At 51.9% G+C, this 137,428-nt stretch overlaps 5 protein-coding genes and 5 long non-coding RNA genes across 24 annotated transcripts in view; 6 read left to right on the forward strand and 4 right to left on the reverse strand.

Annotated features, from left to right (window-relative positions):
* Positions 1 to 16,131: 16,131 nt before the first annotated feature.
* On the forward strand, positions 16,132 to 20,549 carry LOC109501580. The gene is made up of 3 exons (XR_002744127.2): positions 16,132 to 16,245; positions 19,459 to 19,566; positions 20,496 to 20,549. It is a non-coding gene; the product is annotated as an uncharacterized LOC109501580 (long non-coding RNA).
* Positions 20,550 to 22,655: 2,106 nt separating this feature from the next.
* On the forward strand, positions 22,656 to 54,517 carry ACVR1B (activin A receptor type 1B). Of its 4 annotated transcripts, XM_045061834.1 has the most exons (11): positions 22,705 to 22,828; positions 24,065 to 24,213; positions 26,004 to 26,118; positions 39,085 to 39,324; positions 40,122 to 40,370; positions 43,547 to 43,777; positions 46,561 to 46,728; positions 47,782 to 47,938; positions 49,171 to 49,295; positions 52,520 to 52,650; positions 54,170 to 54,517. In XM_045061834.1, exons 4-11 carry the CDS (start codon positions 39,150 to 39,152, stop codon positions 54,293 to 54,295), a joined length of 1,362 nt encoding a protein of 453 aa, XP_044917769.1. In that variant the 5' UTR covers positions 22,705 to 22,828; positions 24,065 to 24,213; positions 26,004 to 26,118; positions 39,085 to 39,149; the 3' UTR covers positions 54,296 to 54,517. The 4 variants fall into 4 exon arrangements, with proteins under 4 accessions (XP_044917770.1, XP_023112858.1, XP_044917769.1 ...); XM_045061835.1 differs by lacking the exons at positions 24,065 to 24,213; positions 26,004 to 26,118 and adding an exon at positions 44,998 to 45,120 and having other exon boundaries at positions 22,656 to 22,828; XM_023257091.2 differs by lacking the exon at positions 26,004 to 26,118.
* Positions 54,518 to 55,976: 1,459 nt separating this feature from the next.
* Positions 55,977 to 67,202, reverse strand: LOC102900720. Of its 4 annotated transcripts, none has more exons than XR_006600717.1 (6): positions 67,025 to 67,202; positions 63,328 to 63,518; positions 62,802 to 62,895; positions 59,909 to 60,108; positions 59,212 to 59,717; positions 55,977 to 57,947 (listed from the first exon to the last, which is right to left on the reverse strand). It is a non-coding gene; the product is annotated as an uncharacterized LOC102900720 (long non-coding RNA). The 4 variants fall into 4 exon arrangements; XR_006600716.1 differs by lacking the exon at positions 67,025 to 67,202 and adding an exon at positions 64,896 to 65,965; XR_440757.4 differs by lacking the exon at positions 67,025 to 67,202 and having other exon boundaries at positions 63,328 to 65,965.
* Positions 66,044 to 73,817, forward strand: TAMALIN (trafficking regulator and scaffold protein tamalin). 2 transcript variants are annotated; one of them, XM_023257092.2, is made up of 8 exons: positions 66,044 to 66,392; positions 68,547 to 68,596; positions 70,212 to 70,266; positions 70,371 to 70,473; positions 71,623 to 71,716; positions 71,819 to 71,885; positions 72,101 to 72,167; positions 72,607 to 73,817. In XM_023257092.2, exons 1-8 carry the CDS (start codon positions 66,141 to 66,143, stop codon positions 73,110 to 73,112), a joined length of 1,194 nt encoding a protein of 397 aa, XP_023112860.2. In that variant the 5' UTR covers positions 66,044 to 66,140; the 3' UTR covers positions 73,113 to 73,817. The 2 variants fall into 2 exon arrangements, with proteins under 2 accessions (XP_023112860.2, XP_023112861.2); XM_023257093.2 differs by lacking the exons at positions 66,044 to 66,392; positions 68,547 to 68,596 and adding an exon at positions 68,694 to 70,088.
* Positions 73,818 to 77,297: 3,480 nt separating this feature from the next.
* LOC102900777 lies at positions 77,298 to 85,892 on the reverse strand. 2 transcript variants are annotated; one of them, XR_002160287.2, is made up of 4 exons: positions 85,657 to 85,892; positions 85,385 to 85,502; positions 78,326 to 78,410; positions 77,298 to 77,346 (listed from the first exon to the last, which is right to left on the reverse strand). It is a non-coding gene; the product is annotated as an uncharacterized LOC102900777 (long non-coding RNA). The 2 variants fall into 2 exon arrangements; XR_002160288.2 differs by lacking the exons at positions 77,298 to 77,346; positions 78,326 to 78,410 and adding an exon at positions 80,864 to 80,922.
* Positions 85,893 to 92,279: 6,387 nt separating this feature from the next.
* LOC109501581 lies at positions 92,280 to 100,628 on the reverse strand. The gene is made up of 5 exons (XR_002159749.3): positions 100,501 to 100,628; positions 99,592 to 99,859; positions 98,610 to 98,697; positions 95,745 to 95,868; positions 92,280 to 92,762 (listed from the first exon to the last, which is right to left on the reverse strand). It is a non-coding gene; the product is annotated as an uncharacterized LOC109501581 (long non-coding RNA).
* On the forward strand, positions 100,533 to 117,983 carry NR4A1 (nuclear receptor subfamily 4 group A member 1). Of its 5 annotated transcripts, XM_006933714.3 has the most exons (8): positions 100,533 to 100,654; positions 102,634 to 102,740; positions 112,984 to 113,861; positions 114,710 to 114,839; positions 115,126 to 115,277; positions 115,618 to 115,820; positions 115,907 to 116,085; positions 117,150 to 117,983. In XM_006933714.3, exons 3-8 carry the CDS (start codon positions 112,986 to 112,988, stop codon positions 117,404 to 117,406), a joined length of 1,797 nt encoding a protein of 598 aa, XP_006933776.2. In that variant the 5' UTR covers positions 100,533 to 100,654; positions 102,634 to 102,740; positions 112,984 to 112,985; the 3' UTR covers positions 117,407 to 117,983. The 5 variants fall into 5 exon arrangements, with proteins under 5 accessions (XP_006933776.2, XP_006933778.2, XP_044917771.1 ...); XM_006933716.3 differs by lacking the exon at positions 102,634 to 102,740; XM_045061836.1 differs by lacking the exon at positions 100,533 to 100,654 and having other exon boundaries at positions 102,341 to 102,740.
* Positions 117,984 to 126,723: 8,740 nt separating this feature from the next.
* ATG101 (autophagy related 101) lies at positions 126,724 to 132,904 on the forward strand. Of its 3 annotated transcripts, none has more exons than XM_003988728.4 (4): positions 126,724 to 126,742; positions 127,005 to 127,127; positions 130,173 to 130,500; positions 132,197 to 132,904. In XM_003988728.4, exons 3-4 carry the CDS (start codon positions 130,249 to 130,251, stop codon positions 132,599 to 132,601), a joined length of 657 nt encoding a protein of 218 aa, XP_003988777.1. In that variant the 5' UTR covers positions 126,724 to 126,742; positions 127,005 to 127,127; positions 130,173 to 130,248; the 3' UTR covers positions 132,602 to 132,904. The 3 variants fall into 3 exon arrangements, with proteins under 3 accessions (XP_003988777.1, XP_044917773.1, XP_044917772.1); XM_045061838.1 differs by having other exon boundaries at positions 130,224 to 130,500; XM_045061837.1 differs by lacking the exons at positions 126,724 to 126,742; positions 127,005 to 127,127 and adding an exon at positions 128,782 to 128,804.
* Positions 132,905 to 133,545: 641 nt separating this feature from the next.
* SMIM41 (small integral membrane protein 41) overlaps positions 133,546 to 137,428 on the forward strand; it is a 5,064-nt gene continuing 1,181 nt past the window's right edge. Inside the window, exon 1 of the mRNA XM_045061839.1 lies at positions 133,546 to 135,251. Within this exon, the coding sequence (XP_044917774.1) occupies positions 134,692 to 135,111 (420 nt within the window). The 5' untranslated portion in view covers positions 133,546 to 134,691 and the 3' untranslated portion in view covers positions 135,112 to 135,251. The remainder of the gene's footprint in view (positions 135,252 to 137,428) is intronic.
* Positions 137,242 to 137,428, reverse strand: part of LOC102901009 — a 5,273-nt gene continuing 5,086 nt past the window's right edge. Inside the window, exon 4 of the long non-coding RNA XR_002159750.3 lies at positions 137,242 to 137,428. This exon is cut by the window's right edge and continues 325 nt beyond it. This is a non-coding gene — a long non-coding RNA (uncharacterized LOC102901009).

Consider the following 137,428-nt stretch of genomic DNA (forward strand, 5'->3'; position numbering starts at 1 on the left):
GCGCCTGGCTGACTCAGCTGGTGGAGCATGCGACTCTTGATCTTGGAGTTGTAAGTTCAAGCCCCATGTTGTGTGTAGAGATTACTTAAAAATAAACTCTCCTAAAAAAAAAAAAAAAAAAAGACGAGGGGCGCCAGGGTGGCTCATTCGGTTAAGCGACTCTCAGTTTCTGCTCAGGTCATGATCTCCTGGTTTTGTGAGTTTGAGCCCCATGTCGGGATCGGGGTCTGTGCTCATGGTACAGAGCCTGCTTGGGATTCTCTCTCTCTCTCTCTCTCTCTCTCTCAATCTCTCTCTTTCTCTCTCTCTCTCTCTGTCTCTCCCCCGCTCTTGCTGTCTCTGTCTAAGTAAATAAAAAAAGATTGGTGGCTTAGTCGGTTAAGCATCCAGCTCTTGATCTCAGCTCAGGTCATGATCTCATGGTTCGTGAGTTCAAGCCCCATGTTGGGCTCTGCACTGTCAGCTCGGAGTCTGCGTGGGATTCTCTCTCCACCCCTCTCTCTGCCTCTCCCCTGCTCTCTCTGTCTCTGTCTCTCTCAAAATAAATAAACTTTAAAAATATTTAGAAAAAGAAAACACAGTATGTACACTCAATGGAATATTATTCACCCATTAATGAATGTTAATATTTAAAAAGGAGGGACTCCATGGGGTGCCTGGGTGGGTTAGTCAGTTAAGTGTCCGACTTCAGCTCAGGTCATGATCTCACGGTTCCCGAGTTTGAGCCCCATGTCGGGTTCCGTGCTGACAGTATGGAGCCTGGAGCCTGCTTTGAGTTCTGTGTCTCCCTCTCTCTCTGCCCCTCCCCTGCTCACTCTCTGTTGCTCTCTCTCAAAACCGAATAAACATTTAAAAAAAAAAAAAAGGAGGGAATCCTACCATTTGCAACAACATAGATGGATCTGGAGGACGTTATGCTAAGTGAAATAAGCCAGATATGGATGGACAAATATGACAAGGTGTCACTTTTTGAGGAATCTAAAATAGTCAAACTCATAGAAGCAGAGAGTAGAGTGGTGGTTATCAGGGCTGGGGGGAGGTGGAAATAGGATGTGAGTAGTCAAAGGTACAGAGTTTCATTTCTACAAGATAAAGTTCTAGAGCTCTGTGCAGTATACAGCCTATTGTTAACAATACTGTGTTGTATACTTAAAAATATGCTAAGAGGGTAGACCTTATGTCAAGTGTTTCTATCCCCCCCCACACAATAATAATAGAATGTATGCATATTCAAAACAACGCCACAGCCTTCACAAAGATGTGCATGTATTTAAGGACATGAACAAGTTCACCACAGTGCCTGGGGGGTGAGGGGAGCAGGTGGATGGAGATTGGAAAAGGGAGTGGAGAAAGAAAACAAAATCCGAGAGGTGCCTTGTGGCCTTTCACAGGCCGCTTGCACAGATGATAACATGTGACCGTGTGACTAACCTAAGGCCCGTTGTGGGGGGTTGCGGGGGTGGTAAGGAAACAAAACCCACAACCACGGAGCTTTGGGGTTCTGACGGCCATTCACGAGCCTGCGATCCCGGACGCAGATCAGCACGGATACTCAGCTTCCCCATCTTGAAATGGGGATAATACATAAGGTGGTTGTGAGCAGGTTGGGCAAAGGGCCAGGCCAAAATTGTTCAACAAATAATACTACCAATACCAACAATAGTGTACTATCCTCACAGATAGTGTTTACAGCTTCTGTTCCGTGGAGCTATAGGCTGGCTTGGGGTCAATGCTTCTAGCTTTGCTCCTCTCTCAAGTGAGAGGGGAGAAAGGCAGTCCAGTCCCTCTCCCCAGCCCCTGGCTCTCTAATCTCCCTGGTTTCCTTATCTGGGCAGCAGCTAAACAGGAGAGATTTGCAGGACAAGGTAAAAACCTAAGATTGCATATATACATATATATGCTAGTCTATATGCGTGTTTATTTCAATTAGACACAGGCTTCTTATCCTGTACTCACTGGCTGATCTCTTTGGATCAATACTTTCGTTAGGTCTTTTGTGAAGTGAAATTTATATTCGCACCCCACTGTTCCCTTAGTAACAATCTCCGGCAATCAGATCTGCTCTCTGGTGGAAATGGCCTTTGGAAAGCGCCTGTGTGGTGCACACTTATACAATCTTACCTTTGCCAGAAACAGTTTTCTGATGCAGCCGGTATCTTTTCCAGAAAAAAAAAAAAATTAACTACATTTAAGCAGACTTAACAAGGTCTTAAAATAGATATAAAGTGGTTTCACCCCACAAGGGGAATTCTTAAAATACTAAAGTACTGTTTTTAAGCATAGTCAAGTACTTCAGAAAAACTAATTTACATGCCAAACAATTTCTATGCTAATTACAAGTGATTCTTTCCCAATCACTAGGTAATATTTGGTGTTACTGTATGTACCTGAAGTGAATAAAATTACCTCTTTCTTAAAAAAACAATATTCACTCATTAAAACTGGCCTTTCCGCACTTCTCCCAGATTTGCATTTTTATTGTATTTCAGGTGTGAATTTGAGAATTTGATCCCACAGTATTGGGGTAAAACCACAAAAACAGGATTATCACACTTGTCTAAATGAGGTGGTGGTGAATCTCAGATTTCCCTGATTTTGCCTTCTCGTAGAAAATGAAAGCCCGGGGCGCTCCCACTGCTGACCCCACACCTATAAACTCGCCTGCATCCATATCCGGTCCCCCTTACAGGTTCCTCTGTCTCTGTCTCTTTTCTGTTTGAATAAAACTTTATTTATAAAAACAGGCAGCTGGCTTGGGGCCTCAGTTTCCTCTTCTCTCAGTGACCCTTCAGGCTTCGGAATGAATCCTCAATTTGCCCTTCTCTGTGGGTCCTTTCCATCAGGGTGAAGCTTGCTGCAAACAAAGAACACTCACCCCCCACCTTCCAACCACCCCAGTCTCTCTCAACCACCCTTCCCCTTCACGGTCACATTTATTGGAAAAGTCTCTGCTTCCTCACTTCCCACTCTCGGCCCACCACTTTCCAGCTCTGCCATGGAAACTGATCTCTTGGTGGTTACCACTGGCCTCCTTGTTGCGAAATCCAGTGGCCCCTTATCAGTCCTTCCTTACTTAACTCGTCCTCTGGGCAACATTTGACTGCTGACCATCCCGCTTCTTGGCTTTCCTGCCTCCCGCTGATGGTCTCCCTCCTGCCTGAGTGGGGGCTCCTTCTCAGACTTCTCTGTGGGCTTCTCTTCTTTGCCTCTCCCATAAGTGCTGGTGTCCCTAAAGACCCAGTTGCTTCTGGATGACTTCTTAGATGTCTCCCAAGCTTCTCAAATTCATCGTGTCCCAAACGGAACTCGTTATCTATCACCCCAAACCTGTTCTGTCCCTGATGTTCAGAGAATGGTATGACTCCGCATGAGATTTGTTCGCGGCCTCCTTCTACCTATCACCCCCGCCACCAGTCGAGAAATCAAACCCAAACCCTTGTCCTTTCCACATCCTGATTATCTCTCCCAACTCCGCCTACCTTCATCCCCACCTTGGTCTCAGCCACCGACATCTCGAGGTTAGTGGAAACTCCTTTCTGTCCTGCACCCATCTAGTCAATCCAGCTCATCCTTTTACTGAAGCTGAAGAAGCTCCTCTAAAATGCAAATGGAGGGGCGCCTGGGTGGCGCAGTCGGTTGAGCGTCTGACTTCAGCCAGGTCACGATCTCGTGGTCCGGGAGTTCGAGCCCCGCGTCAGGCTCTGGGCTGATGGCTCAGAGCCTGGAGCCTGTTTCCGATTCTGTGTCTCCCTCTCTCTCTGCCCCTCCCCCGTTCATGCTCTGTCTCTCTCTGTCCCCAAAATAAATAAACGTTGAAAAAAAAATTAAAAAAAAAATGCAAATGGATATTCCATAATGTTCCCTGCTGCGTGTCACTGCCCTCAGGTTCAAGTCCAAACTCCTTATCAGAAGGCCCCTATCGCTTGATCTGAACCATCCTGCAACTTTGGCCACATCTCTTTCCTCAGCCCTCTTCTCTCATTGTGTGGTCCAGTCACCCTGGACTTCTTCTCTTCAGCCCCTTAGGCCACAGTTCCTTTTCTGCCTCCGGGCCTTTGCATATCTTGTCTCCTCCGTCTGGGACACTCTTAGGTCTGACTAACTTGCTGTCAATAAATGTGTGTGGTGATGTGATGCAGTGGACTTCTGAGAGAGGCAGACCTGGGTCTGAATTCCAGCTCCATATGTATGACCTGAAGCCTGTCCACTAACCTCTCTGAGCCTTGGTGTCCTCATCTGTAGAAAGAGGAAAAATGTGTGGCATATACTGGTTTTCCTTTCCAACTACCCGACCCACCTCCTCCTATCCACTCTCAAATGCTTTTTTTTTTTTTTTTTTTTTTTTAGGAATTGCTCCCTCATCCTATTCATGTAGGAACAGTGGTGATTCCTGGCAGCCATGTTCATATAACATGATGATGGGGCCCAAGCTGGACCATCAGTCCCTACCTCCTGAAGGAGGAGTTGAGACCCAGAGAGAGTCACGCTGGAGACTTTTCTGTGCGGCCAGACTGAGAATAGACCCAAAGGCTGTCAGGAGCCGTGTGTTCCTATGTGGACAGGAAGCCGAGAAAGCTGGTTTGCATCAAAGAAGCTGGAAACAGGTGCACAGAAGCAAAGGCCCAGAGAGGAAGAAAGGGTGAAGAGAAAGAATCTTGTGCATTTGACCTGCTCCTCCCAGTGACTGATTGAGACACACTCACTGCACTGAGTCTGGGAGAAACTCCTGCATCCTTAAACTGAAAAAGAAAAAAAAAAAAAAGGTTTTTCTTGAGTGGTAGACTGGATTTCTATTACTTGGAACCAACAAAATCCTAAGTAATTTACCTATCTTACAGAGTTCATTGTGGAGATGGAAACGAGGTAAGTATACATGTGGTAGGTATTCAATGAACGATAACAATAATATGAATATGAATGAGGTGAGGTTGGAAGAAGAGACGTCAGAACTCTTTGAATGGTTTTAGAAATACGGCCTGATGCTTAGCACTGTATCATCCCATGAGTGAGGTTTTTTGAATTGAAATTAATTAATTTAATTTAATTAATTACCAAAATTATCATATTTTGGTAATTTTGAAAGAAAGGACAAAATTACACCTAATCCCTCGCCCTATCAAATTGAAACAAATATTTCCATTGCATACATACATTACGCACCTCTAATCATGGTGCACACTCCGTTTTGTGTCCAGTATTTTTCACTTAGTATATGATTTTCACTTACTATATCATTAACATTTTAATATTTCTACACGGGCTTTATAATAATTTTAATGATATTAATAATTTTAATGAATTTAATTAATTTATTAAATTAATTTATTACTAAATTTAATTTATTAAATTTATTTAATAAATGTCTACATATATATTATGTATGCTATTCCATACATATATATATTTGTTTTGTTTTTGTTTTTTTCTACCTTAAATCATGCTTCAATGTATATTGTTGTGGATAGGCTATTTTATATTAGCTTACATTGATTGTTTTAGTTACAACAGTTAGTCATCTTTGAAAATTTTGATGGTACAGATAATCAAGAGGACAATATTTGTAATTTCACCACCCAGAGATAAGCCTCATAAACATTTTGCTAAATATCTTTCCAGCTCTTTTTTATGCATAATTTAAAAATAAATATTAGATTACACTGTACATATTTTATAACCTGCTTTCCCCACTTTAACTGTATATCAGCAACATCTTTCTGTGTCATTAAATACTTTTCTACAACCTTTTGTATCTTACATGAACAATTCTCTATTTTTGAATATCCATTTGTACCAGTATTTTACTATCTCAGCTGAAACTGTGATGACATTCCCCAGTCAAGTCTTTAGGCATGTGTCTGATTCCAGTATTTCTTCAAGATAAACTCCCACAACTGGAATTGTGGGGTCAGGAAATAGGGATATGCTTGGAATAATTTCTTAGGAGTGAAATTATGAGGTTCAAGTTTAGAAGTTCTTTAAGGCTCTTGATGTGTGGCCATTTTGCTCTTAAAAAAGGTTGCCTTAATTTTCAAAAGTGGAATTTTCGTGGGGGAGGAGGGAAGAGTACTTTTTCGTCCTCCCAGAATCACTGGATTATGGGGACCAGCTCTTGTCCATTCACCCCTCCTCCTCTGCTCCCAGGCGTTTCAGGATAATGGCAAAGATCAAAAGGCTTGGATTCCCACGGCTGTTTCCACACATTACCAAGTGACTCAGGCAACTCACTTAGATGTCTCTGAGGCCTCAGTTTCCCCATCTGTTAAGTGAGGCTAATTATACCTACTCTGGAGTAGCATAGTTTTCTCAAAGGTGAAGAGCAATAACACATCGACTATGAATCCCTGTTCTAAGCCGTGCATTTGTTCAGCCTCACAAGGCAGCAATGGCATTCAGTACCGGGTTGTGTTTCTGACAAGATGATGGAGATACGGTGGCAGATAGTTTTGAATCATGGGATTTCACCTACCTGCCCAGCGGCAGGACGGGCAGGAGTAAGCTCCCATAAACTCCTCCCTCTGGCCCCCACTGTCTGCCCCTCCAGGTCAAGGACGGTGGCCAGCCTACTGTTGTAGTACCTCCAACAGCAGTGGTGGGATTCTCTGGCTTTAATCTACAACCCCTTCTCCCCCCAAACCCGGGCAGCCCCTGTCGGTTCCCATGACAACAGCACCGCCTGGGAAAGACCAGCTTGGGGGAAAAAACCCCAGATTTTACTGTAAGGAAAAGTAGCCAGAAGCCACAGGCAGGGCAAGCTGAGACAGGGCTAGTGGGGCTGGGTCCTGAGGGCACAGACCATGCGGGTGTGAGTGCAGGCTCCGCAGAGAACAATAGCTGAATGTTTTGATCACTTGCTATGGCCAGACATCATCCAACGTGCCGTATATGTATACTGACTTGTTTGACCCTCCCAACTAACCTTTGAGGTGGGACCATTACTGTCCCTGTTTTACAGGTGACAAGAGCAGTACGGTGAGGTTAAAAACTGGCAGTCTGAATTGAGTGATTGTATTACGGACATCTAGGAAGTCGTAACTCTCCTCTCTACGGCCTCTGGCACTTGATAAAGGACGGTTTCTTCCTCTCTCCTCACAAAAGGGTTGCAAGATAAAAATTATTATTCCTGTATTACCAGTGAGGAACCCAAAGGTCAGAGAGGTTGAGTGTTGGGTCCCAGATCACACCGCTGGTCAATAACAGAGCTGGGATTTGAACTCAGATCTGTCTGAACACAAAATCCATGGCCTTTCTTCTACTAAGGTGCCTAGAAGCAAATCTGGAATTTCACATCTGCACGTAGGTATTTGCCTGTAAGCCTGAGGAGGCAAGTCATGGTTGTTTAATGTACCTTTAGGGGTGTGTGGGGGGAGTGTTGCTGTGCCTTTAGCACTGTGCCAACGCTTTCCCAAGACACACACACACACACACACACACGCACGCACGGACGCACGCACACATGTGCACACAAGCCCTGGCAGGCTGACGCCATCTTCCTCCCAGCCAGGAATGGGCCCGCCTACTCATAACACACTTCCCAGGCAGGTGAGCCTGCCCACACCTGCTTGCTTCACCTGGGAGAGGCTGCTAGAAGGCACATCTCCCCACCCCAACCCATTCTGTGAAACCAGGCTGGGGCTTCCCAAGGGAGAGAGAAACTTCCGGAGGTCTGTGAGGCCACTAGAACTTTGGGGGATGTTCTTTCTAAATAGAATGGGGAGCTTAAAAACTTCAGCGTTTGGAGCTTCGGTTGCTCCAAAGTTAGGGTAGGGAAGGTTCTGTCATTCCAAAAGGAAAACTGTCCCTATTGTTCTTCCAGTGTCCATTTTTTACTTGATATATTCAATTACCTGTACCCTGATTTAATTCTTGTCTGGATGTGACCTTCGATTTTTTTAAAAAAATTTAATGTTTATTTATTTTTGAGAGAGAGAGAGAGAGAGAGCAGGGGAGGGACAGAGAGAGAGGGAGATACAGAATCCGAAGCAGGCTCCAGGGTCTGAGCTGTCAGCACAGAGCCTGATGCGGAGCTCGAACTAATAAACTATGAGATCATGACCTGAGCCGATGTCAGACACTTAACCGACTGAGCCACCCAGGCGACCCTGGCCTTTGATTTTTAAAAGTCCTACAATCCCTGTGGTAAGTGCAGTGGCCTTCTTCCTGTCATTCTCTAAATATTTTTAAGTTTTTTTAAAAATTTATTTATTTATTTTGAGAGAGAGAGAGAGAGAGACAGCACACACAAGTGGGAAAGGGGCAGAGAGCGAGGGATAGAGAGAATCCCAAGCAGGCTCCCCACTGCCAGTGCAGAGCCTGATGCGGGGCTCAGACTCACGAACCATGAGCTGAAGTCGGCCGCTTAACCCTTTAAGCCACTCAGGTGCTTCTGTATTTCTAAGTTTTTAAATTTTAATTCTGGTGTAGTTAACCTACAGTGTTATATTAGTTTCAGGTGTACAATATAGTGATCCAATAATTCGATACATTACTCCGTGCTCATTATGATAAATGCTCTTTTAATCCCCTTCATCTAGTTCACCCATCCCCTCACCCACCTCCCCTCTGGGAACTATCAGTTTGCTCTCTGTAGTTAAGAGTCTGGTTCTTGGTTTGTTTCTCTCTCTCTCTCTCTCTCTCTCTCTCTCTCTCTCTCTTTCTTTCTTTGCTTTCTTAACTTTCTTTGGTTTCCTAGCTTCCACATACGAATGAAATTATATGGTATTTGTCTCTTTCTGACTTATTTTGCTTAGCATTATACTCACTAGCTCCATCCATGTTGTTGCAAATGGCAAGATTTCGTTCTTTTTTTTTTTTTTTTTTTTTTTAATTCTCAAGTTAGCTAACATACAGTGTAGTCTTGGCTTCGGGAGTAGAACCCATTGATTCATCACTTACATATAACACTCAGTGCTCATCCCAACAAGCCCTCCTTAATGCCCATCCTCCGTTTTCCCCACCCCACCCCCACCCCCACCCCCAAGATTTCATTCTTTTTTATGGCTTTTTAAATATTCCTTTATCCATTCGTCTATCGATGAACGCTTGGGTTGCTTCCATAATTTGGCTATTGTAAATAATGTGGCAAAAGCATAGGGGTACATGTATCCCTTTGAATTAGTGTTTTTGTATTCTTTGGGTAAATACATAGTAATGTAATCACTGGATCATAGAGTAGTTCTATTTTTAGCTTTTTGAGGAACCTCCATACTGTTTTCCAGAGTGGCTGCACCAGCCTGCATTCTCACCAACAACGCAAAAGAGCTCCTCTTTCTCTGCATCCTCGCCAACGTCTGTTGTTGCCCGAGTTTTTCATGTTAGCCATTCTGACAGGTGTGGGATGGTATCTCATTGTGGTTTTGGTTGTTTTATTTTTTTTTTAAGTTTATTTATTTTTAGAGAGAAAGAGAGCACGACTGGTGGAGGGGAAGAGAGAGAGGGAGAGAGATCAAATCCCAAGCAGGCTGTGCACTGTCAGTGTGGAGCCCGCTGTGGGGCTCAAACACACGAACCGTGAAATCATGACCTGAGCTGAAGAGTTGGATGCTTAACCGACTGAGCCGCTCACGCACCCCTATGTCCTGTGTTTTTAGTTTTAGCCATTCTGACAGGTGTGAGGTGATAGATCACTGTGGTTTTGATTGGCATTTCCCTGATGATGAGAGATGTTGAGCATCTTTTCATGTGTCTGCTGGAGAAATGTCTGTTTGTGTTTTCTGCCCATTTTTAATTGGATTATTTGGTTTTGGCGTGTTGAGTTGTATAAGTTCTTTATATATTTTGGATACTACACCTTTTTAAAAAATGTTTGCTTATTTATTTTTTGATGTTTATTTATTTACTTTTGAGAGACAGAGAGAGAGCACAAGCGAGAAAGGGGCAGAGAGAGAGGGAGAGAGAGAATCCCAAGTAGGCTCTGTGCTATCAGCTCAGAGCCCAACTTGGGGCTCATTCCCATGAACCCGTAGGATCATGACATGAGCCTAAATCAATAGTCAGATATTCAGCGGACTGACCCACCCAGGCACCCCTATTTTAGATATTAACCCTTTAAAATTTTTTTTTTAATCTGTATTTATTTTTGAGAGAGAGAGACAGAGAGACAGAGGGCAAGCAGGGGAGGGGCAGCGAGAAGGAGACACAGAATCCAAAGCAGGCTCCAGGCTCTGAGCTGTCAGTACAGAGCTCGACACGGGGCTCGAACCCACAAACTGTGAGATCATGACCTGAGCCGAAGTCAGACGCCCAACCAACTGAGCCACCCAGGCACCCCTGGATATTAACCCTTTATCAGAAACGCCATTTGCAAATAACCCCTCCCATCCTATACATTGTCTTTTAGTTTTGTTGATTGTCTCCTTTGCTGTGCAAAAGCTTTTTATTTTGATGAACTCCCAATAGTTTATTTCTGCTTCTATTTCCCTTGCCTCCAGAGAGGTGTCTAGAAAAATGTTGCTAGGGCCAATGTCAGAGAGATTACTGCCTATGCTCTCTTCTAGGACTTTTATGGTTTCAGGTTTCACACTGAGGTCTTTAATTCTATCATTCTATCTTATCTCTGAAAGACTATTCCTTGTTTTCGTCTGGGACCTTACCTCAAAGTTCTTGAAGTAAAATCACCACATTTGCATAAGATTAGTCATTATACAGATATTGATCCTATGCCTTCCCCTGGAAAGACAGGGTATATATGGGAAACAAAAGACATTTAGGTTCATTCCTTCCCACCTCTACCGAGTCAAGGGAGGCAACAGAAGCCTCTTCTGCCAAGTGGACTCTTAGATAGTGGGCTAGATAAGGGGCAGAGATCTGAAGGCTTGTTTATACCAAGAAGTTTCTACACACTCTTCTCCTGGAAGCAGAGTTAAAGTTCTCTCGTTATCTCCATCAGCCTGACCATTTGCTTCTATCCAGTTCCCCTCTGAAGCACCCACAGGACATCATTGGGGATGACCTGGAAACCATCCTAAGTGGCTTTTAAATTTTTTTAATGCTTAATTTATTTTTGAGGGAGGGAGGGAGGGAGAGAGAGAGAGAGAGAGAGAGAGAACGAGCAGGGGAGGGGTGGGGGGCGGTACACAGAATCCACGAAGCAGGCTCCAGGCTCTGAGCTGTCAGCACAGAGCCTGATGCGGTACTCGAACTCGTGAACCATGAGATCATGACCTGAGCCAAAGTTGGACACTTAACCGACTGAGCTACCGAGGCGCCCCCTATTCGGCTCTCTTGCGCAGCCAGCAGACCCTGCCCTGCCTCGGCATAAACCCCGTTTCTGTTCCATGCCAAACTGCCAAGGGTGGGAGTAGAAGATTCAGCATACTACAGCCAGCTCCCAGTTTCTCACTTGTGTAGAACTAGCCATGAGCCTTTATTAGGGGCCCTGCACGTCCATCCACAGGACAGCATGGACTCCGAAGTGTAGTGAGCAAGGGGGAGAGAGGCTGCAGACCGGGGGACTATGGCCAAATTGCGTCAGTATCATGTTTGTTTTTCTCCTCTCGTGGAGAGGGCGGGGGAGACGGTCCCCACTGAGTATTGCGCACCTGAGCATGCCTCCTGCCCAACCACAGCCCCCTGCAGGCTGGCCCAGGCATGTGGTGGGCATTTAGTAAGTGCACCCTAGAGCTGGTGGTGATGTTGATGGGATGGCGGCACAGCACTCAGTCTGCAAAGTCCAGACTTCTGTCTCTCCCGCCCCCTGGGAATTTCATAAATAAATCCCTGGACCTGTTCCAAGAAGAATTTCAAGGCTTCTCTGCGTGTGTGTGTTTCCAGAAACACAACAATTTTACATGCTGCCTGGTGTGCAAACTCCTAAGCGATTCCTGGGGAGGGATGAGGGCCGGGCTCGGCAACGAGAACGTGGAGCTGGAGTTGGGCCGGGCCAGCAGGTCCGCCGGGACGCCAGCAGTTAACCGGGAGGTTGGAGCAGAGTCTCGGCAGCTGGCTCCGCTAACCTGGCTCGCAGACACCCGCTCGGCCCCAGGCTCAGGTTGCTCAGCCCCCTCCCCCACCCTTTGGCTTTGGCAGTATTCTCCACCAGGTTTTTGCAAAGTGCTGGGGTCTTAAAATAGCATAAAGACACACACACACTCTAGACTATAGTGTCAATTCCCGTACCACAGAATGATCAGAAAGGAGAGACCGTGGAGGGTAGAGAACTCCAGGGCATCTTCCTGAGCAGAGAGCAGTGTTAGTGTGAGGTCAGGCAGGAGACGGGGTGGTCACTTGGTGTGAGGATGGGGCTGAAGGAACGGGGAGGAGAAAATAAGACAGAGCCCGTGTCTCTGTGTGTGTGTGTGTGTGTGTGTGTGTGTGTGTGTGTGTGTCTGGGATCATGAAACCAGAGACTGTATTGGTGTTATTGGTATGACCAGTTTGGTGATGAGACTCTGGATTTCTCTCCTGAACTATAAACTTCTGTAGAGCAAGAACTAGGACTTTCATCTTAACCATTTCCAAGGCCTAGCCTGGTGCCTGGCACGTAGCACTCAAGACATATTCCCAGGATAAATATATGATGGATGGATGCATGGATTTGCTAGAACATAAAATGATAGCAATAAAGATAGTCCAATTGCAGATGGCAAAATTAGAAATGGGTGCCCCGAAGTTAGAAGGTCCAGTCAATGAATGGGTATTTACTAAACATCGGGAGGGAAGGGGAAGGGGTAGGGTTTGGGGTCTGTCTGGGGAAGGAGAGAGGAACACAGCCAGGAAGGGAAAGGCTTCCTGGAGGAGTCAGGCCCTGAGCTCGTCCTGAATCATTACAATTCCTTGAACTGGTGTTCTAGCTAAGGCTTGCAGGCTATAAGGACCAGTACACTCAAACCAATGGAAGTGAAAAGAGAATTCTCTGGAAAGACATGGGAATCTCGGAGAAACTGGGACTGGAAAATACAGCCAGATCTCATGGGATCTGAGAAGACACTGGGCTGGGTATTGTTTGAATGGGTAAGTCTGGAGGGCATGTGTGCACATGCACATACCCACAGGCACATCTCAGTAATCTCTCTCTCTCTCTCTCTCTCTCTCTCTCTCTCTCTCTCTTTCCCTGCCTCTGCTCACTCCACTCTCCTCTCCCAGCTCACCCTGATGCCTCGTGGCCGAGAGTACTACTCTATCTCCTGCCACCATCTAAGTAACTCAGTTATTGTGTCTCCTTAGTTCGAAGCCCACCAGAGAAAAATTAAATAGTTCAGCCAGTCTACTTATTGCTTTTCCATGGTTCAGATGCCCAACCCTGGTGCAATCATCTGTGGATGGAGGGCAGACCCATGTACTCACCCAGGAGAAGGGGGCATTGATTCTCATCATCCAGATGGAAAAGAGGGATCAAGAGCTGTCTAGGCAGGGGGAAGACTATGAGTGAGGATTTGGTGTGTGGGTGGGGTGGTGGAGGGGTGTGTGTGGGTGTGTGTATACAAGAGGGGGAGAGAGCGAGGGAGAGGGAGACAGAAGCCAGGACAATAGGAGAGCTATCAGGGTGGGGATTAATCAGTTGAGTGACCTTGGGCAGGTTATTGAAGCTCTCTATGCCTCAGTTCCTCATCTCTACAATGGAGTGCTTGTGAAGACTGATGACTCCATCTGAAGACCTGGGGGGCACCTGGCTGCCTCAGTTGGTGGAGCATGGGACTCTTGATCTTGGGGTCGTGTGTTTGAGCCCTGTGTTGCGTGTAGAGATTACTAAAACAAATAAATAAAACAAATCATCCATCTAAAGCTCTTAGGAGAATAAGTGGTCGCTTTCTGTGCTCTACTTTTAAGTAAGTCTGGATGGATATTAAGTTCTCCTCAGGTAGAGGGCTTGACTGCCAGTTTTGGTTCCATCCTGGACAAGTCATTTATCTTCTCTGAGCCTCAATTCCTCCACCTGTAGAATGAGATCAGACTAAAATAAGTTCTAAAATCTCCCCCAGATTCAGAATGTCATGGGTTTGGCTTGGTGTTTGGGGCAACAGGGAGCCTATATGCTGTCAGGAAGGTAGATGACAAAGTGCAAGGGGCTTTCTTGGACATGGATGTGCAGCGGTGTGCCTGGTGACCACAGGGAGGGTGGCCAGGTGGCAGAGAGGTTGTGGCACTAGCAGTACCAGGGATGTGTGGTATGAGGCTCTGAACTGGAGTCTCATTAAGGGTGTGGAGAAGAGGGGGCCAGACAGGCAAAAGCTCAGAGGTCCCCAACAAAAGGAGAATGACCAGGAGAACCATCCTGTTTGGCCATTGGGCATGCTCACATAGAAACTGAAGCATGAATCATCAAGGCTGAGGGCACCAGGCCTGTTTACCAAGGAGGCACTGGAGTGGAACAGGGTCAGTGTGAGGGTTAAAGAAAAAACTCTAAAATCATGCAATGGCCTCTGGAGCAGCGAGTGAGAAAAGCCAGGGGAGAGTTTCTCTCCAGTACACCAGAGGTCAGCATCATCCTCTGGGACCATTGCACATGGTTGATGGCATCGGGTATCTGATGTTGTCTGGGGCTTTCAGGCTGGCCCCTCTGGCCAGACTCCCATCCTCACCCACCGGCCATATCACATTCAGGTGCCTTCCATTCCTACACTGCCCTCCCTCTGCTTCTCTCAATTCTCTGTCCCATCTTTCACCTACCAATACCTATCATTCTACTTCTCACCTTTCATCCTCCAAATGTCCCCTCTTCTGCCCACCCAGGACTGCTAAGTATTTCCAGAGGAAACTGTACCAAAGTTTGTTATGAACACAGTTTTAGGTTCTGAAACCCTGGTCGGGCCCCAGTGCCACTCTGGTGATCCCTTTCTGCTTTTCCATGTCCCTGCATGCCACTCCCATTCTCCACAGTGGCTTTTACAAATGCTCACCACTCTATTTAAGCACACCCACCATGATATGCCATCCTGCCTCCTGACCATATTGTACCACAACAGAGGGCCATGACTGCAGTTTGGCTGAGAACACCCAGGTGGCCCTCTCATGCCTATAAACTCCCTTAGTTCACCTTCTTCCTCCAGCCTCTGTCTGAGGCTACTCTGGATCTTGATCCTGTGTTCCCCATACACCGTAGGTTCTGGATCCATCACTTACTCCTTCTTCTTCCTGTATCTTTGAACTCATCTTGGCTCCTTTACCGCAGTCTCAGTTGCAATCTCTCCCTTCTTACTAAACCAACAAAACAACCAACAAAACACAGCAAACACTCCTGTGACCTTCTGTATCCTTCTGGAAATCTCCTTTTCTCTCTCTTGTCCAGGCTGGAAATCTGTGTCTTTACATTGGATTATTTAGCCCATTTATATTTATTGTAATCATGGATATATTTGAATTTATTTGCACCATTTTGTTTATGTTTTCTATTCATCCTATCTTAAAATTATTTTTTTGCTTTCCTTTCTTGCCTCCTTTTGGATTGATTATTTTCCTCATTCTATTTTCTTCCTTCTCTTAACCTGGAAGTTATATAATCTATTTCTCTTCTATTAGCAAATACCTGACAGTTAATAAAGTACTTGTGAATTCATATATAATTTATACATTTTTTTATTTAGCCTTCATTTTTGAAAGACGTTTTCTATGAGTATAGTAGCCCCCCTAATCTATGGTTTCCCTTTCCACAGTTTTAGTTACTCTTGGTCAGCCATGGTTCAGAAGCAAGCAATCCTCCTGACATATTGTCAGAAAGTCAGTAGTAGCCTAACACTACATTACAAGCCTACATCATTCACCTCATTCATCTCATCTTGTAGGCATTTTATCATCTCACATCATCACAAGGAGAAAGGTGAGTACAGTACAATAGGATATTTTGAAAGACCACATTTATATAACTTTTATCACAGTATATTTTTATAAATTGCTCTCTTTTATTGTTGGTTATTGTTGTTAATCCCTCACTGTGTCTAATTTATAAGTTAAACTTTATCATAGATATGTATAGGAAAAAAAACATAGTATATAAAGGGTTTAGTACTATCTTCAGTTTCTGGCATCCACTGGGGGTCTTGGAACACATCCCCTGTGGACAGGGGGAACTATTGTATGCAATTCTAAGTCAGCTCCTATTTTTCTCTTGGCCCTATTTAGTTGCTTTTTGGATTTTTGATTACAGAGCTTATATTTCTTGCAATTTTGTCTGTGAGAATTTGTTGTAGCTTGAGATGAAGGTGGCTTCCTCTAGAGATGATCTGCTCTTCTTTCTTCCAGGTACAATCAGGAGGTACCACCAGCACAGGACTACTTGAATCCAAATAGTGTGCAGTTTTTCACATTACCCAGGTAGGGGGAATCTGGAATGAAATTCAATCACACAGGCCAGCTTGTGCTTGAGAATTCTCAGGGAAGATTTTCCCCCATTCTCACTCATGGTCAAGGTTTAAGTCCAACAATTTTCCTTGCCTATCTCCTGGGGGAGTCAATTATTTCTAGTTCATCCTTCAACCTAGTATATTATTACCCATTGTGGGTCACCTTTGTGCAGATAGTTGCTTATTAGTCTCCTCACCTTGGGCACTTGGGCTTTGTCTTCTGATCCCTGTATCCGCTTGCCTTTGAAAACCAAAGTTCAAGTTCACTTGGTAAGCAAATGCTCTCAAGGTGAAAGCCAGCTTTGCTGCTCTACTTTCCCCTCTTTTTGTTCCTTCATTTTTGACTCAAGTATTCTATACTTTCTTGGTAGTTTACTAAGCATTTTGAGTTGCTTCTTTAGCAGAAGATTTGCTCAGGGAAACTGGTCAGTCATTCTGAAAGAAATCCAAACCTCCCTCTCCCATCACAGCCAAGTTCTTTAAAGAACAGATGACAGTCTTTCTAAGCCTTCACTTCGCCTTCACCTGTAGCCCCCTGAGGTTAGGCCTCCACCCCATCCGTGTTCCACTGAACCTGCTCAGGTAAGCATCACCAATGGGCTTCAAGTAATCAAATCTTAGACATTCTTTGTTCCTCATCCTATTTTACCTCTTCTCAACATTAGAAACCACTGACCTAAGAGTGCCTGGGTGACTCAGTTGGTTAAGCGTCCAACTTCAGCTCAGGTCATGATCTCACAGTTCGCAAGTTCAAGCCCTCCATCAGGGTCTGTGCTGATAGCTCAGAGCTTCGAGCCTGCTTCTGATTCTGTGTCTCCCTCTTTCTCTGCCTCTCCTCCACTTATGCTATGTCTCTCTCTCTCAAAAATAAATTAAAAAATTAAAAAAAAAAAAAAGAAACCACTGATCTCTTGAAACCCTTTCCTGCCTTGGTTTCCATGAGTCTATTCTTTCCAAGTTCTTTTCCTGTTTCTCTGACTGTTCTTTCTCTGTCTCCTCTTTCCTGCCAGTGTTGCTGTACTTTCAGCAACACCCCTGAGCTATTTGAACAACTATGATATGCTTCCAAATCCATATCTCCATGGCTTCAGGTGCCTACAGGAGGCCTTTCAAACTCTGTACACCCAATGCGGAGCTCATCTTTCTCCCAGACCTGCTCTTGCTAATCTGCTGAATGGAGCCACCAAGCATCCAGTCAACCAAGCCAGATTATCCTGGAATCATATGGGCCATCCCCATTTCCTTCCTCTTCCTCACTTCCCACATCCAATTAATCTTATAGCTTCCACCTCTTTCAAATCTCTTGAACCTATATTTCTTTTTTTTTTTAAGATTTTATTTTTTTTAATTTTTTTTCAACGTTTTTTATTTATTTTTGGGACAGAGAGAGACAGAGCATGAACGGGGGAGGGGCAGAGAGAGAGGGAGACACAGAATTGGAAACAGGCTCCAGGCTCCGAGCCATCAGCCCAGAGCCTGACGCGGGGCTCGAACTCACGGACCACGAGATCGTGACCTGGCTGAAGTCGGACACTTAACCGACTGCGCCACCCAGGCGCCCCTAAGATTTTATTTTTAAGTAGGTGCCTGGGTGGCTCAGTTGGTTAGGCAGCTGACTCTTGATTTTGGTCCAGGTCATGATCTCATGATTCATGAGATCTAGCCCTGTGTTGGGTCTGCGCTGACAGCATGGAGCCTTCTTGGGGTTCTCTCTCTCCTTCTCTCTCTGCCCCTCCCCTGCTTGCATGTGCTCTCTCTCTCCAAAATAAATAAATAAACATTTTATTTATTTTTTATTTTTTAACATTTATTTATTATTGAGAGACACAGAATGTGAGCAGGGGAGGAGTAGAGAGAGGGAGAGACATCGAATCTGAAGTAGGCTCCAGGCTCTGAGCTGTCAGCACAGAGCCCAAAGCGGGGCTTGAACTCACAAACTGTGAGATCATGACCTGAGCCGAAGTTGGTTGCTTAACCAACTGAGCCACCCAGGTGCCCCAATAAATAAACATTTTAAAAAAGATTTTATTTTTAAGTAATCTCTACACCCAGTGCAGGGCTTGAACTCACAACCCAAAGATCAAGAGTTGCATGCTCCACCAACTGAGCCAACCTGGTGCCCTCACGTTTCTTTCCCATCTCCAGTGTTGCTGCCTAGGGTCGGGTCCCCCTATCTTGACTGGACTGCTGGAATTGTCTCCTTTTTGGTTTACCTTACCACCAGCCTTGCCTTCCTCCAACCACCAGCACAAAGTTCAAGTTCATTTGGTTCAGCAAAGTGGTCTTTCTAAAACACAAATATAATAAAACACACACACACACACACACACACACACACACACACACACACACACAAAACAACAACCCATCTGCTTAGAACCCTGCTAAGAAAACTATGTTTCCAAAGTATGTTTCCACATCTGTCTAGCTCTTCAACATTACCTGTCAGCTCCACCACCGGCCCCCTTCACCTTGCACCCTTTGGGTGTGCTGCCATGCCGCTCATGGTTCCCCTAAATGCCAGGCAGTTTTACTTCAGTATCTTGCTTGTGCCGCGCCCTCTGCGGGGAACAACCTCCTGCTTTCTCTTGCCTCCACAAGCCTCCTATCTATCTAGGGGACACTCATCGATCTTCCAAGAGTCAACTGTAGCATGGCCTGTCCGTGAAACCTGTCCCACCTCCTCAGCTTGTCCCTGCAGCGTTGAAGCATCCAGACCCTCCTGAGTGCCCCCACTGCCCCTTTACTGGTGTGTGTTATAGCATATATCACATGTTGCCTTTTTAGAAATGCTTGTCTCGATTATTGTAAGTTCCATGAAGGCAAGGAGCACGACTTCTCCAAGTTTACATGTTGCACCTTGTATACCATAGATGCTCCACGCGTGCTTGTAGAATGGATGAATGAAGATGAGCCATTACTTTCTTGAGGTTAATGACCCTGCTATCCACCAAGGCAAACTATGCCAAATCCCCTAAGATGACAACGTCTTGGTGCGTTGTGACTAAGACGGCAGCTGTAACACTGGATGGTCCAGTCATTGGAGGCTGGGGAGCTCCAGGGAATCCCATGACAAAGTCCAGAGACAGGGCAGACAGGGAGTTTAAAGAGTGTGATGTGGGTCCAGTCCTAAGATGAAGGAGAAATCTTCACAGAAGATTTTTTTTTTTTTTTTTTTTTACAGAAATGGACACCTTGCCGAAACTTTCAGGGATGGTCAGAGAGCCGATCTGTGAGTGGGACACCGATAGATTGGGCTCTCTAGTGCTCGGCTCAGGACCTAAAAGGGAAGGTAGGCACATCATCTAGGAAAGCTCTGATTTGAGAGGGTGTGCCAAATTCTCAGGAATAGGGTGTGAACGATCCAACCCGTCCCACACCCCTGCCAGTCTAATTTCCCCCCCTTCAGCTGGCTCTTGGAGACCAGTTCCTGGGAAAGCATGAGATGCTATGATGTCAAAGGAGCACAGGACCAGTAAGTAGGCTATGGCTCCAGCGCTTAATTATATGTGAGCTTGGGCAAGGTGCTTCCCTCCCCTAGCTCTCAACTGCCTCACCTGTAAATTGCACACACACTGACATGCCTCAGCCACTTCACAGGATTGCCGTGAAGGTCAAATCATCCTCATCCTCATCACAGCTATTCTTTTCGCGTCCCTTCCTGTGTGTCAGAGGCTATGCTAAGTGCTTTACATACAATATCCTCGCAACATCTCTGCGACATAGAACCATCATCGGCTCCGTTTTCCAGATGAGAGAATCAAGGTTTAGGGAGGTAAAGTATCTTGCCCAAAGTCAAATGCTATCAAGTGAGATGGTGGAGCTGGCTTTTGGGCTGTTGCCCCAGGGTTCTGGTTGTCCAGGCTGTGTATTCAGGTATCTAGCCAACCACGCTGTCTGGGAGAAAAGCAGCTACTGGTTCCTCCTGGGTCTTGCAGCCACAGTGGCAGCACTCAGCAAGGTTTAGGGGAAGCACAGTTCCTTCTCCTTGGCCTCAGCAATGTGCTCCTGGGGGGTTAGTTTTCTCTCCTCAACTGCAGGGTTTGGTGAAGGTAACTGTATTGAACAATGCCCCCCCCCCCCCACACACACAATTCATGTCCACCCAGAACCTGTGATCGTATTTGGAAACAGGATCTTCGCAGATGTAATCAAGTTAAAATTAGTTGAACTCATACTGGATTCGGGTTGGCCCTGATCCAACGACTCGTGTCTTTATAGGAAGAGAGAAATTTGGACACAGACATACAGACACAGAGAGAAGATGGCCATGTGAAGGTGGAGGCAGAGAATGAAATAATGCTTCCACAAGCCAAGGAACACCAAGGATTCTGGGAACCACCAGAAGCCAGAAGAGACAAGGAAGGATTCTTCCCTAGAGGCTTTAGAGAGAGAGTATGGGCCTGCTGACACCCTGGTTTCAGATTTCTAGCCTCCAGAACTGTGAGAGAATAAATTTCTGTTATTTTAAGCCACCCAATTTGTGATACTTTGTTAAGGGAGCCTTAGGAAACTAACACAGTAACCCAGTGCTGTGCACATCACAGCTGGGTCCCCTAAGTATGGGTGGAGCAGGGTTTGAGAGACCAGTTAGATGGACTGGGGTGTGTGTGCCCATTTTGGGGTGGTGAGGAAGAGCAGTATAAAAATAAGGTGTTTACTCATCCAGCCACTGACCCACTTGTAGACAGTGTCTCTGCGTAACTTTGCACGTGTGTGTTTGCATGTCAGTTGTGTCTGGGGGGTGTGGCTGCAGTCTTTTTTTTTTTTTTTTTTTTTTTTGGAGGTGAGGAGGGGCATTCTTCAGATTGGTGACAACTTAAAAGGTAAGGATTCCATTTGGGAAACTCTGCCCCCTACCTCCAGTCACCCTGTCCACCCCTAGATCTCACATGATGACATACTGTACTTAGATTAAGAAACTTGCCCGAGTGTTCATGCCAGTTAGTTAGAAAAGGAAAATTCAGATCCAGAAGTCTGGTTCCAAAGACCCTGCCTTCTTCATGAGTTCAAACTCTCAAGCTAAAGAAAGTAAACTCTTTTCAAAAAGATATGGGGGATTCAGTTTGCTTTCTATAAGCACTTCTTTCTAAATTTGTAAGTAACACTTGTTTTTTAATTTTTTTTGTTTATTTTTAAGAGAGAGACAGAGCATGAGTGGGGGAGGGGCAGAGAGAGAGAGAGAGAGAGAGAGAGAGAGAGAGAGAGAGAGAGAATACCAAGCAGGTTCCAGGCTCTGAGCGGTCAGCACAGAGCCCAGCCAGGGCTCGAACTCACAAACCATGAGATCATGATGGCCTGAGCTGAAGTCGGATGCTCAATCAATTAAGTCACCCAGGTGCCCCCACACTTGTATATTTGTAAAATATTTAGAAAATATTGAAATGTTTCAAGAAAAAGTAAAAAAAAAAATATTCTGGCAATACTTACTGATAATTCCTTTCCAGTCTTTTTTCTGTACAGTTATACATTACCAACAAAACTAGAATAATGCTGTAAATAGTTTGGTATTTTGCTTGCTGATTTAACATTATCTCACAAATATCTCACCTTACTCGTTTCTGTAATGTTTTAGTTACTAAATAATGCTCCATCATATTGATGGGCCAGCATTTGTCTTCTATTATTGCCTACTTAAGTTTCCAGCTTTTTACAATGATAAACATGCAACTGTTAACATTTTTCGTACATATTTGTCCTCATCTCTATCATTTCTTGAAGCCAGATAAGGAATAATAGCAGTCCACAGGTATAGATATTTTAAGGCGTTTGATATATAATGTCAAACCCAAAAGGGTTCTATCAAGTGAGGGTTCTACCTCCGGGCAGAATGGGAGTGCGTCCCGAAGTACCCTCACCAAGACTGAGCGGTAGCGTTAAAAACCTGGCTCTGTCCTGCAAAGGGGCCCCCCAGACAGCGATCACACAGGTTGCCTGCGTCCGGCGGATGGCAGGCGGCCGCGCGGGACAGGGAGCCCAGCCAGAGGCCGGTTGCGAGGACCCGGGCAGGACGCGGGACGCGATGGGGGCTTAAGGCTAGGCAGTGGGGATGGAGGGAACGGGAACACGCACGCGACTCGCCGAACATTCGATGCGGGGGAGGGGGTCGGTGCTGATAACTGCACGCTGGGCGGGGCGCAGGCCAGGGTGGAGGCCGCGTGTCAGGCGCGGGCCTCTCCGCGGAGCGCTCCGCACCCACCCGTGAGGTGGCCGAGGCGCGGGCCCCTCCCACCCCTTTAACAGGACACTCCCCTTTAAGGCGGGCGCCCGCGCGCACCCGGCCCCGCCCTTCGGGGGCGCGCGCGGCGGCCGCGGCGCCGGCTCGGCCGGGAGCGCACGTGCCGGCGCCGGGCGGAGGAGAGGGAGGCGGGAGCGGGGCTGAGGGAGGAGGGGAGGCGCCGGGGGCGCGCGCGCGCGCGCTGGGCGCTGCTGGGCTGCGGCGGCGGCGGCGGCGGCGGTTACTATGGCGGAGTCGGCCGGAGCCTCCTCCTTTTTCCCCGTTGTCCTCCTCCTGCTCGCCGGCAGCGGCGGGTCCGGGCCCCGGGGGATCCAGGGTGAGTCCCGGGCCGGGGGGCGGGGGCCGGGATGGAGAAGGCCGGGCGAGGGCGAGGCCTCGCGCCGCGGCCCCTAGCTACAGCGCGCCCCCTCCCCACGCGCACAATATGGCCGGGTGGGGGGCGCGGAGGAGTCGGGGTGACCCTCGGTCGGCGTCCCCAGACCCCCGAGGCGTGGCTGCCCTGCCAGGACCGAGCTCACGCGGGGCCCCTGGGGACCCGAGCCCCCTTCCAGACGGAACTGGTTTCGGGGAGCTCTCGGGGTCGCGCTCCCAGCACCCCCTTGTTCCATAGAGGGGAGAGCGGGATCCCTTCCCTAAGATTTGGAGATCCGTGCTTCTACCTCTCAGCGTGTCCAGGGGCGGGGGTCTTCCTTCCCTCCCACCAGATGCTCTTGGGGGGGCGTCTTTTCTCCCGCCAAGATTGAGGGGCTCGGGCGATGGGTCTTTGCTTCTCCGAGGTACCCTGATGGTGCGAGCCCTTGCGCACCTCAGATGACAGGGGAAGGGGTCTCTAACCTTTCCTTCAGGACCTGCACTTGGGGTGTCTCTTCCCCTCCCTCCCCTCCCTCTCCTTCCTCCCTAATGTTCTGGGAAAGGGAGTCACATTTACCCTGCGCACAACCCCTTTGAGTTCAGTGGGGCAAAACCCCCCACATACACATGCCCCGTGGAAGCTGTTGGGAGGAAGCGAGACCAACAGGCCCCTAAACGTTTTTGTAGCTTGGCTGTGGAATCTCTTTAACCCTAGGAAACCTAGTTCCCGAACGGTTAATCTGCATCTAGGTGTATTTGCTTTCCGCCTCGCCTCCCCCACCCCACCCCAGGGGGCCCATTCAGTTAATCACTTTGTGGATGCCTTTCAGGTGAAATCCTAGAACCTACCTCCAACCCCCAAGATTATTTAAAGATCCCACCACTGGACCGACTCCGGCCCTTGGTCAGTACTTATTTACCTTCCCACACAATCCCTTTTCCCAGCCCTGCCCCCCACGCACTCCCCCACCCTCACACGCCCCTTACCTTCCAACCCCCACCCTTCCCACTCTAGAGGTGGGCACCTTTTCTGTGGGACACCCGGCTGGGTGTGTTGTTTATGAGGCTTTGGGGGCAGAAAAGAGCAGATGAAACCCTAAAATATTTAACTTAAGAGACTCGTCTTAAATGTGTTTTGGCATTGGGGTAGCCGATGAAGGTTATATTTGGCAGTTATATTGAAGTGATTATTGACCCGCAGATGGATCTGGGAGAGACGATCAGGATTGTATTCGCTCCCGATGTACAAAGCCTGTGCTTTGACTTCTCAGCAGCCCCTAACCTTCCAGCTATGGGAGATCAAGTGTGTGCACTGTGGCTCTCCTCTCTACTAAAAATAATGATTCTCAGGTGGGTTCAGGCTTCTTTAATAAACCAGACAAACAAGAAAAGACATCATCCTACTTTGGAGTCTCAAAAACAAGTTCATTATCTCCAGCTTTGATATTTGCTCCCAGTGGTGTAGCCTGTGCAGTGGGGTCTTTGTTCACTGGCTAATGCTTCTGTTAAGCACCTCGTGTGTGTTCCTGGGTCTCGCTGCTCTGTGTATGGGTAACATGCTGTGGGATCTGATAAACATGGTGAAGGTGTATGAACACAGGCCTTCGGTTGTGGTAGGATCATGGTTTTCGTGAATAATGTTTGCCGGGCCTTCTTATGGGCCATGTTCTGGGAATGTGTAACATGATGTTATTTCTCTAGTAGGATAGTAAATAAGGAGGCTCAGCCTTCAGGTTTGTCATTTTGTATGTGTCTGAGTAAATCTTTTCAGTTCTGTCCATAGAATTTTTTTTATCCTGGCCCTAATATATGTAAGATTTTTTAACAGCCATTTCCCTGTTGATTTGGTGTAATATCTGTGGGGTTTTTCTTGTGGTGAGCCTAGTTAAGAATGTTTAATTGGTAATCCAACTGGTTCTGAATAGGGCAGAGTTCATTTTTTGTAACCTTCCTAAAATGGATGTTTGTTGGGATGAGGATGGGTGGGCATAATAGGGAGTTAGTTTCTTTTTTTGGTAAATTGGAAATTAGGTTGTGTGTCCAGCAAACATTCTCGAAGGCCTTTAAACTTCTTGGCCAGACACTACAGTTTTTTCCGGGACACATCTAGTTGCCAATAGTGCATGCTACAGAGACCACTGTTGCAAAAGGCTGAAAGTAAAACGTCAGTTCTGGGAAAATAGAGGCTGTGGGATAACAAGAAGTTGATTGCTTTCCTCCCCTGCATTTCCTCCGTGTGCTCCCCTAGGTGGGCTGGAGAAGTGGCAGAGCCAGGGAGCCTTGATGCCTGGTACTTGGACGTGGCATGAGGGCAGAAAGGGATAGGTGTTTCTGTTAGGGCATGAACTGCGACTTTGTAAAAGGCCAGTGACAAGGAGAATGAGTTCCAGGTTGTAAACAGCAACCACTTGATGGGTATAGCAGGTTTTAAGGCCTACTTTTGGAATTTCCACAACAGTCTTTAAAAATGTACAATTGGATTTGTTAGTGGTGGGAGAACATGACATTCGTTTCCTAAGACCCAAGCAACGAGGGAGACATTTGAGGTTCTGATAGGAATATTTTGAATTTCTGTGAGCAGACTTCATCTAATTTCAGGCCAAGTCTTAGAATTTTGTTGAGGGGACATGGATTTGGAGTACAGTGAGAGCGAACTCTTGTAGAGAAAAAGAGAATCTCTGGTTGCTTTTGTTAAAAGAGCTCCTGGAACAGATGTGATTAAAACATAATAAAATGGCTACTCTGGTTAAAGGTTGGAGCCAGATGGAGGGAGGAGGCCAGGTCTCAGCCCTAGAACTTTGCTCCCTTACAGGTTGTCCTTGAACAAGTCACTTGCTTAACCTTTCCGTGACTGCCTCAGTTTTCCCTCTAAAGTAAGGAGATGGTGTGTGTAGTTCTTCTTGGGACATTTGTGAGACTAACTTGCTGATAGCCAGTTGGCTGGGAGGTATTTTTAGACACAGTTTCTGACTTCAGTGAAGGAGCAATGTTGGGCTACTTTTTATCTTACGGGGCAGAATAACATACTCTTGGGATTGATAGGGGCACCACATGCCACCGCGTGGTTGATTTCTTCTGATTCGTGCATATTTTTGTGGACCGTTTCAGATTTCCTCAAGTTAATTTCTGTCTTTTGACAGGCTCTTACATCGTATCCCGGGCAGCGTACCTGTGCTAATCAAAGACAGTCTGGAGGGAGCGACCTGCTTTAGGTTTTATTGGTTTGGCAACGTTTTAATTCTTACGCAACTCTGGGTATGTTTATGGCACTATGTAAATGTTACATAAGAACATGGAGGCTGAGAGGTGGCTGGAATGGTGCCTGTGAACACAGGAAGGTTAGACTGAGGACTTCATCCGAAAGGACCTTGGGAATCTGCAGTCAGTACAGGAAGAAGCTGCACTTCATTTTCCTCTAAAAACCTTTTTAGATGATTGTGTCTTTCAGGTGGACTGCTGTGTTATAAATAGGTTTATTCTCCACCGGTGAGCTAATTGTAACCTTGCTACCAAAATATGAATCAGTAAACGAGGAGACGTGCTGCTGCTTTCGGCATGTCCTGTTGAAGCTGCTTGTTGCATTTTGGAACATGAGTTGAATTGTGTTGCAGTCTGTTCTCATAATAACTCAGGAGTACAGGGTGTTGAGGTGGAATGGAATTCTCAGTCCATGGTGCTTTAGATCTTCTTTATTTGTGAAGGTTAAATTAGAATACTGAAGTGGCTCTTTTGTTTTAATTTTGAAATCCTTATTGTTTACTGTTCAGTTTTTGCTCAGAGCAGCGGTGAACATGAATTCTGGAATCCCGCCTCTTTGTCTTGAATTCTTGTGTTACTGGTCTGTTACAGGAGGAGTGATGTAAGGGGGTCTTATCTCATTTTCCTCTCTGTATTTATAAAAAGCAAATCCTGGAGTCCCCTTTCTCGCCGGTCCCTCCGACGCCGGAAGTGCTGCTGGCATTGGTAGCCCATCAGTTCGGCCGGCCTGGGAATGCCAAAGCCTTGGTCGGAATCAGCCCCTCAGACCCGCAGTGTGACCCGCACCTCTCCCACTCTGTAGGCACTGCCTCATGGCCACGTTCAAATACCTACCTACCTGCCTGCTCCTGGGGTTCGCTCTCCTCAATTTCTCTCACGCACTTGGTTTGACCTGCGCTTAGGCTTCCAGAGGCACCGTCCCTGCTCTTGCCTGTTCTCTCTGCCTGCCGGCTTCTCCGCCAAGTATAAATGTAACACCAAGCAAAAATGCTATTTCGGAGCGTATCTCTCTTTCCCTTACTCGGTAGAGCCGCCAGCATTTGGTTGAGCTGTGAAGTTTCCATCCCAGACCATTTACCTGCTCTCTGGGTTTCAGAGACAGTGCCTCCTCGGGCAGCTCTGGCGTTCTTTTCGGTTTTCTTCTCTCTCCACTTCATCCCAAGCCTGCGCTTGTCTTGTTGAATACCTTGAATTTAGCGTGATGAAAGTAACTGCTCTTCCCTTTAAAAGTATCAATCACCCCTGATGTTTACACAATTACATATGGGAGATTTCTTTATTCATTAGGTTGGGTATGTGTGTGGAATGGTTCTTGGCTTGGGGAGATGATCCCAAGAGAACAAGAGAGATAAAAATCCCCGAATCCCTAACTGTCATGACAGTAGCAGTGGCTGAGACTGAAAATAAATAAGTAAACACAGTTCTCAGTCATGAGTGCTCCGGAGAAAATAAAACCGAATGATGTGCCAGATAGAGTGTGCTGTGAGCTACCATTTCACGTCTCTCTCAACTTCATGGTTTCATCTGTAAAACAAGGCTAATGTAGCCCAGTGTCTTTATTCATGGTACTTATGTTGTGTAAAGTTGACTGGAACACCGGATTAGCAAATACTGAACTACTGCTCCTAGGGGAAAGATGGTGTTAGGTTCCCGTGAGCCACTGGTCACCACATTTTCATCAGGCAGTCAGTGCATAACCTTGCTAATGTGTGTATTTCTGTTTAAAGACATCTTATTCAATACACAGTGTTGGTTCATTAGCCTTGAACTTGAGGCCAACAGTACCACAATGCAAGCCTGAGCAATGCTTATCTGATACACATATTGTCTCCGTAAGGCACATCGCCGTCGTCTTGAACTTAGGAACGCTGGACAGCGTCTTAGCACTACCCTTGGGGGCCGTTTTAAGCGGTGAAATCACCAACAGAAAAAAATGCAGAAAGGGGAAAAGTGTGGCACAGAGTATACTATGAAAAGGATGCATATATATTTACTGTATGAAAGCTGGAGCAAGAAGACAGAGCGTCGTCCCCTTGTTCACCGTCAGCCGGGAACACGTGTGTCGGATGACTCACGTTTTTTACCACTCTGCACATGTGTGTGAATGCCCGTGAGAATGCCGAGAGTATTGATTTTGAGGTTACAAATAAATTTTAATGAGTATGGAACCTATGGATGACCTGTATTTCGTGAGAGCCATACAGATAATTGTGGCAGAGATAAAATTATATCGTGTGGAGTTCCAAGAATTCCTAAATGGTTTCACTGAACCAGAATTTGAATATAGACAGAAGTCCCATTTACAGCCTGTAAATAAGCTAAATAAATATAGAGAGAGTACTACTCTAGTGATCTGAAGATGCCTTTAACACATACTTATTGAGCACCTACCATATGCCAGGCACTATCATAGGTGCTAGAGGTACAACAGTAGACTAAGGAAATAAAAATGCCTTCCTTCATGAAGCTTACCTTCTGGCAGGTCACGTGGACGATAAATAAAGATACTGTATAAGGTGATTCTGCCTACCATGCTCCACCCTCTGCCCCCTCCCCCCAAGATTTCCTGCCTTTGGAATATACCACCTTCCAGTTATTAAACATGAATCTAGGCACTGCTTTGAAAGGATTTTGTAAATGTAATTAAGGTCCCAAATCAGTTGATCTTCAACTAGGGAGACTGTCATGGTAGACCTGACCTAACCACACTGGCCCTTTGGAAGCACTTTTCTCAGCTGATTGCAGAAGAGGAAGTCGGAAGTGATCTGGCTGGTTTGGAAGAAAGTAAACATCCATGTGTGAACTGCCCATGGGGGCCACGTGGCCAGGAACTGCGGGCCAACTCCCAGAACTGAGAGTGGTCCCTGGCTGTCAGCGAGGAGGGAAACAGGGACTTCAGGCTTCCATCCACAGGGCAGTGGAGTTTGCCAACAACCAGTGAGCTTGAAAGAGGTCCCAGCCCTGAATGAGAAGGCAGCCCTGGCCAACACCAGTCACGCTGTGTCTGGACTTGTGACCTACAGAATCTGTGAGATAGTAAATAAGTGGTGTTTGCAAAAATGTGTGCGTGTGGTGGCTTAGATGGATATGTGAGGGGAAGGAAAGCAGGAAGGGAACTAGCTAGCTAGGATGGGTTCGAGGGGACTTGAGACCTGGTGCCCAGCCATGCTGGTGATGGACCTCGCGTGTGAAAAATTCTTTGACCGCATGTGGCTTTCGTCTACTGCCAGTTACCTTTTCCTAGATATTTGTGAGTGAGTGAGTGAGTGAGTGAGTGAGTGGAGGAGAGAGGAGATTATGGGTGCTTTGGAGATAAGTTTTTTAGGTGGTTGCAGTGTTTGAGTTGAGGAATCTGAACTGAAGCATGTCTTTTTTTATTAAGTAGTTGTGGTGAACCTGCCTTGCCCTAGATCATCATGTGTTGTCTTGGTGTACATTTGTATATCACATTTTATATTTGTGGTCGATAAAATTGAATTGTAATAAGCATTCATTTCTAATATCCAGGATGAAGCTGAATGGTGAGAGGGGTACTGAAGAGTCTGTGCTTGCCCTTTAGAGGTTGACACACAAATTGACTTTCCTTCTTCTTCTTGTTGGAACAACCACAAAACTAGGAAGAGTTTAGACCCTTGTCACGCACCGGGACGGCAGAAGTGATAAGGGCATCTGGTTTACCGAACATTTACCATATACTCAAGGGTTACGCTAAGGACTTGTACACTTACTCTGTACAGCTGCTCTCTGAGCGCTCTTATCCCTGTTCTGCAGATGAAGGGACTGGGGCATGGAGAGGTTCAGTGCTGAGCTTGAGGTCTGTCAGACTCCAAAGCGTATGCTCTGCATCCTGTACTCTACCATATACTACGAGGACTATGAAAGTAATTGGCTAACCAGTCTCTGCCTCCAGTCTCCCACTTGTCCTCCATGCTATTGCTGGGTTTAACTTTGGAGAGCATGCCCTCTGTATCTCATGGTTCTACTGCTTGTATGTGGCCTCCAGGATAACCCCCAGACCCTTAGCCGAGCATCACAGTGCATCTGATCTGGCCTTGGTCTCCCTTACCATCCTTGTTTCTGGCTGGAACCTTGCGCCGGTCTGTTCGCTGTGGACCTAATATGCCTTGTGCTTTTCTTGGCCTTGGCCTTCTCTTCTTAGCCAAATCGACCCATCCTCCAGTGTGGGATCTTTGTCCTCTTGCCTTCCCGTGGTTGATGAGTCCATCCTCCTCTTTTGTCCATCCTGCTCCTCCCAACCTCCCAGACTCTGCCCCCTAAAAATTGATGCTAGGAACTGGCTTATTCTTGAAAGAAAATTTTTTTAATGTTTATTTATTTTTGAGAGAGCATGAGCAGGGGAAGGGCAGAGAGAGAGGGAGATACAGAATCTGAAGCAGACTCTAAGCTGTGAGCTGTCAGCACAGAGCCTGATGTGGGGCTTGAACTCACGAAGCGCGAGATCATGACCTGAGCCAAAGTTGGATGCTTAACCAACTGAGTCACCCAGGTGCCCCGGAACTGGCTTATTCTTTATGTGGCTTTATCCTGTCACAGAGCCTTGCACATTTTAAGTAGTTAATAAGTTTGTTTAAGTGAATCCATTCGGTTCTTTTCCATCCTCTCAGCAATATCCTAGGTAAAATATTCCAGTTCTTCCCTGCTGTACTTCTAGTATCTCCTATATGTACAGTTTTTATCCTAGTCACTTAAAAATGCTACAGACATTTGTGAGTTACTTGGAACATGATAAGCTCTCTTCCTACCTCACCTCTTTCATCTTTGTTTTATTCTACCACCTACCCGTTTTATGCCAGCCAAATGCACTTGATCTCAGCCTCATTAGTTTTATTCTCAGCTCTGGCTGATTTTTTTCTCCTTCATTGTCCCAGTTGCCTGAAACCATTCCTATCCCTCTTCTCGCTCAGAACTGTGACGTGCACTGTCTCCTCTCCACTCATCCATAGTATAGGAAATAGGTCAGGGAGCAAATACAAAACACTCATAAATATCCTCCCCTGCCCTAATGAGCCACATGTACGTCTGTTTCAGTACAACAAAGAAAGAAAACAGAATGATTTTATATGTTTGTTATAAACTGTAGGTGAAGGAGAAGTATCCAGTTACTAGTAGATATTCTGAACATGACAGCTGAGTCCATACGCTTCGCTCCTAGGAACACCGGGCACGCTCTGTAGTAACGATGCCACTCAATCCAGTTTTACCTTGACATTTTCCTGGGCAGCAGGTGGGCCCTTGTAGATACTCAGGTATTTACAGTCAGCCATAAATTAAGCTGCAATGACAGGTCTCCTTAGCATAAACATCAAACGTCTCTTTTGAGTGAGAACAAAGCTTTCATTCTCTAGACCTGAGGCTTAGGGGTGAACTTGTTTAAACAGCTCTCTAAGGTTGGGTTTGTCTCCAAGTAGAATGTCAGCAAGGCAGTTGGTAGAATAGATATAGTGTGGAGCTGGCTTTTCAAACACCTTTCTCTTATGCAAACCCCATTCTGAGACCTTTCCCAGATTGGAATTAAATACCAAGCTTATCAAGTGTCTTATTGTTAAATCTCTGGGTTTTTTCCCTCCTCCTACAAATAACTTCCTTTATTAAGTCAGTTACATTTTTTTCATAAGTGCTTTTTACCAGTATATGTTTTGTTTTTTTTAGGTACTACCCAACTACACATGTAAAACTTGACTTTGTTTTGGCTCTTGGATACTTGAGAGTTTTTGTTTTGCTTTAATGTGTTTTTAAATCTAATTTTGATGATGGTGAAGGGTGAAAGTGTAACTTGGGTCTTTTTTACCAACCAGTAGCAGCAGCTGATTGCTTTACTTCAACACTGCAAGATTTTTCTACTTAGGTTAGAGTTGTGGCTGCTGGTATGTTGTCAGTTCCCAGTTGTTGTCCCCCATCACTCCCTGCCAGGAGAACCAAGCGTTATCTCGATTTTGTGACAGTTTAGTGCCAGACACCTCCATTTTTTTAACCTGATTCAGGATTTTCCCAAACATTTGGCCAGTTGAGTAGATCAGAAGTTACTAAACACCGGTTTTCTTCTTTCTTTGTCTTTTTCCTTTGTTTTTTTTTCAAGCAGTGGAGTTCTTTTAAGAGTACACACGTAGAAACGTATGTATGTGGATGGTAAAAGCCACTGTGGCAGAGCCCCCCTTCCCTCTCAGATTATTAGGCTAAGATTTATTAAGCCCAGTGCTATTTGCTAGACGCCAGTGAGAAATGGCGAAGCAAAGCAGGACAGTGCTTCCTCCCTTGTGGAGCTCAGAGGTTGCTGGTACATCTTGGAGAGCATGGGGGTTCAGGAAGGATACAATCTGAAGAACACTATACCTCCAGTTTTCTTTTTCTTTTCTTTTTTTTAAATTTGTTTAAGTAATCTTTGCACCAAATGTGGGCCTCAAACTCATGACTCCAAGATCAGCCATTGCATGCTCTACTGACTGAGTCAGCCAGGCGCCCCCACTTTAAACCATTTTAATATATATGTTTTTAACATTTATTTATTCTTGAGAGAAAGAGACAAAGTACGACCATCATCAGTGCTGTTAAGTAACCTCATAACCTTCTGCAAGCCGTGACCACTATCTGGTTCTGGAACTTTTTACCCCAAAGGAAACCCGGTAACCCATTAAGCAGTAACTTCCCTTCCTCCTTTCCATACTACCCCCAGCCCCTGTCAGCCACTAATGTGCTTTCTGGATATTTAATATCAATGGAACCGTACGGTATGGGGCTGCTTTCACTTAACGTAGTGTTTTCAAAGTTCATTCATATTGGGGCACTTGGGTGTCTGAGTTGGTTAAGCATCCGACTCTTGATTTCAGCTCAGGTCATGACCTCGCTGTTCCTGAATTCGGGCCCACACTGGTCTCTGGGGTAATACTGTGGAGCCCACTTGGGGTTCTCTCTCCCTTTCTCTTGCCCCTCCCCCTCTTGGACGTGAGCCTGTGCGTGCCCTCTCAAAAACAAACAAGTAAATAAGTAACTAAAGAAAGAAAGAAAGAAAAGAAATAAAATAAAAATAAAAGAAATAAAATTTAAAAAATAAATTAAAAAAGAAAGTTCATATTGTAGTGTATATCAATAGTTTATGCGTTTTTATGGCTGGATGATACACCACATTTTGTTTTTTCGCTCATTGACAGACATCTGGGTTGTTTCCACCTTTTGACTATATGCACAGTGCTATTATGAACATTCATGTATAAGTTTTTATTTGAACACTTGTTTTCAGTCTTTTGGTGATATACCTAGGGTTGGAATTGCTGGGTTATATGGTAATTGAGTGTTTAATTGACGGAGGAACCATCAAACTTTTCCGCAGTGACTACACCATTTTATGATCCTACTGGCAAAGTACGATATGAGGGTTCTGGTTTCTCGGAATCTTCACCAACACTTGTTATTTTTCCTTTTCTTAACGGCCTCCCTAGTGGGCGTGCAGTGGTGTCTCACTGTGGTTTTGATTTTCATTTTCATTTAAAATTCATTTGCGTCTGAGATGATGTTGAACATCTTTTCATGTGCTTTTTGGCTATTTGTGTATCTTTTTTGGAGAATTGTCTGTTTAAGTCCTTTGCCCATTTTTTATTTGTTCTGTGTTGTTATGAGTTCTTTTGTAATCATTCTGAATACTAGACCATTATTAGATATGTGATTTACAAATATATTCTCCCATTCCATAGCTGTCTTTACATTCTCTTGATAGTTTCCTTTGATTTACAGTTTTTAATTTTGATGAAGGCCAGTTTATCTGGTTTTCTTTTGTTGCTTGTGCAGTTGGTGTCCTATCGAAGGTACCGTTGCTAAATCCAAAGTCGTGAAGTTTACCTCTGTTTTCCTTTATAAAGTTTTAGAAGTTTTAGAATATAAGTTATAGTTTGTATATTTAAGCTGTTGATCCATTTGGAGTTAATTTTTGTGTCCAGTGTGAAGAAAGGGCTGACATCATTCTTCTGCATGTGGGTATCCAGTTGTCCAGCATCAAGTGTTGAAGACTAGTTTTTCCTCTTAAATGTCCCAGACATTCTTATCAAAAATCAGCCGATCACAGATGTGTAGCTTTGTTTCTGGACTCTTAGTTCTATTTCTTTGATTTGTATCTATACCTTTTTTTTTTTAAGTGTATTTATTTTGTGAGAGAGTGCACGGTTGCGTGCAGCATGCAAGTGGGGGAGGGGCAGAGAGAGGAAGAGAGAGAATCCCAAGCAGGCTCCGTGCCGTCAGTGTGGAGCTGGACCTGCGGCCCAATCCCATGGACCGTGAGATCATGATGTGAACTGAAATCAAGAGTCAGATGCTTACCCGACTGAGCCCCTCAGGCGCCCCTTGCGTGTCTATACTTAATGACAGTACCACACTGTTTTGGTTGCTGTGGCTTTGTAGTAAGTTTGGAAATCAGGAAGTGTGAGTCCTCCAACTTTGCTCTTTTTATTCCCCCCAAGATCATTTTGGCTATTTAGGATCACAGAGTTGTAGTCTTTGTTCTATCCTAAGGAGGCTGTTGGAGGATTTGGATAAGGTCCAGAGAAGATTAATTAAAATAATCATGGGTTGTAATAGGCTATTCTTATCAGTTTGGTCTGTCTGACGGATGCTGTCATCTGGAAGGAGGAGGGCCAAGAGGCAGTTTATGATCAAGTCACAAGATCATGAAGAGAAAGGGCTACGCCAGCTGATTTCGGCACTATGTTGGCTACTATAAAAGTAGAAGGTGAGCCCAATGAGGTTTGAAAGAGGCAAGCTTAGTGTGCCCAAACAGGGCAGTGCTCCGTTCTAGTACAAAATTGATGAAGCTTATTATAATTCCCCAAGGAGCAGTTGATATAAGCTAAAAATCATAAATCCTGTCGCTTTAAAGCATTTTAGAACATTTGTGGACCTTTATCTACCCGGACAAATGTGGCCGTTTTGTGGCTCACTTCTTACCTTTTGAGGTTGGTGCTACCACCCTGCACGCCCCCCTGCCCTGTCCCCTGGAGATGCAGTCTAGGGCAGAATAGCGGGCTGAGTGGCCATGAGTCCATGCCTGTATGGTGGCGCTTGGGAATTCCCATGAGCCACACCCTTGCTGCGTGTCCTCCCCGTGTAGGCCAGCGGGTCAGAGAGACAAGACCCAACCCCAGTCTCCTGCCTGCGGTGGGATTGTCTTTGCTGAGAGCTGGCCATGTCAGTGTCTCCATAACATGCACCTAGACAGAGGCTGCTCAAGTTGGGACATGTTGGTCTTCCGCCAAACACAGCCTCTCTCATGAATCAAATTTGCATCTACATCCTCCCACATACCACCTTCTCATCATATTTTAGAGCCACGTTCAAATCTCGCTTAGGTGGTTTTGTCTTTAGTTCCGGTTTGACTGACTTGTTTATAACAAAATGCTGGGCTAGTGAGACTGTCGTTCTGACCACTTTTTAACTTGGTTGTGTCTAGAGTGATTTTGATACTCCTCTGTGATTGGTTTTCCAAATTGTGTCATTTCTACTACATAACTCTTTGGTTATGGAATACGGAAGAGTTTTAGGTATGTATGTATTGTTTATATGCGCGCGTGTAGACTGATTTAACCTGATGAGTCACTGTGAAGTAGGTTATAAAGGGCTATTAGCATTCATTAGTCCAGATTTAGCTTTTCAAAGAAATCATGATTAGGTTTGTGATTTAGTATAGTGTACGTTTACAGTAAATTCAGGTATTTTTATAATTTTATTATCACTTATTTTGAAAAACGAACATTAACGCAAGACTAGCCCTAACGTCTGTCTTTAAAGTTCAGGAAAAAGTATATAACATTTAAAGCACCACTTCCCATTGTTGAATCAGTGATTCAGACAGTGTGAATTTAAAAACAAACTGGATTCAGATTTCAGCTGGAGGATGTAGAGGTCATCTAGTTCACTCCCTTCTTTCTGGTCAGTCATGAGGAAAGTGAGGTTCAGGGAGGTTAAATGACTTGCCCAATGCCACACGACTAGTTACTGGCAGAGCTGAGACCAGAACAGCAGTTTCTTGCTGTGCCTGCTGTGGTCTTACTGTAACTTGCCACTTCCTAATTAGTGGTTAAAGAGACACGTTTGTGCGTGTGTGTGTGTGTTTGAGTTTTACATTGAGAGGAGAGATTAAAATTTACTGAACACCTATTTGCTAAGCACTTTTGAAATGTATTATTTCATATAGTTCTACATAGTCCTGTAAAATAATTATTAACAGCCCCACTTTACAGATTAGGAAACCAGGGTGCTCCAGGTCATGTGATTAATGTTAGCACTGGTATTTGAGCTTGGCTCTTTCTGACCTGTGCCTGCCATGATACCCTGCTGTGGCTCTACTGGTAGTAACTGAAACCTTTTCAGGGGTGTGGGCAGTAGTGATGGTTATCTTAAAATCCATCTTTTTCAGACTTCTCCCTCACTCTGTAAAATGTATAGATGTACACAGATGTGCGCAGGGAGAGTCTTTCTCAGAATACTCACAGCACTTAGCGGATGTTTGGCTAATCTTCATACCATCTCTGTAAGATAAATGGTATTTTCTGGTTAGGCGGCTGAGGCTCAGATAGATTCAGGGACTTGCCTAAGTCCTTATCACGAACCCGCATGGCCCTGCTCCCAGTTCCGTTCTTCGTCCCGTCTCACATAGATTTCACCACTTTTGTTCTTTCCTGTCTTACACCAAGATTGTTTAAGTACTTCCCAAAAATAATGAGCCACGTGTGGGTGTGTTCGTTCTCCAGAATGAATCACTGTGAAAGAGGCCGTGAACCAACGAAGGGAGAATAAATATCTGGAATCAGAGACTCTTGGCTCTCCTGTCTAATTGACAGACTCAGAAGTGAGCTTTTTTTCAAAAGGCGGCTACGGGTCTGGCCTGTGTGTCCCACTGTGCTCAGAATAGCCCTCTTGGAGTTGTTCGTTTTCCCTTCTTGCTTCCCAAAATAGCCCAATGCTGTTCTCTGTGCTGGATGTCACGGCACATGTATTGAGAGGTGTGCGCTCCATGGGGAACCCCGTTGTGCCTGAATGTCCACACCAAGGGGAGGGGCAGTAGCTTTCTTGGATTACCGGTCAGGACTCCGGTGTGAGTAGAAGAGGTTTGGCTCGAGTATTCAGAGAGTTGCGGAAGTAAATTTCAGCTGGCAAGAATAAAAGGGGAAGCAAATAAAGGCATTTGGGGGAAAACGAGGAGAGTTCTTCATCTTTCCTGTGTCTAAAAAGGGTTGGAATCGAAGTTTAGGAAGAACTTACTTTTAAAATTCCTTTTATGATTTGGATCCTAGTCTAAAGGGTACCTGCTTTAAACTTCCTGCCCTTAAAATAGAACGCTACTCTTACCCTTCAGCAGGTAGCTGCGTGCTTTGGAATTCCTCCCAGAAGAAAGGGCTTTGATCGAAGGCCTTACGGTAGAGGATCCACAGCGGCCGTTTACCTGTCAGTGTGCGGGTGCGCTCTGCTTTGTTTCCTTGGGTGGGAATGGCGAGGGATCGCGTCATTTATAGAAAGCCTGGGGAAGGGGGCTTGGACACTGAGATATTTAGAATCGGTCTTTGGAACTGAAAAGCCGAGAGATGCCTTCTAGTGTATTGCAGGAAGAGACAAAGATAGACTGTTTACAGCCTGAAGGGGTAAGTTACAACAGGCTAGTTTTTCATGGGATTGGTCGTAAATGTCTCTTCTCTAGGGGCTTCGGTTTGAATATATTCCCACCTGGTAGCCAGATATTATTCACTGAGTGTCCAGTCCGAGACTTGGGTGGGCTCTGCCACCTCCATTCCCTGATGGGTGGGCGCTTCATTCAGCGCTAAGTCCCAACCTAAGTGTCCTAGTGGCCACAGCCACACTCCCGCTGGTTCCAAGAGGTCAGGGCTAGGTTAGGCCCATGAGAGACAGTGTTGGGGAGAACCAACTGCTGCTGTCTGTGCTATTCTTGTTAGATGGATAAATAAAGGATTTCAGATTCCAGGGCTGCTGAACTGGCTTTCAGAGGCGCCAAATTCATTTACAGTAATTTCCTGTCAACAGGGCACACTTATGTATAAAACACACCCAGCAGAACTCATTAGTCCCAGAGATGATTGCATACACTGCCTATTTGGAAAGATGGATGGATGGATGGATGGATGGATGGATGGATGGATGGATGGATGGATATTATATTTTAAATGTGATATCCAGGGGCCTTCCAGAGTAGGTTGAATTTATTGAACACATTTTATATATTAGCTCATTTCATCCTCACAATAACTTGATGAGGAGGGCATTAATATCGTCTTTGGAGGTTATTCTTTTTGTCCCTCATGAGAGGTGCACCTGCCATGGACTAACGGGAGGAGGAGGATGTTGGACTAGTGGGTGGGAAGCGTTTCAAAGGAAGTGATGGTTAAGCTGAATTTTAGAGGATTTGTGAGAAGTAGCCAGGAAAAAAAGCATTGCAGCAAAAGAATGTGTGAGAGCATGCATACTGCGTTCAGAAAACAGTGGGCATGCCTAACGCTGGAGAAAGGAGATGCGGTCGGTGAGCCATTGTCAAGTGAGGAAGCCTGGATGGTTTGGGGTGGGGCAGGAGGTGGTGGCCTGTGTCTTCCAAGGGGAAGGTACCTTCCTCTAGTCCTCAGGCGTCTATTTAAAGGAAAGCTTCTCTCCCAGCCACAAAATAATGTGTGATAAGTCTAAGGCAAAGTTCAAAGGTCCTTTCTCTGTTTCTCACAGGCATAAGATAGGGAGGACACTTAGAAGAAAATGGTAGGGCTTGCAAGCCTGCTTTCTGCACTGAATAAACAGGTGAAAAGTTTGTGCTCCCGTTGACGGTGTCCTCTTTCTGGCCCTCTCTCTATAAAAGCTCCTTATTTGGGAACATCCAGTATGCTAAAGGATTATGTTCTAAGTCTGGAAAGGGACCTAGGATAGGATCTCACCGTTAATGTCACCGTATTCCCAAATTTCCTGCAGCTCTGCAGTGTGCATGTACCAGCTGCCTCCAGGCCAACTACACGTGTGAAACAGATGGGGCCTGCATGGTTTCCATTTTCAACCTGGATGGGATGGAGCACCACGTGCGCACCTGCATCCCCAAAGTGGAGCTGGTCCCCGCCGGGAAACCCTTCTACTGCCTCAGCTCTGAGGACCTCCGCAACACCCACTGCTGCTATACTGACTTCTGCAACAGGATCGACCTTAGGGTGCCCAGTGGTGAGTGGACACCCTTGTTGGACTATTGGCTCATCCTGGAGGTAGGGCACCCCTGTCATTTCGTCCTTCTCTACTCTTCCCTAATCCCTTTGTTTGGTGATAGGTAAAGGTATCTTTTTGATGTTCCCTAAGGTGACAAGGGGATAGGATTCTTCCCAGGTCAGATTTGTAGACAAGAGGTTGAGGGAGGCAGACTGTCAAGGTTGTCCCAGAGGTGGAAGCTGCGCTTTGGAGACTGGCTGAGCAGCCATGGGCAGCTGGTGAGGGGTGGGAGAGCCAGGCAGGGATCCCCATGGAAAGGTATGTGAAGGCAGCTGCTGGGTGAGGGTGATGGCGGGACGGGAAGAGAGGCTGGAGTTGGAAGAGAAGGACAGCGATCCAGGCTGGGAAGTTTTAGGTGGCACCCCTTTGCAAATGTGCCATTTAGAAGGCATTACTGGGGAGATCGGAGGAGGGGGTACTTAAGGCTGCAGAGCTTAGCACAGCTATCACGAGTAGAGGCACAGAACCTGGTGTCTGTCTGGGACACTGAGGCGGGATAGGCCCGTGAAAGGCAGGCGGTGACACAGTGCCTTGTGAGCGTGATTGCTGAAAAGGGCCCCTTCACTGGAGAGGTTTGCATTTGAGAACATCAGGCAGACACATAGCCCAGTGAGACCTGGGAGATCGAGGACACCTTGAATGCAGGGAGAGGGAAAGGGCATTCGCACGTGGAGGGAGGTGTCGGGGACAAATAAGGCCAGAGCTTTCCCATGTTTTTACTGTGTTCTTTCCCTCTCCTCTCTCACTTGACCCAGGTCACCTCAAGGAGTCTGAGCACCCTTCCATGTGGGGCCCCGTGGAGCTGGTAGGCATTATTGCTGGCCCAGTGTTCCTCCTGTTTCTCATCATCATCATTGTTTTCCTTGTCATTAACTATCATCAGCGTGTCTATCACAACCGCCAGAGACTGGATATGGAAGATCCCTCGTGTGAGATGTGTCTCTCCAAAGACAAGACGCTCCAGGATCTTGTCTACGATCTCTCCACATCAGGGTCTGGTTCAGGTACTGAGTTCTCCAGCGGTTGTGTGTGTTGTTGGTTTTCGTCACTGTTCCCCAGCAGGATAGAGCATTTCTGAAGACTGGGCCTTGCCCTTGTTTCTGCCAGCACTGAGGCGTTTGGTTTCATAATTCCCCTTCTTTTAGAGTCTGATATGTAATAAGATAAAGGGTTCACAGAAAATCTTTCATTCCCTGGGATTCCAAAGGTCAAGTGCAAAACTCTCCACTCCAGAAACCCTGCCTCTTTTCAAGTCTTGTAACTGTATGTCTATTAAAATTCACCTGGTTCCACCTGAGCAGTGGAGTGCTCAATTTAAGGGCCCCTTTTGAGAAACAGGAGTGTGCCGGGTTTCTCTTGGTGTGGTGACAGCTAATCATTGATCTCCGAGCAACCACAAGGGGAGTTTAAGGACATTGAGTAAAGCTGAGAGCTGGGATTTGGTGAATCATTGACTTGTACCAGTTGCCCAAGGGTTTTTGGGGGAGGTTAAATAAAGGCAACTTGGGCTTGAAGCAGGCTATCAGCACCATTTCCTGTACTGCCTGTTGGTAACCGAGTCTTTGTCAGATGAGAGAATTGAACCGAACCCTGGACCTTGATGTGAGCCCAGAATTCAGGATAAAGGGGCTGGGGTCGCTCAGGTCTCAGGGTATACCTCAGCTGGCTATTAGATGTGAAATGACTACAAAAGAGTCTTTTTATGAAAATAAACAATTATTTTAGTGATGGTGGTATTCTGTTCTTGTAAAAAAAAAAAGTCATTTGCAAAGGTCACTATCGCCATTCTAGCTAAAACACACAGAATTATATTGTGAGAATTTTGTACGTGTTTATGTAGGTTTCCTTGCCATGTGACAAGACTATTGTTCTGTAGGGAAATTATGCCATCAGTCATGGGCAGACATTCCTCCTTGAACACAAGGAATACTTTGAGCTGTGACATCTCCTGAATTTCAGTGGTTTTGCCTTTATTAAGCTCTGCAGTAGAGAGTGCCAAAATGATGGATATATTTAAAAGCTGCATATTTTTAGGAAGAGAGAAAATATATGTCTTGTTCTTTGCTGAAAGAGGTAGGGCAGTGGTTAGAACTGCCTGACTGACTCTGTGACTTGATTTGCTGTCACTGGAGGGTAGCTCAGGTTTTCTGGGGTCTTTTTTAAGATCAGAACTAGCTGAAGCTACCGAAAGTCCATGGTGGTTACTTAGTCATCCGGAGTAAAATGATTAATAACTATTTCTCCCTGGATGGTCTAGTCCGTTATCAATCCCAAATATGCAGAGTTTCCAAGGTGCTGGAGTTTTAATACTGTGGTTTTTAAAGCAATAAGTCCATGCTGCTTATGTGACTTTCGATTCCCTTTAACAAATATATGCTGAATACCCTCCAGGTGATACAGGGTAAACAAAGATGAAAAAAGCTGACCCAGAATTGGGTAGAAGAGATAGGGATTGCTGGGAAGGGCCTCATGGGGGAGGATGCACTTAAAGGGGTCTTGAAGACTGAGTTGGAGGTTTAAGGAAGTAAGAGGACAGGGAACGTTCCAGGCCAAGGAAAACCCCTTGAGCAAAAGGACAAAAAGGCACGAAAGTTCACTGTGTGTTTAGGCATGGCCTGTCCAACTGGAGGATGGGGACTGGCAGGCCAGGCCAGGTGGGAAGGACCTTGGGTGCTGTGCTTTATCCAGTAAGATGAGCGGCATCCACTGGAAGTTTTCATGTGGCAAAGTAAATGTTCGTATTTTCCTGTGGAAGGAATTCTGGCAGTGGTGTGGAGGGTGAATTCACTCATTTACCAACCTCCTGTTAGGGAGGGTAGGGTGAGGCAGGGCTGTCTGTGGGTATGCAGGGCAGGAGCAGGGTGACGAGGGAGGTGGAGAGACCAGTTGGGAGTCTTTTAAAGAAGGGTCAGAACTTGGACGGGCACAGCGGGGATGGAGAGGAGAGGGGTCTGATGGGAGACATTTTGGTGATTCTATACTGTTGTAGTTAAAAGCATCAACTTTGGAGTCAGACAGTTCTGTAGGTCTAGGTTTTAATCCCTTCTTTGCCTCTTGCAGCTTGTGTGAATTCAAATGAGTTACTTAACTTCCCCCCCCCCCTTTTTTTTTAATGTTTGTTTATTTTTGAGGGGGAGAGAGAGAGCAAGTAGGGGAGGGGTAGAGAGAGAAGGGGACAGAGGATCCGAAGCAGGCTCCAGGCTCTGTGCTGACAGCAGAGAGTCTGATGCGAGGCTCAAACTCATGAACCATGAGATATGACCTGAGCTGAAATCAGACGTTCAACCGACTGAGCCACCCAGGCACCCCTTAACTTTCCCTTTCGAGCCTTAGTTTTCTCATCTGTAAAATGGGGATAATAACACCATCTAACTTATATAGGTGGTTGTGAGGAAAGGAGATAATTTATCTGAAGCTTTTATCATAGTGCCTAGTGTGTAGTAAGCATCCACATCCACAGGACTTAGGGATTAATAACATGTTTATTTGGTTTGGGAGAGGAAGTGAGAATTCAGAGTCAGTCATGATAGTAAGTGTGATTGGATAGATTGCATGAAGCAATAAATGAGCCCTACAAAGACAGTAAAATTAATCTTAGGATAAGCATGGGTAGTCTTGAATTCTGTGTCTGGAGCTTGACCTGTGAGCAGAGCTTTGATCTCTTAGGAAAGAGGTGGGAGCCTTGTAGGCCCAGTTTGGTTCTCATGGGCCACATGGCACCGCCCTCTAGTGGCCACTGAGCAGAATGGCCGGAGGCACCCCTGGGGCTCAAGCCCCGTCTCTCTCATCCTCTCTGCCCTCTTTCCTCTTCAGTCTGCCTAAAGCAGATGTGGGTGGACTGGCCCACAAGAGGCCGGCTGCAGAGTTGATAAATCTGATCAGGGGTTGTGTGCAAGTCTGTCGTCCGTACTAACTGAAAGGAGAAATTGTTTAAATGAGGCACAGCTGATCGCATGTGTTTCCCTTTCTGTGTTCATTCACCCCCAGTCTCTGCCTGGCTTCGCCCCTGCTGGCATACCTGGACGTGGTGTGGGGCACCCTCAGCTCTCCACGGTCAGCGGGCCAGGGTAGAGCAGGGGCACTGTATGGTACCGGCCTTTCCAGTGTGGCAGTGAGGGTGGGAGTTGCAGAGTTTAGCGAATTTACGGCATCTGCTTTCTTTCCATTCTTTGGTCCCCAGGGTTGCCCCTTTTTGTCCAGCGCACAGTGGCCCGAACCATCGTTTTACAGGAGATTATTGGCAAGGGCCGGTTTGGGGAAGTGTGGCGTGGCCGCTGGAGGGGTGGCGATGTCGCGGTGAAGATTTTCTCTTCTCGTGAAGAACGGTCTTGGTTCCGGGAAGCAGAGATCTACCAGACAGTCATGCTGCGCCATGAGAACATCCTTGGATTTATTGCTGCTGACAATAAAGGTAAAGAGCTGGGCTGGGAGCGTGTCCCAAAGCCAACAGTAGTCCCAGATGCAGGGGGTGACTGGGGAAGTTGAACAGCTGTGGGACTGCACTGCTCTGTTTGCCTTCGTGGTTGTTACCAGTAGAAAGAGAGTCTGAATAAGCTGCGAGTCCTTCCAACTTTTCTTCTATGCAAAGCTTATACAGAAAGCCAGGCTATTAAGCAAGCAGTTACTAAGCAGATAAACAAGATGAACCCCTTAGCCTGCCTGCGCCCTTCCCCTCCCCCCTAGTGGAGTCCCTGTAGGGTTCCAGTTAATTTACCTTGAAAACCACTAGAATGAAGAACCGTGGTCTCTGTCCCGCCAGGGAGGGAGAGCCCGGAAAAGCATGCGGTCCATGTTCTGTGACATAATCAGCATCGTCCACCCTTGCAGTGGAGCAGGCACGGCAGGGATGACCTGGCTACCCAGAATGTTGCTCCCCGATGGTCTTTCCAGCTCAGTGTTTGGTCTGCTTGTACCTGAGTCCCTGAGCTCCTCCTTCCTCTCCCTTCTGATTTTTTACTTTTTGAGTCTCTTGTATGGCCAGGAGCATCCTCGTTTTGGAGGACCTCACTGACTAGCAAAGCGAGAAGCAAACTAACAGTTGATTATAGGAAGTAGTCAAACAGCACACTGTTCTGGTGAGCACAAATTGGGGCTGAGATGGGCGTCAGGGAGGTCATACCTGGACTTCATTGAGGCATCAGGAAGTATCAGGAGTTGGTCAGGAAGAAAAATCAGCGGGAAGGGCACTTGAGACACACGTGTAGAGGGAAGGTGTGTTTGGGACCCTAAAGTGACGTGGGTTGGCTGTGTGGGTGGAGAGGTAGACACCAGATTATGAAGGACCTTTTTGAGAGGATTACATCTTATTCTGAGGTAGTGGGTAGTAATTGGCATTTCGTTCTTTGATTCACTAACGTTTATTGACTACATCCCGCTGCTCCGATCACCACACACGAGAACCGGACACAGTCCTTGCCCTCGCAGCTTCCAGATAGAGGGGACAGCAGACACATGGGCAGGTGGTGCGTGTGGAGTCAGAAAGACCCTGAGATGTTTGTGTTTACATTTTAGAAGAGTCTCTCTGGCCCTTGTGACACAGTCTGCTCCCGTGACATGGCAGTTTTTAGAAGTTAGTGTCTACAAAGCCTATGGAAGATGCTAAGTATTTATTTTTCTTTCCGAAAACGACATCGGACTGCTGGTTCCTCATATTGCTGTGGGGGTTTGTAACGGCCTCAGCTGCCCCCAGGCTGAAGAGGCTCAGACTCAAACACAAGGGAAGAAGGGGAAGAGAGAATTGTACACTCCCTCTGCGTAAGCTGTGCTTTTTAAAAACAGCAGCACCTTTGATAACATTTCAATTTTACATGTAGCTTCAAGGATCAGAAGACGTCTTCCCTTAACTTTAACTTAACTGCCAGGGTCCTCACGACTTCAGGGCTGATTGGAGTGCAGGAATGGTGTGTTGGGTGGACCCCTTGTTTGTAATCAGAGAAACCAAGGTTGGTGCTCTTCCAAGAGCCACTCCCTTTATTGATTCTGGCAGCTTGTGTGAGTAGGGATCTGGCCGTAAAAACTCACATCAGGGCCAAGGGAGAAGAAAAATCGGACTCCTTCGTTTCTGCCTTTTTAGCATGATATATATAGTATAGTGTCCTGGAACTAGCACCAGCCTGGAATTGGGAGATCTCAATCCAATTTCCAATCTTCCTGTTGACAGAAGCATAACCTAATTAGATTACCAGTTTTGGGTTTTTCTTTTTCTCCTTCCTCCTTCCCACCACACGCTGCCTCCTACCTGTCACCTCATATAAAAGTGCATGCTGTCCACCTTCCATTGCTCTTCTGAGGATAAGATGACCTCTCTGGAATACTTGGAAGTGTGCCCTTCCTGCATTGAAAAGCATTTTGGGGGGCACTTGGGTGGCTCAGTCACTTGAGCATCTGACTCTTGATTTCCGCTCAGGTCATGATCTCATGGTTTGTGAGATGGAGCTCCATGTTGGACTCTGTGCTGACTGCTCAGAGCCTGCTTGGGATTTTCTTTCTTTCTTTCTTTCTTTCTTTCTTTCTTTCTTTCTTTCTTTCTTTCTTTCTTTCTTTCTTCCTTCCTTCCTTCCTTCCTTCCTTCCTTCCTTCCTTCCTTTCTCTCTCCCTCCCTCCCTCTCTCCCTCTCTCTCTGTCTCTCTCTCTCTGCCCCTCTCCTGCATATATGCATGTGCATGCACGTGCTGTCTCTCAAAATAAATAAATTAAGCATTTTGTTGTTGTTTGGAATACAGTAACGCATAAAGGAGCTCTTTGCTCTTCTCCCAGAGAGCTCATTGCCTACTGGGAGCAGTGGACTGAAAGCAGACATTACAGATGAGACAGCTGCTGGGGCTAGGTTGTGCTCGCAGGGTCCCGGAGCACACTGCGAGGGTCTGTGAAGCCCTCCTCCTTGACAGCGGTGGGTGCAGCCAGTCATGGTCTAACGTGTAGATGAGTAGATCTTTTTCAGACTGAGACAGCCACCTGCAAGAAATAAGGGAGCAGGTCTAAGAATGTTGCTCTTCTATCCTTCCTGGAGCCCCACGTTGGTGGACAAGTGTAGATGAAACGGGTATAGAGGGGGGCCCAGGAAGTGTGGAGACTGGAAGCGTGAATTCAGGAGTCTAGTTGGAGTTTGTGTCGTTTACATATTCTTTCTTTCCTGCTTTAACCTTTTTGCTGGTAGTTGTGCCTGTTCCAGAACTCCTCTGTGGTTCTCTGCAGATAATGGCACCTGGACACAGCTGTGGCTCGTCTCAGACTACCATGAGCATGGCTCCCTGTTTGATTATCTTAACCGGTACACGGTGACAATCGAGGGGATGATTAAGCTGGCCTTGTCTGCGGCTAGTGGGTTAGCCCACCTGCACATGGAGATTGTGGGTACCCAAGGTGAGTGAACCCTGGTGAGTGAAGTTGAGTAGACTTTAAAAGCCTGTACCATCCTGATTTGGTTCCCAGAACTCGTCTTTACTGAGGAAGTTGGAGGTGAGCCTCAGGAACTGTGGCCTAATCTAAGGGAGAGAGGTCTGAGTTCTACATGAGAACAAGAGGTATTTCCATTGGGGTCTCTTCACCTCTGTCTTTAGAATGCCCTCAGGGGCTCTAGAACATGAAGATTCCGTTGTCTGTCATTTGATGGCCTGGCACGGGTGTTGGTTGGTGAGCTAGTGTTCTGAGTTGCCCTCTCAGGAGCCCACGGTACACGGGTAAAAGCACGGAACCCAGAAGATGAAACAAGCTAGTGCAAAGGAGCACCGGTTTGGTAATTTCAGCGTTCACCGTTGGAAGCAGCTGGCTTACGGACTGCATGATGGATTAGACACTGGTCTTTACTGACCTGGGAGGGTTCTCCTGGAGGAAGAAGACCTCAGGCTTCCTCGTTTGTTGACTGTAGCCTCAGTTCTCTGGGGGATCATGGTTCTCATCAAGGTAGCAGGTGTGGTGTGCTCCCTGATTCCTGGTTGACCAGGGCAACAGCGTGTGCTGGCCCTGACAGAAAGCCAACCATTGATGTTTGATCCTGTTCCTAGCTCCCGTGAATGTAGTAATAGTAGTCCTGATCTTCACCTGTTTGACGGTGAGAACCTAGCCAGTGCAGCAGCTTTCCTTGGAATTCCTTAGCAGTTCTATCCTGGAGCATATCCGTTCAGGGAAAGCGGGGGCGGGGGTAGTGATAGTGGTAACAGCTAATACGCATGCCCTTCTAAGCTCTTCACTTACCTACACTAATGCGTTTAATCCTCACATTACCATGAAGTAAGGACTGGGGTAGCCTTATGGATGAGAAGGCAGAGGTGCAGACGGGTTAAGTCGCTTTTTTAGGGTTACTGGATTAGTGGGAGGCAAAGCCAGGACTCGAACCCACATAATCTGGCTGCAGAGACTATGCTTTTAACATTTATACTATCTCTCTGTAAAGATCCCTATGTTTTTCTCTGTCAGGGAAGCCTGGAATTGCTCATCGAGACTTAAAATCAAAGAACATCCTGGTGAAGAAAAATGGCATGTGCGCCATTGCAGACCTGGGCCTGGCTGTCCGCCATGATGCGGTCACTGACACCATTGACATTGCCCCAAATCAGAGGGTGGGAACCAAACGGTAGGAAGGCCCTGGGCCTCTGCCATTGTCCTACCCTTGTACCGAGTAGCACCTGTGTGCCCTTTCCCATGTGCACGGGAGAAAGAAGCATAGAAAAGGAGGTGTGGCCCTTGCTCTCAGACAACTGAAAGCTAAACTGAAGCCCCACTCCCCACAGTGGAAAGCTGAACTGGTTGCATCTAACAGATACGAGTGCCATGAGCACAGCTTCGTAGAACTATATACACATAGCTGTTCCTGGGCAGGGGGAGGCAGCAGAGAAAGAGAATCTAGAAAAAGATTTGGAGGGGGGACAGGCACCCGGCTTGGCTAGGACAAGAGGAAGCATGTGCAGTCCAAAGGGGTACTTGTGCAGAGACCCCGAGGAGGCAGGGATTGTGTCTTGCTTGGGGGTTAGAGAGCAAGTCTGCCAAGCCAGAGCAGAGGTGATCTTAGGGTGGAGATTGGGGGCACCTTTAGGATGATGGGCCTACTTCCCACTTCATACAGAAGTGAAGTAAGAAGTAAGGAATTGTGATTGCAGACTGACTTTGTGAGTTGAAAATGGAACTGTCTTGTAATGGGACAGAAGAGGAGATCTGTTTACCTGTCAAATCTCCATGAACTTCACTAAATTGTGCTGCTGGTTTTCCCCTTTTGACATGAATGAGTGCAGCTACCCAGGCCCCAAAGTGTGAGGCCTGAGGTGATCCCCTGATTTGCCTTACTCTGTATGTGTGTTGGGGAGGGTGGGCGGGAGGGGAGTGGCTTGAGTAGTACTAATTAACTGAGGGAGACTTTGATGATCAGCTAGAATTAATTTTCATATATGTGTAATTAGGTAAGATAACAAAAGAGGTTCAAAATGAAATTTAAACTCAACCCATCACTGGCTACATTTAATAAAGTCTAGGACCCTAGTGGCAACCAGATACTGGGCACTGTTATTGCCCTGTGACCTGCAGTACAGATCCCTCTGCCAAGAAATCAAGACATGATTAAAATAAATTCCGGTGGCTAAAAAATAGAGGTACAAATAAGAGCAGCCTGGTATCACCTAACCTGTGCTGAAGTATTTAGATTCTAATCCAAAACATGGGAGTTTGCAATAAAGAAATTCGATCACTTGCTCCTCCCCAAGGGCCATTCTTGGGGGGATGCATTCCCACGTTCAGAGGGCCCCTGAATCACGACTTTGATTTAAGTAACGAAATCCTTTTCTGTGCATGATCTTGTTTCCTTTGCTATTGCAGATACATGGCCCCCGAAGTACTCGATGAGACCATTAATATGAAGCACTTTGACTCCTTCAAATGCGCCGATATCTACGCGCTCGGCCTTGTGTATTGGGAGATTGCTCGAAGATGCAATTCTGGAGGTACCTTTCTTTTTGGCCTTCTCTTGCTCCTACCTCCCAGTCTAGAATGCCAGATCACCTGAGGGTGCTGGTGCCTGACTGCCTCCTTTCTTTTTACAATCTGTTGGATGCCTAGTGCCAGAGCCTGTCACAACTCAGCATTGTCTCAAAGATGAGGGAACGTTGGAGGGGGTTGTACAAGGGTGTGTTGACTCTGTTGGATAGTGTTTTGCATAGAAGTAACCATTCCGGAGGCTTGTCTGGCTTTTTTTTTTTTTTTTTTTTTAAAAACACATCGTCCTTATTGATCCTTAAGAGGTTGGGAAAGCCCTGGGCAGGAATAGTTCCAGACTAATTCAGGGGGTCTCCTTTACACAAGAGGCACTAAGTGTGTTCTGACATGGCTCTCTAGCCACAGTGCTGGGAAATGTGGGGGTTCGTTGATAAAATAATAGTGGTAATTTCTGAATCTGGAGCAGAAAGTTTCTTATATGTAGAATTTTCTCAAAATGAGGTTTTTTCTTCCTGTAATTTTTTCTTACATTTTTGGCATTTGCACCTGTTAACCCATGCCAGAATCTAGTAAAAGGTAGTATCAGACCTAGCAGGAAACCGTTTTTATCATTAACTTAGCACATCAGTACTTTACAGCGACTTCCAAGTATTCTGCCATGTGAATGTGTTCAGGAACCACTAGAACCTTTCCCTCAGCTATTTATCTTTGATGTAAGAGATTCTAGGTCATTGGAAATGAAATAAATTAAATTTAAATTAAATGAATTAAAACTGACAAGTCTTCCAGCAGAACCCTCTTCTGTATTACTGCCCTTTTCCATCTCTGATGTGTTTGGGAAGATCCAAATTATGGAGTAGCCACACAGGTATTACTCATGGAATTGTACATTTAAAATTTTTTTTAATTTATTTTCTGGGGCACCTGGGTGGCTCAGTTGGTTGGGCGTCCAACTTTGACTCAGGTCATGGTCTTACGGTTCATGGGTTCGAGCCCCTCATTGGGCTCTGTGCTGACAGTTCAGAGCCTGCAGCCAGCTTCAGATTCTGTGTCTCCTTCTCTCTGCCCCTCCCCTGCTCACACTCTGTCTCTCTCTCTCTCTCTTAAAAATAAATAAACATTAAAAATTTTTAAAAATAAAATAAAAAATAAAATTTATTTTCTTAGGTGAGCTTTACCCCAAACGTGGGGATCGAACTCAAGACTCTGAGATTAAGAGTCACATCCTCTACTGACTAAGCCAGCCAGGCCACCCTAAAACTTTGATCATTCTATGCAGATAAAACAGATTAAGAAAAATCTGGTCATACAGGTCTTAAACTGTCAATAAGTTAATTTTTTTCTTTCTTACACCATTCAGGAATTGGGGCTAAGTATTATAATAATAGGTTAAAAAATTTTTTTTAATATTTATTTATTTTTGAGATAGAGTGTGAGCAGGGAGGGGGGCAGAGAGAGGGAGACACAGAATCGGAAGCAGGCTCCAGGCCCTGAGCTGTCAGCACAGAGCCCGACACGGGGCTCAAACTCATGAACTGTGAGATCATGACCTGAGCTGAAGTCGGATGCTTAACCGACTGAGCCACCCAGGCACCCCTAAATAATACTAACATTTATTCACCATTCACTGTGTATAAGCTCACTTAATCTGTACTACAAACCTAAGAGGTGGTGACTATTACTGTCATAATTTTTCAGATGAAGAAAATGAGTCACAGAGATAGGTAATTTGTCCAAGGTCACACGGCTAGTAAACTCGGATTCAAACGCCGGCAGACTGAGGCCAGAGCATAGGTTCTAAAGCATCCCTTAGATGTTTACCAAGACTCTATTTAAAAATCTGCCCTACTGCAGGACACTTGGGTGGCTCCATTGGTTAAGCGTCTGACTCTTGGTTTTGGCTCAGGTCATGAGATTGAGCCCCTTTCTTGGGATTCTCTCTCTCTCTCTCTCTCTCGCTCTCTCGCTCTCTCGCTCTCTCGCTCTCTGTCTCTGCCCCTCCCCTGCTCGTGCTCTCTGTCTCTCAAAATAAATAAATAAGCATTTTTAAAAAATATCTGTCTTAGTAGCTCAGAACAGCAGAATTTTTCCTGGAAAAAGGCATGGGAGAGTTACGTTGGATTTTTCAAATTAGCTTATTATGGAAACTGTTTCAGTTTGTAGCTCTAAAAGATAAGGACTTAAATACAATACAGTTATCACACTTTAAAAAGTGAACATTAATATCATTTAACATCAGTTAGTGTTGGGATTTCCCCAGCTGTCTCATAATTTTTTTAAAACGGTTTCTTCAAATCAGGGTTCAAATCATGTCCATCCACTGCAGTTGATTGATACACATCTTAAGTTTCTTGTAATGTATAGTTTCCCCCTCCACTGTTTTTCTTCTGCAGTTTAGTTGAGAAGCCAGGTCATTTGACCTGTAAAGTTTTCCTGTCTAGATTTTGGCAACTACATTTTTATGGCATTCACGTGTTCTTCTAGTCCTGTGACTTTCCTATGATAGTCGCATCTAATGACTAGAATCATATATATTTTTCCCCCAGAGTTCTGTTACAAGGCACATAATACCAGTCATTTCTCTTTTTGTGATGTTAACAGCCACCAGTGATCATTGTTCATGAGCATATTCATTAGAGGTTGAAAAATGCCAGTATTCTGATACTGTCAATCGTCATGTATTAGCTAGATTTCTTCTCTAAAGAGAAACTTCCCATAATTGTCCCATTTGGTTACCAAGATATGTAGTTTGAATAGGGAAACCAGGAAAAATACTTGATTCTTCCCATTTATTTACCATTTTTCAAAACAGTGAACTTGTTACCTCTCGTCTTACAAAGGTGACTAAGGATTTGGGTGTCCTTTTTTTTTTTTTTTTTTTAAAGTATAATGAACTGGTGGACTTAAAATATTTGCTTCCATTGAAGTGATTAGTCTTACTTCTGCTTAAATATTCTCATCTTTGGCCAGTGGGAGCTTTTCAAGTTGGTGCCTTTTAACATGACCTCAGTAGTCTTTGATAGTTTGCTTGCTTTTGGTATGACAGAGATGTTCCTTACTAATCTCGTGTGTCTCTTAATCCCATTCCTGGAACCCACCAACCTTTCCAAGAGCCCTAGCTCTTCTTAGTGGGAAGTGGTATTTACAGATCATGGTGTGAGTGTTGTTACAGGTTTTTGAGTAATGCCCTCCTTCTGTTGATAACTCAGGTGGGTATTTTCTTTTCTCCCAGGAGTCCATGAAGAGTATCAGCTACCATATTATGACTTAGTGCCCTCTGACCCTTCCATTGAGGAAATGCGAAAGGTCGTATGTGACCAGAAGCTACGTCCCAACATCCCCAACTGGTGGCAGAGTTACGAGGTAGGAAGCTTCCCTGCCTCCTGTGGCTTTTCCATCTGCCTGATTTTTCTACTTTAGAAAAAGGGTTTCCCAAGTAAAAAAAAAAAAGAAAGAAAGAGAGAAAGAGCTTGCCAATGAGGCCATGCCCAGAGGTACCCCCTGTGTCACTTATATACTGTTATGTGCTGTTGTATACGAATCCCAGAGGGGCCACAGTGCCTTGTCCTGGGCACTGTAGGGTCCTCTTGGGAATGGACAGCCTAGTAGAAGAAAAGGCTTGCTCCCCAAGACACAGATAAGAGGTGGTCAGCAAAAGACAGAAATAAAAACTGGGTGGGAACCGTTAGACCGGTCTAGCTAGAAAGATGGCTCTGGAACCACAGGGACGAGCTGAGCTCTGTGGAAGAATCAAATAGAGGCATCCAGAAAAGAAGCGAAGCTCAGACTGGGCATAGAAGAATGGCAGGACAGGACTTAGAAGGCATGTCTGTGAGGGAGGTGGCCTTTCTAAAAACTCAGAAGGGAGGAGGGTGTGGAGGATTGGAATTTGGGGGAGATACAGATGGAGTGGGTCAGGGACAGCATTTGGGGGAAATAATTGAAATGAGGACAAATTCATGATACAGGTTCCAAATAAACATGGCATTCTGGGGTCTTAGAGTCTTCGGGGCCCTCGTGGCTCTGCTTTTAGAAAGGACTCTAACCACTAGAGGGCATTTCTGCATTTTAGAACAGAATCGCTGAGCTCACATTTTAGGTGGTGTCTTCTCGTCGCATAATAGAGCAGCATTTTCCAAAATGTGCCTTGGAGCCCTCAGGTCAGGGTTTCAGAGGAGGAGTTGTGAAGCTGAGAGAACTGGTCTTCAGCTTCCCCCATCCCACAACCTCTTCAGTCAGTTTTTGAAATTTTGAAAACCACTGGCCTAGGACAGCAATCAGGGACCTTTGTCACCCTCGGTCACCGGTAGAGGTCCATAGGTGGCCTTCCAAATCCATCTCTTGGCCTGACCACAGTGGTCGCCTGTGTGGTCCAGGCGGTGGCCGTGTGGCTTTCCGCCTCTGACAGGATTGCTTTTTAGGGGCTCCTGTCCTGCTTCTTCCCCACCCCCATCCCGTCCGTGCACATGAGCCCCGGGATTCCGGCCATGTGCTTGCTTGCACCCAGGCGCGTTCCTGGTGTGCCTGCTTCACGCACTCCTTCAAAGAACACAGTTAGTACGGAAGCGTACAAACGGATTCTCAGACCTGAGAGAAGTGATTTTCGGAGCACAGGCTACTTCGGGTACCCCCATCCGGAGTACCCCGATGGTGGGCCGGCTGGCTGCACTCGCGGGCCAGTCCTCCCCTTTCTCCTGGTCCCCGAGGAAGGGAGGGCCGAGGGGAGACAGAGGCTCGCAGAGCGCTCCCCGGGCTCAGAGGGGAGGGGAGATGGTGCCAGGCTCTGCTGAGAGGCGAGGGGGAGCGAGGCCAGGAGGGCCTCCCGGGGCGGGGTCCGGCTGACGCGGCCTCCGGGTCTCCGGGTCTCCGTGTCTCTGTGCAGGCACTGCGGGTCATGGGGAAGATGATGCGAGAGTGCTGGTACGCCAACGGCGCGGCCCGCCTGACTGCCCTGCGCATTAAGAAGACCCTCTCACAGCTCAGCGTGCAGGAAGACGTGAAGATCTAAGCCTCTCCCTCCCCACACGCAGCCCTGGCAGCGGGAACTACACACAGCTGCCGCGTTGAGCGTACGACGGAGGCCTACCTCTCGTTTCTGCCCAGCCCTCGGTGGCCAGGAGCCCTGGTCCCAAAGAGGGACAGAGCCCGGGAGACTCCCTCACTCCCATGTTGGGTTTGAGACACAGACACCTTTTATATTTACCTCCTAACGGCACGGAGACTCTGAGAGCGGATGGTGTGGAGAACTCGATGCCACAACTCGAACTGGCTGTAGTGGGAAGTCCCGCAAAACCCGGTGCGTCTGGCGGATAGCCAGGGTGGCGACGGGCCCCCGAGAGGACCCCGGGGGAGCCGCGTGTCGCCATTGCTGAACAGCACCGACGGTGTCCTCCAGGGACCAGCTCCGCCGGGGCGGGCGGCGCTTTGCGGTGGCCCAGAGGAGCCACGAGTACAGCCCCTGACACGGGCAGCTCTGGGCCCCGGGCTCCCCTCCTGTCTCACGCGGGCCTCCAGAGGGACCGCCGGTGGAGGCGGGGCCTGCCGCCTGTCTGTCCAGCCGTGTGTGCATGTGCCGAGGTGCGTCCCCTGTTGTGCCTGGTCCGTGCCACGCCCTTACACGTGTGTGTGTATGTGTGTGTCTGTAGGTGCGCACTTACCTGCTTGAGCTTTCTGTGCATGTGCAGGTCGGGGGTGTGGTTGTCATGCCGTCTCTGCGTGCTGGTGCCTCTGTTTGGTAGTGAGCAGCGTCTAGTCTCCCTGGTGCCCTTCCCGAAGGTCTCTCTCCTGGCCCCTTCCCCCCAGAACCCCCATGCCACGGCGGGACCCCCTTCCCAGCAGGCTGCTCCGCCTGCCCATGTGTCGGCACCTCCATTTCAGACCGTGGAACCAAAGCTGGCCCGGTTGTCCGTGGCAGGCGGGGGAGATTTTTGGGTCCAAATGTGAGGCAGGGACGGGCGGGGGTGGGCAGGGAAAGAATCTCGGTGGAAGTCTCGGGTGTTGTGGTCAGCGGCAACCGTGGGAAATGAGCCAGCCCAAGGGCATCATCCTCAACAGCATCAAGAAGGGCCAAGGGACTTGAGGCCCTGATCCTGGGACTCACATTGGAATGTCACATCTGTCTTTCATATCCCAGATTCTGGAAACAGCAGTGTATATTTTTGGTGGTGATGGGTTTAGGGTGGGGAAGGGGAAGGGGGGGCAAGCAGTGGGGGGGGGAGTCGGGGTGGGAGGGAGGCATCTGCATGGGTCTTTTACTGGATTATCTGATCGCGGTGGAGGGGAGATGGGAGACACGTACCCACTTCAGGGGCCTGTGAAAGGGAAAAGCCCGAGCCAAACCTGTTATTTTAACCTGAGTATAGTATTTAATGATGTCTAGAAGCACGGTTATGGGTGGTGGTTTGGTCAGCGTATCTTAGGTATATAATAACTTTGAAGCCATAACTTTTAACTGGAGTGGTTTGTTTTTTCTTTTCTTTTCTTTTCTTTTCTTTTCTTTTCTTTTCTTTTCTTTTCTTTTCTTTTCTTTTCTTTTTTCTTTTTCCTTTCCTTTTCTCTTTTCTTTTTTCTTTTTTTTTAATTTTATTGGAAGGGTCTGAATTTTGACTTTTTTTAATATTGTTAAGTTTTTATAAAAGGAAAACCATCTCTATGTGATGATTACCTCTTTGTTTTTAAAGAAATTGCTACAAAACAACCACAAAAAAAAAAAAAAATGCTCCAATCAAGCGCACATAGCTCAGTCACACTGGAAATGTTTGTCCTTGCACCTGAGCCTGTTCCCACCGAGCAGCGAGAGTCCCTCCCTCTTTGCCCTGGAGGTTAGTCTCTCTTGCACTGTGCCCCCCACCCCTCAATTCTGTGAGTGGTTTTTGCTTCAGGGCCCTGGCCTTTTGTGCATTGTCCAGCCGGTTGCGCCTTCTCCTCCAGGCATTTACTCAACAGATGTTTGCTGCGTACCTGTTGTGTGTCAGGCACTGTGCTGGGCACTTGGAATACGTTATGTGAGCAAGACAGGCTTGGGTCCTACTCTTGGAACACTGAAGAAGTTGCCGATTCAAGTTAGTGGGTGCCTGTTTCAAGACCAGAAGTTTGTACCGTTGGTTCTGAGAGCCTTTTGAGCCTGGAATGATTGCTCTTAGAAAAGACCACCAAGGACCAGGATCCCTCCATACCCCCAAAGAGCCCTGCAGTGGGCAGTGAGACCCTAAATTACTGCATTCATTCTGAGCCCCCTTCCTGCCCCCAGGGGAGGCATATGATGTCTGCAGCCTGAGAGCATGCCTGCCTCCAGCCCAGTGATTCTCTGCCAAAGCTTGTGGAGGAGGGGCACGCCTCTCCCTGCTTACACGGGTCTCCCAGATGCTCCCGGTCTTCCTATTTATTTTCCTGATGTGTTGCTTCTTCCCTTGCGTTAAAGGAGATCTTCGCCTCACCCTTTGGGCCAGTTTGCTGGCTACTGACTAATTTCCCTTGAATACCAATGGTGTCATTAGGGGGACCTTCTTTCCCCAGCCCTGCTGACCCCCCACCTACCTGCTCTGCAGCAGACCCAGGCAGGGTGTGGGTGGTAATGGAACTTAGACTCCTGTGCCCCGGTCACAACCAGCCTCTGGGATCTGCCAACACTCCTCGACCCAGGGACTCCCAAGCCTCTAGCCCTCTCCCCAGGGGGACCTCCTGGCCTCACCACACCTCGGGGAAGACTGAGCAGTTTTTTGGGAAGCTCCCACCCCTGTCCCCATCGCTCTTAACACCAAGGGTTAGGAGTTAGAGAGTTGGGGAGAAACTAAAGCCTAAAGCCGTGGTGTTTGGCCCCTGGGGCTAACCAACCCTGATCCGTAGGGCTACCTACACCTCTGGATTCTGGATTCACAGACCAAGTCAAAGCCCGTTCTTACGTCGCCATCAAGGCCCCCGAACGGCATTCTCGGTACTTCTGTTTGTTTTTGTACATTTTATTAGAAAGGACTGTAAAATAGCCACTTAGACACTTTACCTCTTCAGTATGCAAATGTAAATAAGTTGTAATATAGGAAATCTTTTGTTTTAATATAAGAATGAGCCTGTCCAATTTCTGCTGTACATTATTAAAGTTTTATTCACAGAGCTTTTTGGTGCCCTCTGTCTTCCATGTGTGTAGACTGACCGCCCAGCTCTTGTCAGGGGAGCGGGGAAGGGAGCAGACGCGTGCTGAGGTGGCCTTGCTGCCTTCCTCGTTGGCCGGAATGACGACAGCATGTCGAAGCAGGTCGCATCAGAAGAGGAGCCAGTCTGAGTGCAGGGTCTCCCCTCCCTGAAACACCGGGAGCGGCCTGGCCTGGAGTGTGCAGGGCAGCGGGGTGGGGGTGGGGGGTGGCGCAAACCACACACGTTTTCTTGGGCTTTGTCTGTGTCTGCCTTTGTCTTTCAGCATTTTTTTCTCTGTACAAAAGAGGATCTCCATCCTGGTGTGTCAGCAGCCACCTAGCCTTGAAGGCTGCCTAAGAGCCCTGCTCAGGTTCTGCTTCTCCCCTTGTAGATTGGAGAATAAATGCGAATCTCGGGGGACTCGGGTGATTTGAGGTGGGAGTCTTCCCGTGCTTCGTTGTCTTTTCAGTGTGTGGGTGGCGGGGCAGATCTTTCCTCCTCTCGGCCGCGGGAACCCAGGATAGCGAGTCCTAGAGGTGCAGAAGCTCAAGTTTAGCCGGGACCCTAGAGGCCGCCTAGTCCCTCGGCATCTGGTACTGGACTCCCCGGCAGCATCCTCCCCGTGCTGGCAGGCCCACGCCTTCACCCGCAGGCCATCTGCTCGGTAGCAGGCCCCTCCTCTGTGGAACCGGAAGCCTCCAGGTGACTTCTCCACAGGTGGTGGAGAGAGGTCCCTTTCTCTTCCATATAAGGTCCCTTCAGTCAACATTAGTTAGCATTATTGAAAACTTACTGTGTGGCTAAGCAATGAACCCAGAGTTGATCTGTGTATATTAACTGCTCCAATCCTCAAACAGCATTATTATCCTGTCTTTACAGATTAGGAACGGAGGAGGGTCGGAGAAGTTGATAAATTGTCAGTGTAGCTCACAGGGTGGAAAAGACCTTGGGTCCAGGGTGTCTCGTCCCAGGCTGCAGCCCCTAAGCCGTCTGCTGCACCTTCCCGCCTGCACGGTCCCATGTCCCTTCCCCCCCCCTCCCCCACCCCGGGCCCGCTGCTTCCCCACTGAACCCAGCTCCCAGCTAGAGCCTGGGGCCGGGAGGGCACACGACATTCCATCCAGGCAGTAACTGAAAGCACGGGCTGGGATACGAATCCCAGACTGTGCCTGACTCCTGCGGGTCACATCCGAGGACCCCAGGACTGCATCTCGTGGGCTGAGGAAAGCCCAGCCGCCTTGTCCTTCAGCCCATGTGTGGGAAGTTGGTATTTTGAACTCAAGTGCAAGACCTTCTATGTTTACCCTGTTAAATTTATCAGAGAGTGTGCTCGTTGCTCCCAGCCTGTCAGTATTTAAAAATTCTGACTGTTGGGGCACCTGGCTGGCTCAGTCGGTAGAGCATGTGACTCCTGGGGTTACGAGGTCGAGCTCCGCACTGAGTGTAGAGATTACTTAAAATCTAGGGGCACCTGGGTGGCTCAGTCAGTTAAGCGTCCGACTCTTGATTTCGGCTCAGGTCACAATCTCAGTTCGTGGGTTCAAGTCCTGTGTCGGGCTCTGCACTGACAGTGTGGAGCCTGCTTGGGCTTCTCTCTCTCTCTCTCTCTCTCTCTCTCTCTCTCTCTCTCTCTCTCTCCCCCCCCCGCCTCTCACTGCCCCTCCCCACCTCTCTCTCTCCATAAATAAATTAATTTAATAATAAATAATCTAAAAAAAATTCTGACGGTTATCCACAGTTTTCCATTGCTCTCTCATCTGAGACTGTCGGGCTGGAGAAAATCGAGTAACTCACCTCTAAGAAGTTGGCTTGAAGTTTGGCACATAGCCCAATAACCCGGATCAGCTGCTAATTAAATTGTCCTTGTGCCCTAGCCATAATTCATTTATGGACAAAGATAGCTGCAGAAATCCAGGTGTCTCTGAAGTGACAAGGTATTGTGGCTGTTGAAGCTCTCTGTTGAAAAAGATGTGGTGGCTCGCAGTGAATCTCAACCCCGTTAAAAAGCCATCCTGTGACGGATCAGTCATCTTGCCAGGCGTGGATCGAAAATCCACCAGGCTATGGATTGCAGCTTCACCTGCACCATTCTGAACATCAGAAGGGCAACTTTGCTGGTACCTCTTTGTGTGCCTTGAAGGTTACCGACACTGTTTCACCTTTGCAAGGCCCCTGTGACACAGGAGACCTGAATTCTTTGGAATAATGTCTCACTTGGGTTTTTTTTCACACCTCTTAAGTTTTTGTCCCTGGCAGGTCGTGTCTTCTGAGGTTTACAGTCTGGAGAACGTGCTTGCTAACTAGGACCAAAACAGAATGAAGGGTAAAGTAGAATTGAGGAGGCACTCAGGAACTTAGGAGGGATGCATAATGAAGGTGGCCTGAAGGGGGGAGGCTTTGGATCAAGCCTGGAATGGTGTACTGGGGTTCTCCCGAGGAGCAGAACCAATAGGGTGGACGGATGGAGGGATCGTTCAAGGAATTGACTCACTTGACTGTGGAGGCTGGCAAGTTTCAAATCAAGCCGACAGCTAGAGATGCAGGGGAGAGTTGATGATGCAGTCTTGAGTCCAAAGGCAGTCTGGAGGCAGAATTCCTTCTTCCTCAGGGAACTGCAGGGTTTTTTAGGGCCTTCAACTGATTAGATGAGGCCCATCCATGTTACCGAGGGTAATCTGCTTTCCTCAGAATCTGCTGGTTGAAATGTTAATCACATCTAAAACATACCTTCATAGCAACATCTAGACGTGTTTACTCAAACAGCACCATGCGCCGGAAGTCGTTGAGCATCCCCTGGTCCGACAGGATGGGACTTAAGGAATATGGCAGAGAGCCGTGGGTCCCTCTAGGAATGCTCCTTGGGAACCAAGGATGGGTGCTAATGGGGTGGGAAGGTTTAAGGAACAATTGGATGGCCTAGGCTCTCTTTAATTTGTTGAGCAACCCTAAATGTATAAAGCAGGCGGAATGCAGTCTGTGGTCCTTGCCCTTCAAGACAGAGAGAGGGTTTGTACAGAGAGGACAATAAGGCAGATTCTGGCAAGTCCCGTTATAGAATTATACGTAACGTATCATGGAAGCCTACACCAGGTGCCTGGGGAAAGAAAGGAGGCACCCCTGCCCTCCAGGGGCTCCCAAACTAGCAGAACGGACTGGCATGTAGATAACCACAGTGGGGTGAAGTACATGCTAGGATAGGGGCAGATACAGGACGTCCTGCGAGCATAGGAGCGCCAGTGGGTTGGGGTCAAGGGAGGTGACATCTCTATTTTGTTGTAGGCGTTGGCCTGCTGGCAGAGGAGAGGAGGAGAGGGTTTTAATCAAAACGTGTGTCACCCTTCAAGAACCACAGATGTCCTCAGCTAAGGCTAGAGGCAAGGGAGCCAGAGCCGCAATGAGGGAGTCCGTTGGGGCTGTCACGTGCTGAGGAAATAAGACTTCATCCTGGGGGCCACCAGTGCCATCACTTGTCCTGTGACAGCTGCCTCAGCCTGTGCAAATCAGCACTTTTTCCTCTTGAGTCTGGACTTGATCTCCAAATTGTCCTCTATAGCATGAGTATGTGGAGCCGCCCTTAAGTTAAAACCTCTGTGGGGTTCCTGATTCCCGATGGAGGGAATAGGCCATCGGTGGGTTTTAGCAGGGGCGGGGCGGGGGGGGGGGGAAGCGGGATGATCACAGTGCAGACTTTGGGAGGCAACCGTTGTGGTGGTGGCGCAGGGACAGCTGGAGGGCAGGGAGAGACCATGGGAGAACGCACAAATTTGGGCCAAGATCACATGTGAACAGGCAGGGAAAGAGGGGAGCCAGCTTCAGTTTGGAGTCGATGGGAGAACCATAGTTGGGTGCACAACCCTGTCTCCTGGGGAGGGAACCAGGGACGAGCCACCAGAGCAACTGTGTTTGCCAAGAGGGCGGAGGACTGGGGTATCTGGGGCCCTAAGAACTGTTGGGCGTGTGTTTTTTTCTTCCCTTAAAAAAATTTTTTTTTAATGTTTATTTTTGAGAGAAAGCATGCCCGTGCGCGCTGGTGCGGGCGGGGCAGAGAGAGAGGGAGACACAGAATCGGAAGCAGGCTCCAGGCTCTGAGCTGTCAGCGCAGAGCCGGATGCGGGGCTCGAACCCATGAGCTGTGAGCTCATGACCTGAGCCAAGTCCGACGCTCAACCCGCTGAGCCACCCAGGCTCCCCAAGAACAGTTGTTTTCTGTTTCTCACTGTACGTGCTCTGAAACGAGCAAGGCAGGTAAAATAACACGTGCCCTGTGTCCTAGGAGTAAGTAACACATGGGTGCTGTGAGGCAGGCTGGCGAGCTAACCCTCCCTTCTTCTGTCAATCTCTCCTGTTTACATAGCTGGGGACACCCCATCCTCCCCACCCAAGAGGCAAGGTGGTCCCAGGCCTCTGGGCCACACTAGGCCCAGAGGCCACCCGTCTCCAACATAAACTACCATATCTGCTTCGCCCTTACTCCCAGACCCCCTAGAATCGGCTCTTTGGGCTGTGCCAGATCCTGCTGCCGGGCTCCCCGGGGCCCCAGCACCACACACAGACACTATCCAGTGGAAACTGTTGGGCAATAGGCGCCATTAGGAAAAACAACCACTCCCTGCCCAGTCAGCTGCCCACCGGCTGTCTGTGCCTCCCTCTGTGTCATGCAACTGGGGGCCCAGCCCCTCATTCCTGACCAGAGCGCCAGCTGAGTCCCAGGCCCTCTCTCTCCCAGTTCCCCAGCTTAGGAGCAGCAGCAGTACCCAGAGGGGAATCCCAGCGCGCTATTTATTATTCATTCTCCCCGTTCTGGAAGCAAACGATGATGCCGGAGCGGACATCGAGCTAGACTGCAGAGCGGCCTGAGCTGCCGGAGCTCTAAGTGCCCCGGCTTCCTGATGGCACCCTAGAGCTCGAGCACACGGAGCACGACGGTGGGGACAAGAGTCGGCTCTCCCCACTTCCTCCACCGGGCACTGTTGACTGTTAGGTATCCAGGCCGGGGCTCGTCCCAAAGGGGAGGGGTCTTCCGCAGACCTTGTCCGTTAGGCCAGCCCACGCCGCAGCGAGCCCTATCCCAAGAGCTAAGAGCCAGGGCAACTGGAGCGAACGGAGGAAAAGCTGGGGAGCTCTTCTCGAACACAGACTGGCTCGGGATGAGCCACAGATTGAGTGCAGATGTCTGAGGGGCCAGAGTCATGGGGCTTTTGCAAGGAGGCCTCCCAGAGAGAGGTGTCCCAGCAGGCAGGCAGCGTGTGCAGCACGCTCCTCCCCACCCTCCCCTCCACCCCCGAGCTTTAAGGAGCCGCGGAAGATAGGATGGGGGGAGCAGATGCCATGCAAGAGCTGAGGAGGAAGTCGCGGAGGGTGGGAAAAGGCAAAGCGCCAGCGACCTCGCGTGTCTGGCGTGTGGAGACTCTTGCACAGAGGAGGCCCCTCCAGCTGTCCGCCCTCTCCTTGTTGAACTTCACCTGCAGCCCGGCAGCCCTGGTGGAGATCAAAAACACAACTTCCTAACTGGGCCAGCGGTGAGACTCCGGAACTCTGTGACCGAAGGGGAGCTTGGCATCTCAGTGGGACACGGACCCTCTTGCGCAGGAGAGGAGATGTGGGGGATTCCCTAAACCCCTACTCAGATCCCGAGTGGAGCCAGGCACTAGCCAGACAGCCCTTCACTCTGGTTTGAAGATTTTCCACCCAGAGACCCACGGCCACCAGAGGGCATCACCACCCCATAGTGTGGCATCCTGGGCCCCCCATCCCCTCCCTGGAGACACTGAGGAGATTGGGAGAAGGAAGCAGGCACACACACGTCTCTGAACTCTCAGGGGAGCAACTAGCAGCTGAATTAAATAGTCTCTGGAGGCCGGAGACCTTGGGTCTAGTGGGTACTAGGGCCCGTCCTGCCTCCATCCTTACCCCCCCACGGGTCTCAGTTTGCCTCCTGTGTTCAATGAGTGCTTGGACCACGTCGTATCATTGCCAGGCCACAGGGCAGGCCCTTCCTTTCCAGCTCTTGGATTCCAGGACTGGAGGAAATCATGCCACGTGCCTCCCAGAAATTGCATTTCCTGGGCCCACACTTACTCTTTGGTTCTCCGGAGCTCTGCCTGGAAGAGGGGGAAACCTGAAGGAGGAATGTCTATTTTTTTTTTTTTTTAATGTTTATTTATTTCGAGAGAGAGACCACACATGCCAGCAGGTGGAGGGGCAGAGAGGTGGGGGGAGAAAGAGAATCCCAAGCAGCCGCTGCGCTGACGGCACAGAGCCCGACACGCGGCTCAATCACATGAACTGTGAGATCGTGACCTGAGCTGAAATCAAGAGCTGGACGCTTAACCGACGGAGCCACGCAGGCGCCCCTGAAGGAGGAATGTCTCAACAGGGCTGTTAGACGCGGGTGCCGTGACACCCGTGGTGTTCACTTGTCCAGCTTTCAGGCAAGGAGGTGTCCTTTAGGTCATCCCTGGGATAGGTAAGGTGGTGGTCCTTCGCACAAGGGATCCCACAGGGTGCCCTTTTGCTGGTCTCTTCAGGGATACGCACAGGAGTGAAGAGAAAAGAAACCAAACCACTGCCTCCCCTGCCTTTGCTCTCCTCCCCATCCCCACCCCCACCCCCACCCCAGATGCCGTCTGTCAGGAGCAGGCAGCAGACGGTCCAGGGGTCCATCTGTGCTGATGCTTCACAGTGGAGTTCCATGTTTCCCCACCAACACCCCCTCGGCCCCTCAGCCGATGGCCACTTGGTGGTGCCCAGGGGGAGGTGGCAGGAGGGAGAGGAAGGGACTCAGCTCTTGGCTCCCAGCAGCCCCCAGTCTACCCTCTGCCCCCCACCCAACAAGCATCCTGCCATCTGGACTTGTGTAATTACTGAGGGGTGGCACAGACCCCTCCCACCCATAGCTCCTGCAGGAGCTGGGGCCCCAGGGATGGGGGGCTGAGGGAAAGACAGAGTCAAGGAGACAAGGAAGGACAGCGACTGAGACAGACCAGGGCACCGAGACAGGAGACAGCCTTTCCTTCCTGTCAGATGTGGCCACTTGCCTCTCTGGACTGTTCGTGCCACCCGTCTAACACAGCACATGTATATACAACCAGACCATAGACTCTGTAGCCCCAGTGCCCAGCCGGTACCCGGCATGGATCAGGGCATAAATGTAGGGGGAAGGAGAAACTGAAGCAGACAGCATCACATAGGGGTTAGGATGGCAGGCTCTGGTGCCGGGCTGCCTGGCTTTGAGCCTCCGTTCTGGCACTCAGTGGCCTAGAGCACGTTACTTAACCTCCCTGGGCCTCAGTTTCCTCATCCGTGAGGTACCGATTTCCTAGGGTTGTTACGAAGGCCAAATGAGTTAATACATGTATGTAACAGCACCCACAGAACGGTGTGCACGGCCCATGGTAAATGCTCAATAAATGTCAGCTGTAAAGGCATAACACAGATTTGGGAAGACTGGAGGAGAAGGGGACAGATGGGGACTGTACCTCCCCAGCCTCTGTTTAGTGGCCAATGGTGGGATGCGGAGGCCCCCAGCTTGTGATGCTGACGCCTTGTGGTGGCTAGCTGCTCTTTAGACGCCAAGACTGGCCTTCCACTTCCTCCTCTCACTTCTTATTTGGGCACCACTGACGACAGAGACTTCAGCTGGGCTGTTCCAGTCTCTCCCACTGCCTGGCAGCCACGGTAACACAGGGCGGGGGTGGGGGGGTGGGGGGGATGGTCCCGAAGACAGGGTCAGAGAATGGTTGAGCACATCCCCCAACCCTGAGCACCCACTCAGCTCAGGCACATTCCCCTCTCCATGAGTCAACACACAGTTAAGATCTTTCTGCTGGGAAAAGGGGTATCTGAGCTCCAACATCAGGAGCTGGGGGAAAGTTTATCTAGGAGGGACCACTCTCCAGACTCTCCCAGGGGACACGCCAGAACTACACCCACGGGATCCCGGGTTTCCACCGCTTCCCTCTCCCCTTGACAGAGAAGGGGAGGCAGCCTTTCACCTCTTCTGGGGCAGCGGTGTAGAGGGGAGATCCTGGGCCCTCACTTCCTGGGGTGGGGGGGGTTCTGCACAGTCAGCTCAGGGTCATCTCTAACCTCCTTCAGGGATCTCACCCTTCCCCCTGTACATCCTTTTCCCCCTGCACAGCGCAGCCACCACTCTTCCCTTGCCTAAAGGCTCCTGCAGATCCCTGGATCTCTTAGAATCTTTCCCTGAGCCTCCCAACCTCCTTACAGTGATCCCTTTCTGTACCCTCACCACCAGATTCTCCATGAATCTCCAAAGCCATCCATCTCTAAATTTTCAAACCTCGTGCACAAGCCCCTTCACAGATACACACACACACACACACACTCATCCCCTCTTCAGGTATCCGGGAGACCCCTGGCCCCGCCCCAGGATGCCCTGCCCCACTCCTCCGTGGCTAGGTTTTCCCCTAGCGGGTATTCGGGTCAAGACTTTCCCCAGCCTGGCAGGGTGTCGGACGCTGTGGGCGGGGCTCCAGGGCAGCAGCCCCCCCCGGGGGCGGGGCCTGCCGCTCCAGGGGCGAGGCCACCCGAGGCCGCTCCCCGCCCGCCCCCCAGCCCGCCCCCCAGCCCGCCCAGCTCGCCGATCCTATAAAGGGAAGCGACCTGCCGCCCGTCCGGCTGGCATCTCCGAGCCGCTGGTATTCCCGCCGCGCGGAGCAAGCGCCGCCACCGAGGGTCGCCGGTCGCCGGTCGCCGGAGCCATGACCCTACGCCGACTCAGGAAGCTGCAGCAGAAGGAGGAGGCGGCGGCCGCCCCGGACCCCGCCGCCAGGGCTCCCGACTCGGAAGTCGCTCCCGCCGCTCCGGCCCCGACCCCGGCCTCCGGTCCCCGTGCTGCAGCCGCCAGCCCCGGAGCCCCCGGGGACGAGCTGTACGCGGCGCTGGAGGACTATCACCCGGCCGAGCTGTATCGCGCGCTCGCCGTGTCCGGGGGCACCCTGCCCCGCCGAAAGGTGCGTCCCCACCCCCCAATTCCCGTGGCCCCCCAGCTCTAGGTACCCTCCGGTGTCCCTCCCTGCCCCGAGACCTGCTCAGCCCCTCAACATCCCTCATCTATGCCCGCTGACCCCACAATATATTCCTCGGGGGCCACCGGGTCCCCCACTTTCCCCGCCCCCCCCCCAGCCCGCTCTTCCCCACCGACACGTTTCAGAACCTGCTGTCCTTCGGCCAGTCTCCCGGGCCCCCTCCTCCGAAGGCGCAAGCCTCCCCGCGCCGCGGCCCCCGCCTCCACGCCGCCCCCAATCTCGGCGGCTCCCCACTCCCCACGCGCCGCCGTCGCGTCTCGCTCCTCTCCTTCCCGACTCCTCCCCAGCACCCCCTTCTCCTACTCGCTCCAGCTGCCCTCAACACCCTTGTGCCCCGCCCCCTACTCCCCCCCCCCCCCGCCCCCCGCTCAGGTGTCTCTAGGCCCCCAGGCCCCCAGGCCCCCAGCCTGGGCTTCTCCATTTGGAACGTGAAGGCCTAGAGCTGGGGTCCCGCCGCTCTCCCGGACGAGTTGAGGGTCCGAGAGCCCCCGGGGGGGGGGGGGGGAGAGGCGGGTGGACGAGAAAGTGTGTAGCGCCGCGGACTCCCGAGAGCTCACCCTTCCGAGGGGACGCTCGGATTGCTAGGCTCCGGGCCTGCCGCCTGGCCCTGCGTCGGAGGTGCGGGGCGCGAGGCTACCGCTCCGGGGACTTCTCTGGGACCGGACGCAGTGGGAGGGGTCGCAGGGCGCCCGCGGGGCAGGAAGGATGCAAGCCGCGCCCGCCCTCTGAGTCTCCCCCTCCGCGAGGCTCTTCCTCTGGCCTGGGGGACCTGAGCGCTCAGAAAGGGGGACAGAAGACCCAGGTTAAGGAGGGGGGGGTGGCCTTCCCCGCTCAGTTCCCCCCTCCCCTGGCCCTTGGCTTCCCCCCACCACACACAATGAACAGCTTGTTGAGAATTTGCATTTTATGAAAATCGGGTTGAAAGACAAAGGGGTCTCTCTATGCTGCCCAGTCCTTCCACCCTGGCCCATTTGGGAACTCCCCTCACCCCTGAGGCTGGTCTTTGGTTCTGGAGAAAAGAGGGCTCACTTCACTTCCTAGCCTTGGAGCAGCCTGGGGGGAGGGTTAACTAGGGCACAGACCAGGAAGGCCCTGGGCTGTTGAGGGCACACAGGACAAGGGCTGGCCTGGGATGGCTTCTCCCAAAGACCAATAATTTAGGGAGGGAGAGAGACTAGTTTCTCAAGGGCCCTAGGGAGGCAGGAACCCTCAGCTCTGACATTCCTTGTCACCACCCCCCCACCCACCCCCAGCCAACCAAACAAAACCTCCTAATCTCTCTCCTAAGTATAGTGAGACTTAAGGACAAGTTTGAGATCTGTGTTTTTTGCTTTTGTCCCAGAGAGCAACAAAATATATGGCAATGTCGAGAGACACAGGTGGAGGTGGGTGTAGCTGGCCACCTACAGCTGGGATCCACAGTTGCTCCCTGAAACAGCCTGTACTTTGGGGGAGGAGACTTGGCCCCACTGTCCCCTGCCTTTCCATGTTCAGGCTGGGATTGCCTGCCCCTCCACGCTTGGGCCTCTGACCGCAGCTCCCCCAAGTCACTGTCTGTGGCTGAGAAATTAGGAGGACATGCCCGACTGGCACGGGTCTCTGGAGTACCTTGACAGGCAAGCCCAGGAGACACCAGCCCTTCTTGGGGAAACTCTGGAAAGAGCCCCTGCCTCAGCTTGCTGGGTTTGGGAGGCCTGAGCCCTGCAGACATATGCCCTGAGGACAGAGACTATTCTATCCAGATTAATGAGTCCCCCTTGCCTCCCAACCTGGGAGCTAGCACAGAACCATTAAGGTTCATGCATCTGGAAACTGGTAGGACTGTTGTGTCCCCACAGTCTCAGTTATGGGGTAGAGCCTTAGGGAGAACTGTGGAGTGATGCTGGAGTGGTACTGGGCAAACAGTTACACTGGCAGCAAAGCAGGTGTGGAGCTGGGACCCGACAGCCAGGCAGCAGGAAGTGAGGTGCACGGTCCAGGGCTGGAGCCCAGGGGAGGGACCTTCCAGAATAGGATTCTCAGTACCTGCTCAAGAACAGTTCCCCTCTCACCTGCTCCTTCCTCTGTCTTCCCCCGCAGGGCTCAGGATTCCGCTGGAAGAATCTCAGCCAGAGTCCCGAACAGCAGAGGTGAGTCACCAGCACCCCAGCCCCTGCCCTGGTCCAAAAGTGTGAGGTGCTGGGGTGGGGATGGGGGTGGGGGGGGCAGCACGACACAGCCGTCAGCCCAGGGGGCGTCACTCTCCCACCCTTTCTGCACGGCTCCCTTGCTAGGAGTGAGGGGCAGGTGGGGGTGTGGGCTGTGCTAAGGGGGTGGCGGAGAAAGGAGGTAGGGACTTTTGAGTCATCAGGTGTTCCTCATGCCACCCGCAGTCCCTGCCGGTTAGCCCTCCCTGGGGAGATCTGGATCTGGGAGGTGGAGGAAGCAGAAGCCTTCAGGTTCCCCTGAGTTCTCCCAGCCCCAGCGAGCTCCGGGGGCCCAGACCACAGCCCAGCTGGGTCCAGCTGCTTGAGTCTGGCTGCCCTGCCTGCAGAAGTCCAGTCCTATGCTGGTCCCAGCCTGTGGCGGCCCTCTTAGGAAGCATCGGAGGTGAGGGGAAGAAGTAGGCCCTGACCCCAGGCCTCGTGCTGGCCCTGGCCCTGGCCCATGCAGACTTGGGCCTGGCTTCTAAAATAGATCAGCTGACTGCAGCCTGCCAGCCGGATTGGCCTGTTTGGCCCTTGAGCTAAGAGTTGTTTTTATATTTCTAAAGGGTTGTAAAAATAAAAACAGAACAATGTATGACAGAGGCCGAATGGAGCCCACAAAGAAAGCCCAAAATATTTACTCTCTGGCCCTTTACAGAAGAAGTTCGCCAACACTTGCTGAAAACCCCGAGAGCGCGCCGGGGTAACACAGCACTTGGGTCACCCTATTCCCCGCCCCAGCTCACACAGAGGGGGGAAAGGCCTGCGTTTACAGTGGGGAGGAGTCAGGGCCCGGAGTTGCTGTGCGGCATTTGAGGGGCATCTGGGTCAGGCCGGGCGCTGCGGGCCTGGGTCTCCAGGGCCTTTCAGCGGCCGAGACTTGAAGGGGCCTTTGGAGGCTGCTTTCACTCTGCCCCTGGCCGGGCGGGAAGGAAGGGGGTGGGGGTGGGCAGAGGAAACTCTGGGCTCCCCCAGCAGGCGGGGATCTGGAGGCGCTCCAGACCATTGTGTCCAGTGGGCAGGCCTTCGGTGCGGGAAGGGGCGGCCTCGAGGCTCCCCTCCCCCCCCCCCCCCAGCCTCACATCTGGTGGGCTGGCCCGTCGCAGCTGGGAGGAGCAGCTGTGGTCGAGCCTCGTGACTGGCCTCTGGGGGTGGGGCCAGCCCTCTCCCCAAGGCTGTGGAGCCGAGAGGCTCAGGGCTGGGGCCGAATGTGGGGCCTCGGCTAGTCGGCTAGTCTCTCGGGCTCACTAGAAAGCTGGAGGTGTGGCTGAAAAACTCGGGAAGCCCATTCCCTCCGGGGGCCAGCCATTTCCAGAGCCTGCCTCCACTGGAGGCGAGATTGAGTCTCCGCGGCTCCGTGGGGGCGGAGGTCAGCCGGGGATGGGGACGGGCATTCCGACAACCCGCGAGGAGAGTTGAATTGGCGCTGGAGACGGTGAGCCCTGCCTGGATGTTCTGGAGCAGACCTCCAGCATCAGCGGAAGACCACGCTGTGGGACCGCCAAGCTCCTCTTAGTCCTGACAGTCTTGATGAGATGGCCCCTGTGTCCCTTTGCAGGAAAGTGCTGACTTTGGAGAAGGAGGAGAACCAGACCTTCGGCTTTGAGATCCAGGTGGGAGAAGCTGGGCACAGAGGGAGCGCAGGGTTGGAAGGCCACTCTGACAGATGGCCGGGCCCTGCCACACCCCTGGCTGATGGGCCCCTTGTCTGTTACAGACTTACGGCCTTCACCACCGGGAGGAGCAGCGGGTGGAGATGGTGACCTTTGTCTGCCGGGTTCATGACTCCAGCCCTGCCCAGCTGGCTGGGCTCACACCAGGTGAGGCCCGAGCCTGGGATACAGGGCCCTGGGGAGAGGGTAGGACCTTGCTTCCAAGCAGAGGGGGTGAGAAATCGCTTCTGAAACCCATTTCCTTTCCTCCTCCTGTTTTGAGAAGGCCAAGAAGAATGGATAGAGTGCGGGCTTGAGATCCAGGCAAACTTGCCATTGACTGTGTGACATGGAGCAGTCCCATCTGCGAAATGGGGGCACTAACATGCCTAGGGGGTCCCTAGGCACAGAGCCAGGACCTGGTAAATGGCAGATGTCGCTGCTGCTGTTTTGTCTCCTGGCCGTCTGGCGACCCAGCCCGTGCAGGAGCCGGGGAGGGGGCGACATTCCCTTAGATCTGCTCGGATACTGGACATCAGGGCCTCTCCTGTGCCGACCCGGCCCAACTCTGGGGTACCTGCGTGACGTCCTCTAACAAGGAAATGATGCCTCCACTGGGGGCCCTTGGGATTAGCCAAATCTAGAGTCCCCAGGCCCCAGGAAGGGGATTGAGACTGCAAGAGCTAAGCCCCCTTCTAGCACCACTTTCTTCCCTAAGCCCTCACCTCCTTGCCCACTTACCAGCAGCCCCCGGTAGCCAAGTGGTATGTTGCAACTTTGCAAAATAGTTTCATATTCACTCTCCCTCCTGATCCCTGAAGTAGCCACAGTAGGGATCACACGCCCTTTTTATAGATGGGAAATGGACCCGTAGAGAATGTGGCTTGCCCTGTCTGAAGTCAGAAGGTTCCGCAGCGGCACAGGGTGTCAGAAGCTGAGGCCTCTCATGCCTGGGGCCACTGTTAGCTCTCAGTGTGGTGCTACTCACCCTGACCCCTTCCTGTCTCGGCTGGGTCTCATGATAGCCTGTGGGCCAGACAGAAACAACCAACTCTGGAGGCAGGCAACCCAGGGTTGCTGAGAGGGCTCAGCCTTTGGGGACAGTTTCCTGAGGGGGGAGTGGAGGTGTTGGGTCTCTGAGGGCCCTATGCTGGGGCGCTGGGCCAGGACAAGGTTTCCACACAGCCATCAGGAGTGGCAGGAGGGAATTCAGGAGCGTTCTGTGTATTACCCCTACCCTTCCTGGCTAGGGTAGGGGGCTGCAATTCTTCCATCCTGCCCCGTGGAACACAAGCTCACCCCCTCTCTGCCTGGCAGGGGACACCATCGCCAGCGTTAATGGCCTGAACGTGGAAGGTATCCGGCATCGAGAGATTGTTGACATCATTAAGGCGTCTGGCAATGTTCTCAGGTACGTCTGGACGCTGCCATCCTGAGGGTTCCTGAGCCCAGCTTCTCTCAGTGTGTCCGCACCCTGTGGGCTCACTTAGCCTTTAATTCCCAACCTCCTCAGGCTGGAAACTCTGTATGGGACGTCAATCCGGAAGGCTGAATTGGAGGCACGTCTGCAGTACCTAAAGGTAGGGCGGCCCAGTTAACGTCCAGCCTCCACCCTCTTCTTCCAAGCTCCTGCCCCTCCGGCCCTCACTCTTTTTTTAGGGGCTCATTTACCTGTCCGAATATGCTTTTAACCTTCAGATTTCTTCTGTGCACTGCCTGATCCCTCCGTCTGTACCCACCTCCTGCTTGTTTCTTGCTTAGCTCCTGACAGTGAGGCGGGGGGTGTCTCTTGCAGCAAACCCTGTATGAGAAGTGGGGAGAATACAGGTCCCTAATGGTCCAAGAGCAGCGGCTGGTGCACGGTGAGTAGATTGGAGGTGCAAAGGGTCCCTTTCACCCCTACTGATGTCCCTATGCATGCTCCCCCCTCAGCACTCGTGGGTTACTTCCCTCTCCCAAGTGAAGAAAAGTTTGTTGAGCTACTGCTATGGGTACAATATTGCCCTGGGCCGCTGCACACACATTTTTAGTTCCTTCTCCCAACAGCTTTCTGAAGGCGAGCGTTAGTATCTTCTCCATTTTACCGATAGGAACAGCGAGGCTCAGTGAGCTCGTTCCAAATGCCTTCCGGGGCTCTTGTGTCACAGTGGTCCTCATACGGACTCGAGTGTATAATTCCTGTTTTACAGAGGAGGGAAGCGGGGCTTAGGCCAGGGGCCACACGGATGCTTAGCAGGAAGGAGCTGAGGTCCCCTCTCCATGCCCTCTGACAACGCTTCCTCGTGTCTTCTGCCCCTGCAGGCCTGGTGGTGAAGGACCCGAGCATTTATGATACATTGGAGTCGGTGCGCTCCTGCCTGTACGGCGCGGGCCTGCTCCCGGGCTCGCTGCCCTTCGGCCCCCTGCTGGCCGCGCCCGGGGGTCCCCGCGGGGGCGCGCGGCGGGCGGGGCGCGACGCGGACGACGCCGTCTACCACACGTGCTTCTTCGGGGGCGCCGAGCAGCCCGCCCCGCCGCCGCCGCCACCGCCCCCCACCCGCGCGCCGGGCCGGGGCCCCGCCGAGGCTCTGGCGTCCGCGCCCCGGGCCGCGCTGAGCCGCAGCGCCAGCGTGCGGTGCGCGGGCCCCGGGGGCGGCGGCGGCGGCGGCGGCGGCGGGGCGCCGGGCGCGCTCTGGACTGAGGCCCGCGAGCAGGCCCTGTGCGGCCCCGGCCTGCGCAAAGCCAAGTACCGCAGCTTCCGCCGGCGGCTGCTCAAGTTCATCCCCGGACTCAATCGCTCCCTGGAGGAGGAGGAGAGCCAGCTGTAGGGGCGGGGCGGGCGGGGGAGGTATTTATTTATTTATTCGTTCCAGCCAGTGCAAAAAGGGGGCGGGGGGAAGGGGCGGGGGGCCGGGTCCGAGGGGACCCCAGGAGCCCAGCGCAGCAGCGGGAGAGGGTCCTTGCCGGCCCCAGCTGGCCTGCCGGTGCCTGGCTGCCTCTGCGGACCGCTGACCCCAGGCCCCAGTACCCTTTACTCCTCCTCCCCTAAACCACAGTGGGAGGCGGGGCAGGGAGAACCAGGCGAGCTTGGGTTGGGAGAGGTTTGGGGGCGTTCATCCTACATCTGGGTCAGTAGTGCCTTGTGGGGTGTCCAGGGAAACAACTCCCCTGGAGGGGAGGAACCCTGTCCCACGAAGCCCTCTCCTCAGCTTTACTTGCTCCTCACCCTTGGCCTGGGGCGGCAATGGCCGATGGCCGGTCGCTCGCCCACCCTCCACACACATACAGAGTTCCAGTTAACCAGCCAAAGGTGCTGGTCCCCCTCCTTCCCGGCCTTGACCCCTAAGGGCTTGGCCCCCTCCCAGGGGCCTATAACTAAGTTGGGTCCTGCCGGGCAGGGGTCCTGGGTTCTCTAACCCTTGGGGGACAGGAATGGGCATGTCCAGCTGGGTGGGGGCAGCACAGACTGTTCCAGCATTTTGCATATTGTTGCTTCTGAACCACAAACTGTATAAAATTGATGGTTTTTTGCATCTGTGTCAGCGTGGTGACTGCCTGGTGGGGGGCAGGATTGGGGTCCCGCATGCTCTGACTCAAACACACACCCTGCCCCCCAACACCTCCCCCAACACACACACACACACACGATATTTTACATCTTATTTGCTTGGAGCCTGCAGCCAGGGAAACAGTCTGGTGGATTTTAACTTACATGTATGAACCTGAACTAGAGGCCCCACACCCTCTTCAGAACTTGGGCCTCTTGTTTAAATGTATCTGGAGCCTCCCTTCCCAAATACCCACAACAGGTGGTGCCCAAGGCTTGTCTAAAGTCCTTAACTATCCCTGTGCAACTAAATAACCGGTGCCTGGAACCCTCAGGGCCTGGATCTCCCACAGAGACCTTAGCAACCAGCCACCCAACCTGTGACAGGCCTAACCAGGGACTACTCCATTGTTCTAGGACTCCTCAGCGGTTCCCCAGCATTCCTACAAGAAGATTCTAACTCCTATGCTGGGTTCTCTGACCCTTGCCTGCCTCATTTTGTCTCCCTTCTCGCTTTCTGCTCTGGCTCCCTTGCTGTACCTGGTATGTTTCAGACCCCATCCACTGGAGGCCTCTGCATTCACTCTTCTCCTAATCGGCCCCTTCAGTACTCCGCTCTGCCTCCCAAAGGCCTCCTCACCCAGTCCAAAATGCAGTCACACCTTCCACTGGCTTTTTCTGTCCTACTACTCCTGACCAGCCACAACTGTCTCGACTTTGGGGGATTTTGGTGTTTGCCTGGCTCCCCTCTCCATTACGACATACACTCCTTGTAGCAGAGCCCAGGGACCTTTCCTGTCTCCTCTGCTGCTTTATTTCATGCCTGATACTAGCTCATAGTAGATGCTAGCTCAAGAACTATAATGTGTGCTCACAGCATGTCCAAGAGGTGGACGCCACCTTTCTTTGAAGTGACCCAGGGCAAGTGACCTGTCTAGGGTCAGACAGAGAGTAAGTAGCAGAGCTAGGCCTGAGACTTGAGGCTCCATGCCAGTGTTCCTCCCTGGCAGTAACCAGCACACAAGGGGTGGCTTTAAGAGGTCTAAGTGGCACCCTCCCCCGGCCAGGCCACCTCCTACCCTCCCCCTCCTGCCCCACTGCACTTGAATGTGCCCCCTGCTTCCTCTCTTGCCCCTGGACCGTCCCTTCACCTAGTATTAGGGTGATCTTTCCAAAAAGGAAATCGGATCACAACCCTCCTCACTTAAAATCCATCATGGCTTCCCCTGGAATAAAAGAATAAATTCCAAACTACTTCCTATGCTTATCCATAACATGTTGTCCCTCTGGGCAGACAAATTACAACAAGGCATCCCTTCCTCTGAGTTGACAGCAGCCACGCAGGTCCCAGAATTTGGCAACTGGGAGCCTTTGTGCAGTGCACAACCTCTGCAACTGTATTGGGATGCCTTGTAGGAGGCCCTCGGGGGTCAGGTCCCTATCTCTCTCTTCAAGCTCAAATTGTTTCTCCTTCCATGTCACTTCTCATGCTTAAGCCACACTGTTCTTCCTAGTCCTAATCCTCAAATATGCCCAACTCTTTCCTGTCTCTGCCCTTTGCCTATGCTGTGCTCTCTGCCTGGACACTCTTCTTTACAAGACTGATTCCTCCATAGTGATTTCAGCTGAAACACTTCCTCAGCTTTCCCAGATCAGATCAGTAGTTCCCCTGTCTTCATTATTCTTTATCTTGAGCCCTCTAGTCATTTACTTATTTATTTAATTTTCTTTTCTTTACCACACTTAACTCCCCATTGGTGATTATACTGACTTCCTTTGTATAGATCTTTTGCCTTCCTAAGGCAGGAAACTCAGCCCTGTTGACATTGTGCCTCCAGGGCCTAACACTGGTGTGGTACACAGCAGGTGCTCAATAAACAGGAATGCTTCCTTGGGGCCAGGCCAGCAGAGGGTTGACTGGCCACCTCCCCAGCTCTCAGCCCTGGGGTAGGGGTGGTGAGGAGGCCCCACCTCTGCTCCAGCTGATGCTGGCAACTGTGAGCCCCTCTCCTGCTGTCCCTTTGGGGCTGGGTGTCAGCTCCAGCCAGGGTCCCTGCACCTGGCCGCGCTGCCCTCCCTCGTTCCGAGGAAGGGAAGACATTTGATTAAGCAAATGGAGCCTCCCTAAGCTCCCTGTTTGAACAGCTGCTCTGCAGCCGTGACAAACAGCAGCTCTTAGAGGCTCAGGTCTAAGGGAGGGGCCCTCTCATACCTTTGTTCCCAGAGCCTGGGACTGCCAGGAGACCAGCTGCCCGGACAGAGCCTAGCACCTTACTGGGGGCGGGGTCTGCAGGGGTCTCCCCGGCTTTTGCCTCCTAGCAGGGACACCCAGCCTCTCTCTGACCAGCCTGTTCCTCCCCTCCTCCCCTGCGGCTAGTCTTGGGGGTGATGTCGGTACCCCTCACCCAGGCTGAAGGGGCTCCTGGAGGAGGCTGAGGGGGTGCCCAGAGCGGGGCTGGATCCCACCTCACAGATGATGGGATGACGGCACCAGCACAGCAGCCTCCTGCCGTGTAGGTGGGTGACAGGGAGTGACTAATGTACGAGCTGCGATGCTAAAAATTAACCCAGGGATCGTGTTTGGTGGAGGATGGGGGTGGATGGGAAGGGAGCAGGGACGGGGAATAGTGTGTGGTTGGTATTCCCCTGCCCTGCCTCCCCTCCTTCATCTCCCACCAGTCTTCTGGTCCTTTCGGTGCCTCGGGGGACTCTGTGGGAGCCCTTTCCCGTCCCCAGGCCAGAAGAGCGGTCCCCGATAACCCCAGGGACAAGAGTGGACGCCATTCTAGGTCGTGACCCAGCCCTGCAGATGGGAGTTCTGGTCTGAGGTCCCTGCAGAGCTCTCTGCGTCTGCTCCCATCTCCTCAGCATGGTGGCGGCGTGCCGTGCCCCGGAGTCCCCTGGTTCTCCTCCCACTCTGCCCGGGGCCACCGCTCTGCTCAGAAGTGGGGGATGGGGCAGGAGTAGCCAGTGCACAGAGACAAGGGAAGGTTTCCACTGGCAGATGGAGTGGGAGGTGGCAGTGGAGGCAGGAGCTGTACCTGAAGGAAAGGATGAGGGACCCTATCCCAGAGCACCTCTACGTACTGGTACTGTACTGAACACTTCCAGAGCCATCGGCCGCTTAGGCCTCACCGCATATCCGAGAGCCATTCGCCACTGTCTCTGTTTCACAGATGAAGAAACTAAGAAGTGGAGAGGTTAAGGGAACATAGGTGGTACCTGGAAGAGACAGCATTCCCTCATCTATGTTTGTCTGAAGGGCCCGGACTGGGCAGAGGGAAGGCGTCCCGAGGGAGTATGAGGACAGGATGTCAAGATGGTAAGGAACCAGGGAGCCTGGGTGGTTCAGTCGGTTAAGCGTCCAACGTCGGCTCAGGTCATGATCTCACGGTTCAGTTCATGAGTTCAAGCCCTGCATCAGGCTTTCTGCTATCAGCACAGTGCTTGCTTCAGATCCTCTGTACCCCTCTCTCTGCTCCTTCCCCGCTCTCTCTCTCAAAAATAAGTAAACACTAAAAACAAACAAACAAAAAAAGATGGTAAGAAACCGTTTAGAGGAGCTAAACCTCTAAGGCTGTGCAACTCATGTGTGGGGAGGCAAAGTGGGAGCATGGAGGGTGGATGAAAGGGGGGACCTGAGGGAGCAGGGTCTGATATGTGCCAGACAGCAGAAGGAGATCAGGTCCAGAGGGATCAAGGCTCCATGGATGTGGGTGCTGTGCTGGAGTGAGGTGAGAACATTCCCATCAAAACACGGAGGGGCTCTTGACACTGGATTCTGGGGGCCACAAAAGGGGCTTGGGCTTGGAGAAGAGCTTTGTTGACACACATAAGAAAACTTATTAGGAGTAATCCATAAACACTCCCATTTTGCTCGGGGACAAAACCAGAGAACTTGAGCTGAATGGCGGCAGGACAAGAAGAGATAAGATAGTAGAAGGCACTCTCTGCTCACCAGTCAGTCAGTCACTCCTAAAATTGGGGAAGTGAGAGGCTGTGGGACTCCCCAAGGGTCAGGAGAAATGCCAGGCTGTCTAGTTGGGAGGCTGCTTGGCCCTGCAGTGACGGCGGGATGGGATGGCCTAGAGGAAGGAGGAATGGGCTGAGGGAAGTGAGAGAGAAAAGACCTTGAGGTTGAGAAGGCAGGGGACCAAGGAGGGCTCCTCCTTGCAATGAAATGGCCAGAGTAGAGGTGTGCCTGACCCCTGGTGGTGGCCTCAGAACACTGCATCTCTCTTGGCCCTGACCTTAACAGGCACCAGATCTGGCAGAAGGGGGGTGTCCCATTAGCCTAGTGTCCTGCCCCACACTCTCACAAAGCGGAGTCTCCTCTGAATCACACAACCCATCTGAAGCTCTCTGCCATCTGAATTTGCCCAGCACTGAGTAGGCATTCAAACAACATCGACTGAAGTCACGTGTGTCTGAATGAATGAATAATGCATTCGGAACTTATAAATGATCAAACTTAATTTATTTCAACCAGCATACCTTCTCTGCGTGGAACCCCACTTAGTCTGAAGGCTTAGAGACTGGGCTGGAGTGGGGGAAGTGGGGAGGAATCACGTCTGCTAACCTGCAAGACACAGAATTTTTCCCATAAGGGAGACCTCCTAAACTTCAGTGACTGTTTCGTTCCTGGAATTTATAGAACACACACATTTATGCAAAAAGTGAAAATTATGGAAAAGAAGGGGCGCTAATTAGTAACAAGAAGACAGGTCAGAATAAATCTCATTGGAAAAGTAAATATATACTAAAGGTAGTAGGTTAATTATAAAGCTAGTGTGAAGGTTAAAAGACAACAGTAGTAACAATAACTATGATTACAATAGTCAGGTAAGGGACACAAAGGTAAAAAGATGTAAGACGAGGCATCAAAAACAAAGTGTAGGTGGGGGGAGAGTAAACATTTTGAGCATTAGAATGGGATCCAGCTTAAGTTATCTCTTTAAATTTTTTTTTCAACGTTTTTTATTTATTTTTGGGACAGAGAGAGACACAGCATGAACGGGGGAGGGGCAGAGAGAGAGGGAGACACAGAATCGGACGCAGGCTCCAGGCTCCGAGCCGTCAGCCCAGAGCCCGACGCGGGGCTCGAACTCCCGGACCGCGGGATCGTGACCTGGCTGAAGTCGGACGCCTAACCGACTGCGCCACCCAGGCGCCCCTAAGTTATCTCTTTAGAATGTTGTGATAGGTAAGCCTCATGGTAACCACAAAGCAAAAAACTATAGTAAATACACAAAAAATAAAGAGAAGGGAACATAAGCATACCATAAAGAAAGTCATTAAACCACAAAGGATAAGATCAAGAGAAGAAGAAAGGAACAGAGAGAATTACAAAAACAGCCAGAAAACAATTAACAAAATGGCAAGAAGCACATACCTATCCATAATGACTTTAAATGTAAATGGACTAAATTCTCCAATCAAAAGACATACAGTGGCTGAATGAATTAAAAAAAAAAACAAGACCCATCTATATTCTGCCCACAAAAGACACACTTTATTTATTTATTTATTTATTTTAAAATTTTTGAGGGGCGCCTGGGTGGCTCAGTTGGTTAAGCGTCCAACTTCAGCTCAGGTCATGATCTCACGGTCCATGAGTTTGAGCCCTGCGTTGGGCTCTGGGCTGATGATGGCCCAGAGCCTGGAGCCTGCTTCCGATTCTGTGTCTCCCTCTCTCTCTGACCCTCCCCTGTTCGTGCTCTGCCTCTCTCTGTCTCAAAAATAAATGAACGTTAAAAAAAAATAATAAAAAAAAAATTTTTTTTAAGAGAGAGCATGAATGTCCCTGCAAGTGGGGGAAGGGCACAGGGAGAGGGACGCTCAACTGACTGAGGCACCCAAGCACCCCAAGAGACATACTTTAAAAAATTTTTTTAACGTTTATTTACTATTGAGAAAGAGACAGAGAGACAGAGCATGAGCAGGGGAGGGGCAGAGAGAGGGAGAGACACAGAATCTGAAGCAGGCTCCAGGCTCTGAGGTGTCAGCACAGAGCCGGATGTGGGGCTCGAACTCACAAACCACGAGATCATGACCTGAGCCAAAGTCAGTTGCTCAACCAACTGAGCCACCCAGGTGCTCCATCAAGAGACGTACTTTAGATATAAGAGCAACACAGGCTGAAAGTGAAGGAATGGAAAAAGACATTTCAGGCAAATGGAAACCAAAAGAAAGCTGGAGTAGCTATGCTTATATAAGACAAAATAGACTTTATTTTTTTATTAAAAAATTTTTAATGTTTTATTTATTTTTGAGAGAAAGAGAGAGATACAGAGTATGAGCAGGGGAGGGGCAGAGAGAGAGGGAGGCACAGAATCTGAAACAGGCTCCAGGCTCTGAGCTGTCAGCACAGAGCCCGACGCGGGGCTCAAACTCACAGACCGTGAGATTATGACCTGAGCCGAAGTCAGACGCCCGACCGACCAAGCCACCCAGGCGCCCCTAGTAGGGGGTTTTAATACCTCATTTACATCAGTGGGTAGATAATCCAGATATAAAATCAATAAGGAGACAATGGCCTTAAATGATATGTTAGACCAGATGAACTTAATGGATATTTACAGAACATTCCACCCAAAAGCAACAGAATACACATCTTCTCAAATGCACAAGGAACATTCTCTAGGACAGATGATATGTTAGACCACAAAACAAATCTTAATAAGTTGAAGAGAACTAAAATCATATCAAGCGTCTTTTGTGGCCATGATGGTATGAAATTAAAAATTAATTACATGAAGAAAGCTTAAAGATTCACAACTATGTGGAGATCAAACAACATGCTACTGAACAACCAGTGGGCCAAAGAAGAAGTCAAAGGAGAAATAGGGGTGCCTGACTGGCTCAGTTGGAAGAGTGTGCGACTCTTGATCTTGGGGTTGTGGGTTTGAGCCCCACGTTGGGTCCAGAGATTACTACATAAATAAATAAATAAACTTGAAAAAGGAAAAATTAAAAAAAAAGTACCTTGAGGGGCAGCTGGCTGGCTCCTTTGGTAGAGCTTGTGACTCTTGATCTCAGGGTCATGCGTTCAAGCCTCACGCTGGGTGTGGAGCTTACTTAACAAAAAATACCTTGAGACAGATGAAAATGGAAATAGAATATACCAAAGTTTATGGGATGCAGCCAAAGCAATTCTAAGAGGGAAGTTCATAGTCATAAATGCCTACCTCAAGAAACAAGAAAAGCCTCAAATAAATAAGCTACCTTGATACCTCAAGGACCTTAAAAAAGAACAAATGAAGCCCAAATTAGTGAAGAAAGGAAATAACAAAGACTAGAGAAGAAATAAAGGAAATAGAGACAAAAAACCCCATAGAAAAGATCAAGAGCTGGTTCTTTGAAAAGATAAACAATATTGACGGGCCCCCCGGGGGGTTCAGTTCCTTAAGTCTCTGACTTTGGCTCAGGTCATGATTTCATGGTTCGTGGGTCTGAGCCCGACCCTGGGCTCTCTGCTGTCATCGCAGAGCCCGCTTCAGGTCCTCTGTCTCCTTATCTCTGTGCCCCTCCCCCACTTGCTCATGCTCCCTCTCTCAAAAATAAGTAAACGTTAAAAAAAACCAACATTGGGGCCCCTGGGTGGCTCAGTCGGTTAAGCGTCCGACTCTAGCTCTTGACTCGGGTCATGATCTCCTGGTTCATGAATTCGAGCCCCCTGGCAGGCTCTGTGCTGACAGTGTGGAGCCTGCTTAGGATTTTTTCTCTCTTCCTCTCTCTGCCCCTCCCCTGCTCATGCTTTCTCTCCCTCTCTCTCTCTCTTTCTCTCGAAAATAAACAAACATTAAAAACATAATACGGACAAACCTTTAGCTAGACTCACCAAGACAGTAAAAAGAGAGGAGTCCAATAAACGGAAGCAGAAATGAAAGAAGAGATGTTACAAGTGACCCCACAGAAATGCCAAGGCTCAGAAGGGACTACTATGAACAATTCTATGCAATGAACTAGACAACCTAGAAGAAGTGGTCACATTCCTAGAAACTCACAACCTACCCAGACTGAGTCATGGTGAAACGGAAAATCCGAACACACTGATTACCAGCAAAGGGATTAAACCAGTCATCCAAAACCTCCCAACAAACAAAAGTCCGGGACCAGAAACCCTCACTGGTGAAAACTACCCAGCATTCAAAGAATTAATATCAATCTTTCTCAAATTCTTCCAGAAAATACAAGAGGGGAATTCTGAGCACAGTTCACAAGGCCAGCCTTACCCTGATGCCAAACCAGACGTAAATGCCACAAAACAAGGAGATTCCAGGCCAATATCCCTGATGAATACAGAGGCAAAAATCCTCAACCAAATATTAGCAAACTGAATGCAACGGTCCGTTAAAAAGAGTCATACACCACGATTACGTGGAATTTATTCCAGGGATGCAAGGATGGTTCAACATCCACAAATTAGTTAACGCAATACACCACATAAACAAAATGGGGGACAGAAATCACCTGATTGTCTCAACAGATAGATGCAGAAAGAACATTTGACAAAGCTCAACATCTATTTATGATAAAAACTGTGAACACGATCAGTACCTCAACGCAATAAAGGCCACGTATGAAAAAAACCCCACAGGTAACATCATACTCAACAGTGAAAAGCTTTCAGCTTTTCAGGAATATGACAAAGATACCTACTCTTGCCCCTTTGACTTAACATATTATTGGAAGTCCTAGTCAAGAGCAATTCAGCAAAATAAAGAAAAATGTATCCAATTGGAAAGGAAGGGATAAAAACTGTCAGTACCTGTGGATGACACAGTATTACATACAGAAACCCAAAAGACTCCATCCTCAAACTGTCAGAACTAATAAATAGATTCAGTGAGGTTGCAGGATACAAAACGAAGACACAAAAATCTGTTGTGCTTCTAAACACTAATGAACTGTCAGGAAGAGAAATTAAGAAAATAATCCCGTTTGCAATTTCATCAAAAAGAATAAAGTGCCTGAGAATAAATCTAACCAAGGAAGTGAAAGATCTGTATGTTGAAACCCACAAGACATGAATGAAAGAAACTGAAAAAGACGAGTAAATGGAAAGATACTCCACACTCATGGATTGGGAGAATTATATTGGTAAAAGGTCTGTACGGCCCCAAACAACAGACAGATTCAGTGAATCCGTTATCAAAATTCCAACGGTGTTTTTCACAGAAATGGAACACTCCTAAAATCTGTACGGAATCACAAAAGACCCCAAATAGCCAAAGCAATCTTGAGAAAGAACAAAGTTGGAGGCATCACTCTCCCTGATTTCAAACTATATTACAAAGCAATAGGAACCCAAACAGTGCGGTACTGGCATAAAAACAGACACATGGATCAACAGAACAGAATAGAGAGCTCGAGGCATAAGTCCATGCAAAGGTGGTTAATTAGTTTACTACAAAGGAGCCAAGAATGTTTTTCAGCAGAGAAAGGACAGCTGTTTCAAAAATGGTGCTGGGAAAACTGGAAAGCCACATGTAAAAAACTAAAAATGGACCTCTCTCTTACACTGTACACAAACATTAACTCAGAATGGACTAAGATATGAGCATAAGACCTGAAACCACAACACTCCTAGGAGAAAACTTAGGCGCTAAGCTCCCTGACATAGCTCTTGGCGAGGATCTGACACCGAAAACAAAAGCGACAAAAGCAAAAATAAATACGTGGGGCTGGCCACATCAAACTGAGAAGCTTCTGCCCACGAAGGAAACCATTAACAACATGAAAAGACAACCTACGAAATGGGAGAAAATAGTTACAAATCATGTATCTAGCGACGGGCTAATATCCAAACTATATACAGAACTCATATAATCCAATAGCAAACCCCCCCCCCCCGAAATCCAGTTTAAAAATGGGCAGAGGATCTGAACAGACATTTTTCCAAAAAAGACACGCAGATAGCCTACAGACACATGAAGACATGCGCAACAGCACGACTCCTCAGGGAAATGCAAATCAAAACCACAGTGAGATATCACCTCACACCTGTCAGCATGGTCAGTATCAGAAAAAAAACAAGAAATAACAAGTGTTGGCGAGGGTGTGCAGAAAAGGGAACTCTCATGCACTGTCGGTGGGAATGTAACCTGGCACAGTCACTGTGGAAAACAGTATGAGGTTCCTCAAAGAAATTAAAAGTAGAAATACCATATGACCCAGTAATTCTACGGCTGGGTATTTATCCAAAGAAAATGAAAACGGCCATTCGAAAAGCTATTTGCACCCCCGCGTTCCCTGCAGCGTTATTTACAACAGCCAAGATAGGGCAACACTCTAAAGTATCCATCAATGGCTGAATGGATAAAGAAATTGTGGTACACATATGTATTACTCAGCCGTAAAAAAGAATGAAATCTTGCCATTTGCGACAACATGGATGAAGGTCAAGGGCATTATGCTAAACGAAGTTAAGTCATACAGGGAGAGACAAATGTGGTAGGATCTCCCTTAGATACGGAATCCCAAGCAAAAACAAAAACAACCCAAGCTCACAGGTACAGATAACTGGTGGTTGCAAGAGGCAGGAGATGGGAGGTGGGAGAAATGGGTGAACTGTTTTGATTTTCTTTTTCTTTTTTTTTTTTTTAGTTTAAATAAGTTAAACAAAACTCTTCCTACAAAGTAAAAATTAGGCAAATTCTGGCCCTCTGGGCCTCTTTCCCCTATGCTCCCCTGCAGAGTCACTTGAAAGCCACCCCCCCTCACAGCTGGTGAAGTCCATGCAGCACCGCCCCCCCCCCCACCAGAGTGACAGGCCACCTAGGTCCCAGCACACTAGCATATTCAGCTCTCTCCAAATCTCACTCTGACTGAAAGCCTGGCGCTAACCCCACTTTCTGGGAAACTCGTCTCTGGTTAAGTGAATGTAAGGCCAGTGATTACCAACTACAGCAACAAATCACCCGCGAGACATTTAAAAGTAGCCAGGACCCTGCTCCTTCCCTTAAGGTTCTGATTCAGGCGTTCTGCGGCAGGCTGGAGCTTCCATATTTTAAAAACGATCTTTATGTTCAATAAAGAATTACTGAACACAAGTTGACTGAAGTCGACTCTAGAGACCTCTGAGCTCCCTCCCAGCTAGAACCTTGGCACTCCAAACACGGACAGAACTCTGGTTCCCCTGAGGTCCTATCATCCATCCACAGGGAGCTGATGACCTGTGCCTCCCACTGGCACTTTGTGGCCCGTGGTGTGGTGGCGGCTCCCCCATTGACTCGGAGCTCTTGGAGGGCAGGGAGATCCCGTTGGAGACCCGTGTGTCCCCATCTTGGCTGGAGCGGCCGTTGGCACACAACAGAGGTATCCGGGACCTGCTGGCTGTGTGTGGCCAGAGCTCAATGGGGAAGGGGAGGGGAGCGGAGACCCCAGCCTGAGAAGCTGGCAGGCTAGGTCTTCCCTGCAGCTGCTCCTCAAAGGTTCTGGTCTAGACCAATAGTTGGGGGTTGGCAGGGGGAAGATCAGACCGTGAGCTGGGTGCCACTTCAGTGCACCAACTGGAATCAGCGGGGCGCCCCCCTCCCCACCCTCGCCTACCCTGAAGCCGAGAGGCTGAGGGCTGATTTTGCAGAGGCAGGTTCCAGCTTGGGGGTGCAGCCATCATTAGCTGGGGTGGGGGTGGAGACGGGGACTCTGGGTTGTGTTTGGCTGGAAGCTGGAAGGGAAGCAGGTGGCAAAGCTTGAGTGAGTAACCGCCTCCCCAGAGCAGCAAATCTTGCCGCCCCAGGAAGTCCCACAGACATTCTGCACCCCCTCCCCCCGCCCACGCCGGGACCTTCTCCTGGCAAACGCCCACCCGAGCTCCGCACCTCCAGCTCGCTTTACGCGCTCGCTCTTCCGGCGCAGACGCGCGGCGCCCCAGCACACTTGACCCCGTTGCAGACACCCACACCATGCCCCGGGCAACCTCTCCGGCGGATCCTCCCTTATTCTCTTGCCACACCCCACCCGCCGCCCATCCTCTCGCCCTTCAGACCCTTTAGAAACCCGGGAAGGGTCCCTGTGGCTCCCGGGTCCCGGGAGGAGCCGGGCCGGGCCGGGCAGGGGGCGTGGCCTGGGCAGGTTTGCGGAGCTCTGGGGTACTATCGCCCTCTGCTGGGAAGACTTGGGAATTGCTTCACCTCTCTGTCGGTATTTTTCCTGCCCCCTTGGCCACCTGGTTTCGGACCTTCCTTGACCTCTCTGCCATCTCTCTTCTTTCCTTGACCTGACCCCTGGAGAACTTCGAATATGTAGGTGTCGGTCCTAGTCCCGGGTCTGTCACAGGCTAGGCTCGGGTTTCTTCCCGGTGATAACAGTCATGAAGACCAAATGCAGGACAGTGAAAGAAGACATTTTGTAAACCGAAAGGGAGCATCTGGGTAAGAGGTGTGGCTGTTGTTAATGCTAAGGGCAGTCTCTCATACTTTCTGGGGTGTGGATCCGGGGGGGGGGCATTTCCCCCCCTGTCCTTGGCCCACAGTGGAACTAGAGGCACAAATCTCTAGGGATCATCACATTTTGATATATTGCCTTCCCGTCTTTTCCCCCATATAGAGAAGCAAATATATATATATATATATATATATATATATATATATATATATATATTTTTTTTTTTTTTTTTTTAATACAAATGTGACCATACTCTACATGCAGTTTTATGTCTGGTCCCCCCCCCCCCCCCCCCCGCCCCTTCAAGTGCACAAGTCATGGTTAAAAGCCTGGATTCGGAAGTCAGACAAACCTGGATTCAAGTCCCCCTGTCCTTAGGCAAACCACATAACCTCTACCTTTCTCAGCCTCAGTCTCCTCATCTACAAAGTGGTGCTGGGGCACCTGGGTGGCTCAGTCGGTTGAGCGTCCGACTTCGGCTCAGATCATGATCTCACAGTTTGTGGGTTCGAGCCCCACGTCAGGCTCTGTGCTGACAGCTCGGAGCCTGGAGCCTGCTTCCGATTCTGTGTCTCCCTCTCTCTCTGCTATTCCCCTTCTCACATGCTGTCTCTGTCTCAAAAATAAATAAAGGTTAAAAAAAATTTTTTTTTAATAAATAAAAACACAAAATGGTGCTAATGTGGGGAATACACACTTCACAGCCCCTGGGCATTTCCAGCTCAGCATGTGTTAGCAGGTGTTATCTCATGCTTGGATTTTGTTTTGTTTCCAATGTTTATTTATTTATTTTGAAAGAGAGTGAGTGCATGGGTCCATGAGGGCACAGTGGGGGAGGGGCAGAGGGAGAGGAAAACAGAGAATCCCAAGCAGGGTCTGCACTATCAGCACAGAGCCTGACACGGGGCTGGATCCCACAAGCCGTGACATCATGACCTGAGCAGAAATCAAGAGTCAGACGCTTAACCGACTGAGCCACCCAGGCGTCCGTCATGGCTTGTATTTTGAGCAAGACTCTTCTCCAGCCCAGTGATTCTCAGTGTGCAAGATGTTCTCCCTTCTACAGGTGCCATCACGGTAAGAAAGGGAGATCTCCATCTCTGAGCTTGCCCCCACCCCAGCACTGCTCTTGGACACATGGGTCTCGTTATCCTTCAAGCACACTCAGAATTCCCCTTCTTAGTGAACTGCAACTGCCCTCTGCCTCGCTGGCCTTTTCCCCAGGTTAGGGCTCCTTCCCTCCCTTCCCTGGGGTTCCTACTACCTGTTGCCTCCGCAGAGAAGCCTCTCTGACTGTTCCTTTAAAATCGACAGCCTTAGTCATTTTTCTAGGCACTTACCTGCCCTGTCTGTCTTCATAGCACTTCTCAGTATGAGGCATTATGTTATATATGTTTTTATCAGTATCTCCCCTTTCCCCGCCGATATATGTCCAAGGAAAGTAGAGGCTTTCTGAGTTTATTTCTCGCCCATCTCTGCGGTTCCTACAAGACTGCCTAGCACGTAGTAGGCCCTGGATAGATTGCTGTGTGAATATGAATAAATCCACCACTCACCTTTCTCCCTTCAGAGGCAACAGTTTCCTAGAGGCCACTTGTGTCCAGCAGAGGGCGCCACCACACAGCGTTTGGAAGTCTGGGCTGGCGCTAGGATGGGAGACATTTATAAAGCCCGTGGGCCTCCCACCCTGTGGGCGCTCCGTGGGGGCTGGGATTGGAAGAAACAGGGCCCCCTGCACTCATCTGTCTTGGCAGCGTGGAGCTGGCAAGCCCCGGCCACATCCTCCAGCGCGCTCCGGTGCCCTGACTGCCGGACACACGTCCCTTGGCAGCTGATGCTTCTGGGTGGATCACACCCTGCCCTGGGCTGTGCAAAAATGAGACCAGTACCATGAGGCGCATTGCTTGTGCCCGGGTGTGCTGCAAGGCCCAGACAGAAGTGTGTGTGAAATGTTTTGTGAGTGTGAACGCCAGGCGGATGTAATTTAGACACGCTTTTACTGGTGGTGGAGGCAGATGGGCAATTGAAGAGGAGAGATCAGAGAGCTCTTCAAGGGAATTGCCAGGCTAAATGAAGGTGGGCTTGTGAAGAAGCTCAAGACAGTGAAGGAGAATGAAGAAGTTAAAAATAACAAGTACCTTTCACCAAGAGCTTATTAGGAGCCAAGGCTGAGGAAAGCGACCTCCAAACATTGTCTAATTATAGCTGACACTTAGATGGTGCTGACCTGTGCCAGGCACTGTTCAAGCGCTTTGTGCACACACACTCATCGGATCCTCACCACTCAGGGAGCTGGGTCCTTGGGATCTCTGTGTCCATTCTATGCATGAGGAAAATTAACCAAATAGCTTGAGGAACTTGCCCCAAACCACACAGACAGGGCTGGGATTCAGACCTAAGCAATCTGCCCCCTGGAATGGGCTCCCCAAGCCCTCGTGGTCACAACCACTCTGAAAATAAGGTATTCTTGTTCTAGTTCCCCGGGGGGAAACTGAGGCTCAGGCGAGCGCACAAAGGCTGCTAAGGCCACGAGGCAAATAAGTGTATCTGAGCCCTGCTTAACGACCAGATGATACCTGCCAGTCCCCATGGAGTCAGGAAAGGGGCTGCGGAGACGGGGACAGGGTGCTCTCAGGCGGGGCTCGCAGCTGGCACGCCTGCTTCTTCCTCTGAGGGTCAGGGCCGGCTGAGAGAACCCAGGCTGCGTAGGGCTGCGTGGCTGAAAGAGAGGCTGCTTGGTGGTCTCAGATTGGTGGAAGGAAGGAGGCTGGGCCACCTTCTGGGCCAGGATGGGAGGGAAGGAAGGAAGTACAAAGTGTTTTGGTAGACACCATCCACAGTGATCCCACCCAGGCCTATGGTCTCCCTCCTGCAACCCTCCCCCCCCCCCCCACACACACACAGGGAGAAAAGGGGCACTGAGTGGCTGTCTTGATAGGGCGAGGTGGGAACAGCCCCATCCCTTGCCACAAGAGCCCCCAACCCAGCCCCTGGCTCCCAGCCTGTTACATAAGCTGCTCCATACCCAGGGACTGGAAATAGCCATGACAGTGACGGGCTGGGCCGGGGGCATGATGAATGGTCCCCAGGAGCATCAGCTGACCGCTCCCTAAGTGACCTGAGGGCCTGCTGGCAGCTCAAGTTACCTAGCCCTCCCTGGGAGGAGGCTTGCAGAGGACAGTTCCAAAGTGACTCTGCGTCTGGACATTTATGGTGTGAGTGTCTGAGGGATCGTCCTACTCACAAGCCTGAGTGGCTAAGGCAGTTCACAGCCACACTGGGCCGCTGCAACACCCCCCCACCCAACCCCCACCCCCGGATGCTGGGTGCCAGAGCCTTGCCCAGAGAAAGTGCTTCGGAATCCCTGGAGCCAGCACCAGAGACAGCTGGAGCTCTGCTCCTCTGGGTCCTCCACTAAGGGCACCAGCAGAGAGCAAGAGGAGATTGAGAAATCGGGGGTGGGGCGTGGGGGCTGCTGGAGGCCACAGGCTGCATTATTCCAGGGCTGCCCACTCCACCCCATCCCCATGCCTCCCAGTTTGCAGCACACCCTGACACTGCACTAAGGGCCCCTTGATCCAAGGAGGTGCCCATATGCTCTGATGCCCACTGGAAAGGGCAGAGCCACAAGACCCCTCCAGTCACCAGGTATACACCCCTACTCCTGAAAGCCACTTGGGCAGACTTTCCCAGACGCCCCCCCCCCCCCCCGCCAGCCCTCCCTCCCCGGGGCACAGGAGGCTGTTCTCCCAGTGCACAGTGATCACATGGTAAGAATTATGATGATGGCTCTTCCAATTCTGTGCCTTTGAGATACCTACCCCTCCAAAACAAAAACAACCACCACCACCACCACCACAAAAAACCCACCCCAAACCAAAAATAAAAACCTTCCTCCTAAAAATATCAAATTAATGCTTTGTATCACCTACACCAGTTAAATCACCTAATTATTCGCCCCCAAATCCTTGGGTGGAATGGGTACTCCCATCCCAGGGAGTGAGGACCTCTCTTGCTCCATGACTCCAGAGCCCTCTGACAGGTAGGAACCTCCCAATTGGAGAAGTGTGGGGAATTTTACAAAAGCAACGGAAGGCAGGTGAGCCGCCCAACAACCTTCCTGCTGAGAGAGGTTCCCTGCTCAGTGATCAGATGGTCACACAGACACAGAGCCACTCTTGTTGGTGCTCAGGTGTGGGGCCAGGACTCCCCTCCAAACCCCTAGAGGAGCACTCTCTGGAAAGCTCTGCCTGTGCCCAGGTAGTGCCCCTGTCTCGGCCACCCTCCTTGTGCGCCTGTGGGTCTGGGACTTCTGAGCCCGTGGAGGGGGCAAAGAAGAGACGAGCCCCAAAGGTACACCTGGGGGCTATGGAATACCCACCCCACTGCCCAGGAAACCTGTGTGGGAGAAGGGCTGGGCCTCTCCTGTTCTCCTATCTGCCTCCATGTCTCTCCCAGCGCTCCCCTGGGAGTCGTCCCCGGTAACCGAAGCTGGTGCAAGCCGGAGGAGGTGTCGCTTGGTAACAAGGATGGCACACAAGATCCAGCTAATCTGCGTTGCCCCAGCCGGGCAGGCAGCTGCCTGCTGGCTAGCAGCAGCCCCCCCGGAGACAGATGCTTAGAAACTTCTACCTATTTCCACTTCAGCAACCCCCAAGTTCTAGGCAAGTTCTAGCAAACCCCAAGGTCTGGGCAGGGAGGACACTTTATCTCCCCATCCTCCCTACCCTTCTGTCCCTATCCATTTCCTTGAGCCCTAGCTCCCTTCACAGCACGGTGAAAAATCTACAGACTTCTCTGGGGATCTCAGGCTCTGTTGCAAGTCATGAAATTAGAGGCAAATCTGTTCGCCTGTCTGAACCTTCCACTCCAATCTGGGAGGCAACAGCCAGTGGTTCAGTGCATGGCCTTTGAGGCCACAAGGGCCTGGATGCTAATCCACAGCCCATTTTTCAGCTGTGAGACATCCAGCATGTTATTTAACCCCTGGGAGCCTCAGTTCCCTCAATACTAAATAGTACCCCCCTTAGAGGGCTGTGGAAAGAAGAGACAAAGTAAGGAAAGTGCTTGGCCTAGTGCCTGCCTGGCACGGGCCTCCACGTGATTTGGCCAGGCCCTCCTCTCTGGCCTCCTGTCCAGCACCCTCCCTTAGTCACTGGGCTCTGTACTTGCCTTACTCCCCTGCTGTGGACCAAACTTTCTCCCCGGCTCGGGGCTCTCTTAAATATTGTTTCCTTTCCCTGGAATACTCGGCCCTTCCCCCCACTTGAGAAATACTCCTCAGTTGAAAAATGATTTCCTTGGAGAAGCATTCCCTCACCCATCACCCCTTCTGAATGACAGCTCCCCATTAAATAGCTCACTGGCATCCAGCATTTTGTTCTCTCTCTCTTTCTCTTTTTCTTTTTTTTTTTTTTCCGGCCCTCCTCAAATGATTTACTGCACACTGCTTCTTACCCATCCTGCCCTCTGGAGGGGCAGCCCTCCCGTTTTCTCTTTATGGCGCTTATCTATTCTCCAGACGGTTTAACATTAGTCTCCCCTCCCGGGCTCTAAGAATCAGTGGGCCAGGACAGGGGCTGTGTCCGTTTTGTTCTTTGCGATGTCACAAGCGAAGAGAGTTTGGCTTAGGTGTTCCCCAAAGTCCGTCCTAGCTTTCTGTATCTCTTTATTTCTTATTTCTTCCTTTTCCTCATCTCTATATTGACCTCAATAATTTTTTGCATCATTTCTCAGGTTCACTGAATCTGCAGGAAACGGGGTCTAACTGGAAAGGCAGCTCAAGATTTAAGGGCGCTTGCCCTTAATTCCACTCCATTCCCCACAGGACTGGCTGGACCAGGTCTGGGATGGCAAATCTCAAACCAGCCCCCAGCCGACTCCGGAACCCCTCTTCTGCCTCCTCCCGGGGGGGGGGGGCCGCCCCCCCCTCGGGCGCCCCCCCCCTCGGGCGCCCCCCACCCCGCGCGCCCCGCCCCCGCGCCCCGGCCCCGGCCCCGCCTTCGCCAAGGCGTCTATTCGCAGGCACCAGACGAGAAGGAAGCAAACGCCCAACGGCTGATTTGCATACAATCGTGTAATTGGTTGGAAGGGCCGCAAGGTAGCCAATGGTTTGCAGCGGTGTTTACCCCGGCGCGGCTCCGCGCCGCCGAGTGATGTAATGGAAGCCTGGCTGGGGCGGCGCGGGCTCCCTCCCGTCCGCCTCCTGACGTAGCGGCTTCCCCGGGCCCCACCCGGCCCAGCCGGGCCAGGCGCGGGGCAGCGCGGCCGCCCCCGGGACGGTGGCGTGGGGCACGGCCGAGGCTGCACTGCTGCGGCGGGGCCCGGCCCTGTTCCTTCCGGCCTGGCGTTCCGGTCCCGGCCCCTGGGGGAGGGCCCGCCGGGCCAGACCTGATCTCCGGCGACGTGGAGAGAAATCTGGAAGCGGACACCGGAGGATTACCAAACTCTGCTCCTTGGGGAGTTGATTACCAGCCTCTCGCTTCATAAATCACGTAGTTCTGTAACGTTCTGCCTTTGTTTACAACGAGCCTGTTTGATTCTGTAATTAAAAAAATAAAGTTATAGAGGTTTTCTGCTTGTTTTTAATAAAGAGCCTGGCTTGGATTTAGGGGAAAGCTTGGCATTAATTCTAGCTCTGTCACTTCCAGCCTGGTGAACTTGGTCACTTTTTCTTGCTAGCCCTGATGGCCTCTCTTGGCAACCAGGGAATAGAAAATGTGGAGGTACCGTCTAAAGTACGAGGCCTCCTCATCCTTATGTAATTCAGAGCAGGTCACCCCATCCGGGTGGTGTCCCTGGAAGGACCCTGATCCCTGGGACAACCCCAGGAAGGCCCTGCTCTGTCTTTGTACCCCCATTTTCCCCTTTAATTGCTCCTAAAACTGGGGAAGGGTGGGGAGACCCCTGCAAAATATTTCTCCATCCTCAGATGAGAAAAGGAACCACGAAGGGAATCCCCTCCACAACCCCTCTCCTCACTCAGGGCTAGGCCCTGGGCAGGGGAGCCCCTTCCGGGCACAAAAGGGCTGGGGAACCCCCTTGACATACTTTTACTGGCAACCCCATTGGGCCAGGGTGGAGGTGAGGTGGAATAGTGTCTCCCTGACTGGGTGGAGTTGCATCAACGTTTTTTGCTACTGTGAGATTGGAGGGGCATGTGGGGAACACCACGAGAGGTCTGGCTGGTTGTTCTGGGTCTCAACCCTGCCCCCACCCCATATCTAAGAACTCTGAAGTCAGCCTTTTCCTCCATACGATGTGCGTGTGCTCCCTTCTCTGTGTCTTGCCTGGTCCTCTCTTTACCTTCACACAGTGCCCCATGTTCTCTTCTTCAAGGGAGGCCTCTCAGATTAACCTTCTGGATTCCCACCCCAATGTCGGCTGGAGACCTCTTGGAGGCTACCTTTTGGGTCTTCTGGCAATGTGTTCATAACTGTTCTCATGTTCTACCTCCCCATCAGACTAGGAAGCAACTTTCTGTAGCAAGATCTTGTCCTCCCTTAGGAATTTCCCAGAATGTGTCACAGCAACTGACCAGAGCACCTGTTTCCCCCCTCTGGTCCTAGCTCCTGAGCCATGCAAGTGGTTGAACTTCTCTCTCGTCAATTTTCCCATCTGCGAAAGGGGCTTGTGTTCCTGGAGTTTGTGTAGAAAGAAGAGGGGCTAGGCATGAAGGAACAAGACGGTGAGTAGAAACTAGAGCACTGGTCTGGGAGTCAGAAGACCCGGGCTCTGATCCCGGCTTGGACGTTGCTAGCTGAGCCAGCTGGGTCAAAGAGGCAACAAGGGGGCCGGAATTTACTGGACATCTGTAATGACACTAAAAGGTGGTATTGCCTCGGTCACCTGTGCAGCCCTTCAAGCCCCCAAATAAACATACCAGCTCCGCAAAGCTACGGTCAGTAGTCTGCATCTGCAGATTCAAGATAGGGTCCCCTGGCCTGCCTTCCGCTAAGGCCTCCTGTATAGAAATAGCAGGTCTGCTACTATGTGCCAGACTACTTGCTACATTCTTTTTTTTTTTTTTTTTTTTTTTTTTTTTTGAGAGAGAGTGAGCAAGCGAGAGGAGGGGAGGGGCAGAGAGAGGGAGACACAGAATCCCAAGCAGGCTCAGAGCTGTCAGCACAGAGCCCCAGAGGCTGACATGGGGCTCAAAGTCATAACCCGTGAGATCATGACCTGAGCCAAAGTCGGACACCCGACGGAGCCACCCAGGTGGCCCCTACTTGCTACATTCTTTGTATCTACCCTCAAAGATACACTCTTCGCAACAAGGGTACATTTTCATCTTCTTGTTTCAAATGAAGAAATGAAGAAACTGAAGCCCAGTCCAGGTGAGTAACTTCCTTGAAGGCACACAGTTGGTCACAGGTGGGACCAGTGTCAATCCCAGGCCTCTTGAACCCAAGTTCCTTCTCCCACCTCAAGCTGCCATGATAAGCCACACAGGTGTGTGTGTTTTGCCATTACATATTTTAGTATATGTTTTACTTGATTATAAAACAGGAGAAGATATATAAAGCCAAGTTGTGTTAAAGTATTTATGGAAGGGAGAGACCTCTGTGGGCTGGAAGCCTTCATGGAAAAACTGGTAATTGAGCTTTTTCTTTTTCTTTCTTTCTTTTTTTTAATTTTTTTTTATTTTTCCTGTCCAAATAAATGTATTTCTCCTACACAGGCAAATATTTTTAAAATGTATTTCAAAAGTTAGATTTCTGGAAAAAGAAAAAGAGAGGGTGGGGGTAGTGGCTTCTTTAAAATGCCCATTTGGAAGGAGCTGCTGGGGTAGGAAGGAGAAGGGGGAACTAGTCCCAAGCCTTCCCCCCCCCCCCCACCTTGCCATTTTGAAGTCTCGGTTTCTTTATTTCTGCGTCCACCAGATTCCATGTCGAATCTGGGAAAGGAATGTAAAGGGTCTGAGAAGAACCTTGATTTTGAGACAAAGCAGCGATTCTTGGGATCATGATGAGGATGGAGAGAAAGGGGCTTCTGAGTTGCAGCAGTTAAGGACCAGGTCCAGAAAAGGATTTCTGCCGGTGGGCAGGGCGGTGGGGACAAGAATGTGGCCCCTGGAATGAGGGCTGAGTGGGGGTGTGGGGCCTCTTTTGGAGAGTTTTGAATGCAGAAGAGATTCTTTGTTGCGTGGGGCCTGGCCTCTGTGCTGGGGATATGATAGCATGCTTGTAATTTAAGGTGGCTCCAAAAATGAGCAGGCGCTGGTGGCTGGTGTAGCAGAGCACAGGACTGGGTCCCGCCTAATGGCTCCTCCCCAGGAGCTTCGCCTGCCTGGCAGTACAGGAACAGACATTATAACACACCCCACACCCCCCAGTCAGCCCCCCCCAGTCCCACTGCTCCAGCGTTGGCCTGGCTTCCCTGCACCAGCCACTCCAAAAGTGGGGGGCTGTTGGGGCAGAAGGATATGTTCAGAACAAGGTAGTTCTCCCATCTCCAAAGAATGTCCCAGTCCAGGGTGAGAGAGAAACCTTTCAAGTACTCCCACCCCCAGGAAGGTTCTTACTGAGGAGACTTGGAGACTATGGCCAGAAGAGGGTGGGCCACTCAGGGCTTCCTGGCCACTGAGGTGAGCCTTCGTGTACTTCCCGCAGGGAGCACTCCAGTGGACTGGGGGGGAAGTCGGATTCCTAGAAGAGAGTAAGAAGAAAGTATAAGGCCTCTCCACTGCTGCTCAGTCTCCTGATAACCAGAGAAGGTGGACAATATGATCACCCTCATTTAATAGGTAAGGAAACCCAGGCTCAGAGAGGTGACGTGACTTGCCCTCTGTCACACCGTAGTACAGGGACAGCCTGATCAGTGAATCCACCACCAGCCTTGGCCTTGCACTCCCACCGCCTCTGGAAACACTTCTCTTCAGGAGAAATTTTACCCTCCCAAACTCTCCCTCTCTGTCTAAACTGCCCTCCCGTGTGGAAGCTGGGGCGTCCTGCTAGTCGGATTCCTTGCCCTTGGGGTGGCATTCAGGCCAACCAATCGATGCTGGTGGGGGTGCCCAAGGCTCAGAGGGCGGGGGCCCTGACCTCTTAAGCCAGCCTAATGGCTGTGTGACTTTGGGCCGCCGCGGGGCCTCTCTGGGCCTCACTTTTCCCACCTCTGTTTCCGGGGAAGCCCCTGGGTAATTTATTTATAACCCAGCTCCAGGTTTGCTGCCTCGGAAGGTGTTAGCGAGGCCGCAGAACCCTCACCTGCAAAACGGCTCCCCCACCCCAGCCACAGCGAGGCGGATTATGTAACTGGGTGTGCGGCGAGTTGGGGGGGGGGGGCGGGGGCGCGGGGCGGGGCGCTCACGGCTATTCCGGGCGCCGCTATTTTTAGCCCCATTGATGAGGCTGCGTCGGCCGCCGCCGCCGGGATTCCGGAGACGTCAGTGGGCGCGCGTCACGGTCCCCGCCCGCCCACCGGGGGAGGCGCGCCCGGGGCCGGGAAGGCTGCGCTGGCGGCCGCGGGCTGCGGGGGCGGGGGGCGCGGCCGCGGCCGGAACTGCGGGGCGGGGGGCTTCCCGGGGTGGGGGGCGCGGAGCCGCGGCCGCGTGGCTGCAGGAGCTCGCAGCGGCGGCGGCGGAACTGGTAGGGGGCCCCGCGCGGCGCCCGCGACCCCCCGGCCTCCAGGCATGGGCGCCCCTGCGCCTTGCGGTGCGGAGCAGCTCCCCGCTGGCCGGTGCGCGACCCCGGAAGGCGGGGGTGCAGAGGCGAGCAGAGCTCGACCGGCCAGGTGAGGGGGCCCGGGTGGGGAGCGGTGAGGGGGTCTCCGGGAGCTGCCCGGGGAGAATGGGGTCTCCGCCTATGCGGTGGAGTGGCCTGGGAGCCACGCTGGGAGTCCTGCTGGGGATCGTGGGAGTGTGGGGCGGGGAGGGACTGGATTCCCTGCGGAACCTGCTGACCCAGACTCAGCCTACCCCCCCCCCCCCCCCCCCCGAGTGCGGCGGCCAACGCTTTTTCTCCCTGGCCCGCCAAGGGTGGGGTTTGGCCCGTGAGGGGCGCTGGAGATGGCCGGGCCGGAGAAATTCCTTCCAATCCCCCCCCCTCCCCGCCCCCGGCTGCGGGGAATGGGTTCCAGGGGTTCGGGAGGGGAGGGACCGGGACCAGAAATGCCCGGGGCGGCCCCTTTGTGGGACCGAGTGAAGAAATCGAGGCCGGAGAGGGTCTCCTCGAGTCAGGCGCCAGGACCTGGGATTAGAAGTGGCGCAGAAGTGGCATTTACAATGGCTTACGGTGGAGGCTTCATTTGGTTGGGGGGCTAGCGTTCTGGGCATGCCGGGGAAAAGGAAGACTGGGCAGAGGTAGGTGGCTAAGCAAGTGTTGTGCCCAAAGGGTGCCGATCGATTAGGCGGCAGATAACAGCCCGGGCAGGGCCTCCAGTGGCGGCTACAGCAGTGGTCCGACACCCACTTCAAGTGAATGTTTAGATCAGCGAGGGATGGAGACTTAAAAGGGGAGCCGGCTGACTGGAAAGCCCTAGGGCCCAGGGGAATGACAAGTGCACAGCAAGATAAAATCAAGATTCGGAATGATGGCAGCCAGGCTGAAGGATGGCCCAAGACTGACAAGATGAACAGGACTGATTATAAATGTTGGGGCCTGTGCTGGAGTGAAAAAAATGAGCTCAGGGGTTCAGGCCTAGCACCTGGCTCCGAGGCCCAGCAACCCAGGGCCGGGAGCTTCTCACTTGCTTTCCGATGTTGGCTGCCAAACTGCTTTGTGCAATCTAAGGCCTCTACCCACCAGAGGAATCCCAAGGCGGGAAGACGGATGCCTGGCCCTGGGCTCGCTGGTTGGACTCCCTGGATTCTTTCTAATCCCAGTTTTGCCACTTCCTAGCTGTGTGACCTTTGGCAAGTTACTTGACATTTCTGTGCCTTAGTTTCTCCACTGGTAAAATGTTCCCTACAATAATCTCCTCCTCTAGTGAGGAGGCTGAAGTGAGAAAATGCATGTAAAAGGCTTAGTGATATATCTAGCACATGGTGTTCGGTAAATATTGTCTGCCATTGTTCTTGTTGATAATGAGCAATGTGCCCATTTCTGGGTGGGGACTTGGCCAATGCACCGCTTGGTGTGTCAGCCGTGTCCTGGGGGCAAGGAGGAGTTTAGTTAGCAGACTGAAATACTTGATAGGAAGGAGGAGAAGGAGGTTTTGGATGGGCCCGGGCAGAGCTGGGATCCAGGGCTGGGGCTCTTGGAGTCCAGGTTGTAGCTCAGCATTGGGAAGAGCCCTCAGACTTTGGATCCGCCCTCAAGTGGAAAGGACAGTTCTTTAGCGACCGTGTTCTCCTCACCTCCTTCCAAGCTAGCTGGCCCATTCTCCCAGCCCAGCTCTGGTGCAGGCCTGTGTGAGTCCTTTCCTCCTGCATTCCACAAATACTTACCAAGTACCTGCTAGTGCTGAGCTCTGTTTCGGAGACTGCAGACTGCGGCGATCGAGACAGACACGTGAACAGATGAACAGCATTAGCCCTATGGTGATAATACGAACAGGTTAATGCGGTGGGGGTGGGGGTGGAGGCTCTCCAAAGAGATGGAATGGGACTGGAAACCTGACTGGTGACAAGGGGCAGACATACCGGGCAGTGACTTTCCTGGAAGAGGAGGCAGCCAGTGCAAAGGCCCTGACTGGGGAAAGAAAGCCCAGGTGCTTAGAGCACAGCAAGGAGGGGGAGCAAGGGCTGGGTCCTGCGGTGTGGCCTGATGCTCCCACTCCCTTAAGGGGACATCCCTCTCTTCTCCACACCTGCCCAGTCCTATGGCATACTCAGAGGTTTGCCCTCTGCTCTGTGTTGAGTGTAATGGACTTTGATCTGTCCCCCCAGAGGAACCTCCTGGGGTCCAGAGGTGTTGGTTTGCTCCTTCTTGGACCTTCTGTGGCTCGTGGCTCACTGCCTGATTTTAAGCCTGATTTTGCTTTCAGTGTGGGGTTGGAAGCTCTCCAGATTTCTAGACTGCCCCCCTCTCTTTCCTGCAGCCTGGTCTCCATTACTCACAGGAACATGGGAGTTCTAGTAGCTCTGTAAGAGGAGAATCTGAGTACCATGGTCCAGAGTAGCTCCTTTTAGCCCGTGGACCCCGGGGCAGAGGTCAGGAAGGCCAGGAAGCCCATTGCCCACCCTCTGGGCCCTCCTCCTCCTTACTCCCTCCACCTCCCATCATGGAGACATTTACTTCCCTTCTCCCAGACCTCATCTTGGCCTGAAGCACCTGGTCCTACTCTCACTCTGGGACTCAGTTGAGAGAGGAGAAAGCTGAATTAGGGCGGAAAAAGAAGTGGGGTCTGGGGTACCCTGGTTGAAGGAGGGTTTGGCACCAGTGAGGGGGAAGGCGAGAGCTTAAAGAGGCTGGAAGGGTGGTACTCACAGTTGGCTCTGGAAGTGGAGGCCAGGTGCCCAGAAGTGGCTTGGAGTAGGAAGCAGAGTCTGGGGCTGGCTTTGATTCGTCCTCGTTTGATTTTTCCCAACAGTGATAGCACATACGTGTGTATACGTATCCAGCATTGTTCTATGTCCTGTACACGTATGAACTCATTTTAAGCTCCGTGATAGCCTTGTGGTTGTGAATATCAGAGACAACTACGGAGTGTCGTTCTCACAGTTGAAGAACAGGAGGCACAGAGAGGTTATGTAACCTGCCCAAGATCATAAGTGATAGAGCCGTGATTTGAACACAGGCATCTGGGATCTGGCATCTGGGCCCTTAACCTCTTTGCTCCAGGCTGGGCCTTCCTGTCTGGGGACTGGAGTGCCTTCACAGAATATTTCCTGGGAGTCCCCACTGCTCTGGTTGGAAGGCTGGCTGCCTGGAGATGGAGTGATGGAGCCCCTGCCCTGTGGAGTTGTCTGAGGCTTTGGGGGCCAAGTTGGAGCCCCTTAAGGAGAGAGAGGTTATTTTACTCTATCCTCACAATAGCTCTCTTTTCTCTGCCTACGAAGTGCCCTTTTGTGCACATCAGGGCTGAGTGCTAGACAAAAGCCACCCCCCACCCCAATCCAAGAGTGAGGCATGAGGCTGAGGGGCTGGGTGCTGGCATGTGTCCCCATGGTCCTGAGATGTCCCACACAATGTCAGCTGTTCCTGGTCACACCTCACATCCCCAAGAGCTGTTTGCCTAGGGTGTGTGCCCCCAGGTTCTGATGCCCAGCCCAGGAAAATCCTTGGGCTGGCTTGTCAGCTCTCACGGTCCGGGTCCTGCCTCTATTCCCACTCCTGTGTTTCCTGGCTGTGCTGCCTCCAGGGAGTGTCCCTGCTGGCTGGTTATTCCTCACTCACATGGACTCTCCCTCCGGACTCTCCCTCCGTAGGCTTCCACCATGGACAGAGGCCAGCCCTGGCCCCTCTCAGGCATCCCAGCTCCGCCTGCCAGGCCCTGAAGGCACAAGGGATGGTTGAGTGTTGTCTGTGGTCTGTTGGTTCATCCAGATTGGTAAGTGCTCTACTGTTGTCCTTTGTACACCCTGGGGCCTTCAAGCAGGTGAGGTTGGGGGACAGAGGTGGGTGTGGAGCTGCCCTAAGTGGATGTGGTTTGGGGGATGGAGGGGGAAGCCCTGCAGAGGTGGCGGGTGAGGTTCTGCTCTGCTTGGGGAGATCTGATTTCTTCAGTGATGGGGGCAATGTGGGGGTGGGGAAGGGGGAAGCCTAGCTTTCTCAGCAGGATAGGCTGCGGGGCTCTGGGCCTGGGGGCAGGGATGTGGGTAGATGGCCGCCGTTGCCACGGAAACACGTTCTGGTTCCAGGAAGCTGATGGGGTGGGATTGGCCAGCTCAAGGCCAGGCTAGGAGCTTGGGGGTTGGGGGGTGGGGCAGGCATGGGGGATGGGAAGCTAGCTTGTTTCTAGGGCATGCACACTGGAATGCACAAAGGGAAGCCTGGGATCATCTCCCCCGCAAAAGGGATGACCACACCCTTCCTACTATGGCAGGCCTGTATGGCAGGCCTGTGGGGTCTGGTATGGGAAGGTGCTTCTATGAATGGGGAAGATCTTACTGGCAAAGGGCAAGGACAGGCCCTCCGCTATTCACACAGCATCCCCAAGGGGGAAAATCTCAGACTTGTGGCCATGGCCAGAGGGATTCTAGGCCATCTAGTTCACCTCCTCCCCTTATGGATGAAGAAACGGAGTCACGGAGGCGAGAAGCGACTTTTCAAGATCCTATAGTGAGGGCATATAGAGCCAAACTTAGAATCAAGGTCTCCTGGAGTCTGGGCGAGCCCAGAGGTCTGGTTGGCTGGTGGAGGACCTACTTTCCTTGCCTGAGGACACTTCTGGAGAAGGTCCAAGCAGATCCAGGGGTGAAGAATGGAGTGTGGGAATGAAATTTCCACCAGGCCTTTCCCTGGGGATCTCAGATACTAGGATGGGGCCAAGGGCACCATGGGCCTGGTTACCATGTTTACTTGGGAGAGCTGAAATTCAGCCTGGCACCCTGGCCAGGGATCTGTGATGCCCTTCTTCCTTCCCCAGAACAGGGGGCTATCTCCAGGCCACAGCCCCCTTCAGGCCTTGAGGGATCCCTGGATGAAGTAGGAGCTGGTTTCATATCTCCCCCAACCCCCCAAACACTGTTGCCTCATGTGGAGTTGGTGTTCAGGGCACAGGGAGTCCCACAGAGGTGGCTGCGACAGGGGAGGAGGAGGTGTCCGGCCTGAGCCTGGGTGGAAGGAGGGGAAGCCCTAGGAAGCAGGGCCTCCTGTTCCAGAGGCTGAGCTGGGTGTGCACCTGGCCGTCTACTGGCCGCAGGCTCTGTGCCACCAACCTTGGGCTGGGGGCAGGGAGAGGAATTACTGTAAGTGGGAGAGGCAGGTGTCCCTGGTCAGCCAGGGATCTGGACCGGGGAGGCACGTGAGTGATGATGACAGCAGCGGGCCAGATGGCTTCCCCCAACCCGGCCCCCACCTCTACCATCAGCTCAGACCGCCTCCTGAGCGCCTGGCCTTCCCGTGGGTACAGAGCGGCCCCCATGGGCAGAATTCCTCGTGTTCACCTTGTCATCGGGGTGATGGTGGTGACTGGGTGGTGACTGGGTGGAACCCCTATGCCTTATACAATGCCAGGGCCACCCTGAGGGGCTGCCAGCCGGGGCCCCATGAGTGCTAGAGCCGCTGGTCTTGTGACGTGGGCACCTGTCTGCCAGGCCCGGGCATGGGCCCAGGGTCACGCTCACGCCGGGGCTCCCGTCAGCTGACTATTTTGGGCCCTTGCTGACCTGGGCCAAAGTCAGGCTTCAGCCAAGAGGGCCCCGAGGCAGCTCCCTCTGTCCCCAGAGGCCGGCTCTGGTTTCGGCTATATAAACAGAGGAGGACAAGCTGGCTTGGAGACAGCTCCACGTCCTAAGTCCGCTCAGCTGGTGCATAGCCTTGGCCGGGCAGGCCGGGCTGACTGGGCAGTCCCGTCTCTTCCCGCAGGGCTCCCTGAGGCCGCCAGGAAGAGCCCCTAACCAACCCCAGGATTCTCGCCTGGTGCAGTTGGCCAGGACCTCTGAGAGTCTAAGCAGGTCGTGAAGAGATAGCTGGTGAGTCGTAGGGATGGGGAAACTGAGGCACGGGAGCTGGGCTGTTTGGGTCTCTTTCCATTGTGACGATCTACACTGCGGTTTCTTCGGCCCTGAGAGGAGGGGTGTGGAGGAGGAAGCAAGGGTGGCAGGCCTTCCCGAGGAGTAAGAGTAAAGCTTGACCTGAGTTGGATGGTGGTGGGAGCTGTACTTGAGAGCACGCTGTGACCCGGCACTGGGAGGTGTGGAAATAGACAGGTGCTGCTTCTGTCTCTCTCCTTCCTTGGAGACTTCCAGCACGATCTCAGTCCTCCTCTCCTGTTGACCCAGCCTGGGTGAGGTACTGGTCTGCTCGGGCTGGGGAGGGACGCTGGAATGAGCTAGGTGTCCATCGGGGAGCCTCGGCATCGGTCCCTGAGTAGGGTCCCCACCTCCCTGCCACAACTGGTTGGGACGGGGCGGGGGGTGGGGGTGGGCTCGGCTTCCCTGAGCCCTCAGCCCCTGCCCCGCTCTCCTTTCTTGGCCTCCCAGCTGGTCTTGGTGCCTGCGAAGCACGGCTGGAACGAGGTCTGGCAACTGCACCAACCATCTTGCCACAAACACGCTCCCCGGGCCCCGGGCCAGGGGCTGCAGCCCGGCCTGGAAGAAGTGGCAGCTCCTTACGTGGGAGGCTCTTGGGCCTTCCTTCTCAGTTCTCAAAAAAAAAAAAAAAAAAAAAGAATCCCCCCCCCCCCTTTCTGAACGTGAGTCTCTAAATGAATCCAGAGCCTGCGACTAAAAATACTTTAACAATAGGAAAATGCATCAGTCTTTCCGGCTGGGGCTCGTTATCAGAGGGTTTTTATTTTGGAATTTGAAATTTTGCCCAAGGAGGCTGGGTGGAGACCTTGGGCAGGGGCACGAGAATTTGGTGGGTGGTGGTGATGTTCTGCAAGTTGGTGGGAGCCCCTCCAAGGGTGGAGGAGAGGAGCTGGCCAGGAGCTGAGCAGACTGAGGGGCACGGAAGGAGGCTTGGGGAGGGCGCAGATGAGGCGTGGGCCGACCTTTCCCGAAGGCACTCCACGGTCTTGTCTGCGTTTTTCCAGCACTGTCTGGCTCTTCTTCCCAAAGTCTGATCTTCTTTTTTTGTGCTGTATGTTAATTCCTCCTAGCCTGAGAAGGAGGTGAGGGTCGAGAAGTCACTGGACTAAAGATAGCCTCTGTGGAGAGAGGCCTGACCTCCTTAACTCACAAGCTTTCCTCCAGAGTATTAGTTGAGCACTTGCTGCATGCAGAGTCTGAAATCTTCCCGGTGCTAGGTGGAGCCCCATCTCTGGGCACCCTCTCATTGCCTTTCACTCAGCCGTGGAGGGGGAGAGGTGTGGATGGGGCTACTGTTCTCTAATTCTTGAAGAAGGGGGTGCTGGCTCCCCAGTCCAGCTGAAGACCCTTATACCTCCTTTCCCTGCCTGCCCCCCCCACCCCAGGATCCTACTGCAGGTTCCTAGAGTCTAGGCCCTCAGGCAGTGCTCCATTTCACTGTTGTGCTTCTCCCTTCCCCTAATGAACTGAGTTCTCACGGCCCCAGAGCGTGATGTTGTCTACACTGGGCAGATGAGGAACACTCTTGGAGAGGGCGAGGGACTGGCCCCAGGTGAGACACCAGGCTTGCTGGCTCCTGGTCACAGATGCCTCTGAGAGTCCCTCCATCTTTTGTCCCTGCTGGGGGCTGGGGTGAGAGGTGGCAGACCGTGGCTTACCTGCTCACATCCTTGCGGGCTCTGTTCAGAGGTAACAACATGCGTGGTGTGGCAGGGCCTGGGTAAGGGCCGGGAGACCAGACGCCAGGGCCTCACCCTGCACCCCCCAGTTCCCAGAAGCCCCCTGGGGCAGCAGGCACTGCTTCTGTGCCCACGGCACAAATCCCCCTACCCATCGCCAAGGCAGGAAAAGGAAGTGGCTAGGTCAGGGCTGGCAGTAGGTCCTGGGGCTGAGGAGGGGAAGCTCTCGTGGCCACTTCTCAGCGAGAGGAGGCAAAGCTCACTCCCTCTGCCCACCACTCGGGAAGGGTGTGGAGGTATGTGGGTGGCGATGGTCTTGAAGAAAGTAGGGCAAGCTCCTGCCCTCTGCTGGGGGGTGGGGAGGGGTGGCGCAGCCCAAGGCTGGGGGTGGGGGGCAGTATGGGAAAGGGGCTGTATACTTCTACTTTTTCCATCCCTGTTTACCCAAACTGACACCAGCCTTCCTGGCCGATGAACGATGGTGGACATCGGCTGCCCGTTTGGGGCCCGTTACTATTAAAGATGCATGAAGGCTACCCCCTGCCAAGGTCAGGGAGACAGGGCCTTCCCCTCATGTTCACACACAGGTGAAGGAGGGGGTGAGTCAGCACATAAGTCCCCAGGCCCCATAAGATTTGACTAGGAGGGGCCAGGGCCTAGTGAGTGTTTCAGAAAACCTGCTGGGTGGACAGAAAACACACTGTGTGAAGATCCCTTTCTAATGCTAGACATTGTAACCTCTTCTAACTGTAGCAGTGCCCTGAGTAGTCGGTAGAACCAATATATAATGAGAAGCAGCCACTGTTTCTCTGATTTCAGTAACACACACTTGAATGAACGTGTACTCGGTAAATTGCATCGGCATTTGTGTCCTGTGAATAAATAAGTCTCTCCCATTTAGGGGTGGTTATTTAAAAAAAATTTTTTTTTTTTACATTTATTTATTTTTGAGAGAGAGAGAGACAGAGAGAGAGACAGAGCATGAGTAGGGGAGGGGCAGAGAGAGAAGGAGACACAGAATCCGAAGCAGGCTCTAGGCTCCCAGCTGTCAGCGCAGAGCCCGACGCAGGGCTCGAACCCACAAACCGCGAGACCATGACCTGAGCCGAAGTCGGACGCTCAACCGGCTGAGTAGGGGTGGTTATTTTTAAAACAAACTTTTTGTTTTTGAAAATGTACATGCAGAAAAGTGCACAAATCATGGGTGTGAAACCTTGAGAGTATGTAGTTTGATGACTTTTCCACAGCAAACAGACCTGCGTGATTGTTGTGAGATTGGGAGCCAGACTTCATCCAGTCCCACCAAAGACAGCCCCCCCCACCCCCTGCCCATAGGAACTGCTGTTTTCAGTTTACAGGCTGTGTGTGTGTGTGTGTGTGTGTGTGTGTGTGTGTGTGTGTGCGCGCGCGCACCTGGTTCTGTGGTGTACTTAGAACAATCAAGGTCCAAAGCCACAGTCTTCGCAGTTCAGAGTCAAAGGCGGTGGGTCCAGCCCCAAACTGGGAGTTCCTGGACTTGCATTTGAGTCTTGCCCCCCCAACTTCCATTTCCTCGTTTATAAAATTTGGGTCACAATTCTAAACCTGGACGGTTGAGTGGAGGGTTTAGTGGAGGAATCCACGTGAAGTGCCGTGGACCGAGGTCTGACCCTTGGTTGGTACTCCCCATGACTCCCTCGACCTATGAGAAGGTGCTTAGCATTAAGAGTCAGGCAGGGGGAGGGCAATGGCCAGAAGTCTTGGGGGACGAGCAGGATCAGAGCAGAAGGGAGGAAGAGGGGCACTATGCCCACTGAGTGGTGGGAAGTTTAGCCCGAGGTCCTTTATGGCAGCAGTGGAGAGTGGTGGTGGTGGGTAACGAGGGCAGATTGGTGGGCTGAGCCAGGCCATGCTGTGGGAGCCCCGTGCAGACTGTTGTCTCATTCCCAACATGACCTCTCCCTGCGCTTCCTGTGTTGTTATCGTGGTCCTGCTTTACCTTCTGGTCCTCGCCTGTAGTTTTGGATATCTCTCCCGTCATTACCTCCTTCATCGTTACCCCTCCCCCTCCCATCCCACCCCTTCTCCCATAAGGGGCTGCTCACTCTGACCTTGCTCTTGGGGACTGGATTTGGGGATCCCTTGGGAGCCTGGGACCAGCTTATGCTCTAGGCCTCCCGAAGTCTGCATGAAGTATGCCTTTCCCCAGAGTTCCACCTTCGATTCTAGCCCCCTCAGAGCCCCAGGATACCCTCCCTGGAGGGCCTCTGGCCAGCAGGGATGAGGTCTGGGGTCCCCAAGCCCCTCTTTCCCTCTCCCCTGTGCCTTAAGCTTGATGCTCCACATGGGTGCCTGAATGGGTGGCCCTGGCTGTGTTCCCACAGAGGGACTCTGCCTTTTTCTCCTTATTTACTTACTTTCAGTGCGTAGTAGATTCAGACCCCCTGGCCATCCTTGCCTCCACATGCGTGGCCAAATGGCGGCTGCGGTTGTCTTCCCCTCCATTATTGGGACCCCGGGGAAGTGGGGCCTGGGCTGCAGGCACACATCTGGAGGCTAAATGATGAGATGTGGAGATGTAGTCCAGGGCCTGGGGCAGCTCCTCACCACACTCAGTTCCCTGAGGCTCCTGGGTGGACTGATCCCTACCCGCCCCCCCCCCCCCCCCCAGGGTAGGGATGGGTCTGTGTTGCGTTTCACAAATGGAAAGTGGTGGGGAGGACAGGGAGGTGCCAGGGCTCAAGGCTGGCTCAGCTTGCAGAGGACTGGTAAGGCTGGGCTTGAGCACAGATTGGTCAAACTGCAGCTAATACACCTGTTTAAGTGAACATTGACTTGGCTAATCATCTTTTGCTAACGTTAAAATTGTTTGTTTTTTTTTAATTTTTTTTTTAACGTTTACTTATTATTGAGAGACAGAGACCGGGCACGGGCATGGGAGAGGCAGAGAGAGGGAGACACAGAATCTGAAGCAGACTCCAGGCTCTGAGCTGTTAGCACAGAACCCGATGTGGGGCTCAGACTCACAAACCACGAGATCATGACCTGAGCCAAAACCAGTCGCTCAACTGACTGAGCTTCCCAGGTGCCCCAAATTGTTTTTAGTTTTTGAGGAAGGCCCTGTTGGGGTGGAGGGAGGCATTCCAGGTTGGGGTGACAGGCTAGGTGGCAAGCCAGCCCTTGATGTGCCTGGGACTGGCTTCACCAACCCAAACTTGCCGTGCACTTCTGAGCAAGGTGCAGCTCCTCTGGGAACTCTTGGGTCCTAATCTGTAAAATGGGAGGATGTGAATTATATTAGCAGTTTTAAAGTCCCCCCCCCCCACCTTTTTCCTGTGGAATCTCTTTTTTCCAAGCAAATCCTATGCAAGAGCCCAACGCAAAGGAACACAAAACTTTGGCTTGAGGTGGGATGGGGATCTTGTATGGGTCCCCTTGCATTACTCTACCCACGCTTCACCTTCACCCGGGTGGCCTTGAAGGGTCTCTGGAAGATGGTTTGGGGAAAACCAGAGCTCTCTGAAGACTGGTCCACATTGAGATTATATGCTGAGGTGGGGGAGCTACGGCAGGTTGTGACCGGATCACTGAATGAGATCCGTGTTGCATGAAGACTACTCCACTGGTGAGCAGGAGGATTTGGGAAGAGGAGACAAGCTGGTTAAGGGGCAGTTTCCTTATTGGGTGTGGGCAAGGAGAAGCAGAGGTCACTGGCCTCACTCAGCTGGTCTGCTGTCTTCCTGCACCAGTGAGGCTGGGCTGCGTGTGGTTGGAGTAGAAACAGGGGATCCAAGAGATGTCCCAAAATCGAATTTCAAGAAAAAATGAGAAGTTGCATGTGGGGCATCAGGAGCAGAGATGGGGTGGTGGGCCCGGAGTACAGCGACGACGAGCTCCGTCTGCAACGGGTAAAGTTTGAAATGCTGGCAGGACCTTTGAGTGGGCAGAAGTGGGGGGCAGGGGACAAGGGCGTGGGAAATCCGAGATGGGAGGTGAGGAACAGGAAGTGGCTCAAGGGTAGGGGAAGTGCTGTAGGATGACCAGATGAGGTGAGAGTTGGGCTGCCCCAGCAGGCTAAGGCTAAGGTGCAGTGAAAGTGTTAGCAGAAACCCGTCAAACTGACTTACAGGGGAGAAGGGGGCTGGCTGGCTGGCTGGCTGGGACCCAAGTGTTGGTGGGGGCATTTCTCCTCCTTGTAAACGTTAGGCCTACTTCCCCTCTCTCTGACCTAGCAGGTGCAGGCCTCCCCAGGTCTGGGATAGAATGGGGGTGGAAGGGTGACAGCCAGACCAGAGAAGTCTCCGGTGGCTGCAGCGTGGTCTGTGTCCAGATACAGCCCTGGCAGTCCCTTCCTGCTCCGTGGGGCAGGTCAGAGCTGCTCTCTCCACAGGTGCTGGAGGTGAGGTGGGAGTCATGGACAGGGGAGGTCGTGGAAAAATCCCCTAGAGATGCTATCAGAGGTCCCGGGTTCCACCCCAGTGTGTCACCACCTCGCCGTGTGACCTTGAGCAAGTGCCATTATTTCTCTGAGCTTGTTTATTTATAAAATGGGGAAGAGTCGCCACAAATTTGACAAGATTTCTCAGGCTCCACCCGGTTCTGAAATTCGGTAATTTCCCAACTGTAGTGCACCCACTCTGCAAGGGACTGGGAAGGGGACTGGTGAGAAATCAAGTTCAGCGTGTGGAGCGGAGCCTATCAGCCCATCTTGGGCCTGGCGAACCTCTGCCCTTGGAAGGTACTTTGCATGGGAGAGTAGGGGGCGGAAATAAGCGGTGGGCTCTGATGTCCCTGGGCCAAACTCTCGGCCATCGACCCTGCTGGGGAAGACGGGTCAAGTGCACTTGGCTGTGCCTTGGGCTTCAGTGGGGGCGCAGGTTGCCCGGGGTGTGTTCCTTAGTTGCCTGCTCCAGCAGCCCAGTTGCGGCAGTGGGTGCCCACCCCCCCACCCTCCGCCTCAGGCGTCCAGGAAGGGCTGGGAGAGTGCAAAGGCGGAGCCGGGTGTGGAGGGAGCCGGAGGGAGCGGGCGCGGCCGTGGCTCCCCGGGGCAGCCGGAGGCTGAGGACAGCCTAGTCCGGGGAAGCCCTGCGGCTGAGGCTCTAGAGCGCCCCCTTCTCGGGCTCTGGCCCTCTGGGCCGGTTATTTCGGACCTGGGGGACCCGGGCCGGGTCCTGGGTCCGGCGGGGGGAGCCTCGGGAGTCCGCGAGCAGCTATTTTTAGCCGGCCCGGCGGGCGCGAGGGGGCTATTTATAGATCAAACAATCCGCGCTCCCTGCGTCAATGGAACCCCGCGTGCGTCACGCGCGCAGACATTCCAGGCCCCCTCTCGCCCCGCCCCCTCGGGCTCCCCGTCCCGCGCCTCCCCCTGGCCGCCTCCCGCCGGAACCGCGCCGCCCCCCGCGCCCTTGTATGGCCATAGCTCGCCGGGCCGCGTGCGTCAGTGGCGCCCCCGCCCCTCTCCGTGCGTCACGGAGCACTTAAGAGGAGGGTCGGGCCGGGCCGGGGAGCCCCAGTGGCAGAGACTGCGGAACTTGGGGGAGTGTGCAGGACCGCGGGAGCGCACGAGGGACCAGACTGCGACTCGGGGTGCCGGTCCCGGGCAGGGGGAGCAGGAGCCAGCCGGGTAGGTGCCCCCGCGAGGAGCGTGCATCTCAGCAGCGCTCTCTGCTTTGGTTATTAGGGGTGTTGCATGAAGGAGATGGGCGTACGCGCGGGCAGAAAGGATGTTGTAGGGTCAGCATGCAGGAGGGCGGGTGTAGGGTGCAACTCTGACGTGGGAGGGGGCCGGTTGGAATGGGATGAGGACCCGGGTCGGACTTCAGTCTGCTGGGCCGGGGGTGGGGGTGGGGGTTGGGGGGGGGGAGTGTCCGTGCAAGGTGGAAGGTGGAAACCGCAGGGGGTTAGAGTCGGGGCCAGGAGTGGGGACTTGTTTAGTAGGAGGCTGGCTGTAGTTCAGCCTCCAGGGTGTCCAAGTGGCAAAGTGCGCCCTGGACTGGGGTGCTGATGGAGTCTCAGTACAGTAGAGGAAAAGATACGCAGAGCTTTAACTGCTGGGATCCATCCAACTCCTGTCAGGATTGGATTTCTAAAAGGGTCTTCTTCCTTCCCGCTTGTTCGCCTCCTTCCCTATTCCCTTCGTTGTTTTCTTAACACTGTAGAGGCCATGGCTTAGTTTGCCAGGGTCCCCAGCCCGAAGTTGTTGCCTGAACTGTGTCAGGAGACTTCTGGATTGCTGAAGGAAATGGCCAGGATTGGTGGCTGAACTGCGGAGGGGTACTGCTTGTGTTGGACTAAATGAGTCTTCCTAGGGGCAGGATCTCTGGAAGTACAGGGAAGATTGTTTTAGCTGTAGCTTGGAGCGTGTGTGTGTGTGTGTGTGTGTGTGTGTGTGTGTGTGTGTGTGAGAGAGAGAGAGAGAGAGAGAGAGAGAGAGAGAGCGAGCGAGCGCGGGGGTGGGGTGGGGTGGGGTGGGGGGAGATGTGGAAACATTGGTCCTTGGGGATCCTGTGTGGGAGTTGCTAACGTTGGAATCTCTGGTGTGGTACCTGAAGGATATCCCCCCTACTCACCGTCCTAGCCTCACATGCTGATCACATCTGTACCCCCCTCCCCCAGTCCCTGTTGGATCATACAGGTAGGGTGCAGCCTGTAGCTTGTTCAGCATAACAGGTGCAAACCACATTGTTGCCAGGACCTGCCTGAAGCCGGATTCTCCCTGCTCCCTCCTTCAACCCCGCCTCTTCCTCCTCCCTGTGGGACTGCTTCCCCGGCTCCCCCCTGAGGCTAGATGTAGGTCCATATCTGGTGTAGTTAAGTACCTGCACAAAGAGGGGGGGGGGGTTATAGGTTGGTGGGGGTTGATCCGGATGTGGGACGTCCAGGTGGAGAAACAGGATTTGAATAAGGCTGGAACGCCCAGCCCCGTGTGGCTGCCACCCTAAACCCATCCCTACCTAGACCGTCCTAGTGCAGGGAGACGTGGCCACCCTTATATCCTGCAGGTGCTGTATGTGCATGTGGATGCGCACCGCTGGGTGGGCGGTGCCAGAGCTCCAAGGGGCTTCGGTGCCAGGGCTGGCTGTGGGAGTGACAGGCCAGGGGTGGAGCTGCCCTGTCCAGGGCCCATGGAGGTGGGGGGAAAGGCTATAACCAGAGGACCCCCTGGGCTCTTGGCCAGGAAGTGGTGCCAGCCTTTGCCCCCCTCACTGTTTCCTTGATTGTGGCACTCTCTGTTCCAGTTTGCTTTCGTACCCACCCTAACTGGGTGGGCCAGAGCTGTGCAGACCCCAGGCATGGATGTGGGGTGGCAAACTGCCCCAGAGCCTTCTCTGTGTTAGTCTGCAAACTTACAGATTCCCCCTACATGGTGCCATCTCTGCTCCTTCAGGCTTCTCAGGAGTGAGGGTGTAGCCCTCTTTGCCTGAGCTCCTGGGTTCGTCAGGGCATAGACATCCCTTAGTTGAGGGACTCAGGCAAGGACGGACTGTCTTCCATCTGCCCGCCGACAGCCTCCTTCTCTTCCTTGTAAAGCCACCTCAAGTCTGCTGGGCTCCGAGTGTTCTCTTATAAAAATAACAAGGGGAAATGCTTTGGGGATAGCAGAAAAATTCTTCTTAGGGACTGTCCCTTCTCCTGGAAGTCCAGGGGGGCTGTTCTCTCCTCCCTCCTATCCCCACTGGGCCTCCCGCTAGCATTTGGCCTTTAAAGGTCTGGAGCCCGGTTACTTGATCCCCCAGGGAGTGGGGAACTGGGTGAGGAGGTCTGGGCTCCCTTCCTTTATGCTTTTGAGAGCATCCCAGGCAGCGCAGAGCGGGCGCCCATCCCCAGATGGCAGGACTGGGGTGCGCGTGGGAGCTGCAGCCTTTGTTCAATGTGTAGGGTGGGGGCAGGGATGGGGGACAGGCTCATGGCTGCTTAGGCCTCTTTCTTAGGCAGCTGGGCCTTCATTCCTAGCTCCTCTTCCATTTTGAGGATGTCCTTCCCAGGCACTGTGCGGGGAGGAGGAGAGGGGGTTTTGCAAAGGCTGGGCCGTGCCTGGGAATATTCCCAGAAGTGCCAGGTTAGGGAAACAACATCTCTGCACCCAGAGAATGGGCTAAGTAAGGCTTTGCCTGTCTGCCTCTCCTCCCCACCCTTCTCCCAGCCCCCACCCATGCCTTACCCGATGCGGGAGGGCAGGGGGCTGGAGGAACACAGCCTCCCCCTGTTCCAGCAGAGAAATGCTGGCTGGGTGCCTTCCCTAGGGTTCCCAGGCTGCCTGGGGTGTGGCTGGCTTTCCAACTGAGCCCACTCGTGCTGGGCCACTGCCCGGGGACTTTGTGACATGGGGGTTGAGATGGTACTCCAGCCGGGGACCAGGATTCCTGGGTTCTGTGGTGGCCCATGGTGCCAGCGCCTCAGTGTCCTGTGTCTGGCCGGGATTCCTGCCACCTGGCTGCTTAGAGACCTACACTTATTTAGAGGTCAGGCTTCAGACTTCCTTCACTGACTCTCACCTCCTCAATCTTGGTCTCCCCCCGCTTCAGAGATGCCCTGTATCCAAGCCCAATATGGGACACCAGCACCGAGCCCAGGATCCCGTGACCACCTGGCAAGCGACCCCCTGACCCCCGAGCTCAGCAAGCCCACCATGGACCTGGCCAGCCCTGAGGCAGCCCCCACTGCCCCCACTGCCCTGCCTAGCTTCAGCACCTTCATGGATGGCTACACAGGAGAGTTTGACACCTTCCTCTACCAGCTGCCGGGAACAGCCCAGCCATGTTCCTCGGCCTCCTCTTCGGCCTCCTCCACATCCTCATCCTCGGCCACCTCCCCTGCCTCTGCTTCTTTCAAGTTTGAGGACTTCCAGGTGTACGGCTGCTATCCTGGCCCGTTGAGCGCCCCCCTGGATGAGACCCTGTCCTCCAGTGGCTCCGACTACTATGGCAGCCCCTGCTCAGCACCGTCACCGTCCACGCCCAGCTTCCAGCCGCCCCAGCTGTCTCCCTGGGACGGCTCATTCGGCCCCTTCTCACCCAGCCAGACGTATGAAGGCCTGCGGGCATGGACAGAGCAGCTGCCCAAGGCTTCTGGGCACCCCCAGCCACCGGCCTTCTTTTCCTTCAGCCCCCCCGCCGGCCCCAGCCCCAGCCTTGTCCAAAGCCCCTTGAAGCTATTCCCCACACAGGCCCCCTGCCAGCTGGGGGAGAGAGAGAGTTATTCCATGTCGGCGGCTTTCCCAGGCCTGGCGCCCACTTCTCCACACCTGGATGGCCCAGGGATGCTGGATGTACCTGTGCCCTCTGCCAAGGCCCGGAGCGGGGCTCCAGGTGGAAGCGAGGGCCGCTGTGCCGTGTGTGGCGACAATGCTTCGTGCCAGCATTATGGTGTCCGCACCTGCGAGGGCTGCAAGGGCTTCTTCAAGGTACTGGGCTGCCCCTGGGTGCAGCTTTTTATGGGAAGTGGGCGAGGCTGGTCTCTCTTCCCAGTAGGCTCTGTGCGGTAGCCTCCCTGGGGTTCTCTTCCCAACCCATTCTGCCCTTCAGGAAGGGGTCTGATCTGCAGGTGGGCCGCCCTCCTGGGGACCCACAGATGGCCGGGGGCTGGGACCTTCGTGCACCATTGGGGCTGCCTGCGGAGGGGTGAAGGGACGGTGAGATACGGGCGAGGGTGCAGGCTGCAGGGGTGCCCCCAGGAGGGCATGTACTGATGGCCAGCCTATGGTTTCCTCTGCCTGTCCTCTCCCAACTCAAGGTCTTAGTGGGACGGGGGCCCCAGGCACTCATGTTCCTGGCGTGAGATAAAAGGATCTGGGAAGAGGGCTTGATGCTTGAGGGCTGGGGGCGGACTGGGGAACAGGCTGTGTGTTTGTCCCAGCTCTGGGTGCCTGCTCAGCTTCCCGTCCCCACCCCCCCATCCCTCCTCCACTCTCTCTTGTCTGCCCCAGGGAGGCACATTTACATGTACAGGTACCTGGGCTACCTGGGAGCCCCAAACCCCTGGCCCCTAATCTTGTGTCCTGGGGGGGGGGTCTCCCTCCTTAGGCAAAAAACTCTCCCAGTGTCCCCAAGATTTTCTTCTTCCTCTCCCCCCCCACCCCCCCTGCCATCTCTCCCTCCCCTGCCACCCAAATGTTAGAAAAATAGCTGTGAACAGAGAGTGCTTTTGTCTGTGATGGCAGCAGGATCTGGACGGTCCCCTCCCCTGGTCTCCCCCCCCCCCCTTCACCCCGCCCGGCTCTGACAGCCTGTTCCGTGTTGCCCCCCCATCCAGCGCACAGTGCAGAAAAACGCCAAGTACATCTGCCTGGCTAACAAGGACTGCCCTGTGGACAAGAGGCGGCGAAACCGCTGCCAGTTCTGCCGCTTCCAGAAGTGCCTGGCCGTAGGCATGGTGAAGGAAGGTGGGTGGCTGGGATGGGCTTGTGGGAGAGAGAGGCAGGCCTGAGTGGGGTGGGGCAGACAGAGTGTCCCCAGACATCTGTCCTGGTGGGCCCCCACAGATGGCTTATCTCCACTGCACCTCGGGTCCACCTGCCTGGCTCATGGAGGGGTGCTCTCTGTAGGGTCTCAGGGGCTCTAGGTCCTTAGACTCCAGGGTACTTCCCAGCATGACATGCACAGCTTGGGCTGAGAGTCCCTTCCCTGGACCCCTTCCTCCCTTCCTCAGCCCTCCCCGTTTCTCTACAGTTGTCCGGACAGACAGCCTGAAGGGACGGCGGGGGCGGCTCCCTTCAAAGCCCAAGCAGCCCCCAGATGCCTCTCCTGCCAATCTCCTCACCTCCCTGGTCAGGGCGCACCTGGACTCGGGGCCCAGCACGGCCAAACTGGATTACTCCAAGGTGAGCCCCGCCCACTCCACATTCAGTGGCTTTGTGAACACCGCATAAGGCCCCTCCCCAGTTGGACGTACTGAAAAAAGAGGAGCCCCTTTTGGGCTGACCAGATGGAAAAATGTACCCCCTCGGGTGGGCGGCCAATTAGAAAAAAATGTGCTCCTTCCAGCAGCCTCAGCCCTGGGTTAACATGGGAGGATTGGCGAGTAGGACCACGGGCAGAATCGCAGTTCCTCCCTCGCCCCCGGGATCTGGCCGTCATCCGAGTGCGTGACATGGCCGTGTGTGGTTGTGGCCCCAGTGCGGGGCCCTTCGTGGGGTGCTGACCCCACCGGACCACCCTCAGTTCCAGGAGCTGGTGCTGCCCCACTTTGGGAAGGAAGATGCTGGGGATGTGCAGCAGTTCTATGACCTGCTTTCGAGTTCCCTGGAGGTTATCCGCAAGTGGGCCGAGAAGATCCCCGGCTTTGCTGAGCTGTCCCCGGGGGACCAGGACCTGCTGCTGGAGTCAGCCTTCCTGGAACTCTTCATCCTCCGCCTGGCCTACCGGTGAGTTGCCGTTGCCCCCTCAGCTCCTTCTCTGCTGCCCTGTCCTCAAGCGCCCCCTGACCAACGTCTGCGTCCCTGCCCACCAGGTCCAAGCCTGCCGAGGGGAAACTCATCTTCTGCTCAGGCCTGGTGCTGCACCGGCTCCAGTGCGCCCCTGGCTTTGGCGACTGGATCGACAGCATCCTGGCCTTCTCTCGGTCCCTGCACGGCTTGGTGGTCGACGTCCCTGCCTTCGCCTGCCTCTCTGCACTCGTCCTCATCACGGGTGAGCGGCCAGCGGGGAGCTGGGGTGGGCTTGAGGGCCTGGCCCTGGGTGGGCTGGCATCTGGCACTTGGTGGGCCCCCACATGGTGAAGTGAGGGGACCTAGATGCAGAGAGGGACAAGCATTTGCTCAGAGTGACCCAGCTGGTGGGCGGCAGAGCCGGGGTTCGGGCCCCGCTGTGCCCGAGGCAGAGCCCAAGGCAGTCTGTGAACTAATCCCATACTACCCAAGATGCAGACTCGTGTAGGTCATCGTGTATGGCCTAGGGTTCTGGTTTGTTTTTAAAATCTTCCTGAATGATGTCACGTGCAGGAAGGCACGCAAATGACATACTTTCACGCACCAAGCACACTCACGTAAACGTTACCTAGATCAGGAAGCAGACGTGGTCACTACCCAAGGGGTCTTGGGTCCCCTGTGGTCATCTGCTCCCCTGAGGGTAACTACTACCCTGGTTTCTATCAGCATAGATTAAGTGTGCTTGTTGTCTACTTTGTGTGAGTATGGTTATTCGGGATGGATGTTTTGGAGTTAAATGTGGAGGTCTTCAGATCTCTTTTCTTACTTTTTAAAGCACCCATCCCCCTTTGCGCTTAAATTTCACAGGGGGCCCAGCCATCTAGGACAGAATCCAAGGCACTTTGGGCTGAAGGGGTGGTGGTTTTGAAGCCAGCTTTCCCTGGAGGTGGCCTCTAAAACGTAGTGCTCAATTCCAGGGCTTCTTGGAACCGTCGGGGCGGGGGGGAGGCAAAAAAAGCTACTGGCCTCGTCTGAAAATCCGGTTAGGGTTTTATTTCGTTTTTGTGACCTTGGGCAAGTCATTTAACCTCTCTGGGCCTCAGTTCGTCATTTGGAAGATGAGGATAATGAGTATTCCTGAGGCTACCACTAGACTTCCAATGGGGCTCGCGCGTGAACTTGCTTTTGCAAGGTGCCAGCAGAGTGTGGAGGATGGTCAGTGGCGACAGGTCTAGAGCAGGGGGCAAGTCGGGGAGGCCGGGGCTCGGGGCAGGGCTCTGCGCCTTGGATGGACAGCTAATCCCTAAGCCTTCGCCTTCCTCGCAGAGCGGCACGGGCTGCAGGAGCCCCGGCGGGTGGAGGAACTTCAGAACCGCATTGCCAGCTGCCTGAAGGAGCACGTCTCGGCCGTGGCGGGCGAGCCCCAGCCAGCCAGCTGCCTGTCACGCCTGCTGGGCAAGCTGCCCGAGCTTCGGACCCTGTGCACCCAGGGCCTGCAACGCATCTTCTACCTCAAGCTGGAGGACCTGGTGCCCCCTCCACCCATCGTCGACAAGATCTTTATGGACACGCTGCCCTTCTGACCCCAGCCCAGGAACACACGTGCACCGTGCGTGCACCCTCCTACGCCACCCCACGTGCCTTTAGCCCACGGACCCTCGGACCCTCGGAGCACCCCCACCCTGGCCTGGCCTTGAGCTGCAGACTGGCCGGCCTCCCCACTCACTCTGGGTGGTTGGCAGGGAGCTGACGCCCTGGGGGAGGGGGATGCACTCACGGGGGTGACCCCTACTATTTGTCTTACCCCCCAGCCCAGCCCCGGCCTTCATGTTTTTGTAAGATAAACCGTTTTTAACACACACCGCTGTGCTGTAAATAAGCCGAATGCTGCTGTAAATACAGGAAGGAAGAGGCTGCGCTGGGAGAGGGGGTTCGGGAGGGAGCGGCGGCCCCCACCAGCCTGGGCGAGCCCTTTCCCGCCTCCTTGCACCTGCTCTCTCTCCTTGCCCTCTTTTCCACATGTACAGAAACTTACTCTAGGAAGAAGACAAATGACAGATTCTGACATTTATATTTGTGTATTTTCCTGGATTTATAGTATGTGACTTTTCTGATTAATATATTTAATATATTGAATAAAAAATAGACATGTAGCTGAAACTGGGGCCCCGTCTGTCTCTCTGACGTCCTCCCCGACACCACACGTGCCCTGTCATTACTTAAGAGACAGAAGTGACTGGATAAATCTCGGACATTATCCACCTGAGCTAACAGGCCTCCGTTTACTCTTTTGTAAGACACAGATAATGATGGCACCTGCTTCTTGGGATGGTGACACAAAGCACTGAGACTGGTTTGGGAGGTGTGGAAAGCCTGTGATGAGCCCATGTGGAGGGGGCCTGTGGTGGAGTCTGACTGGCTGAGGGGAGGGAGCACGGCTCCGGCTGTCAGTTCCTCACCCGGGGCGTGGTCTCTGATTTGGCTTCTCCGTGTGTAAAACAGGATGAGGGGCAGAGCCAACCTCATGTTGCTGCTGGGGCTACAGGAGCGTGGGTGGGGGGCTGGGTACAGGGCAGCCTGGGATGCCGTTAGCTGTTGTGAGTACAAGATGTTGTTTTCCCTCTGTGTTTTTGACATTTCTCCGACCCAGCCTAGTGCCCTAGCAAGAAGATCCAGGTTGCTGGTGGCCCTTGCCCTCTTGGTAAGAAGAGGGTTCCTATCTGTGCCCAAGTGCCCCTGTGAGGTCCTCCCAACTCCCAAGTTCATCAGTTGCTTAGAGCTGGCCTAAAATGAAGATTCCTAGGAGCTTTTTTTTTTTTTTTTAAGTTTTTAAAATGTGCATTTATTTATTTTTGAGAGAGCCCAAGCAGGGGAGAGGCAGAGAAAGAGAGGGAGACACAGAATCTGAAGCAGGCTCCAGGCTCCGAGCCATCAGCACAAAGCCTGACTCAGGGCCTGAACTCACAAACCGTGAGATCATGACCTGAGCCGAAGTTGGTCGCCTGACTGAGCCACCCAGGGGCTCCCAGATTCTTAGGATCTATGTCATAAATTCAGATTTGGTGAGGGGTAGGGCCCACAAATCTACACTTTCACTAAGCAGCCACAGTGCTTGTGATGCAAGTGGTCTCAGGGCCACTTTTTTGAGAAACATGAACCTAGATCAACCCCAACCTGAGGCCCAAGGTTGCTGGCAGCGTCTAGCCCCCTTCACTGAGCTCAGTCTAGCTGCGTTGATTCCTTCTCGAGGACTTGGCAAGGGACCTGAAAGCAATGCCCCTTACACCTGTTTCTCACAACACTTGCCCCAGGACTCTTGACTCTCCACCTTTGGGGCCCCTGGCTGGATAGAAGTCATTCAAAATAGGGCTTTTCTTCCAAAGCTAGAATCAGGTGCCTTTCCCAGTGCTCTAGCCATAGCCTGCAGGTTCCCCAAGAAGCCTTCAACCACATGCTCTCACTTGGGATCCAGGAAGACAGTCTAACCCCAGGCCTTCTGAAGAGTCCACATGTGGTTGGGGTGGGGAGCCCTTGGCTCTGTGCATGGTGACCACCACCTCCAACAGTGGGTGGACTTCTGGAAGCATGTGTTCCTAGTGCCCCGCGCCCGAGTCCCTGAGTGAGCCTTTGTTAAAGCACAGCACTTCACAAGGTGCGGGGTGGGGGTTCAGTTTCAGTGAGGAGATCTGATTTTATTCTTAGCCCTGCCTCCAACTCCATGCTGCTCTCTGAAAAGCCCCTCTTCCTCCCTGAGCCTTGGTTTTCCCGTTTGCCCAGTGGGAAGGTGGGTCGGGCAGTACTCTGGTTGGGAGCAGAGCTTGCTGGGAAATCTCCCACCAGTTGTGGGACTGAACTGACTCTTCTCCCTTTGGGTCACTCTCTTCTATATCCCTGACTTTAGCAAAGATAGATGTGGGGCACAAGGCAGGCCCTGGGAGGAAGGCAAAAGGGCCACTTAGGTGCTTGAACACCGGCAGGGGTTGGGCAGGGGGCGGGCAATGGAGAATCTTGGTCTGTATAGATATCTAAGCCCCCGAGTGAAAATAGCTACCCCGTACAATGTTCCATCACCCACTAAGTTCTTTTCATATGATATTTGTTATTTCTAGCCCTCACTACCACCCTATGAGGGCAGCAAAGTTCTACAGAGCAAGGAGCCTGGAACCGGACTGCCTGGCTTTAAATCTTGGCTCCAGCTCTTCCTAGCTGTAGAATTTTGGATAAGTTACTTAACCTTTCTGTGCCTTAGTACCTTCAGCTATAAAGGGGGAAGTAATTGTATCTATTTCATAAAGTTACTATAACGACCACAGGAAAGCATGCATGCAAAGTGTTTCAAACAGTGCCTGGTGTGAAGCAAACACCCAAGAAATGATAGCTGCTGCTTTTACAAAAGAGGAGGAAAGGAAATGACTTTGCCAAGGTCACTTGGCTTCGAAGTGGCTGAGCAAGGTGTGTCTAACTACCTAACCGCTAACCCGCTAGGTCTCCCTGCCCAGGGCCTTGTAAATGAAAAGAAACTCCATCAGGGACGGTGGCTTCTTTCCAGCGCTCAGGGATTGGGGTGCACGGTGGGAGGCTGATTTCTCCAGCCCCGCCCTGCCCCACCCTGCCCCGCCCAAGGGCTGGAGCCTGGAGGCAGGCCCTTTCTTTCCACTGAGCAACTGGAAGAACTGGCCTCCGAGTCTTGCTAGGGGCTGGGAGGGCAAACAAGGGGGCATTGAGCCTGGTGGGGCCTCACAATGGCTGCTCTGTCCCAGCTAGCCGGGGGCTGGGCCCATTTCCGACGGGGACAATAGTCAAAAGGCAGTGACGCTGGCAGGGCCTGGAATCCCAGGCGGGATTTTCCGAGGCCTCAAAGCCTGCCGTTTGTCCTCACATGGAGACCCAGGAAGCCTGCCTCCCTGTCTCCCCCCACCCCACCCACGCTGGGCCCTGTGCCCAGAGGCCCTGGCCCCCTCCCCAGCCCTGAAGTGCCATTGTGACTGGGGTTGGGGTGGCTCTGAGGTCTAGGATCTGAGTGGGTGCTCTATACCCCAGAGTCTGTGCCTAACGACCCTCCTCTGGGGCCTGGAATGGAGGAAACTGCTTCATCCCTGGGCTCTGGTCACCAGGACTTGGTTATGGAGGGAGGTGGCAAAACATTGGCCTCAAGGAAGCTGAGAAGCTTCTGAAGGTCACGGGCAACCACCCTGTGCTCCAGGCGTATTGTGCCACATGGTCGGCTCCGAGTGTCCAGTGTGCCAAGCTGTGAGGTAGCTGTTGTGCGGCTGTGAGAGCCAATCAGAGGTGGGAGGCCGCGTGTGGTGGCTGGACAGTCAGCAGGTTGTTAGTGATGTCCTTTCACAGACCTGAGGCAGCTGTGTTAGGCATGTCCCTCTGTACGAGCCAGGCCTAGGGATCCCCAGGGAGTTTTAGCTTAAATCTGAACTAGCCCCAGCCCCCACCAGAGTCTCTGATGCCAGTGGAGACCCCAGAACCACTGGGCCTCCTCAGAAGATAAGGCTAATGGGGTGAGCTTCTGTGACTCCACCTTCCAGCCCTGTCCAGGCCTGGCCTTCCTTGCAGCGTCCCCACTGCCCCCCTCCCCGGTCCTCCCGGGAGCAGCCAGAGCCCAGCCCCAAACCTCTGCCTTCACCCCTGCTCCAGGCTGGCCCCAGGTTAGGGGCTGTTTGGGTAAGGCCTAGGCTGGCCAGTGGGACTTTAAAACCTCCAGGCTCCAGTTATGAGGGCAGGAAGGAGTCAGTGCGAGGCTGAGCAAAAGCACTCTCCCACCCCAATATCTCCTTCCCCACACAGCCAGGGACATTCCGAGGGCAGGTGGCCCATTCCAGGGTCCCCAGCTAGACTCAGAGTGGGTCTGAGGACTAGGGGGCCCTGGAGGCCTCGGCCTGGGTTTCTGCCTCCTTTCCTCCACCCCATGTGCCCGTTGTTCTCCCTACCACCCTGGCTCCCCTCTGCCGCCTGCTGGGCCCTGATCCTGCCAGGCTGGGGGGCCACTCGAGGCCTCCTCAAGGTCTGACCCAGGCACTGGCACTGTCCAGCCCCTACTCAGGCACCTGGAGGCACCAGCGAGGCCGGGAGGGGAGGCAGCGGGGGAAGGGTGGGGGCGCTGTTCTGGTTCATGCTGTGTTAGCAGGGAGCGGTGCCCAGCTGCAAGCCAGGCAGGCAACGTGCTGACTGTAGCTGCCCTCCTGGTCTGGCACATCAGAGGGACGAGGCCCCCACCCAGCCCAGCCTTGGAGACCTGGACCCCAATCTAGGTAAACTGGGGTACCATGAGGATAGAGAGATGCCCCTGGCCTGACAAGAAACCAGGGGGTACATAGAGAGATCCCCTTACTGGGGGTGGGGGCGGCGGTAAATAGCCCTCTCCTTTTGCAAAGACAGTCACACAGCATCCTCTGGCCCAAAGAACAGATACACACATGCCTCCCAAAGAGACAGATGCATAGACCTTGCAGGACAGAGAGATGACAGGCCCCTTACCCCTGAGGACAGACACAGAAATAAAGCCCCATCCCCACCCCAACTTGGCCAGAGAGACAAACACAGAGACCCTCCCGGAGAAAGACACCCACCGCCCTTCCCCAACACGAGGGACAGATCCCCGCAGCCTCCAGAATAGGCTGCGGACATGGTAACTCCGAGCCGGGGCCAGGTCTAGAGGCTGCCTGATGAGGTCGGGGCTGGGAGGTGCCTCTTTCTCACGCTCTTTGCCACTCTGTCGGAAGCCCAGCCATTTCCTCTGCCTCGGAGGAGGGGGTGTTGGGGTGGGAGGTGTTGGAGCCCCTGCCCAGAATCCCAGGGGGCAGATGTCAGAAGTCCGACAGCCGATTCTCCTCAGCCTCACAGCCTGGCCAGGGTTACAGGGTCAGCAGACAGGGTGCTGGCTACCCGGCCAGGCTAGGCACCGTCAGGAGCCCCCGGCCTGACGTCAGTCCCACTCATTGTTGTTGCTGGGGCTTGAGTCACTCCCTGTGACGCCACTGGGGTCAGCTCCGGAGCGACTGGGGGTGGCCTGCAGGGCCAGCTTCAGGGCTCAGCTCTCCCCTGGGCACATGCTAGAATGGGGTGGGGCCATCCAAGGCCACACTCACCGCGCAAAGCCAGCTGCTTACTCCCAAGGTCTTGGGTTGGCCTTCAAGGGCCCTCCACAGGCCTTTGGTGCCGTCCTGGCTCCGAGGGCCTCAGCCAGTCACCCGGCTCCCAGGCTGGCCATGGTGCTGGGCTCTGACTGAGAAGTCTGCTCTCTCTGTCTTTGTCTCTCCTGCCTCAGAAGCCTCAGTTTCCACCCTCCGCTCTCAATGAGACCTCTCTCCCCAAGCCTTTGTGTTTCCCCTTCTCCAGGAAGCCCCCCCTCCCATAATTCCCTGTAGCTCCACTTCCTTCTGGAACCCCTCCCTCCTTCTTGCCTGTCCCTTCACGTTGCTATCCTGTGCTCTCTGGAGCGCAGCCTTTCCATTTTTCTTCTGGTGTCCAGTCGCCTCCCACCTTGCCGAGAGCAGTGCTTCGGCTTCTTCTCCACTCTCAGTGTGTCACTTTCTCTCCCACAGGCACCCCTCGGAGATTGACAGCAGTAGTCTCAATCTTGGCCCCCTCGGGTCCCGGTAGAGACGGCTGCCACTTCTTTCATACTGTGTCTTGTGTTCTCTTGCCCAGGTGTATCCCTTGGTCCATTTCCTCTGCAAGACTTTGAGCTCCCAGAGGGCCACATTGGGATTTGCCCACCTTGGTATGGCATGGGCACAGCATGTGGACAGTTACCTGCGTGTGGTATGAATGAACGAACGAGTGAACGAATAAACGATTACATCTTGAAGAAGCGCCTGGCTGGCTCAGTCGGTAGAGCATGCGGCTCTTGATCTCGGGGTTGTAAGTTCCAGTCCCACGGTTAGGTGTAGAGATTGCTTAAAAATAAAATCTTAAAAAAAAAAAAAAGATTACATCTTGCTCATCAAAGGAGTGGCACAGGGTGGGATAATTCATTCCACGCGACTCACTTTTTGAGCCAAGACCCTCTCTCCCTGACAGGATCGCCCACATGGGCATAGGACCCTGAGGAGGGCTTCATCCTCAGGCAGGGAAGGCTCCAGGAGGAGTTTTGGAGGAGGGACAAGAGTGAGTGGAATGAGGCCGGAGAAGCATGCAGCCTTGGCAAGTGTATTAGTCAGGGTTCTACAGGGAAACAGAATTAATAGAATGCAGATCTATAGGAAGAGATTTATTATGAGGAATTGGCTGATATAATTATGGAGGATGACAAGTCCCAAGATCTGCAGCTAGCAAGCTGGAGACCCAGGAAGAGCTGAGGGTATAGTTCCAGATGCTGACAAGTGGGAGACCCAGGAAGAGCAGATATTTCAGCTCAAGTGTGAAAGTAGAAAAAAAACAACCAACCAACCAACCAACCAACCAAACAAACAAACAAACAAAAAAACAATGTCTTGAACTTGAAAGCAGCCAGACAGGAGTTCTCTTTACTCATGACAGGGTCAGCCCTTTTATGCTAGTTGGGCCTTCAACTGATTTCATACGGCCCACCCTCATTAGGGGAGGCAGTAGTCTGATTTACTCAAGTCTACTAGATTCAAATGTTAACCTCATTTAGAAAACACCCTTGCACAGACACATCAAGAATGTTTGACCACATATCTGGGCACTCTGAGGCACAGTCACGTTGACACATAAAATTAGCTATCAAAGTAAGTTACTACTTATCATTGAGATTCAGTTTCATTATCTGTAAATTGGGAGCAAATTGTATTTACCTTCAAAGGTAGCTGGAGAAATCGACACAGTAGTGCATTTGAACTGCTGGCAGTGTGCCTCGTAAGGATCAGTATTGGTACCAGGGATGATTATGAAGTCAGGACAGTGGCCTTAAAGGGCCCTGAGATGGAGGGTCTCAAGGGTAGAGGAGAGATCAGCCACTCCCTTCACTGACTGGCAGCCTCTGGGAGTTAAGCTCTGATCCCCCACCCACCCAGGGCTGGTTCTAACCTCCTTGGGTCCCCCCTCTTTTGGCTCTTCACACACTCTCCCCTCCCAATATTTTATGCTGATTCCCTCCTGGTTAAGACCATGCTCTGGAAGAGGTTGCTGGTCTGTAAGGCAGGCAGCTTTCTTCTTGCTGAGGCCCTGGAGGTACTCCCAGGCTGCCTGGGGAGAGGTAGCTGCACCTGGGACAGAGACAAACCAGAGACCAAGGCTTCACAGGGGCACAACTAGGGGGCGATGGGGGAAGGGATAGGGAACAGATGAGGAGGGGGTAAAGGTCAGCCAGAAAAGGAGTTTAGAAAAACTGGATGGGAGAGGGGAAGCCTTAAGTGCGTGGGGGTGGTGGGGGTAGGTGGTGGTAGTGGTGTGCTGGAGCCAGCTGGTGCTGGTACTGCTACTCGAGAGCCCATTTTATCTCTGATGATCAAAATGTGATCCTTCATTCATTCTGGACTCTGCATTCAGTGATGTCCTGTAGCTTCAAATCAGTCATCACTGGCAAACGTTACTAATGAAGGCATTTTCCCACTAGAGAGCAGGCTTTGGATGGGGTGTATTGGAGAACGGTAGTGTATGGGGAGGGTTAGGGTGGAGAAACCAGAAAGAGAACTTTGGTAGCCGTGTGGACTCCTGCATTTGAATCCCAGGCTCTGCCGCTTACTGGGTGAACTTGGGCAAGTTACGTAACCTTTCCCAGTGTCCATTTCTTTATCAGCCTTCTAGGATTGATTGATATCAGGCTTACATTAATATATACAAAGCACTTAGAATTATACTCTTCACATTCCACTCAATAAACGTTATCTATTATGATTTGGGGAGAGAAAATGTGTGTTAGGAAAATGAGCATCCTGATCCTCAAGTAAACAACTCAGGAGTGTCTCCTTTGGGGCATGCCAGGCTCTGTGACCACTAACAAAACAACAAACTTCTGCCTGCCCTGGGCTTACAATCTACACGGAATACCAGATATGCTCCCAGAAGTTACAGAGCACTAAAAACGCACTCGTATTCACATAACACTTTACATTCCACAGAGGTCTTTCATATGAATTATTTCTTGTGATCGTCACAACAGCGCCTCCTTTATACAGGAGAAAATGAGTGATACCGAAAAGATGAGTGATGTCAAGATGCTGACACAGGGGGCGATGGCAGAATTACGAGCCTTACAATTGTTACCAGATCGGTCACGGTAGAGCATTAAGTAATGCCCCTGTATGGAGATAACAGACTAAGGTTAAGCCTCTTTCTCCAGCATTGTGGGGCCAGGGATCCTGTCTATTGTGCACACTGGCCAAACTAAAGTTTTGCCATCCACTCAGCATCATGCAGCGCCCTGGCTTGGACTCATCTCCAGGCCACCTCTCCAAATGGCACCCCCTTGATCTTGGGGGACAGACGCCCCGTCAGGGCTCTGCGACCAGAGTTGGGGACTGGCTCGCCGCCGATGACTCCTCTCCGCCTTGGGAGGCGGCACAGAGCTCACTGGCCTCTCCTTCCCTCTCATCTCTATGGCGGAAGTGCGTGGTCCCAGCCGAAACACAACAACATTCTCGGTGGTGGGAGTGAATGGACTCGTCCAAAAGAGGGGGATACTTCTCACCCTCAAATATTAAAACGCGAGAGGTAATCAAGAAAAAAGTAGCATGTTTCTGCGGAGCAGTATGTGGCTCCTGTGTCCGCCGGCGTGACTGTAAGGCGGACCGAGCGGCTGCGCTGGCTGCGGGGCCCGTCCGGACGGGAGTTCGCGCCCCCGCCGGAGGCCGATGGAGCCGGTGGAACCCGCCCCGCTGGGAGGGGGGGGGGGGGAGCCGAGGCGCGAACTTCCGCCGCCGGCGCCGCCTCCTGCCGCGGTGGTCTGGCGCCCGCGGCTAGGGAACCGAACCGTCGTGGGCTCTCGGACGCGGGCTCCGGAGGTGGGGGACCGTTTTAACCGTCTGCCCCCTTCCCGGGTGCAAGCGCGGGAACTCCCCAGGCCGGCGGGAGGGACGGCGCGCCTCGAACTCCAGAGCGCGGCCGGGGTGGGCGCGGGGCGCCGCCCCCGGGACCTCAGGAGGCAGCTCCTCCCCGGACCCTGGACCTTGGAGTAGTGGCGGTGGGAGAAACGGGACCCGGGAGGAGGGTCCTTCCTGCGACCCGCCAGAGTGTCTTGACACCGAGCCTTGTTTTTGCTTTTAGTCCATTCCTAGCGCTCAGCCGCAGGCGCGGAGGTCGGAGCGCACCTGCGGAGCGGGCGCCTGCGCGTGGGGAGGAGGAAGGGCATGGGCAGAGCCTGAGTCACCCGCGCTCCAGCCTGTACACGTAAGTGGGCATGGGGGTGCCCAGGGCTCCAGCATGGCCCAGTGCTCTGCAGACCTGGACCTGGAGGGGGACCAGAGGGAGGCGACTTCTCGCGCCCTGCTCTGGAGGGCTCGCTGCTCACCGGAGGCGGGGGTGAGGGGAAGGGGACAGACAGGCTCATCACAGACCAGAGGTGGCTTGCTGTGGGAAGGAGGCTGGAGTTGGTCAGAACTGGCCTCCTGCAGGAGTGTTTCCTACAACAGTGCTTAGAATGAGGGAAGAGCCTGGGCGTGGGGCAAAAGAAAAAAGTGGCCTGTTTTTTTTTTTTTTTTTTAAGTTTTAAAAAATGCTTGTTTATTTTTGAGAGAGAGAACGAACGAACACAAGGGGGGTGGGGAGGGGCAGAGAGAGAGGGAAACACAGAACGCGAAGCAGGCTCCAGGCTCTGGGCTGTCAGTACAGAGCCGGATGTGGGGCTCAAACCCACCAGTGCGAGATCATGACCTGAGCCGAAGTCCCACGCTCAACTGACTGAGCCGCCCAGGTGCTCCAGTGGCCTGTTTGGAGGTTTGTGGGAGACGCAAGAGGGGGAAGTGGCGGAAGAAGGGGGAGCTGGACCAGAACTGGGAGTATGAATGGAAGGGCGTGAATAGAGGGCAGAAATGAACGGGAGAACCCCCCTCCTCCTGAGTGTAGAAGCCAATTCAGTAGCCCTGGGAAGGACCTGGAGCTCCTGGGTCAGGGTGAATCGAGCAGTTACTTTGTAAGTACTTTCTGAGTACTGAGTTTCCAGTTTCGAGTATGATCCGGTCCCTGCCGTCCAGGAAAGGTCTAGTGGGAGAGACGAGACTGTATAACATCTCGTGAAGAGATGCCTGCTAGGACAGGTAGACCCGGGCTGATAGCCGAGTGAGAGGCAGAACCAGCTTGATCTCTGAGCTGTCCACAGACTGCCTCGTGTTCACTGCTGAGCACTGCTGTATTATGGGGATTGAGACAAATACACTTAGAAGAGAGCTGCCAGATAAGATGTCATGTCCAGCTGGCATGTTATGGGGACTGGGGACCCTTAACCTGTGGTTGGGGTAAGGGGTGATGAAGGAGTCGCTTCCAGGTATCAGAAAGGCACATTAGTGGAAAAGGGGTGAGACTTACTCTGTGTGGCTCCTGACATCCAGACTATGACCGGTGGTTAGGGCTGCCTGGCTGGCTCAGTCAGTAGAGCACATGACTCTTGATCTCAGGGTTGTGAGTCTGAGGCCCGGGTTGGGTGTAAAGATTACTTAAAACCAAAACAAAAAACACTGTGGCCAGTGGTTTGAAGCAGTAAGGGGCAGATCCTTTCTGTAGAAGGGACAACTGGGTAGAGCTGTCTGAAGATGGAATGGTCTGCTGTGAGGGGTGGCCGAGCTCCCTGTCAGGAGAGGTGTGTTAAGCCGAACCCGCAGGAGGGAACTTGACACTTCCTTCTCCTTCAGGGCTCCTGTTCAGTTACTTCCCAAGGTCTGGTTCTCCAGTCTGTTCTTCCCTTTCCAGTCTGTCCCCCGCTGCTGTATTGTAGCGTGTGTCCTCTCTCAGCGGAAATGATATTATAACGAATTATAGTGGCTAACACTTAACTGTTTACTCCTTGGCAGGTACTGCCTTAAGTGCTTTACAGATGCTAACTCATCCAGTCCCTGAGACAGTCCTTGCGAGGTAGCTTTTATTAATAGCCCCTTTATATAGATTTGGGAAACTGAGGCACAGTGGGGTTAAGCAGCTTGCCTGAGATCATGCGGTGAGCAGGTGGCACGGCTGGGGTTCCAACCTGGGCTGTCTGGCATTGTTCTTAACCACTGTTCTACTGCGTTTTACGTATACAATTTTATTTGATCCTCACAAGAATCCAAATTGACGGATAAAACACCCTCAGAGAGGTTGAGTGATTTGCGTAAGACCACAGGGCAAGGTAGAGGAGAGCTGGGGTCCAAACCAGGACTGGTAGACATGAAAACTCCCACACTTTGCACTTCACTCCCCCACATCCTATTGTGCTGCCCTTGTAACCGTCCCTACTGTTGTGGCCTCTAACTGGACTTCTTGCCCAGCCTTTCTGCTTTAAATCTGAGAGTTTCTACTTCAGAGTCTGTGGATGGCTCTGGAACTAGGGGAGATTTGGGGTGTGTGTGTGTGTGTGTGTGTGTGTGTGTGTGTGTGTGAGAGAGAGAGAGAGTCAGGTGTGAAAGCCCAGTCTTCATAGTTTTTACTGCTCTCTCAGAGCAGTTTCTGACCACAAAATAGTTCAGAGCCATCCTTTGGTTTTTATCCAGAGTTAAGTTCCTAAATTTTTTTTTTTTTTTTTTTTTTTTTTTTTTTACATTTTATTTATTTTTGAGAGAGAGACAGAGAGCACAAGTGGGGGAGAGGCACAGAGACAGGGAGACACAGAATCCGAAGCAGGCTCCAGGCACCGAGCTGTTCAGCACAGAGCCCGACGCGGGGCTCGAACTCACAAACCGTGAGATCATGACCTGAGCCGAAGCCGGACGCTCAACTGACTAAGCCACCCAGGGGCCCCAGAGTTAACTTTCTGATGCACAGATTTGACCTTGGCACAGTGATGCATCGACTCTTCACTGCCCTCAGCACCATCCAGATGCCTTAACCTGGTCGTTCAAGGTCCCAGGCAGTCAGACTTCAATCTCTCTCTTCTTTTTACTCCCACCTTGTACTCTTGCCACTCAGGTAATATTTACCTGCCTTTCTCTCTCACATTCCTGTGGCCTGTCAAGGGCAGGGGCTGTTCTTGCCTTTGAACGGCCAGTGCCTGACACCTGTCGCACAGTGAACATTTGCCGTAAACTGCGCTGAACGCTGTACCGAAGTCAAGCCTTGGCTGGTTGTTTGGACTGTGACTTGGAGGCTCCCTCCCTTTCTGATCCCAAGAGTCTTTCTGATGGTATGTGTCATTGAAATGCAGAGGAGGGCCACGTAGGCGGAGGCTGGCTGGGCCAGAAAGGACGTGACAGGTGACATGCAGGTCATCGAGAAGGTGTCCGCTTTCTGACCTGGCTGCTCTTGCAGGGTGGCCCCTGGCTGGGGTGAAGCTCCCCCGTCTTTATTCTTGTCCCCCAGCGCGGTGTGGGCTGCCGGCTGCAGGATGAACTGTCGCTCGGAGGTGCTGGAGGTGTCGGTGGAAGGGCGGCAGGTGGAGGAGGCCATGCTGGCCGTGCTGCACACCGTGCTCCTGCACCGCAGCACGGGCAAGTTCCACTACAAGAAGGAGGGCACCTACTCCATCGGCACCGTGGGCACCCAGGATGTGGACTGTGACTTCATCGACTTCACCTACGTGCGCGTCTCCTCTGAGGAGCTGGACCGTGCCCTGCGCAAGGTTGTCGGGGAATTCAAGGTAGGGGTGTGGCCCGGGGGGTGGCAGGTGGACCTCGAACGCCCCTCCACCCTGGCTTGCTGTTGGACCCTTCCCGGGTGTTCACGTCAGCTTCTTCCAGGTTCTAAGGGATGGGCGTGTTCGGCGCTCCTTGTGGGGAGGATGGCTTTGGGCGAGGGCAGGGAGTGACGGCAGGGAGGCGTCAGGTCCCACGGGGTGATCGCTGCCCGCATGGTCTTGACCTTCTATCTGACTGTCCGGCTCTCCCTGCAGACGCCTTTTCTTGCTTGTACTTTTCCCTTCAGCAGTCTGGGCCTTTCCTATGCGAAGTTCCCTGGGAGGGAGGGTTGCTGGGCTCGGGTGGGGCGCCCCGGGCCTGTGGTTGTATGTGCCTTGTGTAGGCGTGGAGAAAGGTGGGAGGGCACATCAGGCTGTCAACGGTGGGAATGGGGATGTGATTTTTTTTAGGTTTTAAAGTAAGAGGGAATTTTTTTAAGGTGCCGTCTCTGAGGTCAGCGGACGAGGGTTGTCTGTCTGACTTCCAGTCCACAAATGTTTGGAGGGTCCCTACACTGTGCCAGGCACCATGGCCTATGCTCATGGCGGGAGGCCACAGTGTCTCCCCACCCTCACTCCCCAGCCCCTCTGAGACCAGAAAGGGCAAATTCATGAGTTTCCCCGTCCCTCGTCAAGGGAGGCAGTGGTCGTCACTGTCCTCCAGATGCCTCTAAGAGACACGTGGAACGTAATGGTTAAGAGCATGGATTCTGGAGCCAGGCTCTGCCACCCAACGAGCGTGTGACCTTGGGCAGGTGACTCCGCTTCTCTCGCCCTTGGTTCCCTTGTATGTAAAATTGGAACGACAATCGTACCTGCTTCACGGGGCATACGCACTATGAGGATTAAGTGAATCGAATGTGTCAAGTGGGTGAACCAGCCTGGCACCCCAGTAAGCATCGTAGAAGTGTTAGCCCTTAACGACTACCAGTCAAAGTCACGTGACCTCGATGTGTCCACAAAGGAGAGAATTGTTCCTTGATAGACGGTTCAGGACTTGAGGGAAGCATCCTTACCCTCCGAGTTGGCCCTAAAATTCAGATGGAAGGGTGCTTCAGGGTCCCACCTGCCTTAGGAGTGTGGGGCCACCACAGCCCCTAGAGGTAGGGGATAGGCAGAATTATTGGATGAAATGGTCTCATTTGCTTCTCAGAAGAGAAAAGGGAGAAGCTGGGTCTGGTATGTCCTTCCCTTCCCCCTTGTGTTTGTTTCTTTTTTTTTTTTTAAGTTTATTTATTTTGGGAGAGACAGAGACAGTGTGAATGGGGGAGGGGCAGAGACAGAGGGAGAGAGAGAGAATCCCTAGCAAGCTCCGAGCTGCCAGCACAGAGCCTGGTGCGGGGCTCGAACTCATGAAACCATGAGATCATGACCTGAGCCGAAATCAAGAGTCAGACGTGCAACCAACTAAGCCACCCAGGTGCCCCTCCCGCTTTTCTTTAGCGTCAGATTTTGTTAATTTGCTTGGAGCACTCAAGTTTAGGCTGGCAGGTCGCTGTGTCATTTCACACGAGTCCTTTACCCTCTGTGGGTCTCATTCCCCGCCCTCCCTGAAGGACTAATAAAGCTAGGAGAGCCTAATTCCCTGGGGTGTAGGAAGCACACAGTGAGAGCTCCTCCAAGGTCTTGGCCTGCTCATCCGTTCCCCCTCCTTCCCCAGGATGCACTGCGCAACTCTGGGGGTGATGGGCTGGGGCAGATGTCCCTGGAGTTCTACCAGAAGAAGAAGTCTCGCTGGCCTTTCTCAGACGAATGCATCCCCTGGGAGGTGTGGACGGTCAAGGTGCACGTGGTAGCTCTGGCCACAGAGCAGGAGCGGCAGATCTGCCGGGAGAAGGTGGGTGAGAAGCTCTGTGAGAAGATCATCAACATCGTGGAGGTGATGAACCGGCACGAGTACCTGCCCAAGATGCCCACGCAGTCGGAGGTGGACAACGTGTTCGACACAGGCTTGCGGGACGTGCAGCCCTACCTCTACAAGATTTCCTTCCAGATCACTGATGCCCTGGGCACCTCGGTCACCACGACCATGCGCAGACTCATCAAAGACACCCTTGCCCTCTAGGCCTTACTGGGGCCGTGGGCTCTCCTTGATGGCTCGCAGACCTTGGCTTCTGGGGATCGTACCGTTGGCCCCTTGGGGCTCGGGAACCTGCCCCAGGTCCTTGATGAGACTTGGAATGGCCACCCCTGGCTTCCTTGTTTTGTGGTTGCCAGTCTCTGGTCATTCTTTTAACCTTGGCTGATGGTCAAGTCTGGCCTTCACTGTCTCTCCACACCCCTGGTGGGGGTTCCCCTTCCTTCTCTGCTGTATGGAAGAGCCATCGCTAGGATGGTGAATAAAGTTGAGAATGTGAGTTCAGGTTGAGCCATCTCTCCCTTGGCTTGTGTTCGGCCCGGAAACATTCACACTTTCTGACAGACCTATGAGGATACAGGTGTGTGTTGAGGGTGTTATTCCAGTGTGATGGGGGGATGGGATTAAAACTGACCAATTTTGTACTTTGTGGGACATTCATGTAAGCAGGTGTTAACCACTCAGGTGTCACCATGTCAGTCCTATGAATGATGACACAGATCAGGATCTGTTGCTTTTGGATAGGACTGTGCCGTTTCTTCTCCCTCCTTAAGGAAGCGGTGATAGCCCTGCCCTTTATATTATCTGGTCTTATTTCATGATTGCCTCAAAAAGTACCTTTTCTGTCTTGATAGAGCACGTACAGGTCCCCATGTGCATCAGAAAGCTCATCTGATTTGGGGTTTCTTTCCCTGGAGAGAGATGGGCCAGCTTGAGGCAGGTGTCTGAGAGGTGTTCCAGGTCGGGCTGGCCCTGGCTGGTTGTTAGGACGCTGCTTTGTTAACACGCTCATTTCTACATCAGCATACTCAAGATCGGTGAACTCCTTATTGTGTACTTTTTACTGATTTAGTCTATATTTTACAATGCTTTTTGGTTGTATATGGGCGCTTCTGCTAGGCCAAATGGGGTGGGTGGGTGGGGGTCTTGCCCCTGGAGCCGGTAGATAGGATGGCCAGGAAGCGTTCACCACATTTTTCTCATGCCAAGTCACCTTAGCCCTGTGATATTTCACAACAGATCTAGTACGGTCTTGCCCTTGATCTCCGGAGCATTGGGAGAATTCAGGAGGTTCTTGGGGCTTTGGAGATGGGGAAGGCCATTTCCTAGCAAGTCCTTGATGGTGTGTAATCCCCACCTGGCCCTACTGCAACCCTCGAGACCTTGTTTTCCTCCTAGCTGGCCGTTAGCTAATCCCTCCTGAGGGGTTGGTTGACTGATAGAGCTGTTTGTTGGCCGTGACTTTGTTTTTAAAAAGCATAGCGTTGCTGTCTTTCAGGAGACCTGAGCAGAAGGGTCTTGACTCCATCCTGGCTTTTTGAGACTTTCTACTTGTCTGCAGCCAGACTCTGAGACTCTGCTCCACACTGCCCACCCCCGCTCCAGGTTGGCTGTGGGCCACCCAGCTGGCAGTGAACTCCCCTTGGTGGACAGAACAGTAACATTTCCATTCCTTTTGGCATTATAATTTCCTGTATGTAGGGGACTGATTTCCTCAAGGTCAGGGCAGGAGCCCTGGTGACTCAAATATGCTTTCTCATTGGTTGGTAACTCCTTGATCTCTGGGACCTGAGCAAAAGAATGGGGGTAGGACTTGAAGCCCCCCCCCCCCCCCCCACGCTTCCCTGCTTGCTGTCAGCCCAAGGAGGCACTGGCCTGCTTGTCCAGCTCCGAGAGGCTCCCAGAAGCGATGATGGAAGAGTAAGGATACACATCCCTCAGGTCTTGGAGGCTGCTCATTTGCCTCCTGTTCAAGTGGCCCCCTGGGCCACCTAGCAGTATTGAGCTTTGGCCCAAGGACAGCCAGGAATGCTTGCTTGTCTTGTGTCCTGCTTAGTGTGGTGGCACCCCAGCCAGCACCTGGGGTGGGGTCTGGAAGGACTTTTCAGGGTTCTGAGGGAGGTGCTATCTTGACTTCCTTTGTCAAGGGAGAGAGGGAAAGCCTTGCAGACCGACTCCTGGGTTTGGTTGAATGCATGGGCCGGATTCCCACGCGTGGGTGTAGAGGCCCTTGGGACGAGAAGAAACAACCCCGGGCCCTGGGAGTCTGGGCCATAGTCCACACTGGAGGATATTGAATGCTCAGCGCCCGAGGGGGCCTACAGCGCCTAGGATCCGCCCCTCGGGGACCTCCCCTACGCAGCCCAGCGAGGCCCGCCTGCTGGCTTGGGCTCTCGCACTTCTGGCCCTTCCGCGCACATCTGGGCAGCCGGCGAGTTAGCATGAACGGCTCTGGGACGGGCGCCTCGGCCCCAGCCACTTGGCTGAGCTCCTGCTGCAACCAGTCCGGGGTGCTGCCCGAGCCCCCCGAGGGGCCGCCCGTTGTGCAGGCGGCGGTGCTGGGCGTGCTGTCACTGCTCGTGCTCTGCGGGGTCTTGTTCCTGGGCGGTGGCCTCCTCCTGCGTGCGGAGGGCCTGACGGCGATGGTGCTCCGCGAGCGGCGCGCGTCCCGCGAGGCCGAGTCCAGCAGCGCCGGCCGAGGCGACGACAACTCCTAGGCACCCATGCGCTCGAGGGCGGGGGTCGCGGCCTCCGGGGCGGCCCACACGACTCGGCCCTGCTGCGGAGAGGGGTGGGGGTGGGAGGGCTCGGTGCCCTCCCCACCCTCCCCACCCGCCGCGAGCCTGGCGCTGCGCAGGTGAGAGTGCTGGGGGCAGAGTTGGGGGGCAGCTCTTCAGGGACTCTGCCTGGGCTCTGCATGTCCCCGGGGTGGGGCCTGCAGGCACCCCAAGTGTGCTAGGACCTGAGGGAAGAGGCTGCCACCCTCTCTTCTCCCGATCTGGTGTCTCTCCAGTGGCGCCTCACCCATGTCCTTTTTCTAGAAGAGCGGGTCACCCTGCGTGAGGGGGAGGCGGGGCGGATCAGAGGGGCCTCAGTGTGCTTTGGAGCTCTTCTACCCTGCACGCACCCCCCCCTCCTCCCCCGCCATTGCTCAGCCCCACCGGAACTGAGGCCCAACTCAGGGGTGCCCTAGCACTGCCCATGCTGCTGGGAGGCTGAGGAGAGACACGGTCACGGAAACTCGGACAACCCAGGCCTTTGCTGCCTCCTCCTCCTCTCCTTCCTGAAGCCTTGTCCCCAGAAGGGGGTTTGAGTAAGATTCCTCGCTATGGCCCCCCTCTTGAGGCAGGGATGGGAGTGTGGGTCCTGTTTTATGGCAGAGCCAGGGGCCTGGAGGTCTCTGGGGGATGGGGAGGTATGGCCGGGGTCTCCCCTCTCCCAGTCCCTTTTCTGGTTGTTGGGGCGCAGAGGTGGCCCTGAGCAAGGAGCTTTGTGGTATGTGTGGGGAAGGTGGTGGATGGCAAGATTCCTGACAGCCGGGGGGCCTCATGAGCACGTTGCTGCAGGAAGCTGGGGCTGAGGATTCCCAGCTGTGGAGGCTCCATCTGGCTCTCCCAAGGACAAGAACCATCTGGAAGGAAGGGCCTGGGTGGCCTAAAGACAAGGTGATTCCAGGCCAAGGCCACCTGGGACACAGCCCCAGGAGTTGGGCAGGGAAGCCTTCACTGTCTCTCTCCTCTTCTCAGTGTTGTACCCACGGGCCCCTGGGAGGTTTCTGTGGGTATGGCTGTTCTTTGGGGGTGTCTCGGACCTGTAGCTTGTCACGGGCAGAGGCAGGGTCCTAGCTGCCTTCTGAGAAGACAGTCGGTGCACGTGAGGAGAGCCTGGTGAGGGGAAGGTGACAGCATGGGCAGCGTGTGGCTGAGCAGCTGTGAAGCTGACGACGTGTGATCTGTGACAGAGCAGCCCAGGGTTTAGCGCTAATCCCAGGCAGTTGTGCCACGCTGGCCTCGCTGAGCTGTGGACTTCTCACCTCAGGGACACCACTGCCACCCCCTTGGAGGGAGAGGGCTGGCCAGGGCAGTGCGGGGTGTGTGTGTGTGTGTGTGTGTGTGTGTGTGTGTCTGCTCTGGCACAAGAGCAGCAGGCTGGGCCTGGGGGACACCTCCCACCTCCCACCTCCCTTTGCTGTGTCCCGGACGGGGGGTGAGAATGCCCTCTTTTTATTGTATCCAGGTTCCTTCACCCCCCCTTGCCCGATCACATCCTGCTGTTTTTCTCCCCTTCCTGTGCCCTGTGCTCGCCCCTCCTTCCCTAGCTGGGATTGTAGAATTCCCGCGCGTGCTGTGAACCCTGTATTTTACAAACGGGGCTGCTCGGAGAGAAGAGAGTGACGCGCTCAAGTGAACGACAGAGCTGGAACTGACCGCCGGGGGCTCCCGATTCCGAGCTTAGGGGTTGGGGGCGGCATCCCTGAGTGAGAAGGCCCATCCCTGGGTTATTCCTCTTGCCCTGTCCTCCTTCATTTCCCACCACTGTTTGAGATGCTGGTGCAGAATAGGACCTCTGCCTGTGAAGGAATGAACCTTCATTTGGCATATGGCTTCTGGGACCGGAACCCAAAACCCCCACGTTACTGCCTCTCTCCTGACCCTTCTTCCCCAGTGGCCTTGTTAGACAGCCTTTCATTGCTGGGGACAGCCTTCCAGGAACCCGCAGCTGCTCCCCAGCCAGCTGGGCTCAGCTTTCCCGGCCTGAATCTGAGGGTGGGGTGGGCTCAGAGAGTCAACTGGAATATGTATCTATGGAGAACAATCCAAATGGGCAGAGCAGAGGGATCAGAGGTGAGGGCCGTGACTTTTGGACTGGCATTTGGATTCAAGTCTGGGTGGTGGTAGGGGTGTACTGAGAGATCCAGTGGAGGGAAGGGCTGTGCCTCCAGTGTCATGTGTCTGCTGGAGGGGGCAAGCCAAGGGGGTAGGCAAAGGCTTTATATGTTTATTTAATGTTTACTTATTTTTGAGAAGGAGACAC

Source organism: Felis catus, chromosome B4, assembly GCF_018350175.1.
Source record: "Felis catus isolate Fca126 chromosome B4, F.catus_Fca126_mat1.0, whole genome shotgun sequence".
NCBI lineage: Eukaryota > Metazoa > Chordata > Mammalia > Carnivora > Felidae > Felis > Felis catus.

What these genes read in the sequence shown, in the direction of transcription:
- NR4A1 (XM_006933714.3), top strand. Translation starts at nt 112,986, where the DNA reads ATGCCCTGTATCCAAGCCCAATATGGGACACCAGCACCGAGCCCAGGA. An exon ending in ATCCTCCGCCTGGCCTACCG is followed by an intron (nt 115,821 to 115,906) that starts GTGAGTTGCCGT and finishes CCTGCCCACCAG; the next exon opens with GTCCAAGCCTGCCGAGGGGA. An exon ending in TGCACTCGTCCTCATCACGG is followed by an intron (nt 116,086 to 117,149) that starts GTGAGCGGCCAG and finishes CCTTCCTCGCAG; the next exon opens with AGCGGCACGGGCTGCAGGAG.
- ACVR1B (XM_045061835.1), top strand. Translation starts at nt 22,738, where the DNA reads ATGGCGGAGTCGGCCGGAGCCTCCTCCTTTTTCCCCGTTGTCCTCCTC. An exon ending in GAATTGTACACTCCCTCTGC is followed by an intron (nt 45,121 to 46,560) that starts GTAAGCTGTGCT and finishes GGTTCTCTGCAG; the next exon opens with ATAATGGCACCTGGACACAG. An exon ending in CAGAGGGTGGGAACCAAACG is followed by an intron (nt 47,939 to 49,170) that starts GTAGGAAGGCCC and finishes TTGCTATTGCAG; the next exon opens with ATACATGGCCCCCGAAGTAC.
- ATG101 (XM_003988728.4), top strand. Translation starts at nt 130,249, where the DNA reads ATGAACTGTCGCTCGGAGGTGCTGGAGGTGTCGGTGGAAGGGCGGCAG. An exon ending in AGGTTGTCGGGGAATTCAAG is followed by an intron (nt 130,501 to 132,196) that starts GTAGGGGTGTGG and finishes CTCCTTCCCCAG; the next exon opens with GATGCACTGCGCAACTCTGG.
- TAMALIN (XM_023257092.2), top strand. Translation starts at nt 66,141, where the DNA reads ATGACCCTACGCCGACTCAGGAAGCTGCAGCAGAAGGAGGAGGCGGCG. An exon ending in CCTTCGGCTTTGAGATCCAG is followed by an intron (nt 70,267 to 70,370) that starts GTGGGAGAAGCT and finishes TGTCTGTTACAG; the next exon opens with ACTTACGGCCTTCACCACCG. An exon ending in AGAGCAGCGGCTGGTGCACG is followed by an intron (nt 72,168 to 72,606) that starts GTGAGTAGATTG and finishes CTGCCCCTGCAG; the next exon opens with GCCTGGTGGTGAAGGACCCG.